At 62.5% G+C, this 103,289-nt stretch overlaps 2 protein-coding genes across 2 annotated transcripts; both read right to left on the reverse strand.

The window, feature by feature from the left end:
* Nucleotides 1-3,843: 3,843 nt before the first annotated feature.
* Nucleotides 3,844-64,154, reverse strand: PLEKHG4 (pleckstrin homology and RhoGEF domain containing G4). The gene is made up of 13 exons (XM_068168379.1): nt 63,358-64,154; nt 44,573-44,770; nt 36,968-39,071; nt 28,989-29,195; nt 26,025-26,148; nt 23,858-23,951; nt 18,730-18,816; nt 16,523-16,639; nt 14,756-14,854; nt 12,588-12,736; nt 11,002-11,140; nt 5,986-6,105; nt 3,844-4,391 (listed from the first exon to the last, which is right to left on the reverse strand). Exons 1-13 carry the CDS (start codon nt 63,358-63,360, stop codon nt 4,065-4,067), a joined length of 3,768 nt encoding a protein of 1,255 aa, XP_068024480.1. The 5' UTR covers nt 63,361-64,154; the 3' UTR covers nt 3,844-4,064.
* Nucleotides 64,155-83,588: 19,434 nt separating this feature from the next.
* Nucleotides 83,589-98,226, reverse strand: SLC9A5 (solute carrier family 9 member A5). The gene is made up of 15 exons (XM_068168380.1): nt 97,964-98,226; nt 95,567-95,730; nt 95,221-95,299; nt 94,779-94,957; nt 92,094-92,314; nt 91,724-91,926; nt 89,744-89,833; nt 89,551-89,621; nt 88,675-88,804; nt 88,233-88,321; nt 87,413-87,539; nt 87,137-87,307; nt 86,133-86,202; nt 85,848-85,979; nt 83,589-85,568 (listed from the first exon to the last, which is right to left on the reverse strand). The coding sequence occupies exons 4-15, from the start codon at nt 94,802-94,804 to the stop codon at nt 85,102-85,104; spliced, it is 1,797 nt and encodes a 598-aa protein (XP_068024481.1). The 5' UTR covers nt 94,805-94,957; nt 95,221-95,299; nt 95,567-95,730; nt 97,964-98,226; the 3' UTR covers nt 83,589-85,101.
* Between the last annotated feature and the right edge of the window lie 5,063 nt (nt 98,227-103,289).

Here is a 103,289-nt window from a genome sequence, read left to right on the forward strand (position 1 = left end):
AGGGAGCTGGGGCTGTGCAGCCTGGGGAGGAGAAGGCTCCAGGGGGACCTCAGAGCTGCTGCCAGGACCTGAAGGGATCCTGCAGGGAGGCTGCAGAGAGACTTTGGCTGAGGGGGTCTGGAGCCAGGCCAGGGGGGAAGGGTTTGGAGCTGAGGCAGAGCAGGGTCAGAGTGGAGCTGAGGAAGAAGTTCTCCAGCAGGAGGGAGCTGAGACTCTGGCCCAGGCTGCCCAGGGAGGCTGTGGCTGCCTCCTGCCTGGGGGGGTTGCAGGCCAGGCTGGGTGAGCAGCCAGGCCTGGTGCAGAGGCTGCCCTGGGCACGGCAGGGGCTTGGAGCTCTTGAGGCCTCTCCCAGGCTGAGCCACTCTGTGCTCTAGCAGTGAATCCCCGGAGAATTCCCAACCCAGCCTGCAGAGCAGCAGGTTGGGAAGAGAGGGGAGCAGGGCAGAGCTACCCCAGCTCAACTGCAGCTCTTTGTGTGCAGGGAGCCAGCTCAGGCTGTAAGGGAAAGCAGAAACTTCCTGATCCATGAACAGCCTTGGAGGGGAAACAAACACCAGAGCCTCATTCACCTGGAGAGAAGGCTGCTCCAGCCAAGGCCTGGCAGCAGGGAGAGGGAGAGATTGCAGGCATTAACCTTGCATGAACTCAGCCAGAAGATGGATCTGCTGCCCAGGGGGGCTCTGCTCCCCCTCCCCCCTGCAGCCCGGGGCTGAAAGAGGACACCTTTGAAACGGGAGAGCAAATCAGGCTGCACAGGGCACGACCTGAGCAGGGAAAGTGAGGAGGGAGAGAGGAGGCAGAGCTGAGCCAGCTGCTGTCAGCCCCTGCTGAAGCCACCCAGCCTGCCCAGGGAGCTGCTGCAGCCCCCAGCCCTGCAGAGCCTCTGGGGGGCTGCAGATGTGGGGCTGGGGGCTGCTCTTGAGGACTTGTGAGACTGCTGCTTGCACTCCATGAGCTTGAAGGTGCAACCTGGGCCACTCCTTGGCTCTGGAGAGCAAAGCTCCCAGCAGCAGGGAGGCCTAGCACCAGCCCTCTGCGGGCCCCTGGCATCGTACCAGGGAAGCACAGAGCTGGCAGGGCTGGGAGGGAGCTCAAGGCTCAGGCAGCTCCAAGCCCCTGCCATGGGCAGGGACACCTCACCCCACAGCAGGTTGCTCACAGTCACCTCCAGCCTGGCTGCAAACACCTCCAGGCATCAGCAGGAGGCTTCCACCACCTCCCTGGGCAGCCTGGGCCAGGCTCTCACCACCCTCCTGCCCAACAACTTCTTCCTCACAGCCAATCTCCAGCTCCCCACTTCTCCTTTTGCTCCAGCCCCCGCAGTCCTGTCCCTCCCTCACACCCTCAGAAGTCCCTCACCCCTCAGGATGACCTTCATCACCTTCATCACCAGGGCCTGGCTGCTGGAAGCTGCTAGTGGGGAGTGCTGTGCAGCCTGTGCCCAGAAGGGCCAAGCCAAGGCCTGGAGGAGGCAGAGCTGCCAAGCCTCTCCCAGCCCCTTCCCTGCAGTGCCAGCACTCAGCTGCTCAGGGCCCAAAGCCACTCTCTGAGCTGCAGGGCTGTGAGCAGGACAGCAGAGAGGTGACACAGAGCCCAGCCTCTGCTCCTGGCCACACTGCAGGGTGGCACAAACAGCTCCACCCTGCCTCTGGGGTAAGCACAGCCAGCCATGGGATGGGCTGGGGCGGAAGGGAGCTCAGAGCTCAGCCAGCCCCAGCCCCCTGCCATGGCCAGGGACCCCTTCCCCCAGCCCAGGCTGCTCCAGGCCTCATCCAGCCTGGTCCTGAGCACCTCCAGGCAGAGGGTAGCCACAGCCTCCCTGGGCAGCCTGTGCCAGGCTCTCTCCACAGCCTCCCTGGGCAGCCTATGCCAGGCTGTCCCCACAGCCTCCCTGGGCAGCCTATGCCAGGCTCTCCCCACAGCCTCCCTGGGCAGCCTGTGCCAGGCTCTCTCCCCAGCCTCCCTGGGCAGCCTGTGCCAGGCTCTCCCCAGCCTCCCTGGGCAGCCTGTGCCAGGCTCTCACCACCTTCAGCCTTCCCCCTCTCCACTCTCACTCTGCCCTCCTCAGGGTTCAATCCCTTCCCCCTCACCAGTTCTCCTTCTCTGGCACACCTCAGCCCAGCTCCAGCTCCCGGGGCTGGGCACACTGTGCCAGCCAGCAGGCTCTCACTCACTCAGGACAGGAGCCCAGCAGCTCTCTGAGCAGTGGAGGGCAGCAGCCTCCTTCCTGTGCTGCCCACAAGCTCTCAGAGAAGCCTGAGCAGACAGCAAAGTCCCAGCAGCCCCGCGGGGTACCCCTGGGAGCACACAGCAGCAGCTTTGGGCTGGAGCCCCCCCGAGAGCCCCAGGCAGGAAGCTCTGCAGAGAGGGCAGGAGGAGCAGGCAGGGCAGCAGGCACCCGCAGCTCCCCGGCCGGCGCCGGGCAGCCTCCTCCCGCCGGCTCCCACCCATCCCGACCCACCTGGCAGCTCAGCCGGGGCCGGCCGGGCGCTCCCGGGAGGCTCTGCCGCGCCGTCCGCCGCCGCCGCGCCCGGGGAGGGGCAGGGAGAGGAGCGGAGAAGGGGCCGGGGGCGGCGAGGGGAAGGGCCCCGAGCCCCGGGGCCGGCAGCGCTGGCTCAGGGGCCGCAGCGCAGCAGGGTTGGCCTGACCGCCGCGATGGGCAGGGCCGGACAGGCGCTGCCAGGAGCCAAGGAGGGCAGCAGCCCTCCCCCGACCCGGGCGGGCGCCTCCCTCACTCGCCCAGGGCTTTGTTTTGCAAGCCACAAAGAACAAAGTGGCTGAGGAGGAGGAGGCGGAGGCGCTGTGGGGGCAGAGGCAGAGCGGCTCCAGCACAGGTGGAGAGGAGCTGGGCAGAGCTCTGCCGGCCCCCAGCACAGCCCGGGGGCAGCAGCGACAGTCCCGGAGCGGCTTGGCTTGGAAGGGACCTCCCAAGCCCCTGCAGGGACATCCTCCAGCGCCGCCGGCTGCCCACAGCCCGGCCCGGCCCCACCTGCGACCCCCCTCCGGCGATGGGACCCCCGGCCGGCTCCGTGCAGAGGCTGGGGATGGCTGGAGCTCGGCAGAGGCACCGGCGCAGGCTGACAGCCTTGGAGGCCCCTGAGGGATAGGGCCCGAGGGTGGCAGGCAGAGAATGCCACTGAAGGGACCACGGAGGGAGCAGAGCCCAGAGAGAGCCCCCCCCGGGGCAGTGCTACCCTCCCTCAGCAGCCCCAGGCAGGGGCTCCCTCAGCAGCTCCCCTCAACAAGCAGACACCAGGCAAGAGCCCAGCTGCAGGGACTGCCAGGGGCTGCAGAGGCTGCCAGGGGCTGCCAGGGGCTGCAGAGGCTGCCAAAGCTGCCAGGCCAACACTTTCCCTGAGCACCAAGCGAGGCAGCATCTTGCACAACATCCTGAGGAGCAGCAAGAAGCTGCTGTGGCTGCCCCAGGCTCTGCTGTGGCCATGCAGCAGCTGAGCTGCCAGGCTGCAGGCAGCACAGCCCCCAGGGGCAGGCAGCAGCTGAGCTGCCAGGCTGCAGGGCCCCTGCCCCTCTGGTTGGGGCACTCCTCCCTCCCAGGCTGGCTTCCAGCCTGTGCAGGGCTGGCTCTCAGGGCTGTGCCACAGCTCAGCACAGGGCAGGAGCAGCCAGGTGGCTGTGGGCCTGACAGGGCACAAGCTCTCAGAGGGGCTTCAAGCCTGTGCAGCCCACAGGGCCTCACCCTGCCTGTCACATACAACCCAGCAGGGCTGGGGCTGGAAGGGACCTCTGGGCATCACCCAGTCCAACCCCCCTGCTCCAGCAGGGCACCCACAGCACAATGCCCAGGGGCTCAGTGCCCAGGGGGGGTTGGAAGCTCTGCAGGCAAGGAGGCTCCACAGCCTCTCTGGGCAGCCTGCTCCAGGCCTCCAGCACCCTCACACCAAACAACTTTCTCCTCCTGGGTGCCAGTCTGTGCCCTCTGCCCCTTGGCCTGGCCCTGGGCACCCCTGAGCAGAGCCTGGCCCCAGCCTCTTGCCCCCCACAGCTCCTTTAGCTCTTGCTGAGCATTGCTCAGCTGCCCTGAGCTCTCAGGGGAAGCCCAGGCCTTAGCTCCTTTGCTGGGGCACACAGCCCTGGGGCACAGAGCTCATTTCACACCTTCCACACACAAGCTCTGGCTGTGGAGCAGGCCCAGGCAGGGCTCTCAGAGCCTCCTGTGTGCAGCAGCTGCCTTCCCTCACCTTGTCAAAGAACTCATAGAGCCTGACAGTCTCACTGAGGCGGTGCCTGCTCTCATCCAGCTGAGTGCAGAACTCCTCCAGCTGCTCCCTGTGGCTCTGCAGCTGTCCCCTGTAAGATTCCACATCCACAGAGGAGAAGTCTTCCCAGGCAGCCATCCTCTTCAGGGCCTCCTGCCCCCTCCTGCAGTACTCCTGAAAGGAACAATGGGATTGGCTGTGAGGAGAGAGACCTGGCAGGGACAAGAGAGAGGACCAGAGCATGGTTTGGGCTGCAAGGGGGCTTGAGGAGCATCTAATCCAACCCCCCCCCAGGCAGTCTTCAAGGTCAGCCCCAGCCAGGGCAAGTTAGAGTGGTAGGGGTTGGGAGGGACCTTGGGAGAGCATCCAGCCCAAGCCCCCTGGCCAAGGCAGGGTCACCTGGAGGAGGTCACACAGGAAGATGCCCAGGAGGGTTTGGAATGTCCCCAGAGAAGGCTTCCTACCTCCCTGGGCAGCCTGCTCCAGGACTCCTTACATGAAAGGAAGCTCCTCCTGCTGCTCTGCAGGGCTGTGCTCCCTGCCAGGACCGCTGGGAGGATCCCTGGCAGGCACACAGCAGCTGGGGAGGACCTCCTCAGCCAGGCCAGGGGGTAGCTAAGGAGTCAGAGTTGGAACAGTGCTGAAGGGCAGGTTGGAAAAGGAGGCTCTGAGCCATCTGCCCCAGTGGGAGGTGTTGCTGCCCACTGCAGGGGGGGTGGAACTAGGGCATCCCTAAGGTCCCTTCCCAGCCCAGGCACAGATTCTGTGACAATCCCCTCAGTGCCACAGGCACAGCAGGGCAGTGGCTCCAAGGCTGTTGCAGGACAGCTGAGGTTTTACTCAGGGCTGGCAAACACCATCTGAGCTGAAGGCTTTGGCTGCAAGAGGAGAGCAGGGAAGCTAAGCAGTGTGAAGGAACAGCTTCACAGGGGCACCAGGCTGGCAGGGAGCCCCCAAGGGCCTCCTGCCCAACCCCCTGCAGGCAGCAGGGACAGCTCCAGCTGCAGCAGGCTGCCCAGGGACACAGCCAGGCTGAGCTGGAAGGGCTGCAGGGATGGAGCCTCCAGCACCTCCCTGGGCAGCCTGGGCCAGGCTCTCCCCAGCCTCCCTCTGCACAACTTCCTCCTCAGCTCCAACCTAACTCTGCCCTGCTCCAGCTCCAAACCATTGCCCCTGGGCCTAGCCCCACAGCCCCTTCTGAGCAGTCCCTCCCCAGCCTGCCTGCAGCTGCCCTGCAGCTCTGCAGCTGCAGCTCTGAGCTCTGCCTGCAGCCTTCTCTCCTGCAGGCTGCACAGCCCCACAGGCCCAGCAGAGCTCAGCCCCACAGACCCAACAGAGCTCAGCCCCACAGGCCCAGCAGAGCTCAGCCCCACAGACCCAACAGAGCTCAGCCCCACAGGCCCAGCAGAGCTCAACCCCACAGGCCCAGCAGAGCCCAGCCCCACAGGCCCAGCAGAGCCCAGCCCCACAGGCCTGGCTGAGCTCAGCCCCACAGGCCCAACAGAGCTCAGCCCCACAGGCCCAACAGAGCTCAGCCCCACAGGCCTGGCCCAGCAGAGTTCAGCCCCACAGGCCCGGCAGAGCCCAGCCCCACAGGCCTGGCTGAGCTCAGCCCCACAGGCCCAGCCCAGAAGAGCTCAGCCCCACAGGCCCGGCCCAGCAGAGCTCAGCCCCACAGGCCTGGCCCAGCAGAGCTCAGCCCCACAGGCCTGGCTGAGCCCAGCCCCACAGCCTCTGGAGGAACACTCTCCCCACCAGCAGCACTTACACTGGCAACAAGATCAAACTCCCTGAAGTGCTTCTGTGTCTGGAGCAGCATCTCCAGAGAGTCATCCAGGATGGTTTCCTTCAGCCTTTTCCTGCCAACACTCTCAATCCAGCTGCTGACCTGCAGACAAGGAGGAAGCCTGCAGGTTAGTCAGCCTGTGCTGCTCAGCAGGCTCAGCCCTCCTGTGCCAAGGGCAGGGCAGTGCTCCCCTGGCCTTGGTCAGCTCATTAGTGGCAGGAATGCTGTGAGCACTGCTCTGCCCCAGCTCCACTGCAGCCCCCTGAGTCACTGCAAGGCTCTGCTGCTGCTCACCAGCCTGGAGCATCAACAGGGCTAAGGAGCTGCCTGGGCTCTGCCTGGGCTGAGCCACACTCTGAGCAGAGCTCTGCCAGCCTGAAGCTCCCCTGAGTGTCACACCCCAAGGTGGGATAAATCTCCCTGCTGCCACATCTCCTGCCCCACTTCCCTCCCCTGGCTGGCAGGACAGCAGCTCCAGCAGGGGCAGTGCTCTGAGGGACCCTCCCCAGCTGCAGAGCCCCCAGGGAGGTGGTGAAGGCTCCAGCCCTGGCTCCAGCCCTGGGCAGGCTCTGGGCAGCCTGGGCCAGTGAAGCTGTCCTTGCTCATTGCAGGGCTGTTGGACAAATGACCTTTGGAGGTCCCTTGCAGCCCAGTTCCCTGGCTCTGGGGCTCCTGAAGGCAGCTGGTGACAAAGCCCTGGAGCAAGTGCAGGCCCCTGGCAGAGCCCAGCCACTGCTGCAGCTCTGGCTCTGTGCACAGACACTGGGAGAGCCCTGAGCACAAGAGTGCCCTAAAGGCAGAGCAGAGAGAAGAGGCCAGGCAGGACAGGGCAGCTTCTCCACCCCCTGCCTTGCAAAGCAGCCCAGGAAGCTCAGCTGCTGCAGGCACAGATGCAGCTGGGGGAGGGAACCAGCTGCATGTTTCCCAACATCCATGTGCCCTGCCTCCCTCTGCCACCTGCAGCCCTGGCCCAGCTCAGCCCCACAGCCAAGGGAAGAAACCTGGGCTTGAGTGAGAGGCCACAGAGGGAGGAGAGAGGCCACAGAGGGAGGAGAGAGGCCACAGAGGGAGGAGAGAGGCCACAGAGGGAGGAGAGAGGCCACAGAGGGAGGAGAGAGGCCACAGAGGGAGGAGAGAGGCCACAGAGGGAGGAGAGAGGCCACAGAGGGAGGAGAGAGGCCACAGAGGGAGGAGAGAGGCCACAGAGGGAGGAGAGAGGCCACAGAGGGAGGAGAGAGGCCACAGAGGGAGGAGAGAGGCCACAGAGGGAGGAGAGAGGCCACAGAGGGAGGAGAGAGGCCACAGAGGGAGGAGAGAGGCCACAGAGGGAGGAGAGAGGCCAGAGGAGGCCACAGAGATGCTGCCAGGGCTGGAGCAGCTCTGCTGGGAGCACAGCTGAGGGAGCTGGGGCTGTGCAGCCTGGGGAGGAGAAGGCTCCAGGGGGACCTCAGAGCTGCTGCCAGGACCTGAAGGGATCCTGCAGGGAGGCTGCAGAGAGACTTTGGCTGAGGGGGTCTGGAGCCAGGCCAGGGGGGAAGGGTTTGGAGCTGAGGCAGAGCAGGGTCAGAGTGGAGCTGAGGCAGAAGTTCTCCAGCAGGAGGGAGCTGAGGCTCTGGCCCAGGCTGCCCAGGGAGGCTGTGGCTGCCTCCTGCCTGGGGGGGTTGCAGGCCAGGCTGGGTGAGCAGCCAGGCCTGGTGCAGAGGCTTCCCTGGGCATGGCAGGGGCTCTGCCAGCAGAGCAGGCTGGGAGCAGCCAAGTTTGGCTCAGCTCCATCAGAGCAAGGCCAGCTGGAGGCAGGGGCAGGTGGCAGGGCCTGTGCTGGGGTCCTCTTCATGCCTGTGTGCTCAAGGAGTCTTCCCTAGGTTCCTGCATCACATTTCATGTCCTGCACACACAGCCCAGGGCAGCCCAGTGCCAGGGGCTGCACTTTGGCCACAGCAACACCAGGCAGTGCCACAGGCTGGGGGCAGAGTGGCTGAGAGCAGCCAGGCAGAGAGGGACCTGGGGGTGCTGATGGACAGCTGCCTGAACAGGAGCCAGCAGTGTGCCCAGGGGGCCAAGAGGGCCAAGGGCATCCTGGCCTGGGTCAGGAGCAGTGTGGCCAGCAGGAGCAGGGAGCTCATCCTGCCCTGTGCTCAGCACTGCTCAGGCCACCCCTTGAGTCCTGTGTCCAGCTCTGGGCTCCTCAGGTTAGGAAAGAGGTTGAGCTGCTGGAAGGTGTCCAGAGAAGGGCAACAAAGCTGGGGAGGGGTCTGGGGCACAGCCCTGTGAGGAGAGGCTGAGGGAGCTGGGGTTGCTTAGCCTGGAGAAGAGGAGGCTCAGGGGAGACCTTCTTGCTCTCTGCAACTCCCTGCAGGGAGGTTGTAGGCAGGTGGGGGTTGGGCTCTTCTCACAGGCACCCAGCAGCAGAACAAGAGGACACAGTCTCAAGCTGTGCCAGGGGAGGTTTGGGCTGGAGGTGAGGAAGAAATTCTCCCCAGCCAGAGAGACTGGCCCTTGGGATGTGCTGCCCAGGGAGGTGGTGGAGTCCCCATCCCTGGGGGTGTTTAGGAAAAGCCTGGATGAGGCTCTCAGTGCCATGGTTGAGCTGGTTGGGTGGTGCTGGGTGACCTTGAAGGTCTTTTCCAGCCTGGTTAATTCTCTTCTAATCCTATTCTATGCCTACAAATGGGAGGTCATTAAACCTCTTGGATCCACCTTGGCCTGGCCAAACAACCAGGTAAGCCCAGAGCCTCCCTTGCAAATCCAGCCCTGCCCAGAGGGGCAGAGCCCTGGGAGAACAGTGCTGAACCTTGGCCCTGCTCCTGAGCTGGAAGGGTGAAGGCTCCTGAGGTGAGCAGAGCCCTGCACAGAGCCAGCAGCACCCAAAGCTGCTCCTGGCTGATGACCAAAGCAGACTCTGGGACTCCTAAACCTGCAGCCTGAGGTCAGGCTCAGGAAGCACATCTGGGGTCTGCAAGGGCTGAGCAGAGCATGGCAGGGTCAGGGCTGGAAGGGAGCTCAGGGCTCAGGCAGCTCCAAGCCCCTGCCATGGGCAGGGACACCTCACCCCACAGCAGGTTGCTCACAGCCACCTCCAGCCTGGCTGCAAACACCTCCAGGCATCAGCAGGAGGCTTCCACCACCTCCCTGGGCAGCCTGGGCCAGGCTCTCACCACCCTCCTGCCCAACAACTTCTTCCTCACAGCCAATCTGCTCCATCCCCTGGATCCTGTGGGACCATCAGGCAGCCTGAGCTACCTTAGGGCTTTCTGAAGGTCTCTCCACTGTCCAGGCTCCAAAGGCCTTTCTGGAAGCAGGTTCCTGTCTGCCTCAGCTAGGCCACAGCTGCAGGGAGCTACAAGGAGCACCACATGAAGAGAAGTCTCAGCTCCACACAGGTGCAGGGGAGTGGGAATGGCTCTTGGGTAAGGACAAGGGGCTGGGGCCCAGCCCGGAGACTGCTTACAGGGCTGGACCCAGAGGGGAGGAGGAGTGAGCCTCAGGCTGCACCCAGAGGGGCAGAAGCACACCCAGGGGCAGAAGCACACCCAGGGGGGCAGAAGCACACCCAGGGCTGCACCCAGAGGGGAAGGAGAGAGCTTGGGGCTTATCAGACAGCAGAGAGCAAGAATCCAAACAACAGATGCAGCCCAGGGATGGGGTACAGGAGGTGGAGCTCATCCAGCAGCTGGATGCTGGCAAAGCCTGCAGGATCTGCTGGCCAGAGCAGGAAGCTCTCCTCAGCAGCCCTGCTGGCAGGGTGCTCCTGCTGAGCAAGAGGAAGATGCTCCACTCCCAAGTGTCCTCTCCCCCAAGGGCCAGCCCAGGGTCATCTGAGCATGGAAAAGCATCAGAGGGCTTCATGGGGCTGGGCTGAGCCACACCCAGAGAGCAGCCAGGAGAGCATTATGCAGCAGCAGGAGATGCCAGGCCAGAGTGGCTTGGCTCAGAGCTTGCCTGGCCAGGCTCTCATGTTGGAATCACAGACCCACAGAGCTGGCAGGGCTGGCAGGGACCCCAAGGCTCAGCCAGCTCCAAGCCCCTGCCATGGGCAGGGACACCTCACACCACAGCAGCTTGCTCACAGCCACCTCCAGCCTGGCTGCAAACACCTCCAAGCATCAGCAGGAGGCTTTCACCACCTCCCTGGACAGCCTGGGCCAGGCTCTCACCACCCTCCTGCCCAACAACTTCTTCCTCACAGCCAATCTCCAGCTCCCCACTTCTCCTTTTGCTCCATCCCCCCCAGGCCTGTCCCTCCCTCACCCCCTCCAAAGTCCCTCCCCAGCTTTCCTGCAGCCCCCTGCAGCTCCTGCAAGGCCACCAGAAGGTCTCCCTGGAGCCTTCTCCTCTGCAGCCTGCACAACCCCAACTCTCTCAGGCTGTGCTCAGAGCAGAGCGGCTCCAGCCCTCTGCTCAGCCTCCTGGCCCTGCTCTGGACACCTTCCAGCCCCTCCAGAGCCTTCCTGGCACAGAGGCTGCAGAGCTGGGCACAGAGCTGCAGCTGTGGGCTCAGCAGAGCAGGGCAGAGGGGGAGGATCTCTCTTGACCTGCTGGCCACCCCTCCCCTGATGCACACTTGGCTCTCTGGGCTGCAGTGCTCCCTGCTGGCTGCTGCTGAGCCTCTCCTCCCCCAGCTTCTGCTGCCTTCTTTCCCGGCTCTCCAGGCAGCACCCTGCAGCTTCACACAGGAGAGCAGCAGGCCCGGAAGGGGGCGGGGCGGCAGGAGCCGGGGGGGCGGGGCGGCAGGGGCCGGGGGCGGGGCGGCAGGGGCCGGGGGCGGGGCGGGGCGGCAGGGGCCGGGGGCGGGGCGGGGCGGCAGGGGCCGGGGGCGGGGCGGGGCGGCAGGGGCCGGGGGCGGGGCGGGGCGGCAGGGGCCGGGGGCGGGGCGGGGCGGCAGGGGCCGGGGGCGGGGCGGGGCGGCAGGGGCCGGGGGCGGGGCGGCAGGGGCCGGGGGCGGGGCGGCAGGGGCCGGGGGCGGGGCGGCAGGGGCCGGGGGCGGGGCATGGCTCTTACCTCCTTCAGACACTGCTCCACCTGCTGGAAGTCGCGCAGCAGCTGCAGGCGCTGCAGGCGCTGGTTGCAGCGCAGCACCAGGCGGTGCACGTCCTCGTCCAGGCGGTTGTACAGCAGGCTGGCAGCCTCCAGGCAGTCCCTGCAAGGGGCACAGGGGGGGCTCAGGCCTTGGCACCAGGCTCACACCACCAGCACCCCATGGAAATACAGTTCCTGCCCCCCCAGCATGGGGAGGGACCTCTGGAGCCTACCCAGTCCCAAGCCCTGCCCCAGCAGGGCACCCCCAGCACAATGCCCAGGAGCACAGTGCCCAGGGGGGGTTGGAAGCTCTCCACACCAGGAGATTCCACAACCTCTGTGGGCAGCCTGCTCCAGGCCTCCAGCACCCTCACACCAAACAACTTTCTCCTCCTGGCTGCCAGTCTTTGCCCTCTGCCCCTTGGCCTGGCCCTGGGCACCCCTGAGCAGAGCCTGGCCCCAGCCTCTTGCCCCCCACAGCTCCTTCAGCTCTTGCTGAGCATTGCTCAGCTCCCCTCTGGGGCTACTCAGCTCCAGGCTCTCAGCCCCAGGGCTCTCAGCCTCTGCTGCTCCCAGAGCTGCTCCAGGCCCCTCAGCAGCTCTGCAGCCTGCCTGGGCTCTGCCCAGCAGCTCTCTGGGCCTGGGGAGCCCAGAACCAGACCCAGTCCTCTAGGTGTGGCCTCACTGGGGCAAGGAGAGGCAGAGGAGAACCTTCCTTGTCCTGCTGCCCACATGAACTCTTACTGGCCCCCAGGAGCAGAGGTTCTCCAACCCCCTGAGCATGCCCATGGCCAGGAGCCTGCCAGAGCCATCAGAGAGCAGGAGCTGCGCCAGGAGGCTGCCCTCCCCTGGGCCCTGCTGCCTGTGCCAGCTCTGCCAGGCCTGCTTTGTGCCAGCTGCACCAGGGGCTGAGGAGGCCTGTGGCACACCCCAGGCAGGCAGCAATCCTCAGAGAGGATCCCTGCAGACCTCCTTCGTGCAAGCAGTGCCCAGGGCCAGTGCCCTGGAGCCAAGCACTGATCACAGCCCCACAGAGCTTGGCTGGCAGAGGGGCACCCAGCAGCCAGCAGGGGCAAGAGCCAGCAGCAGCCATCCCCTGCAGAGGGTTGCTGTGGCTGGCAGGAGTCCTCAGCAGCTCAGTGAGCACAGCCAGAGGAGTTTCTGTCTGAGGCAGCAGCAGTGAGGAGCACAACTCAGCCTTCCTCTCACCCTGGCTGCTCCCAGCACAGCTCACTGCAGGGAGCTGCTCTCTGGCCTGCACCAGCTGGAGGAGACCAGGGCTGAGGAGGGTAAGGTCCTGCTGAGGAGACTCCCCTTGGGCTCCAGCAGGAGAGGTTTCCCCCTGGGCACAGCCAGGCACTGGGATCAGCTCCCAGGGGCAGCAGGGGAGTGCCCTGCAGTGGGCACTGTCAATGCCCAGCTTGCCAGGCTGCAGGGCAGCTCACTGCAGCTCCCCCATCCCCTGCAGAGCTTGGCCCAGGGGGTCCCTGGGGTCCCTCCCAGCCTCTGTGACTGCCTCCCAGGGCTGCTCTGCTCCCACACCTCCCCTCCCCACCCCGGGGGCTCACCTGTAGTCCTGGGTGAGGGTGACACAAGACTCCTCCTTCCTGAGCCTGGCCAGCAGTGCTCCCCCCTCCAGCTGCAGCCTCACCAGCCTGGAGTCCTCCAGGACGTTCTTCATCAGCTGCCTGCAGCTGCCCAGCAGCACAGCTGCCTCCTGCAGGGAGCACAGCAGAGCTGGGGGGGGAAGAGCCAGCCCCCAGCACAGCCCCACACAGACACAGCCCAGCCCAGCCTGGCCCACCCTGGCAGAGGGGCAGGATGGCTCCCACAGCTGCTCCTCCCCAGCCCCAAGGGAGGAGCAGCTCCTGAGGTGCTGCCCAGCAGGCCCCAGCCCCAGCCCAGCTCCTCTCACCGCTGACATTCCCCTGGCAGGACCCAGAATGAACTCCTCCAGCCCTGCTGCTCACCCCCAGCTGGCTCCCTGCTGCTCCCACAGCCTGGCACCTGCACAGCTCCAAGCTGTGGGGCCCAGTGCCCATGCAGAGGGCAGAGGAGAGGCCCAGGGAGACCACTCTTAGACCTTCCACTCTTGGCAGCCTCAGTGCAGAGCTGGCAGCAGCCTCCTGCTGCCTTCCCCTGGCAGGGGCACAGCAGCTTCCCAGGATGGGGACCCCTTGCCCAGCACAGCAAGAGGAGGTCTGCACCCTCCTCCCCTTGCCCACCTCCAAACCCTCCATCTGCTCTGGGGGCCAAGGGCAGCCTGGGGGGGATCAGCAGGGCTGTGGGCAGCAGGTCAGAGAGGTTCTCCTCCCCCTCTGCTCTGCCCTGCTGAGGCCACAGCTGGAATCCTGTGTCCAGTTCTGGGCCCTCAGGTCAGGAAGGAGCTCAGGGAACTGCTGGAGGGAGTCCAGCAGAGAGCCACAGAGCTGCTGCAGGCAGGGGAAGATCTTCCTCATGAGGAGAGCCTGAGGGAGCTGAGGGCTCTGCAGCTTGGAGAGGAGCAGCCTGAGGGAGCTGAGGGTTCTGGAGCTTGGAGCAGCCTGAGGGAGCTGAGGGCTCTGCAGCTTGGAGCAGCCTGAGGGAGCTGAGGGCTCTGCAGCTTGGAGCAGACTGAGGGAGCTGAGGGCTCTGCAGCTTGGAGCAGCCTGAGGGTGAGCTCCTTGCTGTGCCAAAGCTGTGCAGGGTGATGCCCAGAGCCAGGCTCTGCTGGGTGCTGCCCAATGCCAGCCCCAGGGGCAGTGGTGGAAGCTGAGGCAGAGGAAGTTCCATGGGAACAGGAGGAAAATGTTTCCCCTGTGAGGTGCCAGAGGCCTGGCACAGGCTGCCCAGGGGGGCTGTGGCTGCCTCCTGCCTGGAGGTGCTCAGGACCAGGCTGGATGAGGCCTTGAGCAGGCTGGGCTGGGGGGAGGGGTCCCTGCCTGTGGCAGGGGGTTGGAGCTGGATGACCTTCAAGGTCCCTTCCAACCCAACCCCTTCCATGGATCTGTGAATCCAGCCCAGGCCCTGCCCCAGCAGGGCACCCCCAGCACAATGCCCAGGGGCACAGTGCCCAGGGGGGGTTGGAAGCTCTCCACACCAGGAGGCTCCACAACCCCCCTGGGCAGCCTGCTCCAGGCTCCAGCAGCCTCACCCCAAACAACTTTCTCCTCCTGCTCAGCTGCAGCCTCCTGGGCTCCAGTTTGTGCCTGGTTTGGGTTAGCTGCCCCTGGTCCTTCTGTGCTGCCAGCCCCACAGTGCTAGGGAGCACTCAGGACACCCTGCTGCCACAGCTGCACAGCCCCAGCCCTGCTGCTCTCTGCTGGCCCTGGCCCACCTCTGCTCAGAGGGGAGGGCATTCTGCTGGGGCTGGCTGAGAGAGTTGGGGATCTTCAACCTGGAGAGGGCTCCAGGGAGACCTTCTGGTGGCCTTGCAGTGCTGCAGGGGTCTTTGAGCAAGCTGGGGCCAGGGTCTGGAGCAGGGCCACTTGTGCCAGGCCAAGGGGGGATGGTTTGAACTGCAAGAGGAAGAGTGGAGAGTGGGGAGAAGATGAAATGTTGGAGCCTGAGGGTGGGGAGAGCCTGGCCCAGGCTGCCCTGGGAGCTGGGAGCTGCCCCATGGCTGGCAGCAGTGCAGCTGAGGTTGGTTGGGGTCCTGAGGGACCTGCTCTGGCTGCAGATGTCCCTGCTGAGTGCAGGGGCTTGGAGTGGCTGAGCTTGAGCTTCCCACCCAAAGCAGTCTGTCTCTGTCTCTTACCTCAGCTCTGGCTGGGAGATCTCCAGCCTCCACTCTCTGGATGGCTTCCTGGAGGAAGGCACAAGCACCCTGGCAGCCCTGCAGCAGATGTTCCAGCTTCTGCAGGGAGAAAGAGCAGAGCAGAGCTGACTGCCTGCAGCTGCAGGAGCAGTCTCTGTACAGCCTGCAGGAGCCCTGCAGGGCCAGAAACCAAGGGAGCCTCTGACACATGAAACCAGCAGCCCCAGGACAGCAGCTGGGGAGGCTGCAGCAGTCCCCAGCCCACCACAGGCTTCAGATGTTGAACCAAGGCCCCTGGGAAGGCCTCAGAAACTTCCATGCTGAGAGCTGCTTTGGGTCCTGCTCTATAGAACAGAGAGTGGGAACCCTTCTGCCCCAGGAGCTTCCCCTGGCTCCGTCTGCAGCTCTCCATTAAGGTTCAGCACTGCATGGAGCTGGGAGGGGAAAAATACAGAAGAGGTCTTTGAAATTCCTCTGCTTCCAATCACAGACCCCAGAGCTGGCAGGGCTGGGAGGGACCCCAAGGCTCAGGCAGCTCCAAGCCCCTGCCATGGGCAGGGACACCTCACACCACAGCAGGTTGCTCACAGCCACCTCCAGCCTGGCTGCAAACACCTCCAGGCATCAGCAGGAGGCTTCCACCACCTCCCTGGGCAGCCTGGGCCAGGCTCTCACCACCCTCCTGCCCAACAACTTCTTCCTCACAGCCAATCTCCAGCTCCCCACTGCTCCTTTTGCTCCAGCCCCCCCAGGCCTGTCCCTCCCTGACAGCCTCCACAGTGCAGCTCAGGCAGTTCCAACTGCAGCTCCTGCAGCCCTGCCAGTGCTGTGCATCCTGGTGATGGAGATTCACGGAGTCACCAATTGCATTGGGTTGGGAGGGAGCCTCCAAAGGCCTCCTGTCCACCCCCCTGCAGGCAGCAGGGACAGCTCCAGCTGCAGCAGGCTGCCCAGGGACACAGCCAGGCTGAGCTGGAAGGGCTGCAGGGATGGAGCCTCCACCACCTCCCTGGGCAGCCTGGGCCAGGCTCTCCCCAGCCTCCCTCTGCACAACTTCCTCCTCAGCTCCAACCTAACTCTGCCCTGCTCCAGCTCCAAACCATTGCCCCTGGGCCTAGCCCCACAGCCCCTTCTGAGCAGTCCCTCCCCAGCCTGCCTGCAGCTGCCCTGCAGCTCTGCAGCTGCAGCTCTGAGCTCTGCCTGCAGCCTTCTCTCCTCCAGGCTGCACAGCCCCAACCCTCCCAGCCTGGCCCCAGGGCAGAGGTTCTGCAGCCCCCTGAGCACCTTGGTGGCCTCCTCTGGCGCCTCTCCCTCAGCTCCAGGTCTCTCTTGTGCTGGGGTCCCAGGGCTGGCCCCAGCCCTGCAGGTGAGGTCTCCCCAGAGCAGAGCAGAGGGGCAGGATCCTCTCTCTCCAGCTCTGGCCACACTGCTCTGGCTGCAGCCCAGGCTGCCCTTGGCCTCCTGTGCTGCCAGTGCCCAGTGCTGGCTCCTGTCCTGTGCTCCCCCAACCCCAGCACCTCCAAGGCCTTCCCTGCAGGGCTGCCCTCAGTCTCCTCCCCCCCAGCCTGGGTTGCTATCCCTGGGCTGCCCTGCCCCTCTGTGGCCTCCCGTGGCCCTGCTGCAGAGGAGGTTGTTTTGCTAGCACAGATTTGCCTTCTGAGCTCTTACAGGAGCCTTCAGCAGTGCCAGGCTGAGCTCCTGGGAGGGTGCCCCGTGCCCATGCCCTGTGCCCCTGCCCTGCCCCCCTGCCCCCCCCGCCCCTCTCACCATGCGGAAGCTCAGCCAGTCCCGGTGGCAGTAGGGGAAGCTGCCCTCCAGCTCCAGGGGCAGCTGGGAGCTGTCTATGTGCTTGTGCAGAGCCTTCATGGAGGTGAGGACCTCAAACTGCAGAGGAGCAGAAGAAACAGAAGCACAGAGGAGTTAGGCTGGGAGCAGGGGAGGGGGAGGGGGGGTCGGTGCCAGCAGCATCCTTCAGCTCAGTGCTTCCCTGAGGGGCTGCAGCTGAGCAGCAGCAGGAAGCTGTCAGGGGTGAGGCTGCTGAGCCCTGCAGCAGGCTGCCCAGAGGGGCTGTGGAGCCTCCTGCTCTGGAGAGCTTCCAACCCCCCCTGGGCACTGTGCTGCTGGGCAAGCTGCTGGGGGTGCTCTGCTGGGGCAGGGCTTGGGCTGGGTTCAAAGATCCATGGAAGGGTTTGGGTTGGAAGGGAGCTCAGAGCTCAGCCAGCCCCAGCCCCCTGCTATGCCCAGGGACCCCTCCCCCCAGCCCAGGCTGCTCAAGGCCTCATCCAGCCTGGTCCTCAGCACCTCCAGCCAGGGGGCAGCCACAGCCTCCCTGGGCAGCCTGTGCCAGGCTCTCCCCAGCCTCCCTGCCAACCATTCCTTCCTCCTCTCCACTCTCACTCTGCCCTCTCCCAGCTCCAAGCCATTCTCCCTGCTCCTGGCACTCCCAGCCCTTGCCCAGAGTCCCTCCCCAGCTCTCCTGGAGCCCTTCAGCTCCTGCAAGGTTGCTCTGAGCTCTACCTGCAGCCTTCTCTCCTGCAGGCTGCACAGCTCCAACCCTCCCATCCTGGCCCCACAGGGGAGGCTCTGCAGCCCCCTGGTCCCTGTGCCACACGGATCTGCCCTGGCCCCACACTAGGAAGCAGACAGCCACCAACCCCCTCCCAGAGCAGCCTGCTGTGCAGCTGAGCAGCAGAGCCTGTGGGGATGCAGGCCCCAGCAGGCAGCTCAGGGAGCAGAGCAGCTGGGGTGGAAGCCTGGCAGCAGTGCCTGCAGCCTCCCTGCCCCACATCCTGCTGCAGCCTGCAGCTCTTTGCTGGCTCTGAGAGGCTGACTGCAGCCCCAGCTTCCCCACCTCACTGCCTGGAAACACAGCCCCAGAGAGGGGGCCCTGGCCCTGCCCCCAGCTCCCCACTCCCACAGCAGCCTCCTGCATCCTGACCCAGGCTTTGCCTTCTGCCAGAGCCAGGAGAGCAGAGCTCCTGCAGGAGCATGGAAGGCAGCCCAGGCAGCAGGAACCCAGGTGCAGGTCTTTAACCCCCACACACACTGTGGTCATGCTTCCAACTCCTCCTGTGGCCTTGGGAACCTCTGCTCTGCTTCCTCCCCCACACTCTGCCTCAGCCCAGTGTGGCCACGGCTTCTGCAGCCTGCTTCCCCCCTTCCCTGGGGGTCACTCCAGGCTGGGGAGGAGAGGCTGGAGAGCAGCCCTGGAGAGGACTTGGGGGTGCTGGGGGGTGAGAGGCTGGACAGGAGCCAGCACCAAGAACTGCCAGCACAGCCCCAGCAGGGCCCTGGGCTGAGCCCCAGCAGGGCCCTGGGCTGAGCCCCAGCAGGGCCCTGGGCTGAGCCCCAGCAGGGCTCCGGGCTGAGCCCCAGCAGGGCCCTGGGCTGAGCCCCAGCAGGGCCCCGGGCAATGGTTTGGAGCTGGAGCAGGGCAGAGTTAGGTTGGAGCTGAGGAGGAAGTTGTGCAGAGGGAGGCTGGGGAGAGCCTGGCCCAGGCTGCCCAGGGAGGTGGTGGAGGCTCCATCCCTGCAGGCCTTCCAGCTCAGCCTGGCTGTGTCCCTGGGCAGCCTGCTGCAGCTGGAGCTGTCCCTGCTGCCTGCAGGGCTTGGCCAGGAGGCCCTTGGGGGCTCCCTGCCAGCCTGGTGCCCTCTGTGCAGCTGTGAACCTCTACCACTGTGAGCTCTGCAGGGCTCCTCTCCCAGCCCTGTGTGCTCAGCAGCCCTCTGTGTCTGCAGGGCCCCAGCTGACTGAGACTCTTAGGCTGCAGATGTCACTGATGTCCTTCCCAGCATCAAGCAGAGCTTGAGAGAGCTCTACTCAGCTCCTCTCCACCTCACAGCCCCATGGACACCACCCCCTAGGAGGCCACAACTGCAAAGCACAGAAGAGCTGCAGAGCCTCCAGGTGTGGGCAGAGAGCTAAAGGAAGGGCAAAGAGCTGCCCAGAGAGGCCTGGAGGAGTGGAGCCAGTACCTGTGCTGCTGGGGGCTTCTCCAGCCTGAAGGTGACATCTCTCTCCACCAGCAGCAGCACTCCATGGATGCAGTGAGGGTCCAGGTCCTGCAAGAGAACAGCACAGATCCATCAGCCAGCCTGCCTGGCACCAGGCACCACACCACTGATCCTCCAGAGGTGCCCCAGGAAGCCTGGCAGGTGCCCACAGCAGGCACAGAGGCCACTCTGCAGGGCACCAAGGCTCTGGCTTCACATCAGGCTGGGCTGCAGCATCGAAGGAAGCAGTGAGAGAGGTCAGCTCTGGGCTGAGCCAACCTCCACCTTCCACAAAAGGAAATGTCTCAGGGGAGGAAAAGAGCAAAACAAACCCCTAGAGCCATGCTCAGTGTCCAAGTGTTTCCTTGCCTACTTCCCTGCTCACTTTTCCCAGCTGAAAGGAAGCAGGGTGCTTGCCCAGGGTCAAAGCTGAGGCTCCCTGCTGCCAGCTGACATCCTGGAGCTCCCCTTGAACCCAAGAGAGACTCCAAGCACCAGGGGACAGCTGGCAGCTCTGCTTCAAGCTGGGAGCCAGGAGCAGCTCTCCTGTTAGAGGAGGGAAGAGAAGAAGAGTGGCAGCAGGAAGGTAGCAGAAAGATCCAGAGCCTGGAGCCAGGGCACTGCATCCATGATGCCTGCAGCAGGATGGCAAAAGCAGCCCTTGGAGCATCCCACCTGGATGCTCCCAGACAGTGCCTGCCCCTGCACACACCTCCAGCTGCCAGCAACAAATCCCTTCTGCTGCTGCTGGAGCTGCCAAGAGCCTGCAGGCCATGGCAGCAGGGGAAAGCTGCTGAAGGCCAGGGCTCCATCAGAGGCTGGGGTTAAGGAGCACAGCTGCACAGAGGGCACCAGGCTGGCAGGGAGCCCCCAAGGGCCTCCTGCCCAACCCCCCTGCAGGCAGCAGGGACAGCTCCAGCTGCAGCAGGCTGCCCAGGGACACAGCCAGGCTGAGCTGGAAGGGCTGCAGGGATGGAGCCTCCACCACCTCCCTGGGCAGCCTGGGCCAGGCTCTCCCCAGCCACCCTCTGCACAACTTCCTCCTCAGCTCCAACCTAACTCTGCCCTGCTCCACCTCCAAACCATTGCCCCTGGGCCTAGCCCCACAGCCCCTTCTGAGCAGTCCCTCCCCAGCCTGCCTGCAGCTGCCCTGCAGCTCTGCAGCTGCAGCTCTGAGCTCTGCCTGCAGCCTTCTCTCCTCCAGGCTGCACAGCCCCAGCTCTCCCAGCCTGGCCCCAGGGCAGAGGTTCTGCAGCCTCTCAGCATCTCTGGGGCCTCCTCTGGAGCCTCTCCCTCAGCTCCAGGTCTCTCTTGTGCTGGGGTCCCAGGGCTGGCCCCAGCCCTGCAGGTGAGGTCTCCCCAGAGCAGAGCAGAGGGGCAGGATCCTCTCTCTCCAGCTCTGGCCACACTGCTCTGGCTGCAGCCCAGGCTGCCCTTGGCCTCCTGTGCTGCCAGTGCCCAGTGCTGGCTCCTGTCTTGTGCTCCCCCAACCCCAGCACCCCCAAGGCCTTCTCTGCAGGGCTGCCCTCAGTCTCCTCCTCCCCAGCCTGGGTTGATAATGAGGATTGCTCCAGGACCTTGCCCTTGGCCTTGTGGAACCTCACAAGATTCTCCTCAGGCACCTCTGCAGCCTGGCCAGCACACCAGGCCCCTCTGGATGGATGCTGTCCCTCAGCCTCACCAACCACACCACTCAGCTTGGTAGCAGCAGCAAACCTGTAGAGGGTGCCTCAGTTTCCCTCTCTGGAGCACTGATGAAGAGTTGACCAGCACAGGTCCCAGCAGAGACCCCTGAGAGACACCACTTGGCAGTCCTCTGCATCTGGACATGGAGCCACCACAGCACAGATCAAGGGGCCAGCAGAGCCTGAACCACCTCTCCTCTCCTCTCCTCCTCCTCCTCTCCTCCTCCTCCTCCTTTCCTCTCCTCCTCCTCCTCCTTTCCTCTCCTCCTCCTCCTCCTTTCCTCTCCTCCTCCTCCTCCTTTCCTCTCCTCCTCCTCCTCCTTTCCTCTCCTCTTCCTCCTCCTTTCCTCTCCTCCTCCTCCTCCTTTCCTCTCCTCCTCCTCCTCCTTTCCTCTCCTCCTCCTCCTCCTTTCCTCTCCTCCTCCTCCTCCTTTCCTCTCCTCCTCCTCCTCCTTTCCTCTCCTCCTCCTCCTCCTTTCCTCTCCTCCTCCTCCTCCTTTCCTCTCCTCCTCCTCCTCCTTTCCTCTCCTCCTCCTCCTCCTTTCCTCTCCTCCTCCTCCTCCTTTCCTCTCCTCCTCCTCCTCCTTTCCTCTCCTCCTCCTCCTCCTTTCCTCTCCTCCTCCTCCTCCTTTCCTCTCCTCCTCCTCCTCCTTTCCTCTCCTCCTCCTCCTCCTTTCCTCTCCTCCTCCTCCTCCTTTCCTCTCCTCCTCCTCCTCCTTTCCTCTCCTCTCCTCCACTCCAAACCCAGGATGCTTTGGAGCAGGCAGGTAAAGGAATCCCAGCTGCAGCAACTTCCAAGACTGTAAGCTTTGGCTGAGCCTTCTCCTCAGCAAGTCCTTCCCACTTGCCTGAAGTGCTCCCTGGTGTGTGAGCAGTGCTCCAAAGGCCTGGAAGGATCCACTGCCCAAGGAGGCTGAGGGAGGGCCATGCTGAACTGATCTGCAGAGCAGATGTGGAGGCCTCCCAGCTGGCCCAGCAGCTCTGAATGTGTCTGCTGGGAAGAACTGGCAGCTGGAGAGTTTCAAGAGACTGACTCCATCCCTTCTTTCACAACCCCTCTCCTCCTCCAGCAGTCATGAGATGTGTGCTCTGGGGGAGGGCTGGAGGGAGTGGATGGTGCAACAGGCTCCCAGCAGCAGCCAAAACCTTCAGTTCCCTTCTTTATGGCTTCTGAAAATAGAAACTGAAGAAAGACTCAGAAGGAAACCTGTCTGGGGAGAGCTTCAGAGGCTTCCAAGCCAAGCACTCATCCAGAGACTCCAAGAGGTTTTTCACCATGTGCTTTTCCCTTCCAGCAGCTGAACAGCAGCCTGATCCAGCACTGATGGAGCAATCCAAACTGGAAGCAGCAGGATGCTGCCTGGGGAAGCTCTCCTGCAGCTCCCTGCTCAGCAAAGCCATATCTGGAAGCAGTATGTGCTCTACCTGGAAGCAAAGAAGGAGCTGCAGGCTTGCTAGGTGCACTCCTCACCTCCTAAACCAGGCACAGCAGAGAAGAGAGTGGAGGGGTTGAAGAGGAGGGGCAGAGATGTGTGCTTCTGAGGGCCATGGGTCAGCACCAGGCTTGGCAGAGCTAGAGGATGGCTGGGCTTGAGGGTCTGAAAGGGCTTTCCCAGCCCAAGTGACTCCATGATTCCATCAACTCAGAAAGCAGCAGAGTCAACACTCATCCTCTTCAAAGAGAGAATCTGATACTTCCCTCCATCCTTCTCAGGCTGAGCTTCAAGCAGCCTCTGGCTTCCTGCCCCACAGGGAGGGTCATGGCCAGACAGGACACCATGGCACAGTGTGAGGCTGCCAGGAGCAGCTGTGCAGAGGTGACAGCTCCCAACTACCACCTGCAGCCTCCAAGGGACCACTTCCCCTGGAGCAGGAGGAGGCTCCTGGCCATCAGCATCACCCCCTCTGCTTCTGCAGGCATTCAGGAGCTCTGAACATGGCACTGCTGTGTGCCCTGCCCTAGGTGACCCTGCTTTGGCAGGCCTTGGACTGGATGACTGCCAGAGGTGCTCCCCAGCCCTAACCCTCTGTGATTCCACTGGCCATGAAATGCTGGCCAGCTCCAGGCAGCCTCCCCCCCTGCAGCCCCCACAGAAAGCAGGAGGCATCTGCTGGTCACTGCTGCAGGGAGGAGCCAGGGCTCCACAGCACTCCTGCACCACCAAGGAGCAGCCTGACAGAGCTGCCAGCTCCACCCAGCCCGGGAGGCAGGAGGAGAGAGCTGGGAGCCAGCCCCAGCCCTCAGGTGTGGCACTGAAGCACACCAGAGAGACACCAGTGTCAGGAAAGCATGGAGCCTTGCTGCATGGAGCCCTGTTGCACCCAGCAGAGCCAGAGCCCTGCTGCATGGAGCCCTGCTGCACCCAGCAGAGCCGGAGCCCTGCTGCATGGAGCCCTGCTGCATGGAGCCCTGCTGCACCCAGCAGAGCCAGAGCCCTGCTGCATGGAGCCCTGTTGCATGGAGCCCTGCTGCACCCAGCAGAGCCAGAGCCCTGCTGCATGGAGCCCTGCTGCATGGAGCCCTGCTGCACCCAGCAGAGCTGGAGCCCTGCTGCATGGAGCCCTGCTGCATGGAGCCCTGCTGCACCCAGCAGAGCCGGAGCCCTGCTGCATGGAGCCCTGCTGCACCCAGCAGAGCTGGAGCCCTGCTGCATGGAGCCCTGCTGCATGGAGCCCTGCTGCACCCAGCAGAGCTGGAGCCCTGCTGCATGGAGCCCTGCTGCACCCAGCAGAGCCAGAGCCCTGCTGCATGGAGCCCTGCTGCACCCAGCAGAGCTGGAGCCCTGCTGCATGGAGCCCTGCTCCACCCAGCAGAGCCGGAGCCCCGCGGCACGGCCGCAGCCCTGCAGGAGCTGAGCTCCGCGTCCCAAGGAGCACCTGCAGTGGCACAGTCACAGCCCCAGCCCAGCCCCTCCTGGGCTCTCCCACAGCCTCAGCAGCTTCTCTGCAGAGTGGGGACAACACATCCCGCCTGCTCTCCCCAGGGCTGCCCTGAGAGCCTCTGGCCTGGAGCAGGACAGAGTCCCAGCACCTCTGATTCCACCTCTCACCCACGGCCTCACCACCACCAGTGCTCTCCCAGTGGGCAGGAGCAGCAGGGCCCTCCCTCCCCTCACATTTCACACAGCAGCCCCCTGCAAGAGGCCATCTCCAGCCACGCTATGTCCTAACAGTGCCCAGAGCTGGGCACAGGCTGCTCTCAGCACAGAGATGGAAGCAAATCTGAAGGGTTGAGAGGAGGCTTCTCCCCCAGGCTCATCCCTGCCTCAGCGCTGTGCTTTGTGTGCAAGCCCAAGTCCCCCTCCTCAGCTAGGGCTGGCTGCATCCCTCCACCTCCCCAAGGCAGGGAGCAGATGCAGAGCAGAAGCAGGGGATGGAGAGAAGGAGCAGCCCAGTGTGGCTCTTTGGCCAATCTCAAGGCTCACCTGCAGTATGCTGAAGGCCTTGAAGAGAGCAGGGAGCGGCGAGCAGCGGCGAGCATCCACCAGGACCGTCAGGCCCAGAGACTGGCACTCTGCTCTGCAAGGACACAGAAGAGAGGGCACAGCTGTCACCACTCAACAGCAGCAAGGTGGGGGAAACAGAAAGCCATAGCTGGCACAGGGGGGAGAACCCAATCCAGCAGGCAAGGACAGGGGACTGGGTGGCCACCTTCCCCTGAGCAAAAGATCCACCCTGAGACCAGCGCTGGGCTGCCCGGGGGGAGCTCTGCCCCTTCCGCCTCAGCTTCCCCAGCCTCCCCTGCCTGGGACGTAGCTCACAGCTGGGAGCTGCTCTGGCTGAACCAGACAGGAAAGCCAGGCCTGGCCAGCTGTGGCCAGGGACAAGAGTGGTCCTACCACACTGCTTCACCACGCTGGGCCAGACCCAGCGTCTGTGGTGCTGCACGCCCGAGGTGAAGGGAGAAGCACAAGGCAGGAGCAGCAGCAGCTTGCTCGTGGCTCAAGCCTGCTCCCTCTGGCAGTGCTGGAGGAGCTTCAAACCAAACCAGAAGTAACTGGCAGAGAGTTCACTTGACCTCTGATTAGGGTAATCAGCCACAAGTGTGGCCAGCAGGGCCAGGGAGCTTCTCCTTCCCCTCTGCCCTGCCCTGGGGAGTCCACAGCTGGAAGACTGCCTCCAGCTCTGGGCTCCCCAGCTCCAGAGGGACAGGGATCTGCTGCAGAGAGGCCAAGGGAGGGCTCCAAGGCTGCTGAAGGGACTGCAGCACTGCCTGGGCAGGAGAGGCTGAGAGCCCTGGGGGGGTGCAGTGTGCAGAGGAGAAGGCTGAGAGGGAGCTGAGCAATGTCTCTCCAGAGCTGAGGGCTGGGGGGCAGGAAGGGAGGCACAGGGACAGCCTCTGCTCACTGTGCCCTGGGGGAGCACAAGAGGCAAGGGCTGGAAACTGCAGCCCAGGAGCTTCCAGCTCAGCAGGAGGAAGAACTTCTTGGCTGGGAGGCTGCCAGAGGCCTGGAGCAGGCTGCCCAGAGAGGTTGTGGAGTCTCCTGCTCTGGAGCCTTCCCAGCCCTGGCTGGATGTGTTCCTGTGCCCCCTGGGCTGGGCTCTGTGCTCCTGCTCTAGCAGGGGCTGGCACTGGGAGCTCTCCAGAGGTCCCTTCCAACCCCTCACACCCTGTGAAGTGAACCAAAGTCTCAGCAGAGACCCAGATGAGCTGAGGGAGAAGAATGTAAAGTGAAAGGAGGAGCAGCAAACTGCAGCCCACAGCCTCCAAACACAGCTGCCAGCCAGAGCAAGGCAAAGATTTTCTCCATCCTCCCAGACCCTGCCTTCTCCTTAGCCTGGAAAGAGTCCTGGCTCTAAGCTACCAGGTGACCACAGCCTGGGGTGGAACTGCTGCATGCCTGCCCCACCACAGCCCCCAGCACCATTCTCTGAGCTCAGGCAGGCAAGGATGGCCTGGGCTGCCTGCAGGGCATGGAGACCTTCAGCACAGAGATCCAGAGAGCCAAGGAATGGTTGGGTTGGAAGGGACCTCAAAGCTCAGCCAGAGCCAACACCAGCCCAGCCTCCCCCCAGCCCAGGCTGCTCAAGGCCTCATCCAGCCTGGCCTGGAACACCTCCAGGCACAGGGCAGCCACAGCCTCCCTGGGCAGCCTGTGCCAGGCTCTCCCCAGCCTCCCTGCCAACCATTTCTTCCTCCTCTCCACTCTCCCTCTGCCCTCTCCCAGCTCCAAGCCATTCTCCCTGCTCCTGGCACTCCCAGCCCTTGCCCAGAGACCCTCCCCAGCTCTCCTGGAGCCCTTCAGCTCCTGGGAGGCTCTCCTGAGGTCCCCCTGTAGCCTTCTCCAGGCTCAGCAGCCTCAACTCTCCCAGCCTGTCCCTCCAAAGGAGAGGTTCTCCAGCTCTTGGATCATCTTGGTGGCCTCCTCTGGAGCCTCTCCAGCAGTTTGTACCTAACTCCATCTCTCCCCATGCCCAAGGCACAGAGAGCACAGCCCAGAGCTTGCACCCTGGCAGGAGATCCCCAGCTGGACACTTTGGGGACTGTCTGCACCAGCTTCCTAGGGGAAGAAAGTCAACTTGTCCCAGTCCCTGCTCCAGCTTTCACCTGCTCAGAAGGCAAGGAGCAGACAACAGCAGGAGGTCACCAACCTTGGGATGCTGTGCAGGTACAGGAGCAGTCTCACCAGCTCAGTGGTGTTGCAGTGGGGGTTGAGCCAGGCTGTGCTCCTGGTTGTTATGATGACCACTGCCCGTCCTGACTTGTCTCTGGTGCCTGGGAAAGAGGAGGGCAAAGAGAAGAGTCTCACAGAGAGCCTGCTGCCAGCTGTGCCTGCCTCATGTTCCACCTCCCCAACACCTGCCTGCAAAACACAGAGCAGCTCAGAGGGGAAGGGACCTCAGAGATCATCTACCTCCCTCCCCTGCCATGGTCAGGGACACCTCTCACCTAGATCTTGTTGCTTAAGGCCTCATCCAGTCTGGCAGCCACAGCCTCCCTGGGCAGCCTGGGCCAGAGCCTCAGCTCCCTCCTGCTGGAGAACTTCTTCCTCAGCTCCACTCTGACCCTGCTCTGCCTCAGCTCCAAACCCTTCCCCCCTGGCCTGGCTCTGGAGACCCTCAGCAAAAGTCTCTCTGTAGCCTCCCTGCAGGCTCCTTTCAGCTGCTGGAATGATCCTGGAGCTCTTTTGCAGCCTCAGTGATTCTGGGATGCTCCAACAGAGCCATTTCTGGACTCACACTCAGCAGGAGAGGCTGAGAGCAGTGGACCCCCTCTGGAGAGCCAGTGCTGCCTCCAGCATGCCAAAGCTGGCAGGGCCTTGGAGTGAGCCTGCTCCAGCCCTCAGCACACCAGCAGGAAGGGGACCCAAAGCAGCAGGGGCTGCTCCTCTATTGTGTGAAAAGCAGCTCCCAGCAACAGGAGCCATTTCCTGCCACACAGACCCAGAGGGAGGGGAAATCCCAAGCACAGCACAAAGCCACAGCCTGGGAGGAAGCTCTCTCCCCCTGCCTCTGTCCCACTTACTGCCCTGGACCACCTCTGTCCCCACCCCAGGGCCAAGGCTGTGAGGTGCTAGGTAAAACAGAGCCAGCTGGACAGCCCCCAGCACAGAGAGTGCCCTGGGGTGCCCCCAGTCTGTTCCCAGGACGTGAGCTGGAGAAGGGCTCCAAGCACAGAGGGGCAGCACCCAGGAGCAGAGCTTCCTACACCCAGAGCTGTGCCACAGCCCTCCTTGAGCCAGCAGCAGGGACAAAGCCTTCCTCTGTCTGTGTGCTTGAGGGGGAGCTTTGCTACTCCTGACATGCTGGGTCATGGCAGAGTGGGAGAGAAATCAGGCAGGGCTCACTGATTGGACTGCTGGACTCAAGGACAGCATCTACACAGCTCTGAAACCCAGCCTGGCCCCACAGGGGAGGCTCTGCAGCCTCTCAGCATCTCTGGGGCCTCCTCTGGAGCCTCCGCAGCAGCTCCAGGTCCTCCTTGTGCTGGGGGCCCCAGAGCTGGAGGCAGTGCTGCAGGTGGGGGCTGAGCAGAGCAGAGCAGAGGGGCAGAATCCCCTCCCTGTGCTGCTGCTCTCCCTGCTCTGGCTGCAGCTCAGCACTCAGCTGCCTCTGGGCTGCCAGGGCCCAGTGCTGGCTCCTGGGCACTTTGCCACCCCCTGGCACCCCCAAGGCCTTCTCCTGCAGGCTGCTCTCAGCCACTCCTGCCCCAGCCTGGCTCTGGGCTTGGCACTGCCCTCAGCCAGCCGCAGGACCTTGCCCTTGGCTTTGTTGGCCTTGAGGAGCTTGGCTTGGGCTGAGCTCTGCAGCCTGCCCAGGTCCCTCTGGATGGATCCTTCCCTCCCCTGTCTCAGCAGCACCACACAGCTTGGTGCCAGCTGCAGCCCTGCTGGGGCTGCCTCAGTCCCAGTGTCCAGGACCCTGACAAACCTGACCTGAACTGCAGGTCTCCAGAGGTCTGTTCCAAGGAGGCATCCAGAGCTCATCAGCCAAGAACCAAACAGGTTCCACAGAGTGCTGTCCAGCAGCAGCCCCTCCTGCACCCCTGTCCTTTCATTAGCTCCCAAGTGACTCCAGTTCCCACTGCCTGGCCCAGCAGCCCATCATTAGCTGCATCCTCACTCTTCCCTCCCTGAACTCCAGCTATGAGGCCACAGGGTTGGCATTTCTGACTCACAGCTGCTTGGTTAAAGTTTGGAGGCTCCTGGGAGGTGAGCTGATGTGGCTTTCAGGAGAGGAAGTTCTGCTTCCTGTCCTTCCCAGCCAGAAGCTTCAGAGGATTCAAGAGGTGCTGCTCCTGAATGTCCTGGCTAGACCAGAATGAGTTCTGTCCCTCCCCAGCTCAGGCTCTGCTCACCCAGGCACTGTCTGCAGCTCAGGGCAGCTTTGCACAGCCAGAGGCTGCTCCTAGGGAGCAGGGAGAAGCTGCTGGGGACAGTCCCTGCCAAGGGCTGGGCTGCAGGAGGGCTCTGCCTTGCACTTGCTCCTCTGCACACCAAGGGCACTGCCACAGCTTGTGTCCCACCTGGGGGGCAGGAAGGAGCAGACAGCACAGGGGACCCTCAGCTGCCCACCAAGGGGCTGCAGCCCATGGATGGCATCTCCAGGAGCAAGCTGAGGGGGCAGCAGGCTCCAGCCTCTTCTCCACTGGCTGCTGTGCCAGCAGGACTCTGCCTGTTCTGCCTTCCATCCTGATCCCTTTGTGCCTGGATCCACTTCCACAATCCAGCTCCTGAATCTGCTTCCTGTGCAGGCTGGGACTGTCCCAGCGCCTGCCACAGCATCAGAGGTGCCAGCGGTGCCAACACTGCCCCCAGGGGCTGGGCTCCACACTGGGCTGTGTCTCTGTCTCTGTTTCATTGGGTTGTTCTCATCCCCATCCCAGCTGGCTCACCTTCTCTCCCACCCCAGCAGCCTCTCCCCCCTGCTCCCTTTAGGAGGCAGAGGGCTGGATGCAGAGCCTCTGGCACTCATCTAGCTGCTGCTCCAGCCCTGAGCCTCACCACTGCAGCAGCTTGGGGTGAAGGGGAGGGAGGTGGCAGCTGCCTGCAGCCCTGCACTCAGAGGCTGCTCTGCCCTGCCCTCCTCCAGGCAGGCGCCGGCTCAGGTACTCACCGGGCAGGCAGGCGACGCCGCTGCGCAGCAGCTGGGGGTGGACATCCCTGCCGATGGCAGGGGCACAGCGACCACCCCAGGCCAAGGCAGGCACGGGGGAGGCTGGGGGGGTGGCAGCCGCCGAGGCTCGCCCCGGGGCAGCGCCTGCACTCGCCGGCTCCGCGCCGCTCGCCGCTCCCAGCGGCGCTGCCCCTTCCGACACCATCCCTGCAAGAGAAAGCAGCAGCCGGCAGCTGCAGCACAGCTCCACCCCAGCCAGGGCCCGGGGAGGGGACATGTCCCCAGCCCTCTGCAGCTCCTCTGCTTCCCCTGCCAGCAGCAGGCCAGGTGCCCAAGCTGGCTGTAAGATCCACACTGCTGTCCCTGAGCAGACCACCCCCTGCCTGGCTGGGAACCACAGCCCCCAGCCCAGCCCCGGCCAGAGCAGGGCACCCAAAAAGGCATCCGGGGTGGGGGGGGGGGGGGGGGGTGGGTTGGAAGCTCTGCAGAGCAGGAGGCTCCACAACCTCTCTGGGCAGCCTGCTCCAGGCCTCCAGCAGCCTCACACCAAAGAAGTTTCTGCTCATGCTGAGGTGGAACCCCCTGGGTGCCAGCTCAGACCTGTTGGTCCTTGTCCTGTCCCTGGGCACCACCCCAAGGAGCCTGGCACCTCCAGCCTGCCCCCCAGCCCTCAGCTATTGACAGACATTGATCAGATCCCTCTCAGCCTTCTCCTCCCCAGACCAAACAACCCCAGGGCTCTCAGCCTTCCTCCCCAGCAGAGCTGTTCCAGGCCCCTCAGCATCCTCACAGCCTCTGTTGGGCTCCCTCCAGCAGTTCCCTGTCCCTCTGGAGCGGGGGAGCCCGGAGCTGGCCACAGCACTGCAGCTGTGGGCTCAGCAGGGCACAGCACAGCCCCTACCACCAAGCCCCCAGCTCCCCCCAGCTCCCCCCAGGCAGAGAGCAGAGCAGAGGCTCTGTTTGCTTGCTGCCAGCTCAGACCTTGTAATTGCAGCTTCAAACTGGCTGCCAGCATCCTGCCCTCCTGCTGCAGCAGCAAGGCTGCCTCCTGACTCAGTTTATTTACCAACAGCTTCCAATACTTCATTAAAGAGCAGGAGCAGGAACAAAGCCCTCCTTGAAGTGGCTTCCCAACACAAGCTTCAGCAGCAAGGGAGCTTGAGTGGTTGAGGCCAGGCCCAAAGTGCTGCCACAGACACAGAGCTGCTGGAGCAGGTCCAGAGGAGGCCAAGGTGAGGATCAGAGGGCTGGAGAAAACTCTCCTGTGGGGACAGGCTGAGGGAGCTCAGGCTGTGCAGCCTGGAGATGGCTCCAGGCAGAGCTCAGAGCAGCCTGCCAGGACCTGAAGGGGCTCCAGGAGAGCTGGGGAGGCACTCTGGGCAAGGGCTGGGAGTGCCAGGAGCAGGGAGAATGGCTTGGAGCTGGGAGAGGGCAGAGTGAGAGTGGAGAGGAGGAAGGAATTGTTGGCAGGGAGGCTGGGGAGAGCCTGGCACAGGCTGCCCAGGGAGGCTGTGGCTGCCCCCTGGCTGGAGGTGTACCAGGCCAGGCTGGATGAGGCCTTGAGCAGCCTGGGCTGGGGGCTGCAGATGGATGAGCTTTGAGGTCCTTTCCAACCCAACCCACTCTAGGATGCTAAGAATGCCAGAGCAGGGGCACCTGGAGAAGGTCACTCAGAACACATCCAGGGGGGTGGAAAGGCTCCAGAGCAGACTCCACAGCCTCTCTGGGCAGCCTGCTCCAGGCTCCAGCAGCCTCCCAGGGACAAAGTTTCTCCTCCAGTTCCTGTGGCTCCTCCTCTGCTCCAGCTTGCCCCCAGTGCCCCTGGTGCTGTGCTTGGCCATCCCTGAGCAGAGCCTGGCTCCAGCCCTGCACAGCTTTACCCCCAGCACTGGGGGCAGCCCTCAGGCTGCTCTGCTCCCAGCTCCCTCAGCTGTGCTCCCAGGGAGACGTTCCCCTGCCTGCAGCAGCTCTGTGCCTCTGGGCTGGACTCTTTCAAGCAGTTCCCTGAGGTCCTTCTTGGATGAGGAGCCCAGAACTGGACTCACTATTTCCTGTGCTGGGAACCTCGCTGGAGTCCCACAGCTCCCAGCCTACCTTGCCTAAACATTCCCTTCCCCAAGCTCCCGGGCCCAGCCGCAGCCCTGCCGGCCCCACCTCTCCCCGGGCAGGCCCAAGCACACTGCTGGGTGCTGGCAGTCCGGGGCCCAGGCCCTTCCCCCTGCGGAGGCGCAGATCAAAAGGCAGGCGGAGAGCTGGGCCAGCCGCATCTGCCGTGCTGGCAGGTCCCACCTGCCCCCCGGGCGGAGGAAGCGGCGGCGGAGGAGCTGCCTGAGCACGGCTCAGAGAGGCGGCAGCAGCACTGCCCCGTGCCGGCAGCGCCGAGCCGTGCTGACACCAGCCAGGCAGCGCCCTGAGCAGGGGCTGCCGAGCCCAGGGGCTGCTGAGCACAGGGAGCGCCCGACCCCCAGCGGGGCACAGCGCCCGACCCCAGCGGGGCCCAGTGCCCCACCCCCAGGGGAGCACAGCGCCCGACCCCCAGGGGAGCCTAGCGCCGACCCTCAGGGGAGCACAGCGCCCGACCCCCAGGGGAGCCTAGCGCCGACCCTCAGGGGAGCACAGCGCCCGACCCTCAGGGGAGCACAGCGCCCGACCCCCAGGGGAGCCTAGCGCCGACCCTCAGGGGAGCACAGCGCCCGACCCCCAGGGGAGCCTAGCGCCGACCCTCAGGGGAGCACAGCGCCCGACCCCCAGGGGAGCCCAGCGCCGACCCTCAGGGGAGCACAGCGCCCGACCCCCAGGGGAGCCCAGCGCCGACCCTCAGGGGAGCACAGCGCCTGACCCCCAGGGGAGCCCAGCGCCCGACCCCCAGGGGAGCCCAGCGCCCGACCCCCAGGGGAGCCCAGCGCCGACCCTCAGGGGAGCACAGCGCCCGACCCCCAGGGGAGCCCAGCGCCCGACCCCCAGCGAAACCCAGCGCCCGACCCCCAGCGAAACCCAGCGCCCGACCCCCAGCGGGGCACAGCACCTGACCCCCAGCGGGGCACAGCGCCTGACCCCTGAGGTGACCTTCCAGCCCCCAAAAGCCACAAACCCTCTCCACAGCTGCAAAGCTTCCAGCTGGACTCTCACCTAAACTGGAGCCCTTGGGGAAGAGCAGCAGTGCCCTGAGCTGGGAAGGGAAGCAGGCTGCCAAGAGGCTTCCCCCAGGCTCGGGGCCAGGAAGAGCTCTGGGTGCAGGAGGCAAGGACACCCTCGGGTGTTCAGGCAACACCCAGCTGGAGGGAAGGCCTGAGCTGCTGGGGGGTAGGAAGGACCCACAGAGGGATCTGGACAGGCTGCATCAATGGGATGAGGACAGAAGGATGAGGCTCAACAAGGCCCAGGGCTGGGTCCTGCACTGGGGGCACAACCACCCCAGGGATGGGCCAGGCTGGGGGCAAAGGAGCTGCAGAGTGCCCAGTGGCAAAGGCCCTGGGGGTGCTGGCTGACAGCAGCTGAGGATGAGCCAGCAGTGTGCCCAGGTGCCCAAGAAGGGCACCAGCAGCCTGGCCTGCAGCAGCACTGGGGTGGGCAGCAGGAGCAGCGAGGTGATGGTGCCCCTGGACCGGGCACTGGTGAGGGCACAGCTTGAATCCTGGGATCAGGTTTGGGCTCCTCACTCCCAGAAGGACTCTGAGGAGCTGGGGAAGGGTCTGGAGGAGAGGGCTGGGGAAGAGCAGCTGAGAGAATTGAGTTTGTTCAGCCTGGAGAAGAGGAGGTTGAGGGAGGCCTCACTGCTCTCTGCAGCTCCCTGAGGGGAGGCTGGAGCCAGGTTGGGCTTGGGCTCTTCTCCCTTGTAACAAGCGGTGGGATAAGAGGAAATGATCTCAAGTTGCCCCAGGGGAGGTTCAGGTTGGCCATGAGGAACAATTTCTTCCCCAGAAGGGTGACCCAGGCCTGGCCCAGGCTGCCCAGGGCAGTCCCCATCCCTGGAGGGGCTTCAAAGCCATGGAAAGGTGGTGCTGAGGGCCATGGCTCAGTGGTGTCCTGGCAGTGCTGAGTCCAGGCCTGGACTGGATCTTGGAGGTCTCTTCCAACTTTCCAACCCAGGATTCCAACTCTTCAGCCACCAGCTCAAACCAGCTCAGATCCCACTCAAAATCTTTCCAAGTTAGATCAGAGCTGTGCAGCAAATGAGCTCAGTGGGAGGGGGAGGAAGGGGCAAGGAAAAACCCAGAGACAGAGTCAGCCTGGCTGCCCCAGCCCTGAGGTCTGCTGTGGCTTCATGCAGGGCCTGCACACCAGGCAGGCTCCTGCAGCTCACCCCCTGCTGCTGAGGGGCTGAACCCACCCAGCTTAGCCTTTGCTCTTACTCAGGCACCAAACACCCACAGGAGCAGAACTACCCCAACCACAGCCAGGGACAGAGGATTCACTGCAGATGGGGACTGAGGCTGTGGCTGCCCCCTGCCTGGAGGTGGTCCAGGCCAGGCTGGATGAGGCCCTGAGCAGCCTGGGCTGGGGGGAGGGGTCCCTGCCCATGGCAGGGGACTGGAGCTGGATGAGCTTTGAGGTCATTTCCAACCTAAACTCCTCTGGCATTCTGTGCTGGGCTGGAGGAGAAGGATCCATTTGGAGGCCTGAGTGCAAGGTACCAGCTGCTGTCATTTCAGCTGGGGCTGAGCTTCCCTTGGTATCTGTGTGGCTTCAGGAGGCCAGAGCAGGGGATGGCTTGGTGTGGAGCTCAGGGCAATCAAGCCTGACTGAATGGCTGAAGCTCACTGCAGCCCCTGCTCCATTCCTGCCACTGTCCTGTGCCCTAAGAGGCTGGCTGGTTGCTTTGGGGCTTTTTCCTGATGACTCCAGGCTGTTTCTCCTGCTCTGCAAACTCTGAGATGATGGTTTGGGGTTTTTGACTGCAGTGCCTGAAGCTTCACTTCATCACAGCTGGGTGGTGAGCACAGAACCAGCACATGGGCTGGGCTGGAAGGGAGCTCCAAAGCTCCTCCACTCCAACCCCCTGCCCCCAGCAGGGACAGCCCCAGCTGGAGCAGGCTGCCCAGAGCCCTCTCCAGCCTCACCTGGAATGGATCCCAACCACCTCCCTGGGCAGCCTGTGCCAGTGTTCCACCACCCTCTGAGTAAAGAACTTGTTCCTCACATCCAATCCCAATCTGCTCTGAAGCCATTGCCCCTGGGCCTGGCCCTGCAGGCCTTGGGGAGCAGTCCCTCTGCAGACTTCTTGCAGCCCCCCTCAGGTCCTGGCAGGCTGCTCCAAGGCCTCCCTGGAGCCTTCTCCTCTCCAGGCTGCACAGCCCAGCTCCCTCAGCCTGCAGCACAGATCACAGCCAAATCCCCCAAACCATTTGAATTGCTCTTCCTCAGAGACTCCCCCCAGAGCCCGGGGGGGGTCCACCAGAGACCTGTGCTGCAGAGCAGTGAACAGCCCAGCCACCACCTCAGAGACTCAGAGAATGCTTGGGCTGAGAGGGGCCTCAAAGCTCAGCCAGCTCCATCACCCTGCCATGCCCAGGGACCCCTCCCCCCAGCCCAGGCTGCTCAAGGCCTCATCCAGCCTGGCCCTGAACAACTCCAGGCAGGGAGCAGCCACAGCCTCCCTGGGCAGCCTGTGCCAGGCTCTCCCCAGCCTCACTGCCAAGGACACTTGAGGCAGTGCTGCAGCCCCACAGGGCAGTGCTCAGCAGTGCCCCAAGCTCTTACCCAGACCACTGGGGACCTGTGCATGCACTGCACTGTCCCAAGGATCCCAGGCTCTGCTCGGCTCCTCCACAGGGTCAGACATGCCCCAGCAGGGTGGCTCTGCACCTCCCACTCTCTCAGGAGCCTTTGCTCTGCTGTTCCAAGCCAGGGAGTTTGCCTAGCCAGGGGTCTCAGGGAATGAGAGCTGCTAAACAGGAATGGCAAGTTCCAGCCACCCCCACCCCAGGGTGCCACCTGCACCTCCCCAGGCTGGGCCCCGCCAGCCCCGGCTCCCCAGGCTCGGCACAGCCTGGGCCCAGCCAGCCCCAGCTCCCCAGGCTGGGCCCAGCCAGCCCCAGCTCCCTGGGCTCAGCCCAGCCTGGGCCCAGCCAGCCCCAGCTCCCTGGGCTCAGCACAGCCTGGGCCCAGCCAGCCCCAGCTCCCTGGGCTCAGCACAGCCTGGGCCCAGCCAGCCCCAACAGCCTTGTGGCTGCACACTGCCTGCCTACAGGCTGCTGCAGGAGCCTGAGACACCTGGAATGCCTGCTGGGTTCCTTCTTCAGTGCCTCAACACAGCTGGGCTGAAGAGATGCAAGGAGTTGGTGCATGGCCAGGGCTGGTCTTTTCTCCCAAGTAAGAGCCCCAGAGCTGAAGGGCTGGAAGGGAGCTCAGGGCTCAGCCAGCTCCAAGCCCCTGCCATGGGCAGGGACACCTCACACCACAGCAGCTTGCTCACAGCCACCTCCAGCCTGGCTGCAAACACCTCCAGCCATCAGCAGGAGGCTTCCACCACCTCCCTGGGCAGCCTGGGCCAGGCTCTCACCACCCTCCTGCCCAACAACTTCTTCCTCACAGCCAATCTCCAGCTCCCCACTTCTCCTTTTGCTCCAGCCCCCCCAGGCCTGTCCCTCACCCCCTCCAAAGTCCCTCCCCAGCTTTCCTGCAGCCCCCTGCAGCTCCTGGAAGGCCACCAGAAGGTTTCCCTGGAGCCTTCTCCTCTGCAGCCTGCACAACCCCAACTCTCTCAGGCTGTGCTCAGAGCAGAGCAGATCCAGCCCTCTGCTCACCCTCCTGGCCCTGCTCTGGACACCATCAAGTCCAACATTCCTTAACTCTTTCCAGGCTGCTGCTAAGCCATGGCCCTCAGCACCACATCCCTGCCTCTTCTGAGCACCTCCAGGGATGGGGATTCCACCACCCCCCTGGGCAGCCTCTTCCAGCCTTTGAGAACCCTTTCAGTGAATGTCCAACCTCAACTTCCCCTGCTGCAGCCTGAGGCCATTTCCTCTTGTCCTACCACTCCTTACCTGGGGGAAGAGCCCAACCCCCATCTCACTGCCCCCTGCCTTCAGGGAGCTGCAGAGAGCAAGGAGGTCTCCCCTCAGCCTCTCTTCTTCCAGACTGAACACCCCTCAGCTGCTCCCCCCCAGCCCTTTTCTCCAGGCCCTTCCCCAGCCTCCCTGCCCTGCTCTGGACAGGCTCCAGCCCCTCAGTGGCCTTCCTGCAGGGAGAGCCCAGAGCTGAGCCCAGCACTCAGCTGTGGCCTCCCCAGAGCTGAGCACAGGGGGATGGTCACCTCCTGCCCCTGCTGCCCAGCCTGTGTCTGACCCAAGCCAGGAGGCCTTTGGCCTTCTTGGCCCCCTGGGCTCTGCTGCCTCCTGTTCAGTCACCTCTCAAGCAGTGCCCCCAGGAGCCTCTGCAGGCTGCAGCCTCCCAGCACACATCCCCAGGGCTGCAGCTCCCCAGGGGGTTGTTGTGAGCCAGGGGCAGGCCCCGGCCCCTGGGGCTGAGCTCTCCAGCTCCCAGTGCAAAGCTTCCCTGCCCTGCAGCAGGTGGGCACAGCACCCAGCTTGGGACCACCTGCAGAGGTAGTGGGGGGCTCACAATGCCCTCATCCAGATCATTGATAACGACATTAGAGCCCAGGCCCCAGTGCTGAGCCCTGGAGGACACCACTGGTGACTGGGCACCATTCCCCACCACCCTTTGGGCCCAGCCATCAGCCAGCTTCTCATCCAGTGCAGGGAGCACTTATCCAAGCCTTGACTGTCATGGGTGGAGGCCAGCAGCAGCCAGATGAAGTCTCTCACCCTTTGCTCTGTGCCCCCAGAGATCTGCAGAGAGCTATTAGCCAAAACATCCACAACCACCCCACCTGTGAGCAGAGACCTGCTTTCATGGCCCTGTGGCTTCTGCTGCCACCCCAGAGCCTCCCAGCAGAGGTTCCTGGGAGGTCCTTGAGGCCTTTGCTTTTGACCCAGGCTCTCAAACAGAACACCACCAACACCCCATTGCTGTACCTGCAGGAGCTGAAGCCCCAGAAGCTGCCTCCTGGTGGGAGTGTAGAGTGGTGGGCTCCTTGTGCCTCTCAGCAGGTCCTGAGGACAGTTGGCCAACCTCCAGCTCCTCCTCAATGGATTCCAGTGTTTTTAAGGCTACAGGCTTTGACTTTTCCCAGCAAGAAAAGCTTCCTGGGTTCTCCTCCCCTCCCTGCAGACCCTGGGCTGCATCAGGGCTCAGCAGAGAGTTCTCTTCACTTTCACAGCCCTGCTTTTCCAGTTGTCCCTGGGGTTCCTCACAGCTCTCTCCAGAGCTCTGGCCTGCAGATGGAGTGGAGCCTTCTGCTGGTGCATCAGGGCCCAGAGAGTCACTGCTGTTCAGCTGTTCTGCTGCCTGGTCACCCTCTCCTGATGCAGCAGGTGGGACCAGGAGGGCTTCTTCAGCTGGTTCATGCTGGCAGGCAGAGACCTCCTGCTCTTCCCCTGCTGACCCAAGTCTGGCACAGCAGTGACTGTGGCCAGCCTGCCTCTCATTCACACCCAGTGTTTGCTCAATCTCCTCTTCTTCCTCTGCACTGTCCCTTCTTCCCAGCACCACCTCATCCAATTCCCCTTGGCTCTGCTCTGGAGGAACTAAGGGAGGAGTAAGGTTTGCCTCCTGCTCACTGCAGCAAGGGCTGGCTGCAGCCACAGCCACAGCCACCGTGCTCCCTGAAGGAGACCTTTCCTCCACACCTCCACCTGAACTCTCAGGAGAGCCCAGAGGCACTGGTGTGACATCACTGACACTCTGGCAAGAAACACCAGAGCCTTCCTGCAGCGTGGAATGTGGTGCTGAAGGCCTAAGGGGGGACCCAGGAGAGACCTCCCTCTGTGCCTCCTGGATTTGCCCCCCCGGCAGCGGCTCCCCACACCCTTCCAGAGCCACCTCCTCTGCAGCAGCAGCATCTCCCAGCATTGCTTCTGAGCTCTGCCCTGCTGTTCCATCACCCAGACTTGCACTAGGACCATCACTTGCTCCTCCCAGCCTTCCAGGAGCTGCAGGCACTTGTGCTTTGCAGCTGGCTCCTGCAGCACCGCCGCAGCTGCGCCGAGCGTGCTGCCAGCCGCCGGAGCCTCCACCGCAGCTCTCCTGCTCTGCAGAGAGCCCTTCTGCCCTGCAGGCAGGAGATGCATCCCCGGCAGAGCTCCTGGGGGTGCCTGCAGGGGCGGCTGGCAGCAGCTGGCCTCCCGGGGCCGCCTCTCCCGGGGCCGCCTCTCCCCCTGCCATCACTTTGCTGCTTTCCAGTGGAACTGCATTTTGGAGAACCTCAGGGGAAGTAGTCCTGAAAGCATCCACTTGGCAGTGCTCCTCCTGCATCAGTGCTGACTGAGCCAGGCTCTTGGGGCTGTCCTGAGTGAGGAGGAAGCTGTGCTTGCCCAGGGACACATCCACTGGCGCTCGGGGCTGGGGCAGGGAAGCTCTGCAGGGCCCGAGCCTGGGCAGCGAAACCTCTGTCAGCTCAACGTATTCCCCCTCCAGGTCACCTCTCAAGTCCTCTGGAGGCACAGAGCCTGCAGGGACACCATTGACCAGAGCCTGGCTGCACTGCAGGGCCGTGCTGCTGAGGGCCAGGCCGTCCCCACTTGACTTTTCTTCCAGCAGCCCCCCGGAGCCCAGCCCCGGAGAGCCACCCTCAGCAGGGCCCGCGGGGAGGCAGGGAGGGGAGCCTGGCCCTGCTCCCCGTGCAGAGAGGCTGCTGGCTGCAGGGCCTTCGGCCTCCTCGATGAACTCGGGGCGGATGAGTCTGTCCCAGGGCACACGGAAGATCCTCTCAGCGGCGCTCAGCAGGCAGTTCTGCAGCGCCGCCCCCAGCCGCTGGCCGTTGAAAGCGCTCAGCCACTCCAGAGTGAAGATGGAGGTGTAGGAAACCTCCGGGATGGGCACCTCCTCCACGCTGCGCTCGTCCCTGGCCAAGCATTTCAAGACGATCCGTGGAGACTTCTTCAGGTAGGGCACAACCTGCAGGTAGAAGTCTCCCGGCCGCAGGAGGCGCTGGTCGAGGGCAGCCAGCTGCACTACCACCTTCTCATGCACGCAGAGCGGCCAGCCCTGGTGCCTGAAGAGCAGCCCGCAGTACTGCACCTGTGGAGACAAGAGACTGGCTGAGAGCAGCCCTGTAGGAAAGGCCTTGGGGGTGCTGGGGGAGAAGCTCAGCAGCAGCCAGCAGGGAGCACTTGCAGCCCAGAGAGCCAAGCAGAGCCTGGGCTGCAGCAGCAGAAGTGTGGCCAGCAGGGCCAGGGAGGGGATTCTGCCTCTCTGCTCCACTCTGCTGAGCCCACAGCTGCAGCTCTGTGCCCAGCTCTGCAGCCTCTGTGCCAGGAAGGCTCTGGAGGGGCTGGGAGGTGTCGAGAGCAGGGCCAGGAGGCTGAGCAGAGGGCTGGAGCTGCTCTGCTCTGAGCACAGCCTGAGAGAGTTGGGGCTGTGCAGGCTGCAGTGGAGAAGGCTCCAGGGAGACCTTCTGGTGGCCTTCCAGGAGCTGCAGGAAAGCTGGGGAGGGACTTTGGAGGGGGTGAGGGAGGGACAGGCCTGGGGGGGCTGGAGCAAAAGAAGAAGTGGGGAGCTGGAGATTGGCTGTGAGGAAGAAGTTGTTGGGCAGGAGGGTGGTGAGAGCCTGACCCAGGCTGCCCAGGGAGGTGGTGGAAGCCTCCTGCTGATGCCTGGAGGTGTTTGCAGCCAGGCTGGAGGTGGCTGTGAGCAACCTGCTGTGGAGTGAGGTGTCCCTGCCCACGGCAGGGGCTTGGAGCTGGCTGAGCCTTGGGGTCCATCCCAGCCCTGACAGTTCTGGGATTCTGATCCAGCACCAGGGACTGAGCTCAGCTTGAACAGGCTTCTGTTTGGGGAAGGTGTTCCAGGCCAGGCTGGATCAGCCCTTGAGCACCCTGGGCTAGCAGGAGGTGTCCCTGCCCGGGGCAGGGGACTCTGGAACCAGCTGACCTTCCAGGTCCCTTCCAAGCCAAGCCAAGCTGTGATGCTGTGACTCCTGCAGCCAGCTCAGGGCAGCTGGAAGCCCCTGCCAGCAGCTTGCCCCCCACCTTTGCTGCACTCACACAACCCTCCTGCCCTCTGATGCAGCCAATCCATTTTCCTACAGGACTCCATAACAAACCCTTTGTGGAGGAGCTTAGACAGAAACAACCCCAAAAGAGCTGCCAAAGCCTCCTGTGCCACTACCTGTGGTGGAGCAAAGCACATGGGGAAGGGTGATGCCCTTTCCACTGGCTCAGCCCATTCAGGCCCTGCTCAGGGCAGGCTGCTGTGAGCTCAGCTTGTTCTCTCTGCTTTGTTCCTAGCCCTGACTTAACAGATTCAATCCAAATCCCTTTTAGCAGGGCTCTGGCATTCCATGGCAACTTCTCCCACGTTCTGGGGTGGAGAGCAGCCAGGCTCTTTTCCTCACCAGACCTTATTCCATCCCCATTCTGGTCACAGCATCACAGCCTGGGAGGGGTTGGAAGAGAGACCTCTGGAGATCACCCAGTCCAAGCCCCCTGCCAGGGCAGGGCACCCAGGGCAGGTCACCCAGGAGCACATCCAGGGGGGTCTTGAAAGCCTCCAGAGCAGGAGACTCCACAACCTCCCTGGGCAGCCTGCTCCAGGGCCCCAGCACCCTCATAGAGACAACATTTTCCCTCCTCTTCCCATGGCAGCTCCTCTGCTCCAGCTTGCCCCCAATGCCTCCTGTCCTGGCCATCCCTGAGCAGAGCCTGGCTCCAGCCTCCCCACACTGCCCTGCACACCTTTATCCCCAGCAATGAGGGCAGCCCTCAGGCTCCTTTGCCCCAGGCTGCAGAGCCCCAGCTCCCTCTGCCTGGCCCAGGGGGGTGGTGGAGTCACCATCCCTGGAGGTGTTTAGAAGAGCCTGGATGAGGCCCTTGGTGCCAGGGTTGAGCTGATCAGATGGTGCTGGTGGAGAGGTTGGACTGGGTGATCCTGAAGGTCTTTTCCAACCTGGTTAATTCTGGTCTATTCTATTGACAGGGAGCTGTTCCCCTGCCTTCAGCATCTTTGTGGATCTGTGCTTGACTCTCTCAAGCAGCTCCCTGAGGCCCAGACCTGGACACAATATTCCAGATGTGGTCTCAGGGCAGACTAGAGGCCAAGGAGAGCCTCCCTCCACCTCTTCTGAGCCACCCCAGCAGTGCCCTCGGCCTGCTCATCCACAGGGGCACACTGCTGCCTCCTGGGCATCCTTCTGTCCACAGGGACCCCCAGGCCCTCTTCCCCTACATGGCTGTCCAGCAGCTCAGCCCCCAGCCTCTCCTGGTCCCTAGGGGTTGTTCTTCCCCAGGTTGAAGATTCCACACTTGGCCCTGTAAGAACTCATTCAACTTGTCCTCATCTCCCAGGCTGTGGATTGCCACACAGCAGGCTGAAGCCCCCCAGCTGCGCTAAGCCTCCAGGGAGCCACTGACATCTTTGTCACTGCAGAGGCTGAGAGGAAGATTTAGCTCTCTGAGGACTTCCCACAGCAGCCACTCAGACAGGGGTCACCTTTCTTGCCCCTCTCCAGAAAAGCTCCCCTGGAGCAGCTGAACTGAGGGAATGCTGCTGCTGCCATCCAGACTCTCAAAAGCAAATGAAGCTTTTCACCCACAAGCAGCAAGAGCCCCAGAGCTGAAGGGATGGAAGGGCTGGGAGGGAGCTCAGGGCTCAGCCAGCTCCAAGCCCCTGCCATGGGCAGGGACACCTCACACCACAGCAGGTTGCTCACAGCCACCTCCAGCCTGGCTGCAAACACCTCCAGGCATCAGCAGGAGGCTTCCACCACCTCCCTGGGCAGCCTGGGCCAGGCTCTCACCACCCTCCTGCCCAACAACTTCTTCCTCACAGCCAATCTCCAGCTCCCCACTTCTCCTTTGGCTCCAGCCCCCCCAGTCCTGTCCCTCCCTCACCCCCTCCAAAGTCCCTCCCCAGCTTTCCTGCAGCCCCCTGCAGCTCCTGGAAGGCCACCAGAAGGTCTCCCTGGAGCCTTCTCCTCTGCAGCCTGCACAACCCCAACTCTCTCAGGCTGTGCTCAGAGCAGAGCAGCTCCAGCCCTCTGCTCAGCCTCCTGGCCCTGCTCTGGACACCTTCCAGCACCTGGCACAGAGGCTCCAGAACTGGACACAGAGCTCCAGGTGTGGTTTCAGCAGAGCAGAGCAGAGAGGCAGAATCCCCTCCCTTGACCTGCTGGCTGTGATACTCTTGCTGCAGCCCAGGCTCTGCTTGGCTCTCTGGGCTGCAAGACACAGTCCTGCAAGGTGGAGAGCGAGGACGGGAGGAGGGACACACAGGGGAGCTTTGGAGGAGTCCACAACAAATGCAAGCCAAGAGATCTCCCAATGAAATGTGGAGCAGCCTGGGCCCAGCACTAAAGGCAGGACAAGGTCCTGGAGCTTGCCTTGATCTGCCTGTACTGCCACTCTGAAGTCACAAGGAGTCAAGGCCAGGAGGAGGACAAAAGGCTCCAAGCACCAAGCTGTGCTCTGAGAGGCCTGTGCCTGCACTCTGCCTCTTGCTGCCTCCCCTCCCAGACACACCACACCTCACCAAAAGCCTCTGCTACCTAGTGCTGAGCCCCAGCCAGCCCTCACGGGAGGTGTGTGCCCCACACCCCCCCACCCGCGGGCACTGGGCAGGCCAGGGAGTGCCAGGCACAGAGCTCTCCCCCATGCCGAGGCCCCTGGCAGGATGTGGCTCCAAGCACAGCTCCTGCCCCTCCTCCTCCCCCCACAGTGCTGCACACACAGGACAGCCCCACCACACTGCTACCCCCCCCACAAAGGGACTCCTGGGCCACCAGCGGCCCCCTGCCACCCAGGCTCATGCCAGCACCCTCAGCCCCTCCAGGGCACTCTGCCCCCACAGCCTCTCCTGCCTAATGGACCCCAGGACCTACCCCCCCCAACCTCTCCTGCCTCAGGGACCCCAGGACCTACCCTCTCCACACACAGCCTCTCCTGCCTCAGAGACCCCAGGACCTACCACCCCCACACCTCTCTCACTTCAGGGACCCCCAGGACCCACCACCCCACAAGCTTTCCCATCTCAGAGCCTGCCTGCCTGCCTCCCTCCCTGTCTCTCCCCCACCTCGGCCCCATCGCCTCAGCACCTCCCGCTCCCACCGCCCTCAGCACAGCCGAGGCCGCCATGCCCATCAAGGCAGACTCGCGCTCCTATTGGCTGCCGCAGGCTCAGCTGTGCCCCCATTGGCCGCCGGGCAGCACAGAGCCCTCCCCGCTGCCAGAGGCCTGTGCCACAGGGCTGCCCCACGGCGGGCGCTGGGCGCTGGCCCCTGCTCGGCCACCCGGGCGGGGACAGAGCCCTTGCGCTGCCCTCCCGCCACTACCCAGGGCCCAGCTCCCAGCGAGCCACGGCGGGCAGGGGGCTCGGCTCGCTTGCTGCGCCGCTTCCCTTCCCTCCCCGCCCTGCCCCGCCGCCCCTGCCCAGGTGCTGCTGCGCTGCCGTGGGCTGGGGGCGCAGGGAAGTTCCTCCCCGTCCTGCCCGGCTGAGGGAGGTGGCCTGGGGAGAGCTCCGACACTCCTGGCAGCAATCACCGGCTGACCCAAGCCTTTAGAAGCCTTTTGTGTCCTCACAGGGGCAAAGCCAGGCTGTGCACGGAGGTGCAGCGAGGTGAACACCGCCGGCACCCCACTGCTCCTGCCCTGCCCCCCAGAATCCTCCTCCCGCGCAGCCTTGGCTCTGCCAGGGCTCGCCAACACATAGCCTGGCACCAGGCTTGGGGCTGGCTACAGCCTGGTGGGGCAAAGGCTGCACCAAAGCAATGTCACCAGCCCCCAGGGCTCGTTCTGTGGATCCACGGGTGCCCCCCCAACCCAGCATTGCACCTCCTTGAAACACAGGAGGACCAGGCTTCTATGCAAGGCTTTTCCTTCTGGAGCCCCTTGTCCTCCCCCACGGGGCCATCTGTCCACAGCCTGGCTGCACACACCCTCTCGGTTCAGCGAGGGAGAGGCTAGAACCAGCCCTGCATCTGTGGTGTTTGGCTTGGCTGAGTTTTGGGGGGTGGTTGGTTGGGGTTTTTCTGTCTCCATCTTGCAAACTCTGAGGCAGGTTTGCGATGGAGGCATTTGAGTCACCGCTCCCAGTCCCAGGCAGGGAGGCAGACGTGGGTCTGGGGTGGTTCTGGCAGCAAGTGTAACGTGACTCCTGCAGGCTCTGCAGCCTTGCCCCCCTGCTCCAGCAGCCATCAGAGGGGAGCCGGAGCTCTAGGGAAACACCGACTGCCACCAGCAGGAGCTCCACATCGGCCACGGGGCTCAGGAGCCACCCGGGCAGCCATATCCAAACCCTCTGCCAGGACCTCTTCCCCCGAGTCCCTCAAGCCCTGGGTGCTCCTGCTGGCAGCGGGCGAGGGCAGCGCTCACTCCGCGGGCGAGCCCTGCTCCGTTAAGCTCCGGTAACAACCTCCCGGCTGCGCCCTCCTTGCCTGCCTGCCCTGTCCTGTCCTGCCCAGCCAGGCAGCCCTGCACTTGCAAGCACTGTGTCTCTCAGCCAGCCATTTTCACAGGGCAAGAGGGGAAAGCAGCGGCCGCGGGGAGCAGCGCCCGGCCGGGCCTCGGGGAGAGGCTGGGTGTACTCACGCAGGCATCCTGCTGAATGCACTGCAGGATGTGCTTGGCCGGGATCAGGAAGTCGATGAGGTAGCGCAGTCCATCCCCACGGTACGTCTTCTCCACCACATCAAAAACTTGGCACAGAACAGTGGCTGCCGTGGCCTCGAAGGGAGGGTAGAGAGCCGATAAGGTGCTCTGGATGCAGCCGTCCAGCGACTCCGAGTCCTGCCGGGCAGAGAAGGCACTCAGGCGCTGCCCACGCCGCTGCCCCCCGCCAGCCCTACGCCCGCCAGGACGGACAGCAGCTCGAAAGCAGCATGCTGCTGTCCTTTCCAAGTCCTTCCTGGGCTGGGTGGCTTCCAGGTGAAGCCCAAAAAACAGCTCCCCCCCCCCCAAATAAATATCACACCAAGCAGAAGCCCCAGCCCAGCCCTCTCGCCGAGCAGCGGCGGCAAGCAGGGCAGAGCTCGGCAGAGATTCTCCAGCTTTTCGCTTACGCAGCAAGTCCTGCTCCTGGCTGTGCTGGGTGGGGCTGCTATTAAACCCTTACCACAGCACGTGAGTGCGTGCAGGCCGGCCACGGTGCCATGGGGACTGGCATGGCTCGGGCTACCTGGCGCTGGAGATGCCAGCTGGCACTCGGCTCCGGCTAAGCCATCAGCGTTAAGCTCCTCGGTGGGCTCAAGGGAGTTGCAGGGGCAAGAGTTGTGCTGTAGCCCAGCTCCAGCTCGCTGAGGAGCTCCAGCTCAACTCTGGGCCCTGCACAGGGTTAGCTGCTGGAGCTGGTTGGCAGTGCAGGAAGCTGCTCCTCAATGCAAGTCCACACACTGAAGAGCCCCAGCTCAACTCTTGGCCCTGCACAGGGCTAGCTGCTGGAGCTGGTTGGCAGTGGAGCAAACTGCTCCTCACTGCAGGTCCACACACTGAGGAGCTCCAGCTCAACTCTTGACCCTGCACAGGGTTGGCTGCTGGAGCTGGTTGGCAGTGAGGGAAGCTGCTCCTCACCCCCTGCCCAGGGTTAGCTGCTGGAGCTGGTTGGCAGTGAGGGAAGCTGCTCCTTGATGCAAGTCCACACACTGAGGAGCCCCAGCTCAACTCTGGGCCCTGCACAGGGTTAGCTCCTGGAGCTGGTTGGCAGTGAGGGAAGCTGCTTCTTGATGCAAGTCCACACACTGAGGAGCTCCAGCTCAACTCTTGGCCCTGCACAGGGTTAGCTGCTGGAGCTGGTTGGCAGTGGAGCAAACTGCTCCTCACTGCAGGTCCACACACTGAGGAGCTCCAGCTTAACTCTTGACCCTGCAAAGAGTTAGCTGCTGGAGCTGGTTGGCAGTGAGGGAAGCTGCTCCTCACCCCCTGCCCAGGGTTAGCTGCTGGAGCTGGTTGGCAGTGAGGGAAGCTGCTCCTCACCCCCTGCCCAGGGTTAGCTGCTGGAGCTGACTGGCAGTGAGGGAAGCTGCTCCTCATCCCCTGCCCAGGCTTAGCTGCTGGAGCTGGTTGGCAGTGAGGGAAGCTGCTCCTCACCCCCTGCCCAGGGTTAGCTGCTGGAGCTGGTTGGCAGTGAGGGAAGCTGCTCCTCACCCCCTGCCCAGGGTTAGCTGCTGGAGCTGGTTGGCAGTGAGGGAAGCTGCTCCTCACCCCCTGCCCAGGGTTAGCTGCTGGAGCTGACTGGCAGTGAGGGAAGCTTCTCCTCACTGCAGTTCCTTGTTAGCCAAAGCTGTTTGCTTCTCACTTTGGGAGCCAGGGATTTTCTGCCTCACAACCAGCCTGTGTGGGCTTTGGTGCCTGAGCTTGGCCACTGATACAGAGGATGCCAAAACTTCCTGCCCTGGGATCAGAGGCTTCCCTCTTTCCACCTTCATTTGTCAGCCACAGCCTGCCCATGGGGGCCAGGAGCAATTCCAGCGCCAGAGGCCCAGCTCTGCTTTGTTTGCATAGATGCACATCAAAAGCCCTTGCCAACCAATCATCCTCCTCATCAAAACAACCCATCAAAAAGAGGATCAGCATCACTCTGCTTTAGAATGGACCCCTCTGGCCAGCCTGCAAGCTGTGGGAGGGAGCTTTGCTCCACACCCAAATGAAAGTTTACTCAGGTGTCTGGCCAGGTCCTCCTCTGATCCAAATCCACCTTCACTGAAGACAAGAAAAGCATTTCGTGGCTGGCCCAGCAGCCCTACAGCCTCCTGCAGAACAGGAAGGGCCAGCTGGACATGCCTGAAGACATAGCTCAGTGCCACAGCAAGGCTGGGAGAGAAAGCTAAACAAAGCAGTGCCACAGCAGCCTGTGCCATCCCCAGGGACCAGCAGGGTGAAGGGATCAGGAGGAAGGAAACTGCTTTGCTCCTTGCCCTCCAAGGCAGCGTTGCTCCAGGTACCTCCACTGCCTTGGGAAAACAAGGTTCAGAGGAAGCCTGAACTCTCCAGCAGCCAGAGCAGAGATGCTGCTCCTCACACAAGCCTGAAGGCTAGGAAGGCTCTGCACAGGGTCCTGGCCAGGCTGGCTGGGCTTAGGCTTAGGAGGTTCAACAAGGCCAAGGGCTGGGTCCTGCACTTGGGGCACAACCACCCCATGAAGGCTGCAGCGCAGGGGTGGCCTCAGCAGTGCCAAGTAGAGGGGGGCACCCCAGGCCTAAACAGGAGGAGAAGGCTGACTGGAACAAGCTTCTTCCCCCTCAGACACAGCTCCATGAATCGAAATGGAAAGCCTGGAAGTTCCTTCTCTGCAGGAGCAGCTCTTGAAAGAAACATCTTCTAGAGCCCACTGAGATCCAGAGACAGCTGCCAAGCTCTGACAGCCTGCAGCTCTCTGCACAGCTCTGCTCAAGACCATCCCCATGCTAGAATCACTAAGGTTGGACAGGACCTCTGAGATCATCAAGTCCAACCTTCTACCCAACACCTCCATGAGCACTAAACCATGTCCCAAAGTGCCACATCTGCTCATTTCTTGAGCACAACCAAGCAAAGCAAGGGCAATCTGTTCTCTAACAAAACCTTAGCAATATAAACTCTTCTTAGCCTCCTAACAGGGAGCTGTCTAGTCCAGAGCATCCTTCTCCAACCCACACCATGTCTCTTTTTGTATGCACCCCTAGCCCAGAAGAAAAAGAGCCAACATGCAGGGTGTCAGGGGAGAACACAGCAGAGCTCAGCAACCAGAAGAGGAGAAAGCAGACCCATGAGAAGTGTGGGATGAGTTGGGCCAGATGACAGTTCCATTAAGACATGTTCCCTTCACATCCTGGAGCTGCCACAGAAGGCATGGAGGGGCTGCAGGGCAGGCAAATGTGTCCCAAGACACCCACCTAATATCCACTGAGTCACAGAATAGTTTGGCTTGGAAGGGACCCTGAAGACCCTCCAGCTCCATCTCCCCTGCCACAGGCAGGGACACCTCCCTCCAGCCCAGGCTGCTCAAGCTCTCATCCAGCCTGGCCCTGAGCACCTCCAGGGAGCTGGCAACCACAGCCTCCCTGGGCAGCCTGTCCCACATATTGCTAAACATTGACAGAGAGTTCATCAGAGAACTGTTTTGGTTGGAAAAGACTCTGAAGACCGCTCTGAAGACCATCAAGTTCAACCATTAACCCAACAGTACCAAGGCTGGTGCCAAACCATGGCCCTCAGCACCACATCTCTGCACCTTTTAAGCACCTCCAAGGATTCAACCACCTCCCTGGGGCTCCTGTTGCAGGGTTTGAGAACCCTCTCAGTGAAGAGGTTTCTCCTAGTGTCCAAACTAAACCTGATTCAATTTGAGGCCATTTCCTCTTATCCTCTCACTTCTCCCTTGGGAGAAGATGCCAACCTCCACCTCACCCCAAGCTCCTTTCAGGTAGAGCCAGAAGGTCTCCCCTCAGCCTCCCTTTGCTCCAGGCTGGACAGGCCCAGGTCCCTCAGCACCCTGAGCATGTACATCACTCCTGAGCTCTTGTGAAGCCATTAGGCTGAAGCATTGTGAAGCAAGGCCAAGCACAGCTGCAGTGAGCTCTGGGGACACCATCCTGTCCCACCAAGTGTCTGTGGCCTTGCCAGACAAACCTTGACACAGGAGCTCTCCCCCCACCAGCAGCAGCCACTGCAGGGAGCCCAGCCAAGAGCTTGGATACTACCTCTGCTGGGACCACTTCACAACCACCTCCCTCTGACCCTTCACAGGTCCAAAAATCTCAGTCAAAAGCAGCTGGGAGAGCTCTGTGGTGTCTTCTACCCCTGTGCCTCTCCCCATGCTTGAGCAGAATTACTTCAGGTCTCCTCCCCCAGTGAAACTGCTGATGTCCAGGAGAGCAAACCAACCAACAGCAAAGTGTCTGCAGGAGCCAGGAGAGCCTCCTGCCTTGGAGGCTCTCCCACTGCTCCTGCTGCCTGAGCACAGCCTTCACAGGACAATTATTAACCTTGGCAGCCAGTCAGAAACCTTTCCATGGTTAACATAACCCAAGCCACCTTCCTCCAGGAAAGGCAGGAGAAGCACAGCAGAGGCCAGCAGTGAGGAACTGCATCCAGCTCTGGAACCCTCAGCACAGGAAGGACCTGGAGCCGATGGAGAGGGCCCAGAGGAGGCCATGAAAATGCTCAGGGGGTTGGAGCAGCTCTGTGGTTGAGGCCCCATCCCTGGAGACATTCAAGATCAGATCTGCTGTGCCCCCTGGGCAGCCTGCTCTAGTTGGGGGTGTCCCTGCTGCCCTTGGAGGGTCCCTTCCAACCCACAGCAATCTGTCAAGCTGTGAACCGTTCCGCTTCAGCCAGCCCAAAGCAGCCCCCAGGAGCTGGGCAGAGCCCAGCAGAGGATCCTCCTGGAGAAAGAAACCTCCTCCTCCAGGGACTGGAAGTCTCAGACTTCCCTGCTCCCAACAGCACTGCCGCATCCCTATCCCAGGAAAGCTGCTGCAGCCTTGCTCCTTTCCAGCTCCCAGCACAAGCAGGAGCCCCCTCCAGCCAAGCCAGAGAGCATCTCCTCAGGCAAACTATGGCCCCATGCTCAAATGCCTCTTTGTCACCTAGCACAACAGGACCTCTGAACTCCAGCTTGCTGCCACCACTCCACCACACTCTCACCACACCTCCCAGGGGAGAAACAGCCTTTTAAAATAGCTCCTCTGGAAGCCAAGGCACTAAATAAAGCCCAGGTTAAGGTCAGGGCCGGCCGCGGCGGCTCGCAGCGCTCCTCAGCTGGGAGCTGGCTGCCAGAGCAGGGCTTGGGCACCAGCAGGGGAAGAGGAAAGCAGCACAGGGAGGCTAAATTGGCTCCCTGGGCAGAGAGGTGGGATGGGAACAACCCAAACCGGTCCCACCCAGCAGGGCAGAGGAGCAGGGAGAGCCCAGCAGGGCTGCGCTGCTGGCAGGGAATGAAGAGGGGCAGCAAGGAGTAAGGGGGTGGGCTGCCCTCCTTCCCCTGCCTTCAACAGGAGCTACAGAGGCTGGGGAACAAAGAGGGCAACAAGGACTGTGGTGGTAAAGCTCTACTGCCCAGCCAGAAGAGGTCCTCTCCCCATCACAAGCTGCAGCAGCACCCAGGGGGCAGGCAGAAAGGAGCTGATGAGTCCCTGGGCAGAAGCCCCAGGCCAGGACCAGCAAGCAGGAGGCAGGAAGAGGAGCCCAGGAGCACCTTCAGCCCTGCTCAGAGGACACATCTACCTCTCCTGCTGCAAGCAGCTGCTGCAGGGTGGGAGAGGAGGCAGCCAAGGGGCATCCTGGAGCTTCTTGGGGTGCACTGAGGTCCTTGCCTGCCTTTGTGGGCAGAGAGGGAGTTATGCAGCAGCTCCAGCTGCTGGGAACTGCCAAGCTGCATTTCTTTCTGACTCAGGACTCAGGTTCTTCCTCCTTGGGACCTGCTGCTCACCAGTTAAGGTGTGAAGCCTGGAGAACCTCCCATGGGTTTGGAGAACAAGAACTCAGCCTGCCCAGGAAGCAGAGGCCTCCAAGGACACAGACCCTGGGCAGGGCCTGAACCCCAAGCACGAGGCACAGCAACCCAAGTGGCTTGGGACAACAGGAGGCAGTGCAAGGATGGGGCTGCAGTGCAAGGATGGGGCTACAGTGCTGCTGCTGGAGCCACCTGGGCCCACAAACCTGGGCAGCATTTCCCCTACAACTCCCCCAAGCACCTTGCTGAGAAGTCAGGGCCTTGCTCAAGGCTTTTCCTAGAACCCCAGAGCTGGCAGGGCTGGAAGGGACCCCAGGGCTCAGCCAGCTCCAAGCCCCTGCCATGGGCAGGGACACCTCACACCACAGCAGCTTGCTCACAGCCACCTCCAGCCTGGCTGCAAACACCTCCAGGCATCAGCAGGAGGCTTCCACCACCTCCCTGGGCAGCCTGGGCCAGGCTCTCACCACCCTCCTGCCCAACAACTTCTTCCTCACAGCCAATCTCCAGCTCCCCACTTCTCCTTTTGCTCCATCCCCCCCAGTCCTGTCCCTCCCTCATCCCCTCCAAAGTCCCTCCCCAGCTTTCCTGCAGCCCGCTGCAGCCCCTGGAAGGCCACCAGAAGGTCTCCCTGGAGCCTTCTCCTCTGCAGCCTGCACAACCCCAACTCCTTCAGGCTGACTCCATGGTCTACAAAAGACTGAATCCTGCTCAAGGAGAACATGAAGAGGCAGAGTCTCCCCTGCTGACAGCCCAGAGGCTGTCTGAAGACTCCTAAAGAGATGACATGGTGAGACCAGAGTGTTGGACTAACCCATGGCTTGTAGTGGACAACTCTCCTTTCTAGCTGGCTGCACTGGCCCAGCAAAGTGAGACCCTCAAGGGGGCCCGCAGGAAGGTTGGGGACTCTTCATCAGGGAAGGCAGTGATAAGACAAAAGATAATGGCTTCAAACTGAGACTTAGAGGAGGCAGAAGGAAGAAGTTCTTCACTGTGAGGGTGGTGAGACAGAGGCTGTCCAGACAGGATGCCCCATCCCCAAAAGCCAGGCTGGGCAGGGTTTGGAGCAACCTGGGCTAGTGCAGGGTGTCCCATGGCAAGAAGGTTGAACCAGATGACATTTGAAAGGTCCCTTCCAACCCAAACCATTCCATGATTCTGTGCTGTAACACACTGAGGATTCAGCTGGCAGCAGGAATTCAGCTGAAGTCCCTCAGCTGGAGCACCTCTCCTACACAGACAAGCTGGAAGGATTGGGGCTGGAGGGGAGAAGGCTGCAGGCAGAGCTCAGAGCTGCAGCTGCAGAGCAGCTGCAGGCAGGCTGGGGAGGGACTGCTCAGAAGGGGCTGTGGGGCTAGGCCCAGGGGCAATGGTTTGGAGCTGGAGCAGGGCAGAGTTAGGTTGGAGCTGAGGAGGAAGTTGTGCAGAGGGAGGCTGGGGAGAGCCTGGCCCAGGCTGCCCAGGGAGGTGGTGGAGGCTCCATCCCTGCAGCCCTTCCAGCTCAGCCTGGACCCTTGGAGGGTCCCTGGTAGCCTGCTGCAATCTGTGAATCTCAGCAGCCAGAGTGGAACTACACATCCCAGCGTGCCCCAGCCCAGCCCTGCCCTGGCTGTGGCCTGGCAGCAGGAGCAGCAGAGCAGAGGCAGAGAGGCTGCCAGCAGCAGCCAGCAGTGCCCAGGGCACACCCAGCTCTGAGTCACCACCCAGCACCTCGGCTCCTGCTCAGCAGGGAGGCTTTGCCAGCAGCTCCCAAACCCCTCTCCTCTTTCTTCTGGCTGCCCCCAGCCTGGCCACGTCCTCCAGGCAGCCACCTTCTCCTCTGCTTTGCCCACCTGCTGCCAGGCAGTGCCAGGGCAGGCCAGAAGCGAGCAGAATCCAGAGGCGAGGGGAAGAGACAGCCCAGCCCTCCCACAGCCCAGACTGGCAAGCAGAATTAGCCAGGAGGGGCTGGGGGAGCGGCAGGGCTCCAAGCATCACAGCCCAGGGCCCGGTGCTGGCCCCCAGCCAGCGCTGGGCCGGGGAGGGGAAGCAGCCGGGAGCCGAGCAGGGGTTCGCTGCTGCCTGCGCCAGCAGCAGGCTCTGTGTGCTCTGCTCTGCTGGGCTCTGCCGCCTGGCTGGGGCTGCTGGGCTCGCAGCTGAGGTGAAAAACCTCATTTCCAGTAAAAACAGCCCTCTGGGCTCGCCCCTTTGTGACACGGAGCTGCAAGCCAGGCTGGCTGCCTTCAGAGCCCAGCCGTTAAAGCAAACACCCAGAGCCGGAGCTCTCTGGCTGGGAAGCAGCCTGGGAGGTGTTGGGTTTGCCCTTCCCTGCCCCAGTGTGAGATTTCCCACTCTGTTTCTGCAGGGAGCAGAACCCTCCCAGCCCCATTTCCTGAGCAGCTCTAATCACAACAGCAATGAGTTCAAGGGAGAAAAATCTTCCCAGAGCAAGTGCCAGCTCCCCCCTGCCTGCTGCTGCCTGGGAGCTCAGGGGGAGGCTGGAGGAGGGAGCCTGCCCTCGGCACCCTGCCTGCCTCTGGAAGGTGTTGCTCAAACAACAAAAGCCTGAAGTGGAGCAGCTGCAGCGGGAGGCATTCCCCTTGCTGCAGGGAGGGCTCTACCTGCTCTCTGAGCTCTTGCTTTAGGCCTTTCAAGGTCAAAAAAGCACAGCACCCAGCTCCTCCTGGGAGGACATGTGGATGTTAGGATCAAGAGCACCCTGGGGACGTTTGCAGATGACACCAAAATGAGTGGGGAGGCTGCAAGGAGAGAGCCACCCTCCAGGAGGGCCTGGACAGGCTGAAGGAGTGGGCTGGCAAGAACCTTTCAGCCTGGGGAAGAGAAGGCTGCAGGCAGAGCTCAGAGCTGCAGCTGCAGAGCTGCAGCTGCAGAGCTGCAGGGCAGCTGCAGGCAGGCTGGGGAGGGACTGCTCAGAAGGGGCTGTGGGGCTAGGCCCAGGAGCAATGGTTTGGAGCTGGAGCAGGGCAGAGTTAGGTTGGAGCTGAGGAGGAAGTTGTGCAGAGGGAGGCTGGGGAGAGCCTGGCCCAGGCTGCCCAGGGAGGTGCTGGAGGCTCCATCCCTGCAGCCCTTCCAGCTCAGCCTGGCTGTGTCCCTGGGCAGCCTGCTGCAGCTGGAGCTGTCCCTGCTGCCTGCAGGGCTTGGCCAGGAGGCCCTTGGAGGCTGCCTTCCAAGCAATGCTAACTGTGAAAAGTTCAACAGGGACAAGTGCAGGGTCTTGGAGCTGGGAACACAGAGCCCAGGAGTGCAGCTCAGACTGGGATCTGCCTGGCTGGAGAGCAGCCCTGTGGCCAAGTTAGTGCTGGGGAGGTTCCCAGTGGACTCCAGAGGAAAAGGTTTCCCAATGAGCACAGCCAGGCACTGCAGTCATGGATTCATGGAATGGGTTGGAAGGTACCTTCAAGATCCAACCCCCTGCCATGGGCAGGGACCCCTCCCCCCAGCCCAGGCTGCTCAGGGCCTCATCCAGCCTGACCTGGAACACCTCCAGGCAGGGGGCAGCCACAGTCTCCCTGGGCAACCTGTGCCAGAGTCTCCCCAGGACATCATCTCCCAAGGGCAGCAGTGGATTCCCCTACATCAGACAGCTGAAAGGCTCAGCTTGCTAGGGCCCTGGGCCAGCTCATTTCAACTCCACCATCACCTAGAAAGCTTGGAGCAGATGGTCCTTGGGGTCCCTTCCCCCCTGGAACTCTGTGTCTCCATGACAGTGTTTGCAGCATCACTCAGGGACCCCAGAAGCAAGCTGCCTCCAGCCTGGGACCCAAGCAGCTGCTGCAGCCTTGCAGGGAGTGGCTGCTCCACAGAAGGAGCTCCCAGAATCATTTCCAGATGCCTCCCTCTCTTCTCCAGCCCTTCTCTGGCTGGATGAGGCTGCAGCAGCCAAGGCAGCTCCTGCTGGGCAGCAGCTGGGATTATCATTCCAGGCCCTGCAGGAAAACAAGAGCTTGGAAGTGATTAACTCATGATCTCTCCTTTAATTAAACAAAGGGGAAATCCAGGGCCTTGCTTGCCAGCTCTGAGGTCCTGCTTCTGCCCAGGCTGCAGGGCTGGGGGTGCTCAGCCAGTGACAGGCAGCCCCAAAGCTGGGGGAGCCCCAAAGCTGGGGGAGCCCCCCAGGGCTGCTCTCCTTTCACTCGAGGGGGACATCCCAGACTGCTCTGAAGGTGAAGTTTGACCTCCTGCAAGCCTCAGCTCTGGAACTAGAGTCCAGAGAGTCACAGAATCCCAGACTGCTTTGGGTGGGAAGGGACCTCTGAAGCTCAGCCAGCCCAACCCCCCTGCACTCAGCAGGGACATCTGCAACCAGAGCAGCCTCACCTGCACTGCTGCCAGCCATGGGGCAGCTCCCAGGGCAGCCTGGGCCAGGCTCTCCCCACCCTCAGGCTCCAACATTTCTCCTTCTCCCCACTCCCCATCTCCCTCTTGCAGTCCAAACCATCCCCCCTTGGCCTGGCACAAGTGGCCCTGCTCCCAACTCTGTCCCCAGCTCTCTGAGAGGCTCTCTGAGCACTGCAAGGCCACCAGGAGGTCTCCCTGGAGTCTTCTCCAGGCTGACCAAGGCCAACTCTCTCAGCCTGGCCTCACAGCAGAGCCCTCCCAGCCCTCAACACCTGGATGTAACCCAGGTCTGACACAGCAACACAAGAAGCAAACCTGCTCTCAGCACACCCCAGCACTCATCCCTGCCACAGGCACCCTACTCCTCTCTACCCTTTCCTTCAGGCTTTCACCCTCCAGGTCCTCTGAAGCAGAACACATCAGAAAAGCTGCTGCCAACTGCTGAGCAGATTAAAGAGGCCAAACTGGGGATGAAACACTGCCCCCCAACCCAAGGATGTCGTCTTAGAGGCAGAGAGGAGCAGAAGTGGGAGATGGAGATAAGCCTCTGCTTGCAGGCACATGTCCTGCTCATCACCAAGCTCTCAGTGACCTGAGCAGGAGGTGGATCTCACCCAGGGCTCCTGCCCCCAGGGGCCTGGTAGACTTTCTACCAGCAACTGATCTGCCAGATGAGAGAGGTGCTGAGAGGGCACCAGAGGGAGCAGCCCAAAGCCTGGCCTTGAACAGCTGCAAGGAGAGCCAGGGAAGGGAGGAGAAGACACCAAGCCTGCAGCTGGAGAGCAGCTTCCTCTGCTGTAACCAAGGGATTGAGCCTCTCAATCTGGAAGAAGAGCTGGTTCTCACTCAGGGCTGGGAAACCTCTGCCCATGCAATTAATTAACACCCAAAGCTCTGGGTGCTTTTCAGAGAGCCTGGCCATGGGAGAGCTTCAGCACGTGGGGGCTGGGATCCATCACCCACTGCTAGCTGTAGACACCTCCTCAAGATGCCCTGGGGCAGAGCTGTGCCCCCTGAGAGACCCCTCTAGAGCTGCAAACCTCTTACTCTTCCACTACACCTCCCCCCAGCCCAGGCTGCTCAGGGCCTCATCCAGCCTGGCCTGGAACACCTCCAGGCAGGGGGCAGCCACAGCCTCCCTGGGCAGCCTGTGCCAGGCTCTCCCCAGCCTCCCTGCCAACCATTCCTTCCTCCTCTCCACTCTCTATCTGCCCTCTCCCAGCTCCAAGCCATTACCCAGGCTGCAGAGGCTGCCCTGACCTAAGCACCCCCAGTCTGGTCATGGAACCACAAGCCAGAGCCCAGCCAAAGCTCTCCACCTCCCAGACACCATGTTCCTACAAAAGGCTTCAACAGGAGGGCTGGAAGTCGATGATCTTCCACATCCCTTCCAGCCCAAACCATTCGAGGAAGCACAGAGCCAGAAATCCCCCAGGACACTTCAACACAAGTCACAGACTCAGAGAAAGGTTTGGGTTGGAAGGGACCTCAGAAACCATCCAGCCCCAGCCCCCTGCCATGCCCTGGGACCCCTCCCCCCAGCCCAGGCTGCTCAAGGCCTCATCCAGCCTGGTCCTCAGCACCTCCAGCCAGGGGCAGCCACAGCCTCCCTGGGCAGCCTGTGCCAGGCTCTCCCCAGCCTCCCTGCCAACCATTCCTTCCTCCTCTCCACTCTCCCTCTGCCCTCTCCCAGCTCCAAGCCATTCTCCCTGCTCCTGCCACTCCCAGCCCTTGCCCACAGTCCCTCCCCAGCTCTCCTGGAGCCCTTCAGCTCCTGCAAGGTTGCTCTGAGCTCTGCCCATCCTGGGCCATGACAGCAGACTCCCTGTCTTGCCCTCAAATCCTTTCTCTCTGCTACCCTAGAAGCCTGTTTGACCTCTTTATTAGCTACAGTATTTGCTCCACTCTCAACTTCAGGCCTTGGCACCCACCTGACAAACCAACCAGAGCAGCAGGACCTTCTCCCCTTGCCCATCTGGCCCAACACCTCTCCAGTACCAGGGTGCCCCAGGCAGATAACAATACCTTTATGCCAGCTAGGAAGCAGCCTGGGTGAGCTCAGGGCCAACTGCTCAGCTCATTCTGGCACACTTTGGTCAGAGACAAGAGGCCACAGCCAACACTTGGTGTTCAGACACCCATCTGGGGGCACCTGCCAACAGATGGGCAGCCTCCTGCACGCCTCAAGATGATGATAATCCTGCAAAAGGCCAGCTGGCAGGGGCCAGAAGTGAGCTGCACAGGGCAGGCACTCAGACTGTTATTGACAGCCCAGCTCCAGGGCTCAGGTTGTGCCTGGACCACCTTCAGGTCCAACTCCTGCCTCTGCAAGACGCAGGACCTGCTGGACAGACTCCCACGGGGACCAGGGAGTTCCCTACCAAGGCAACCTCCATAGGTGAGGGCAGACAGCCCTGAGAAAAGATCCTGCCCCAGTTGGAGAGCTGCTGGACTCAGCTGGGAGCTGCTGGCACCCTGTGGTCCCAGGCCCCCACAACAGCCCAGCCACAGCTCCTCTAACCACAGAATCACTCTGGTAGGAAAAGCCCTTTGAGATCATCCAGTCCAAGCCTCACCCCAGCACTGCCAGCTCACCACCAGCCCATGGCCCTCAGCACCACATCTCCAGGGCTCTGAAACCCCTCCAGGGATGGGGAATCCACCACTGCCCTGAGCAGCCTGCTCAGGGAGAGACAGATTTGCTCCAAGACAAGAAGCTGCCTGAGGAACAGACCCAAAGCTGTGCTCCAGCTCCTGAGGGACAGACCCAGAGCAACAGAGCCAGAGCTCAGCTCTGGCTCCCCAGGGGCAGAGACCTGGAGCTGAGCTGTGGCTCTCCTGGCCCTGAGCAGCTAAGCCTGGAACTTTGAGTTGGATTGGAAGGGACCTCAGAGACCATCCAGCTCCATCCCCCTGCCATGGGCAGGGACCCCTCCCCCGGGCAGGGACCCCTCCCCCCAGCCCAGGCTGCTCAAGGCCTCATTCAGCCTGGTCCTCAGCACCTCCAGCCAGGGGGCAGCCACAGCCTCCCTGGGCAGCCTGTGCCAGGCTCTCCCCAGCCTCCCTGCCAACAATTTCTTCCTCCTCTCCACTCTCCCTCTGCCCTCTCCCAGCTCCAAGCCATTCTCCCTGCTCCTGCCACTCCCAGCCCTTGCCCAGAGTCCCTCCCCAGCTCTCCTGGAGCCCTTCAGCTCCTGCAAGGTTGCTCTGAGCTCTGCCTGCAGCCTTCTCTCCTGCAGGCTGCACAGCCCCAACCCTCCCAGCCTGGCCCCACAGGGGAGGCTCTGCAGCCCTCTGAACATCTCTGTGGCCTCCTCTGGAGCCTCTCCAGCAGATCCAGGTCCTCCCTGTGCTGGGGGCAACAGAACTGGACACAGTGCTGCAGGTGGGGTCCCTCCAGAGCAGAGCAGAGGGAATCACCTCCCCCCTGCAGGTCACACTGCTGCTGCTGCCCTGCCCTCAGCAGCACCTCTAGCACCTGGTTCCTGGAGAGCTGGGCACCTGGGGCATGAAGCCAGGGCATGGCTTCATGGGCAGGAGCAATCCTGGGCTTCCCAAGCTGCTGCCTTGGGAGCTCTTTTCCCTCTTCCCCCAGCAGCAGCCTCACGTGTCCCATTATTGCCACACATATCAAAGGAGGGTGGGGACTCCAGCAGCCCTTGCTAAAAGACATCTTTGTGCAGGGGAGGGATGGATGCCAGCCCGGGGGTGGTGGTAAGCCCAGGCACAAAGGAGAATGCAGCCAGAGGCATTTCCCCCCTTGATCCATTAATGGGGCTGCATACCAGCCCCCCCATGCCCACGAGGAGGACCTTGTTCCAAAGGTAAATGGATTCAGGGAGATGACAACAGGCAGCAAACCATCACAGCCTTGAACCACTGGTGGAGGCTCCCCAGCCCTGGGACTGCATTGGGAAGCAAGGAGCAGCCTCAGGGAAGGAATCCTCCCGATGGACCCTGCTCAGGAAGCCTGGCAGCTCCATCCCCTGGCAGTGCCACCACACCCAGGGCAGGCTGCAGAGCTGGAGGTGGCCACCCAGCTCACCCCACCTGAGCTCCTGCAGCTCTGCACACCACCAGCCAGCCACAGCAAGGTGTCCTCCCCTGGGGGCACCCACTGCGAGAGCTGGGGCTGTGCAGCCTGGAGAAGGCTGCAGGCAGAGCTCAGAGCAACCTTGCAGGAGCTGAAGGGCTCCAGGAGAGCTGGGGAGGGACTCTGGGCAAGGGCTGGGAGTGCCAGGAGCAGGGAGAATGGCTTGGAGCTGGGAGAGGGCAGAGGGAGAGTGGAGAGGAGGAAGGAATGGTTGGCAGGCAGGCTGGGGAGAGCCTGGCACAGGCTGCCCAGGGAGGCTGTGGCTGCCCCCTGGCTGGAGGTGCTGAGGACCAGGCTGGATGAGGCCTTGAGCAGCCTGGGCTGGGGGGAGGGGTCCCTGGGCATGGCAGGGGGCTCTGATATTGAGTGCACTCAGGTGGGTTAAGCTTAAAGCTCCTGCAGAAGGCACCTTGGCTGTTTTAACAGAGACTCTTCAGCATTTTGGTACTGAAGTGGGTTACAGCTTGGGGTTGTTCAGCCTGGGGAAGAGAAGGCTCCAGGGAGACCTTCTGGTGGCCTTGTAGTGCTCAGAGAGCCTCCCAGCAAGCTGGGGACAGACTCTGGGGCAGGGCCACTTGTGCCAGGCCAAGGGGGGATGGTTTGAATTGCAAGAGAGAGATGGAGAGTGGAGAGAAGGAGAAATGTTGGAGCCTGAGGGTGGGGAGAGCCTGGCCCAGGCTGCCCTGGGAGCTGGGAGCTGCCCCAGGGCTGTTTGTGGCTGTGAGCAGCCTGCTCTAGCTGTGCCTGCTGAGTGCAGGGGGGTTGGGCTGGATGAGCTTCAAAAGCCTCTTCCAGCCCAAAGCAATCCATTCCACGACCCTGCAGGGGCTGTAGCCCCTGTGTCTGTGAGTGCCAGGCACAGCCAGCAGTGATGCTGAGGTTCAGGCTGTGCTCACAGCTCTGGGATGGTTGCATTCAGCAGAGGGTAAGGTGTGAGGTGAAGCCAGGGAGCCCCGGGACTGGGCAGCCCTGCCTGTGCTCAGCACTCAGCAGCAGGCTGCAGGCTGCTCTGCTGAAGTGAGCAGCAGCAAGAGCCACAGGATCCTGGAATGGGTTGGGTTGGAAGGGACCTCAAAGACCATCCAGCTCCAACCCCCTGCCATGGGCAGGGACCCCTCCCCCCAGCCCAGGCTGCCCAAGGCCTCATCCAGCCTGGTCCTGAGCACCTCCAGGGAGGAGGCAGCCACAGCCTCCCTGGGCAGCCTCTGCCAGAGTCTCCCCAGCCTCACTGAGAGATGAGCAGCTCCAGGCAGCACAGAGCCCTCCTTGGACAGCTGCAGTCCCTGACCATGGACATCCACACAACATTAGAGGTTGGGTGATCTCCAGAGATCCCTCCCAGCCCAAGCCCCTGCCAGAGCAGGGTCACCTGGAGAAGGTCACTCAGAACACATCCGGGGGGGTTGGAAAGGCTCCAGAGCAGACTCCACAGCCTCTCTGGGCAGCCTGCTCCAGGCTCCAGCAGCCTCCCAGGGACAAAGTTTCTCCTCCAGTTCCTGTGGCTCCTCCTCTGCTCCAGCTTGCCCCCAGTGCCCCTGGTGCTGTGCTTGGCCATCCCTGAGCAGAGCCTGGCTCCAGCCCTGCACAGCTTTACCCCCAGCACTGGGGGCAGCCCTCAGGCTGCTCTGCTCCCAGCTCCCTCAGCTGTGCTCCCAGGGAGATGTTCCCCTGCCTGCAGCAGCTCTGTGCCTCTGGGCTGGACCCTTTCAAGCAGTTCCCTGAGGTCCTTCTTGGATGAGGGGCCCAGAACTGGACTCAGTGCTCCAGATGTCCTGCAGTCCCACCTGCTCCTGGGAGACATTGCTGGATGGAGGTGCCTGGCTTCAGTTGGCCTCTGCCTTGCCTTTAGCCCCCATGGGCAGCATGCTCCACCTGGCCAGTGCTGCTGGGCAGCATGCACCAGCTCTCATCCTTGCTCCCCCAGAGAAGATGCTCTCAGACCACTTCCATCTGCTCAGGATTACATCTCTGGGTGCTGTCACTGTTCCAACATCTTGCTCATGGCTTTGGCAGAGAAATAAAGGCAGAAGATCCCCAATGCTTAGAGCTCTTTGTGATTCCCAGCCTCATTTCCTTCCCACCCCGGGAGAAGACCCAAGCAGAAGACAAAGGAGAGGCTGCATCCCCCCTCCCCCTGCTGAGCCTCCCCCTGCCAGCACGGTGCTGCCACCTGAGCTCTGCAGGAAGTCAGCAGCACTGGCACAGCTTGTGCCAGACCCAGGCACCAGGAGAGGAGAGGTCTGGCAAGTCCATGGGATGCACTCACTGCATTCACCTGCTGGCTCCACAGTGCCCCAGCTAGCGCTGGAGGTCAGGAGCAATCACCCCACAGAGGGTGGCAAAGCAGCCCTGGCAGCCCTGGCCAGCTACTGCAGCCTGAGTCCTGTCCCTCAGGATGTGGCAACAGACTCCTGCACCATGCAGTGGGGCTGCTCCTTGCTTTGCTCCCACCCAGCCCACCCAAGAGCTGGGCTGGAAGCTGCTCCTCAGGTTGGACACAGTGTGGCCTGGCCTGAGCCCCATCCAGCAGCAGGCACCAGGCAAGGTGAAGCCCACTGCCAGGCTGGAGAAATCCCTGCCAGGTGCCCAGCCAGAAGGGCTGTGGCATGATAAGCTGGGTGGACTCAGCCCAGCCAAGCTCCTGCCTTGCTCCCACCACAGGGTTTGCAGAGCTGCAGAAGTCAGCTCTGATGGAAAGGGAAAACTTTGGCCTAAGGTTTCCAACAGCCTTGGTGATGCAGCCATCTCCCAGCTGCACCCACACCACATCATCCCCACCACAGCCTGAAGGGGAACCACCTGCCCCATGCAGAACAGGGCAGGCAGCCCTTGCCCCATGCCAGACCTCCAGCAGAAGCCAAGCCCCCAAGAGTCCTGCAGGCTTCCAGAGGCCACAGGGAAGCCTCACACTGACCTGCAACCACTTAGGTCCAAAGCTCTTGCCTGCAGGAACACCCAAACCCAAGCAGCCTCCTGGAGCTACAGCCACAAGTGGGCTGCTCACAGATCACACCTCCCAGAGTGCTCCCCACAGGGCTGGGAACACCTGCCACAGGCTGCAGGTGCCCACGAGGTGGCCAGAACCCACCGCTGGCTCTGTGGCAGCCTGGCTCTGCTTCCAGTCCTCACCTCAGCACCCAAGGGGCACACCTGCCCTCAGCAGCCTGGTCCCTGAATGCCCACAAGCCTCCCTGGCACCTGGCCATGGCACTGCTCCACACAAAGGCCCCTGCTTGAGACAGCTTCTGCATCACACATTGGCACAAGGTGAAGGAGGACCTCAGCTGGAGGTGAAGCATTTGGGAGCCAGCAGTTCACCTCCAGCTTGCAGGAGCAAAGGAGCAGCAGCAGCAGCAAGTCTCTGCCTCAGATCCCCTGCAGCAGAGCTTCCCAGGGGGCAAAAGGCAGCCCAAGGGCCTGCAAGGGATGGCCCCCACCCTGCACAGCCCCCACCTCAGCTTCATCCCAGAACCAGCATGGACCAAAACCTGCCAGGAACACACCAGGCACAGAGTGAGGGGAAGAGCTCTCCTGCCTGGGGTGGAGAAGTGGAAGCAGTGAGATGCCTGCAGGCCTCCACAGCAGGATGGGAGAGCAGAGCACAGCAGGGCTCTGGCACAGCCATGTGAGGGTACAGAGAGCCAGGGGCTCCATGGCAGAGGAGGTGGAAGGTGGCAGGGAGGAGAGACACAGCTCCAGCAGCTTAGCACAGCTTGCAGAAGCCAGAAGTTGAGCAACTCATCCCCTACCAAAAGCCAAAGTTCTCCAAGCCCAGAAGCTGAACTTTTAAGCACTACCAAGTCCCTGCCAGGCACAGCAGCCATGCAAGCTGCTTGTCCCCCCCTGGACTTTGTTCCTTCTGCTCTGGAGGAGCAGCCCAGGACACAGCAGGACACATCCAGGAGATTAGGGCTGCTGGGCACACGGATCGCAGCCTGAGCCCAGGCACAAACCACCACTGGTGCCCACTGGGCTCTCACCACAGGGCTAGTGATGCCCTCCAGCCTCGGCCACCTCTGTTTGTAGGGCAGTGCCAGTGTGGCTCCCAGTCAGATGGGGTCCCTGCTCCAGCCTCTCCCTTCCCCAGACATGGGCTCCCAGGTGGAGAGCTCAACACACAGAGGGAAGGATCCCTGCAGAGCTCCAGGGCTTTCTCCAAACCCCTGGGTGCCCACCCTGGAAGAAAGGAAAGGCAGAAGCCGAGGCTGTCGCCTTCCCCAGGCTGCTGTGAGGGGACAGTGCCCACAGCCCCAGCGCCAGGCTGGCAAAGAGCGAGGGGCAGGAGAAGAGCTCAGGACCCAGGCAGCCCCCAGGAGAGGGCCCTGCCCGACCCGCCCCGGCTCAGCTCCTCAGCGCAGGGCCGAGCGGAGCCCCGCAGCCGCCGCTCGGGGCTGGCACCCAGGGGCGCAGCGGTGCCACCCGAGCCAGCGGCAGGCTCTCTGCCCCGGGAGCGACTCCACCCGCACAGCCCAGCCCTTGCCCGAGGGCCAGAAGCCCTGGCAGAGGTCTCCTTACCATGTTCCCGGGCTCCTTTCTCCGGCCTCACTTGCAGGGGCAGCGCTTTTTCTCCTCCTCCTCCTCCATGCGTGCAGCCAGGCCGGGCGGGCGGCTCCTGCGCTCTGCTCCGCTCCGCTCTGCCCCGCTCCGCGCAGCCCTCCGGAGCCCCGGCCCTGTAATCCAAGCCTCACCGCCCCCAGCACAGCTTCCAACTAATCTAACTCATGACACTACTCGGGGCCGCGCAGGGGACCTCCAAGGTTTCTCTGACAGCCAACTTCCACGGGGGGCACAGCGGGGCGCTGCCTGCCCCCGGCCGGCCGCCCCGCCGGCACCTGACGGCCGCAGCGCCCAGCCCGCAGCGCCCAGCCCGCAGCGCCCAGCCCGCAGCGCCCAGCCCGCAGCGCTCGGCCACGGCCCCGCCGCAGCCCCTCAGCGCCCACGCTGCGGGGCGGGCAGCCGCCTCGGCCCGGGGAGAGCTGAAGAGCTGCTAAAGGAGAACCGCCCCACGGCAGGCATCCCGAGAAGGCTTCCAGCTTCCCAACAAAATCCTTCCCCCTCTCCTCTCCTCTCCCCTCCCTCCGTCCGTCCCCCTTCCCCGCTTTGCCTCCTCTTAGCTGAGCTTGTAAGTCCAGAGAAGTTTCTCCACGCCCTGAGACGCCGAGGGGGCGCAAAAAGCTGCGAAGCACGCACAAAAATAAAGGAAAAGAGTGCGCTCGAGGGTTGTTTTTCCCAAGTTCTGGGAGGAAAAAGGAGGGAGAGGGAGGGAGGGAGAGAGGGAGGCAGTGACCGCTTCAGGCGGCGGCCACAAACTGCACGGCGGTCAGGCGGGACGAGACCTCACCCCTTCCCCAAGGAGGAAGCAATTTGCCATGGGCCGAGCTTCCCCACCCCACCATTAATTGTTTGCAATGGCCAGGGGCCAAAGTGCTGCCCGAGCGCTGGGGGAGGTCACCGAGCAGGCAGCAGCCCCCGGCGGCGCTCAGCGGGAAAGGGCTGAGCCGCGGCGCAGGCAGGCAGGTGCCGGGGGGCAGCCAGCCCGGGCGCTGCCGACACACAAAGGGTTTCTGCGACGGGAAGTGACACACGGGGGGAAGCCTCCCAGCCCTCAGCAGGAGGTGCGCGGCCTGGGAGCAGGAGCTGCCTCCTCAGCCTCAGCGAGGACCCGCATGGAATCAGAGAGCGGTTTGGGGAGGGAAAGCTCTCCCAAGATCTGATCTGCTCCAACCATCAGCCACTCAGAATCACACACACATTCAGGTTGGAAAAGGCCCTCAGGATCACCAAGTCCAACCCAGAACCCTGCTCTGCAAGGTGCACCCCTAAACCACAGCCCCAAGCACCACATCCAAATGATCTTTAAACACTGCCAGGGTTGGGGACTCAGCCACCTCCCCTGGCAGCAAATGCCACCCTCACCATGGCCATCAAACCCTGGCCCCAGGCCCCATGGCCACACCTTTCAGTCAGGGTTGGAAGGGACCACAAAGATCATCCAGTTCCAACCCCCCTGCCATGGGCAGGGACACCCCACACTACATCAGGCTGCCCAGAGCCTCATCCAGCCTGGCCTTAAACACCTCCAGGGACAGGGCCCCAACCACCTCCCTGGACAACCCATTCCAGGGCTTCACCACTCTCATGGGGAAGAACTTCCTCCTCACCTCCAGCCTGGATCTCCCCACCTCCAGCTTCATTCCATTCCCCCTAGTCCTATCACTGCCTGAGATCCTGAGCAGTCCCTCCCCAGCCTTCTTGGAGCCCCCTTCAGATCCTGGAAGGCCACAATGAGGTCACCTGGGAGCCTTCTCTTCTCCAGACTGAACAGCCCCAACTCCTTCAGTCTGTCCTCATAGGAGAGGTGCTCCAGCCCTCTGCTCATCCTCCTGGCCCTGCTCTGGACACCTTCCAGCCCCTCCAGATCCCTCTTGGAATAGGGGCCCCAGAACTGGAGGCAGGATTCCAGCTGGGGTCTCACCACCTCCAGCCACAGTGACCCCACCACCTGCCTGGGCAGCCTGTTCCCATCCCTGACCACTCTCTTCAGCAAATAAACTCTTCCTCATCTCCAGCCTAAGCCTCCCCTGGCACAGTTTCAGGTCATTTCCTCTCCTTCCATCACCTGAGACTGGGGAGAAGAAACCAACCCCAGCTCACTGCAGCCTCCTTTCAGGGAGCTGCAGAGAGCAAGGAGGTCTCCCCTCAGATTCCTCCACACTGAACACCCCCAGCTCCCTCAGCTGCTCTTCCCCAGCCCTCTCCTCCAGACCCTTCCCCAGCTTGGTTGCCCTTCTCTGGCCCTGCTCCAGCTCCTCAGTGTCCTTCTGGGAGTGAGGAGCCCAAAACCAACCCCAGGACTCAAAGTGTTGCCTCAGCAGTGCCCATTCCAGGGGCCCCATCCCTGCCCTGCTCCTGCTGCCCACACTATTCATGATCCAGAGAGGGCAAAGAGGACCAACCACCCAGCACTGCATCCCCACCACCCAGAGATGTCCCTTGCTGGGGAAAGCAGAGCCACCAGAGGGGCTGAGCTGTGCCAGTCCAGCAGCTCTTGGCTGTGACAGGGGTGGGCACCCCCTGCACTTCCTTGCTGGTGGGAGCCAGGCTGGGCTCATGCACCACCAGCTGGAGCTACCCTTGCTGACCATAGAACTGTCAGGGATGGAAGGGAGCTCAAGGCTCAGCCAGCTCCAAGCCCCTGCCATGGGCAGGGACACCTCACCCCACAGCAGGTTGCTCACAGCCACCTCCAGCCTGGCTGCAAACACCTCCAGGCATCAGCAGGAGGCTTCCACCACCTCCCTGGGCAGCCTGGGCCAGGCTCTCACCACCCTCCTGGCCAACAACTTCCCCACCTTGGTTGCCCTTCTGTGGGTAAGCTCCCTCAGCTCATTGTCAGATGGTGAACTCTTGGGGGCTAAGCCTGCTGGGTTCCTTCTCCTGCTGCTGTTAAATATGGGGGGAAGCAAGGCTCAAGATCCCCAGTCTCTTCGGCTGTCACGGGATGACAACAGCCAGGTAGAATCACAGAATCAGCCAGGTTGGAAGAGACCTCCCAGACCACCCAGTCCAACCAATCACCCAACCCTAAATGATCAACCAGACCATGGCACTGAGTGCCTCATCCAGGCTCTTCCTAAACACCACCAGGGACATCGACTCCACCACCTCCCTGGGCAGCCCATCCCCATTCTCTGTCTGTCAAGAACTTCTTTCTAACATCCAGCCCAAACCTCCCCTGGCACAGCTTGAGACTGTGTCCTCTTGTTCTGGTGCTGGTTGCCAACCCCCACCTGGCTACAGCCTCCCTTCAGGGAGCTGCAGACAGCAGTAAGGTCTCCCCTGAGCCTCCTCTTCTCCAGGTGCCTGTGTGGGGCTGCTAATAGGCTGTGCCTTGGGAGGGAGGCTTGGGGTTATCCACTGCCCTCACCTGACATGGCCTGGAGGTCCTCACAGCTGTGGTGCTGCACTGGGGAGAAAGTGCTAAGCTGTCAAGAGCTCATGGGGAGGGCTTGGCAAGCAGTGACTGAAAGGCAAGCACTGAGGCAGCTGCTGAGCTCTGGTGCCCTGCTGGTGTCACATCCCCTCTTGGGAGGCCATCTCTGCAGGAGGGCAAAGTGCCAGCCTGCAGGGGCTGCCAGCCTGCAGGGGCTGCCCCCAGCAATGGCTGCCCCCAGCAATGGCAGCAGTGCACCACAGATGGGAGTGCAGAGGGCTTGGCTTTGGGACTGCTCAGGGCCCTGCCTGCTGGGGGGAGTTCAAAACATGCCACAGACCCCTTTGGCTTGCAAGGCACCTTTCCAGGTCGTGCAGCACAACCCCTGCAAGTCAGCTGGGAGGTCTGCAGCTAGGGCAGGTTGCTCAAAGCCCCAACCAACCTCTCCTGCCATGGTACCAGGGATGGGGCAGCTCCACCTCTCTGGGCAGCCTGGCACTGAAAGACTACAGCAATGAAGCTGGAAGGGCTCTGCTGCGAGGCCAGGCTGAGAGAGTTGGCCTTGGGCAGCCTGGAGAAGAGAAGGCTTTAGGGAGACCTTCTGGTGGCCTTGCAGTGCTGGAAGGGATTCTCAGAGAGCTGGGGACATAGTTGGGAGCAAGGCCACCTGTGCCAGGCCAGGAGTGCTGGTTTGAGCTGCAAGAGGGAGATGGAGAGTGGGGGGAAGGAGAAATGTTTGGCACTGAGGCTGGGGAGAGCCTGGCCCAGGCTGCCCAGAGAGCTGGGAGCTGCCCCATGGCTGGAACCATGGCAGGAGAGGTTGGTTGTAGCTGTGAACAACCTGCTGTAGCTGCAGCTGTCCTTGCTGAGTGCTGCAGGGTTGGACTGGATGAGCTTGAAAGGTCCCTTCCCACCCGAGCTGTCTGTGGTTCTATACGCTTGTGGTCACAGAGAGGGAAGGAGCTGCCTGACCCAAGAGCAGCCCCAGGCCCAGCCTCACACCTTCTCCCCTTTTCCACAGAGCTCAGGAGCACCTTCCTCCACCAAGGAATTGCAGGCTGCAGAGCAGAAGCTCAGCTGTCTCCCATGCCAGCTGGAGGCAGTGATGCAGTTTCCCTTGCCATGGAACTGAGGAACATCACACTGAGTGCTGGGGAGCATCACACTGAGTGCTGGGCTGCAGCAGCAGGAGTGTGGCCAGCAGGGCCAGGGAGGGGATTCTGCCTCTCTGCTCCACTCTGCTGAGCCCACAGCTGCAGCTCTGTGCCCAGCTCTGCAGCCTCTGTGCCAGGAAGGCTCTGGAGGGGCTGGAAGGTGTCCAGAGCAGGGCCAGGAGGCTGAGCAGAGGGCTGGAGCTGCTCTGCTCTGAGCACAGCCTGAGAGAGTTGGGGTTGTGCAGGCTGCAGTGGAGAAGGCTCCAGGGAGAGCTTCTGGTGGCCTTCCAGGAGCTGCAGGAAAGCTGGGGAGGGACTTTGGAGGGGGTGAGGGAGGGACAGGACTGGGGGGGCTGGAGCAAAAGGAGAAGTGGGGAGCTGGAGATTGGCTGTGAGGAAGAAGTTGTTGGGCAGGAGGGTGGTGAGAGCCTGGCCCAGGCTGCCCAGGGAGGTGGTGGAAGCCTCCTGCTGATGCCTGGAGGTGTTTGCAGCCAGGCTGGAGGTGGCTGTGAGCTTGCTGCTGTGGTGTGAGGTGTCCCTGCCCATGGCAGGGGCTTGGAGCTGGCTGAGCTTCGGGGTCCTTTCCAGCCCTGCCAGCTCTGGGGTTCTAACCTCTCACTGCTCACTCCTGGCTGTATCCCAGCAGAGCTTTCTGGGGTTGGCTCCTTGCAAAGTGGCCCTTTCCTGCTCCATTTCCTGCCCCAGCACAGGGGAGACAGCTGTAGGCAGCACTTCAGTGGGTGTCAGAAAGCCTCTCTTGCCTGGGGCTGGCAACAATGCCCTCCTTGTTCCCACACACAGGCCCTCACTGTCTCCTGGCAGGAGCAGCTCCTCGCTCTTCCCACCAGGCCTGCACTGTCCTCTGGGTTGGTTTCATTGCTGAAGCCACAGCAGAAGGCTGCTCTCAGCCAGCTCTGCCACCAGGCCTCTGGGTGCTCCAGCTTCCCATCCACCAGAGCCAGCTGCTTTGAAGAGCCCCAAGGGCAGTGCTGCCCCTGGGCACGCACTTCAGTACCTGGCGGTGGTAGCAGCTGGGGGCTGCTGAGCACAGCCGGGGAAGGAGTTAGGGCTGTTCAGGCTGGAGGAGAGCAGGCTGCAGGGAGACCTTAGAACAGCCTGGGGAAGAGCAGGCTGCAGGGAGACCTTAGAACAGCCTGGAGAAGAGAAGGCTGCAGGGAGACCTTAGAACAGCCTGGGGAAGAGCAGGCTGCAGGGAGACCTTAGAACAGCCTTCCAGTACCTGAAGGGATAAGCCAAGGGACAATGGTTTGGGACAGCAGCAGGGAAGATTTAGCTTGGATAGTAGGAGAAAGTTCTTCCCCATGAGGTTGGGGAGAGCCTGGCCCAGGCTGTCCAGGGAGGTGGTGGAGGCTCCATCCCTGCAGCCCTTCCAGCTCAGCCTGGCTGTGTCCCTGGGCAGCCTGCTGCAGCTGGAGCTGTCCCTGCTGCCTGCAGGGGGGTTGGACAAGATGACCTTGGAGGGTCCCTTCCAACCTGGTGCAATCTGTACTTCTGTGCTGCATGGCAAAAGGCATCAGGAAGGAAGAGACCAGCATCTTGAGAACCCACTCAGCAGCATGGGATCCCTCTCAGCAGCATGGGATCCCTCTCAGCAGCATGGGATCCCTCTCAGCAGCTTGAGAACCCTCTCAGCAGCTTGGGATCCCTCTCAGCATCTTGAGAACTCTCTCAGCAGCATGGGACCCCTCTCAGCAGCATGGGATCCCTCTCAGCAGTATGGGATCCCTCTCAGCATCTTGAGAACTCTCTCAGCAGCATGGGACCCCTCTCAGCAGCATGGGATCCCTCTCAGCAGCTTGAGAACCCTCTCAGCAGCTTGGGATCCCTCTCAGCATCTTGAGAACTCTCTCAGCAGCATGGGATCCCTCTCAGCAGCATGGGATCCCTCTCAGCAGCATGGGATCCCTCTCAGCAGCATGGGATCCCTCTCAGCAGCTTGGGATCCCTCTCAGCATCTTGAGAACCCTCTCAGCAGCATGGGATCCCTCTCAGCAGCTTGAGAACCCTCTCAGCATCTTGAGAACCCTCTCAGCAGCATGGGATCCCTCTCAGCAGCTTGAGAACCCTCTCAGCATCTTGAGAACCCTCTCAGCAGCATGGGATCCCTCTCAGCAGCTTGGGATCCCTCTCAGCAGCTTGGGATCCCTCTCAGCATCTTGAGAACCCTCTCAGCAGCATGGGACCTCTCTCAGCAGCATGGGACCTCTCTCAGCACAAGCAGGGGCCTCGAGGCCAGCAGTAGATGTTTGCCTGAAACAGACTGGGCAAAGGCAAGCCCCAAGGAGAGCTTCAAGCAGCCCTTTGCTCCAACTGGAAGCAGCAGCAGGCAGCAGCAGCTCTCTCCCCATGGGGCAGAGAGGAGCAGGTTGTGGGCAGGGTGAGAACACTGAAAGCTTCCCTGCAGATGAGAAGGAGAGGAGGCCCTGGCTGCCCAGAAGCACATCTTGCTTTAGCTAATTAATTTGCTAATCCCCTGTGTGCCATCCTCGGGAGACAGTTCAGCCTCTAAAGCAAGTAATTAGCACTAAGTGGCAACCTCTTTTGTGAGGCCCTCTCTGATCGGGGGGGGTGGAGGGCCGGGGGGGGGCAGGGAATGTCTTCAGCCAGGAATATAATCGTGGTGTGAGCTGCCAGAAGGAAGGAGGAGAGGCTGCATCACAGCAGCTGCTGCCCAGTGCTCTCACCTGCAATCCCAGAGCTGGCAGGGACCCCAGGGCTCAGCCAGCTCCAAGCCCCTGCCATGGGCAGGGACACCTCACACCACAGCAGCTTGCTCACAGCCACCTCCAGCCTGGCTGCAAACACCTCCAGGCATCAGCAGGAGGCTTCCACCACCTCCCTGGGCAGCCTGGGCCAGGCTCTCACCACCCTCCTGCCCAACAACTTCTTCCTCACAGCCAATCTCCAGCTCCCCACTGCTCCTTTTGCTCCAGCCCCCCCAGTCCTGTCCCTCCCTGACCCCCTCCAAAGTCCCTCCCCAGCTTTCCTGCAGCCCCCTGCAGCCCCTGGAAGGCCACCAGAAGGTCTCCCTGGAGCCTTCTCCTCTGCAGCCTGCACAACCCCAACTCTCTCAGGCTGTGCTCAGAGCAGAGCAGCTCCAGCCCTCTGCTCAGCCTCCTGGCCCTGCTCTGGACATGCTCCAGCACCTCCACCTCTTGCAAGGAGCAGCAGCACCTCAGTTGCTGGGGCTCCAGCCACACCTGAAGCTGCTGTTCAGTGCCACATGCAGGCAGGAGCCTTCACAGGAGATGGTCTGTAAGTCAGGGAGGTTCCACTTTGGCCTTTCAGACACCCATGTGTGTGCCAGAGGGTGGCAGGGAGTACAAAGCAGGATGTGTGGAAGCTCAGTGTGTGCAGTCCCACAAGGAAACTGTGCCCAGCTCTGGGCTCTGCAGTTCAAGGGAGGCAGGGAAGTACTGGAGAGAGTCCAGCAGAGGCTCTGAAGATGAGGGGACTGGAGCATCCCTCTGACTTAGGCTGGGCTGAGTGCCCTGGGGCCTGGAGAAGAGCAGCCTGGGGAGGATCTTCTCAGTGCTGCTGCAGAGAGTCCACTGGAAGCTATAGAGGGACCTGGAGCAGCTCTGGGAGCAGCAGAGGCTGAGAGCCTGGAGCAGAGCAGCCCCAGAGGGCAGCTGAGCAATGCTCAGCAAGAGCTAAAGGAGCTGTGGGGGGCAAGAGGCTGGGGCCAGGCTCTGCTCAGGGGTGCCCAGGGCCAGGCCAAGGGGCAGAGGGCACAGACTGGCAGCCAGGAGGCTGCAGCTGAGCAGGAGGAGAAAGTTGTTTGGGGTGAGGCTGCTGGAGGCCTGGAGCAGGCTGCCCAGAGAGGTTGTGGAGTCTCCTGGTGTGGAGAGCTTCCAACCCCCCCTGGGCACTGTGCTGTGGGTGCCCTGCTGGGGCAGGGGGTCTTGGGCTGGGTGAGCTCCAGAGGTCCCTTCCAGCCCCAGCCCTGCTGGGGTTCTGTGAAGCAGCCCAAGGGGGCAATGCCAGCCCTGCAGCCTCTCTGGGCAGCTGGGGAGGCACACCTTGAATGGCACACAGTGCCAGCCCAGCCTGCTGGACTCAACACATGCAGAGCACTTGCTGATGTAAGGCCTGCCCCAGGCACCCCCTGGTGCCCAGGGTCTTGCTCAGCAGCAGCCCAGCACCACCAGGGCCCACAGCACCTTTGTGCATCTGCCCAAGACCTCTGCCTGGGGCTGAGCAGTTTGGGACTACTTTAACCTGAGCAGTTCTTGGGGGGGGGCTCCAGGCCTTGACACCTGAACCAACACTTCCACAGCAGTTTCCTGCAGAGGGGCATCAGGAATGCTGTGTGGGGCAGGAGCTGGCCTTGGATTGACCCCAGGCCTCCTGCCCTGGGCAGGCTCCTTCCCCACACACACTTGCTCTGCAGCAGGCACCTCCTGGGCTGTCTCCCCACTGGGGTGGACTCCCCTGGGTAGGGGCTGGGTCTCTGAGCATCAGGCAGCTGCAGTGGTTGGCAGGATGTGACCACCCTGGAGGGAAGACCCCCGAATTCCCCAGGAAGCTCTTGGCAGACACTGAGGCAGGCAGGGGCAGGCTTCTGGGGATGCAGAGCCAGCTCACAGCAGCTCAGGCACAGAGAACAAAATGCTCTTGGCTTAGGCATCCTCCTGTGGTTTCAGGGCTGCTGCTTCAGACCTCAGCACCACCTCTGAGCAGAGGAATGAACAGACTTAGGCTTTCTCTGAAGAGCAGCCCAAACCTGGAGCTGGAGCAGCTCTGCTGGGAGCACAGGCTGAGGGAGCTGGGTCTGGGCAGAGGAGAAGGCTCCAGGGGGACCTCAGAGCTGCTGCCAGGACCTGAAGGGATCCTGCAGGGAGGCTGCAGAGAGACTTTGGCTGAGGGGGTCTGGAGCCAGGCCAGGGGGGAAGGGTTTGGAGCTGAGGCAGAGCAGGGTCAGAGTGGAGCTGAGGCAGAAGCTCTCCAGCAGGAGGGAGCTGAGGCTCTGGAGCAGGCTGCCTCCCACCTCTGCAGGAGAGTCATCTGTTTACCTTCCCCCTGGCAGTGACATCCAGGCTGTGGAGTGTTTGCTGTGCTCCCAGCTGCATGCTCACCTCCCAGCCAGACATGCCAGTGGGCATCTCCACCCTTCCTGCCCAGCCTCTCTCCCACAGCCACAGGAGATGTGCAGCTCAGGCTCTCACAGCCCCTGCAGACCCCCTGCCAGCTGCCAGGGCCTGCTCCTCTTCCCAGGTCTGCCTGACAGACCAAGGCTTGTGAGGACAGACAGACAGACACTTCCCTCCATGTCACTGCACCATCAGCAGCCCCTCACTTGTGTCCCTGCTCTGTGCCCAGCTCACACCACAGCAACCAGCACCTAGCCTGCCCCCCAGCCCACGCCAGGAGAAGCAGAGACAGCCCTCAGAGCACCTCTCATAGGCACTAAGCACCAACCTCCCCCAGACAAGGGCTGGAGACCCTTCCCTTCACAACCTAAATCCAACTGTGTGCTGCTAGGAGGGCTTCCAGCTCTGGCCACCCACTCCAGGGCAGCAGGGACCCCTCCTCTGCCCACTGGCTGCAGCTCTGCCCCAGTCTGCAGAGTGAGGGCCAGCACCCAGGGTGTCAGCCAGGGACCACAGCACCTCCTCCACTCTGCCCCAGGAGCCCTGCTCTCCAGGACTGCTGTCCCCTGGGGTGCAAGCTCTGCCAGCCCCCCGTCCAGCACCCACCCCCAGCCCCTTGCAGCCCCCAGACTCACAGCCAGCACTCGCAGAGCCTGCTCCCAGCAGATCCCAGCAGATCCTGCCGACCACTCTGCCATGGCAGAGCCCCTCCAGAGAGGACAGCTCTCACCTGCCTGCAGTGTGCTCCTCCAGAGCCAGCAGGGAGGGAAGCAGCTGGCTTAGCTCAGCACTGGCTGGGGCTGAGCAAGAGCCCCCAGGTGCAGCCCAGGCTGGGGGCATGCAGGCAGGGCTTCCCAGAGTGCCAAGGGCCAGCCCTGGGACCAGCACTCCCATGGCCTGCAGCAGCTGGGCCCTTGCCCACTGAACTCAGCCAGGCCCACGGTGGGTCCTCTGGCTGCTTCCCAAAGCACTGCCAACCCTGCTGGTATTTCCAGCAAGGGAATGGCAGCCTGCTCAGAGCTAAGTGATGGGCTGCCCTGGTACAGGAGAGACCTGCTTTGTTCCCCTCCAGCCTTGCCCAGCTGGTACCAAAGGGGAAAGATCTGTCTCCTCCATCTCAATCTCAACAGAGCTGCTCTGCAAGGCTCCAGGCTGAGCTCTGAGTCACTCTGCAGAGGGCAAATAGCATTTGGGGGGCAGGGTCTTCTCCCCAGGGCAGGCTGGAGCCAGCTCTGCTGACTGCAGTTCCAGAGGTGATGGGAAGGCTCCTGGATGGCACTGGGAAGGGCTGGTTTGATGGGGAGAGGAGCACTGTGCCAGGAGACAGCCACAGCTGGCAATTAGAGCAGTGAGCCTTGGGGAGTGCCTGCAGCAGGGGTGCCAGGCAGGAGGGTACAGCAGCTGGGACAAGGAGCACAGCAGGCTCCTGGAGGAGGGGGGGTGGTGGGCATCAGGGGTCCTCCACCAAGGGACTCTTCCTTCCCAGGGTGGGTTGGAGGGAGAGGACTCTGGGGTGGGCAGGAGGAATGCAGCTGGGGTGGGCACCTCCTGTCCCTGCAGCAGGGCTGGAGAGCAGCAGCAGGAAGCAGGCTGAGCTCACCCAGCAGCAGCAGGAACAAAGTGTCCCCTGAAGAAGATGAGCAGCTTCCTCTTCAGACAGGCAAAAGGAAAGGGCTGGTGCCTCCTGGCAGCTGCTCCCTCTTGCTTTCCTCTCACCCTTCTCTCCCTCTGCTCTCAGACCCAGGCAGGGTAAGGAGCAGCCATGGGAAGGGACCAGGAGGCTTAGACCTCTCCAGTGCCCATGTAGGACCTGCTGCCAGACTGGGGCCACATCTCCCCAGAGGAGCTCAGCAGTAAGTGGGTGGCACAGGTCAAGAGGTGTGGGGGTGAGGTGCTGGCTGTCCCTCGAACAGCCCCAGTGTGAAGAACATGAGACCCCCCCTGCAGTGCTGGGGCAGCTCTGGAGCCTTCTGTTTGCTGACTGCTTCCTGCTGTTGTGGTGGTTGGAGTTGGTTTGGTTGGGGTTGGTTTGGTTGGGATTGGTTGGGGTTGGTTTGGTTGGGGTTGGTTGGGGTTGGTTGGGGTTGGCTTGGTTGGAGTTGGTTTGGTTGGGATTGGTTTGGTTGGAGTTGGTTTGGTTGGAGTTGGTTTGGTTGGAGTTGGTTGGAGTTGGTTTGGTTGGGGTTGGTTTGGTTGGAGTTGGTTTGGTTGGGATTGGTTTGGTTGGAGTTGATTTGGTTGGAGTTGGTTTGGTTGGGGTTGGTTGGGGTTGGTTTGGTTGGGATTGGTTTGGTTGGAGTTGGTTTGGTTGGGATTGGTTTGGTTGGGGTTGATTTGGTTGGGGTTGGTTTGGTTGGAGTTGGTTGGGGTTGGTTTGGTTGGGGTTGGTTTGGTTGGGGTTGGTTGGGGTTGGTTTGGTTGGAGTTGGTTTGGTTGGGGTTGGTTGGGGTTGGTTTGGGTTGATTTGTTTGGAGTTGGGTTGGTTTGGTTGGAGTTGGTTTGGTTGGGGTTGGTTGGGGTTGGTTTGGGTTGATTTGTTTGGAGTTGGATTGGTTTGGTTGGGGTTGGTTTGGTTGGGGTTGGTTGGGGTTGGTTTGGTTGGGGTTGTTTGGGGTTGGTTTGGTTGGGATTGGTTTGGTTGGAGTTGGTTGGGGTTGGTTTGGTTGGGATTGGTTGGGGTTGGTTTGGTTGGGGTTGGTTTGGTTTGGTTTGGGTTGGTTTGGTTGGGATTGGTTGGGGTTGGTTTGGTTGGGGTTGGTTTGGTTGGGATTGGTTTGGTTGGAGTTGGTTTGGTTGGGGCTGCAGGTTTTGAGCTTGGGCTGCATACCCTGGCACAGAATACATTAGGTTGGAAGAGACCTTTAAGATCACTCAGTCCAACCTTTAACCCAGCACTGCCAGCTCACCACTGACCCATGGCCCTCAGCACCACATAGCCAGGGCTTTGGAACCCAGCCAGGGATGGAGAATCCACCACAGCCCTGGGCAGCCTGGTCAGAGACAGACTTGCTCCAAGACAAGGAGCTGCCTGAGGAACACACACACAGCTGAGCTCCAGCTCCAGAGGAACAGACCCAGAGCTGAGCTCCAGCTCCTGAGGGACAGACACAGAGCTGGCACAATGATGGCACAAAGCCTTCAGCTCCTGTGGGGCTGTGGCATCCCTGCCCCTAAGCTGTGGTGGCATCACTGAGCTCTCTGAAGGGCTTAGCATCATAGAAGCAGAGAACTGGCAGGGCTGGAAGGGACCCCAAAGCTCAGCCAGCTCCAAGCCCCTGCCATGGGCAGGGACACCTCACACCACAGCAGGTTGCTCACAGCCACCTCCAGCCTGGCTGCAAACACCTCCAGGCATCAGCAGGAGGCTTCCACCACCTCCCTGGGCAGCCTGGGCCAGGCTCTCACCACCCTCCTGCCCAACAACTTCTTCCTCACAGCCAATCTCCAGCTCCCCACTTCTCCTTTTGTTCCATCCCCCCCAGTCCTGTCCCTCCCTCACTCCCTCCAAAGTCCCTCCCCAGCTTTCCTGCAGCCCCCTGCAGCTCCTGGGAGGCCACCAGAAGGTCTCCCTGGAGCCTTCTCCTCTGCAGCCTGCACAAGCCCAACTCTCTCAGGCTGTGCTCAGAGCAGAGCAGCTCCAGCCCTCTGTTCAGCCTCCTGGCCCTGCTCTGGACACCTCCCAGCCCCTCCAGAGCCTTCCTGGCACAGAGGCTCCGGAGCTGGGCACGGGGCTCCGTGGGGTCCCGGCGTGGCTCTGCCGTAGTCCATCTCGGCTGAGACCTCCCCCTGGCGCAGGGCGACACCTTGCGGCCGCTCTGGGCAGCGGCCTCCCCTCCGCCGGCTGCCACCGGGGCTGGGGCTGGGGCTGGGGCCGGTTCCTGCCCTCCCAGGGGTACCCAGGGCGCGCCGCGGGGTTTCCGCTGACACCACCCCGCAGGGCCTGGCCGTCCCCGGCACATCTCTTCCCCCCATAAGAAAGGCCGTTCCGTTCACACCCCTGCGTGCTCAGGCAGCAGGGTTCTGGCTCCCCAGGGCCGAGCGGGGCAGAGGGCTGCTCCCCTCGAGCAGCTGGGTTCCGGTTTGGTCGCCTGTGGTCAACCTTCGATTGCCTTTGGTTTGCTTTGTGCACCTCAGGCGGCGCTGGATCTGATGGCCAATGCAAGCACCCCGAGGCAGCCGCTAGGCTCTCCCTGCAGAGCACAATCACAGCGTCCTTGGGGTCGGAAGAGACCTTTAAGATCATCGAGTCCCAGGCGCTGCCTAACTCCGCCGAGGCTGATGCCAGACCACGGCTCTCAGCACCACATCTCTGAGGCTTTTAAACACCCCCAGGGATGGGGATTCAACCTCCCCCCCGGGCAGCCTCTCCCAGTGCTTGCGAACCCTCCCAGCAAAGAAGTTTCTTCTGGTCTCCAACCCAAACCTCCCCTGGGGCCATTTAGTTTCACCCTTTTGCCTGCTCCTTGAGCAAAGGGGCTGACCCCCACCTGGCTCCAGCCTCCTCTCAGGGAGCTGTTGAGAGCAAGGAGGTCTCCCTCAGCCTCCTTTTCCTCCACACCAACCCCCCCCAGCTCCCTCAGCTGCTCCTCCCCAGCCCTGCTCCCCAGCCTCTTCCCCAGCCCTGCTCCCCAGCCTCTTCCCCAGCCCTGCTCCCCAGCCTCTTCCCCAGCTTCGTTGCCCTTCTCCGGACCTGCTTTTTATTGCCCTCTCTGGGCTCTGTCATTTCCTGTTTGCTTCCAAAGCTATTTTTATGCTAAGGGGAAAAAAAACCCAAAACCCAACCCAAACCAAACCAAACCAGAACAAACATTTAGAACAATTCTGTCTGGTCCCCAGCAGGAGCCAACAAAGATCAGGAGGATCCTAGCAGAGGTCACCCCATGATCTCTCCATCAGCCAGCCTGGCCAGCCTGCTGCTGTGCTGCAGCCTGACAGACAGCAGCTCATGCTGCTCCCCCAGCAGCCAGCCCCACACCGTGGCAAGGCATCACAACAACTCTCAGCCTGCAGAGCTGTTTGCCTTCCCTCCCCTCCCCTCCATTGGTCTTTCTAGGTTGCTTTTCCAGAGCTTTTGCCAACTTTCTCCACAGGCTCCCCAAGAGAGGTTGTGGAGTCTCCTTCTCTGGAGGTGGATCACAGGAGCAGAGGATGTGAGGAGTTGGAAGAGACCTTCGAAGGTCATCCAGTCCAACCCGCCCCCTGCCAGAGCAGGAGCACAGAACCCAGCCCAGGGGCACAGGAACACATCCAGCCAGGGCTGGGAAGGCTCCAGAGCAGGAGACTCCACAACCTCTCTGGGCAGCCTGCTCCAGGCCTCTGGCAGCCTCCCAGCCAAGAAGTTCTTCCTCCTGCTGAGCTGGAAGCTCCTGGGCTGCAGTTTCCAGCCCTTGCCTCTTGTGCTCCCCCAGGGCACAGTGAGCAGAGCCTGGCCCTGTGCCTCCCTTCCTGCCCCCCAGCCCTCAGCTCTGGAGAGACATTGCTCAGATCCCTCTCAGCCTTCTCCTCTGCACACTGCACCCCCCCAGGGCTCTCAGCCTCTCCTGCCCAGGCAGTGCTCCAAAACCCATCTGGATGTGTTCCTGTGTGACCTGCCCTAGGTGGTCCTGCTCTGGCAGTGGGGGTCAGACTGATGATCTCTAGAGGTCCCTTCCAACCCCTAACGTTCTGTGGGACCACAGCTGGAAGACTGCCTCCAGCTCTGGGCTCCCCAGCTCCAGAGGGACAGGGATCTGCTGCAGAGAGGCCAAGGGAGGGCTCCAAGGCTGCTGAAGGGGCTGCAGCACTGCCCTCCAGGCTGATACATTCACAGAATGGGTTGGGTTGGAAGGGAGCCCAAAGATGATCCAGTTCCAACCCCCCTGCCATGGGCAGGGACACCTCCCCCCAGCCCAGGCTGCTCAAGGCCTCATCCAGCCTGGACTGAACACCTCCAGGGAGTGCACAGCCACAGCCTCCCTGGGCAGCCTCTGCCAGGCTCTCCCCACACTCACTGCCAACAATTTCTTCCTGCTCTGCAGTCTCAACCTGCCTTCCATTTCCCCCAGAGGTGATGCTGGAGTGGGATTGGCTCAGTCCCTGCCCCAGCAGGCAGAGAAGGCTTCCAGTGAGAAGAGGGAGCAAGGATGGCTGCTTCACCTGCCAGGAGCAGGAAGGCCAGCAGGAGAGGTGCTCAGTCTGGTCCTATCCAGATGAGATGGATGCCTGGACAGAAGGACAGGAGCAGGAAGGAGTGAAGAGCAGACTGCTGTGTCTCCAAGCTGTGTGTAGCAGAGGCAGCCAGCCTGAACTCCTGCTCCCTGCTGCCTTCTCCTCCCTGCTGTCCTCCACGAAAGCAGGAGGTTGCCAAAGCCTCTGCCGTGCCCTGGGCTTGCTTGGGGCTAAGTGGGGGGTGGGAGGCTGGGCTCCTCGTCACTGCCTTCCCGCTGCTTGTGCCTGCAGAGGGCCATTGTGAAAGCAGCACACAAGGGTGTCAGGAGTGCTCCAGAAATAGAGCAGGATGAGACATCTCCCAGGGTTGCCTGGGAGCCAGCAGCAGCCTCCCTGCAATGGAGAAGGTGAAGCCAGTGGCTGTAAGGAGATGATTGTTCCTCCTGGCTTGGGCACAGCTGGCTGCCAGCTCCAGCCTGGGGCTCCCCAGGAGACCCAGACTGAGGAGGACAAGGAAAAGAGGGGAGCTGCTTACTGGGGGGGTGGGGAAGGGAAGCAAGAGCCCAACTCTCCTCAAAGACTCACCTGGAGGGGCAGGAGCCCCCAGGGACAAGCTGCAGCAGGGGAAATCCTTGCTGGGCATGAGGATAGAATCCTTCTGCTGTGGTGTAGCGCTGAGGACAGGATGAGCTCTCCACCACAGGATCAGGGGATGGTTTGGATTCAAAGAGACCTTAGAGATCATCTGGTTCCAACTCCCCTGCCATGGGCAGGGACAGCTGCAGCTAGATCTGGTAGCCCAAAGCCACATCCAGCCTGGCATCCACAGCTCCTCTGGGCAACCTGGGCCAGTGCCTCCCCACCCTCACAGTTAAGCATTTTCCTCCTGATATCTAATCTCAGGCTGTCCTCTTCCCCTGTGAGACTGTGACCCCTCACCCTGTCACCACACTCCTTTGTCAAGAGTCCCTCCCCAGCTTTCCTGGAGCCCCCTTTAAGCACTGAAAAGCCACCAGGAGCTCTCCCTGGAGCCTTCTCTTCTCCAGGCTGCCCAAGCCCAGCTCTCTCAGCCTGGCCTCACAGCAGAGCCCTTCCAGCCCTGCCAGCACTGCTGTGGCCTCCTCTGCCCTGCTCCAGCAAGTCCCTGTCTGTGCTGAGGGCTCCAGAGCTGCCCCAGCACTGCAGGGAGGTCTCAGCAGAGCACAGCAGAGGGGCAGAATCCCCTCCCTGCCCCTGCTGGCCACATCCTCAGGGGTTTTCCAAGCCCATCTAGACAGTGTAGCTTTGCCACCAGCCCTGCATGGAGCTAGGGTTGGCTCACAGACCGCCCAAACCCCTTCCAGCCTAAAACCTACCTGACACAGGTTGTGCAGAGGGGAGGTGGTGGCTCTGAGTCGACTGCCCAGTGCTGCTCCTGGGCTGAGCTGGGCTGTGGCCAGCACCAACCCAGCAGCCACAGCTCGGGTTTTCCATCCAGCTGCTCGCTGCCTTTGTTCCCAGAGCTGCCCTTGTGTCTCCTGCTGCCTTCACCACTTCTGGCAGCACTGGAACCTGGAGGAGCTGAGCGTGGGGAGGCAGTGGGAAACTCCTGCAGGTTTTAAAGGCAGGCTCTGAGCAGCAGCCTGCTGCAGAATGGGAGAGGTCTGCAGGGCTGGGGCTGCTCATGGGAGCAGTCTGGGGGTTGGGGGTTGTGGGCTACAGCCTGAGAAGCAGCTTAGCCCTGCAGAAGCAGAGGTTTGGGCACATCTCTTGGTGGCTTGGCCTGGCTCTTGTGCTTTTTCCACTGAAGCTCTCCAGGCTGGCTCTGTGCTGTGTGGGAAGGGTTGGAGCCATCCTGTTCCAGCAGGATACTGCCTGCCCTCCCTCCCTCCCTGTACAGTGAAAGACAGAAGCTGTGGGGAAGGGTAGAATGGGGAGCTGCCATCCATGGTCACCCCACAGCTGGGGTTGAGGGTGAGAAGCTCCAAGCCCACCAGCTGCTGGCCAGCGGCGTGGAGACCCTGCACACACGGACTGCTAGGCTCAGCTAACCCTCTGAGACAGCAGCCACCAGCCTCAGGGTTCCCTGAAGCCAGGAGCTCTGCTTTTCCTCCTCTGAGGACCTGAAGGCTTCAGCCCCACTGCTTAACTCAGGGCTGGAAGGGAGCTCCGGGCTCAGGCAGCTCCAAGCCCCTGCCATGGGCAGGGACACCTCACACCACAGCAGGTTGCTCACAGCCACCTCCAGCCTGGCTGCAAACACCTCCAGGCATCAGCAGGAGGCTTCCACCACCTCCCTGGGCAGCCTGGGCCAGGCTCTCACCACCCTCCTGCCCAACAACTTCTTCCTCACAGCCAATCTCCAGCTCCCCACTTCTCCTTTTGCTCCATCTCCCCCAGGCCTGTCCCTCCCTCACCCCCTCCAAAGTCCCTCCCCAGCTTTCCTGCAGCCCCCTGCAGCTCCTGCAAGGCCACCAGAAGGTCTCCCTGGAGCCTTCTATTCTGCAGTCTGCACAACCCCAACTCTCTCAGGCTGTGCTCAGAGCAGAGCAGCTCCAGCCCTCTGCTCAGCCTCCTGGCCCTGCTCTGGACACCTTCCAGCCCCTCCAGAGCCTTCCTGGCACAGAGGCTGCAGAGCTGGGCACAGAGCTGCAGCACAGAAGGCAAATCCCAGCCTGGGCTGCAGCCAAAGCAGCATTGCCAGCAGAGCCAGAGAGGGGATTCTGCCTCTGCTCTGCTCAGACCTCCCCTGCAGGGCTGGGGGCAGCTCTGGAGCCCTCAGCACAGGGAGGACCTGGAGCCTCTGGAGAGGCTCCAGAGGAGGCCAGGAGAATGCTCAGGGGCTTGGAGCAGCTCTGCTGTGAGGCCAGGCTGAGGGAGCTGGGGCTGTGCAGCCTGGAGAGGAGAAGGCTGCAGGGGGACCTTAGAGCAGCCTGCCAGGACCTGGAGGGGGCTACAGGAGGGATGGAGAGAGACTGCTCCCCAAGGCCTGCAGGGCCAGGCCCAGGGGCAATGGCTTCAGAGCAGATTGGGATTGGATGTGAGGAACAAGTTCTTTGCTCTGAGGGTGGTGGAACACTGGCACAGGCTGCCCAGGGAGGTGGTTGGGATCCATTGCAGGTGAGGCTGGAGAGGGCTCTGGGCAGCCAGTCCCAGCTGGGGCTGTCCCTGCTGGGGGCAGGGGATTGGACTGGCTGAGCTCTGGAGCTCCCTTCTGGCCTGGAGCATTCTGGGACTCTGTGCATCAAGCAGACCACCTTTACCCTCTGCTAGGAGCCAGCAGATCAAGGGCAGAGCAAAGCCCCCACAGGCAATGCAGGGGAGGCTCCCATGAGCCAGAACAGTCTGAAACCAACCCATGTGAGCAATCTTTTTGGCAGAGAGATGGAGGGAGCACGGCCAGGGGAAGCTGTGGGCTCCCAGCAGCTCTGCTGCCGTGCAGGCAGCCGCAGCCCTGGGCAGCAGGGGCCTCTGGCTGGCTGCTCCCTGCAGCACAGCCTCCTAATGGCTGCAGGAATGCTCCTCCTTGGAAAAAATGTCACATTTCCCACCAAAAAAAGGGAGGAAACCCTCTCAGAGGGGGGCCCTGGGTGGAGGGATGCTGTGCCTGTGAGGGAGAGCCCAAGCAGGAGCTGCTGGACTTCGATGAGTCAAAGTGCCAGGTCCTGCAGCTGGGTCAGGTTAGTCCCAGGTGCAAAGCAGGGTGAGAGCAGCCCTGGAGAATAAGCCTGGGGGGTGCTGGGTGCTGAGCAGCTCCCCAGGAGCCAGCAGAGCCTCCTGCAGCCCTCAGGCAGCTGTGTGCTGGCTGCAGCCAGAGCAGGGTGGGCAGAGGGCAGCAGGGGGGATCCTGCCCCTGGGCTCTGCTCTGCCCCCACCCCCAGCCCTGCCTCCAGCTCTGCTGTCCCCAGCAGGAGGAGGCCACAGAGCTGTGGAGGGAGGCCAGGGGAGGCCACAGAGATGCTGCCAGGGCTGGAGCAGCTCTGCTGGGAGCACAGCTGAGGGAGCTGGGGCTGTGCAGCCTGGGGAGGAGAAGGCTCCAGGGGGACCTCAGAGCTGCTGCCAGGGCCTGAAGGGATCCTGCAGGGAGGCTGCAGAGAGACTTTGGCTGAGGGGGTCTGGAGCCAGGCCAGGGGGGAAGGGTTTGGAGCTGAGGCAGAGCAGGGTCAGAGAGGAGCTGAGGAAGAAGTTCTCCAGCAGGAGGGAGCTGAGGCTCTGGCCCAGGCTGCCCAGGGAGGCTGTGGCTGCCTCCTGCCTGGGGGTGTTTAAGACCAGGTTGGATGAGCTCTTAATCAACCAAGTCCAGCTGAGAGCTGTCCCTGTCCATGGCAGGGGGGTTGGAGATGGTCTCTGAGGTCCCTTCCAGCCTGAGCCATTCTGGGATGGTTCTGTGCTGAGGAGAGCAGAGAGCAGCTGGCTCCAGTTCCTGTTTATTGAAGGCTACAAAATCCTCTCCTCCAGTGTCACATTAAACCCACACTCTTGCAAAGAAAAGGTAGCCAGCTGGAGTCACTGGTGGTGCCCACTGGCTACAGACCCCCCCTGCCCCAGCTGGAGCTTTCGAGCACAGCCCCAGGATCAGAACCCAAAGCCAGAGTAAGGCATAGCTGAAATGCAAAAGGATATAAAAACCTGTTAAAAACCACCCCCTGCCTGCTGGCACAGCCCCAGAGCCCTGCAGCCTCTGCCTGAGCCTTCCTGAGCCTCCCACCAGCCCCCACCCCGGGCTCACCCACCCACCCGTCCCCTTGGCACCTGCTGCCCCTCTGTGCCCACGCAGCGTTGGTGACCTGGCTGCCAGAGCTGAGCTTCTGGGTGCTGAGCAGCAGCTCCTGTCCTTAGGGGCTCACACCAGGACTCATTCACTGTCTGGGCAGTTGCCCCCAGAGCCCAGCACCCTCTCAGGAGGGGCCAGGGGTGGCTGAGAGGCAGGTGGGGGGAGGGACAGAGCTTGGAAGCTGCTCCCAGCTCTCCCCTGCCAGCCCTCTTCCTGCTGTACATTCATACCTGCTGCTCGCCCCCGCTGGCCTTGCCCCAGCCCCAGCCCCAGCCCTCCCAGGCAACTGCAGGCACTGGGATGTGGGCAGGGGGGATGCCGAGGGCGCTGTGCAGGGCAGCTGCCCCCGGGCAAAGCCAGGAAGCTGAACACCACAGCTGCTGGGAACACATCCGGGCGAGAGGCTGGCACAGCAGGCTGGCTGCTGGAGGAGTCCCTGTGCGTTACAAGTTCATGAGTCCGGCTCCTGGGGGAGCCAAACCCCAGGAGAACTGCTCCCAGTCCTGAGAAGGTCGTGGCCTTGCCTCTGTGACCCGCGGGCCACCGAGCTGCCCGTGGCAAGGAGCCCAGCCGTGGCCTCTGTGCGGAGCTCCATCCATGCTGCGGGGGCAGCGGCTGTGGCCGCCCTGAAGCCGGCAGCTTGGCCGCTGCCTGCCGGGGGCGGTCGTGCTCCCAGCCTGCTGTCCAGGGGTCTGCTCACAGCCAGGGGCTGGAGATCAGCTCATGCCCCCACGCCCCAGAGCGGCCTTGGCCCCTGAGCCAGCACCTCTGCACCTCAAGGTGGCACAGCCGTGATGGGAAGGAGTCCAGCTGCGGTCTCAGCCCCCGGGCTGAGCATCTCCAGCTCCCCAGCACCGTGAAGATGTGGCAGGAGCAGAGGAAAAGGAAGAGGTTTGGGGTCAGTGCCGCCCTGGGTGGACCTGCTGGTGCCTGCTGGTGCAGCATGATGCCCAATTCTTGACAAGTGTTGCATCAGGAGGTGCCTGGGCAGAGCCCAGCTTGGAGGGCAGCTCCAGGAGCACCACCGGGCTCTCCTGCTGCTCCTGGAGCTCATGGAGACACACACAAGGCTTTACAACTCATGGCAGCAGAGCGGTCAGGGGGTCAGGGGTCTGCAGCCCCGCCCCAGCCCCTTCCCCCTTCCTTCCCTGGGCTGCCTCAGAGGTGGCTTGCTCTGTTGAACATCAGCCACCTGGACTCCGCGGCAGGCAGCCCCTTGCCCTGCTCCTCCGTGGCCATCAGAGGCTGCAGCTCCTGCCGCTCGGCGCCCTCCGGGCTGCTGCCGCTGCGCGCCCTGCCGCTCCTGCCGGCGTGGCTGGGGAACTGGAAGCAGGAGCTCTGCTCCGCCGCCCCCTGGCCGGCAGCCAGGGGCTGCTCCTCCAGCACGGGGCAGGCCAGCCTCCTGTGCTGAGCGCCGCCCTCGATGCCCGGCGGGGAGGCGATGCTCTCCAGGGAGGAGATGCTTTGGTTCCAGGCCTTCTGCATGTCCACCGGCACGATTTTGGTGGTCTCCGAGGAGATGTAAACAGCCAGGTCAGCCTGGTCCCCCTTCCAGGGCAGCTCCTTCTCCGCCAGCGTGGGCGAAGGGGGGATGATGCAGGGGCTGGGGCAGACGTCCAGGCTGCCTGGGGATGCAGAAGGAGGGAGGCTGGGAGGGACCTTTGCACAGCTCTTTCTCTCTCTCTCGCCCTGGGCCCTACAAGCATTTGCAGAACCCTGCAGCTGGCCCAGGGCTGCAGGAGCCTCCAGCACTGCTCTGCTGTGCCGCCAGAGCCCAGCGCTGCCCCTGTCCCATCCTCTGCCAGCTGGGGTTTCACCCAGGCCAAGGCCACTTTGCTCCTCACATGGAGGAAGCAGAGAGTGCCCAGGGGCAGCTGCCCAGGCACAGGAGGGTGGCTGCCTACCAGCAGTGGTCTTTCCCTGCAGGACCTCGTCCGTGGCTCGAGCGACGAAGACAATCCCTTCGTCATCCTCCCTCTCCGTCTCCGAGCTGTCGCTCTCCTCCTCCTCTGAGCTGACCATCACCAGCACAGGGGCTGCAGCCAGATGGAGGGAGGGAGTTGCTTTGGAGGATGGGGCGAGGACTGCACTCGTGGGAGAAGGGCTTGGTGCTGGGAACAGCCCCAGGCGCAGCGGGGGAGGCACAGCAAGCTGCTCCCAGCCCGGCAGGTGCCCGCAGCTGGCCCTACCTGCCTCCTGCCAGGGCACACTCCTGTGGCTCTTCCCGTTGGATGCCTCGCTGCCCAGAGGGATGTTCTTCTGCCAGGGAAGAAGGACCAGCTGGAACCTGCCCCCTGCAAAGCCCTAACCCCCACCCAGGTGGCCCTGCGAGCCCAGGAGACACCAGGGGCACTGACTCCCCAGCCCTGGCTGGATGGCAGCTGGCACGCAGTGTTTGGGGCCCTTGGGTGCTGGATTTTCATGGCCTTGCTAGAAATACCTCAGCAAGGACCTTGGGAGGTCCCTTCCAACCCATTCTGTGATTCCATGGCTTCAAAAGCCTCCCAGGGAGAGGAAGAGACCCAAGGCTCAGCCTAAGGCTGAGTGCCACACTCAGAGCCTGGAGCTGCACCAAGGCTCAAGCTACTCTTGGAAAACCAAATGTGAGGCTCCCCCGGGGGAGGGAGAGGGGAGGGGAGGGAGAGGAGGGGAGAGGGAGAGGAGAGGGAGAGGAGAGGGAGAGGAGAGGGAGAGGAGAGGGAGAGTAGAGGGAGAGGAGAGGGAGAGGAGAGGGAGAGGAGAGGGAGAGGAGAGGGAGAGGAGAGGGAGAGGAGAGGGAGAGGAGAGGGAGAGGAGAGGGAGAGGAGAGGGAGAGGAGAGGGAGAGGAGAGGGAGAGGAGAGGAGAGGAGAGGAGAGGAGAGGAGAGGAGAGGAGAGGAGAGGAGAGGAGAGGAGAGGAGAGGAGAGGAGAGGAAAGCTCACTGCCTGCAGTCTGGAAGAGGTCGAATCTCAGAGCTGAGAGGTTAGACTGGGGATGAGGAAGGAACCGTTGGCAGTGAGGGTGGGGAGAGCCTGGCACGGGCTGCCCAGGGAGGCTGTGGAGGTGTGGAAGGATGAAGAACCTGGCTGGTGGGAGCCGTCCCTGCCCTCGGCGGGTGGGGGAGGGGTTGGGCCTGGCTGAGCTCAAATTCCCTTCTGACCCAACCCATTCTGCGAAGCTCTGCAGGGAGGGGAAGGAGCGGCGGCCGCTTGCCTTTTTCCTGCCCTTCTCCTTCAGCCTGGCCTTGCTCTTGGAGGAGCAGACGTTGTGCTTGGTGGACTTGAAGGTCTCCAGCCTCCTCTTCATGTTCTGCCGGAAGATCTCTTTGTCCTGGCGCTCTTGTTTATCTGGAGAGATGAAGTGACGGCTGTAGCTGGCCTTGTACTGGCCGAGGGAGAGGCAAAGAGACACAGGGTGAGCAGCTGCCCCCGCGGAGCCTCCTTCCTTCCAGCCCCGCTGCTCCGGGGCTGGGGGCCGAGGGGAGCTCACCCGCCGCCGGGGCTTGTAGAGGCTCCCTCGCAGCACATGGTGCATGGCGGCGTCCTCCTTGTCCCGCCGGCTCCGCACCGTATCGATCACCTGCAGGTCCAGGCACGCCCCGCTCCCGCTCTCCCTCCTGCCGAGCCGGCGCCGGGCAGGCGCGGGGGGAGAGGAGGGAGAGGGGGAGCAAGAGCGAGAGGGAGGGAGATGGAGGAAGATGATTGAGATGGAGGTGGAGGTGGAGATGGTGATGAGATGGAGAGGGGATGGAGATGGAAATGTGATGGAGACGAAATGGAGGTGGAGGTAGAGATGAGAAAGGGGGAGAGGCAGAGGAAAGAAGGTGGAGGAAGATGATGGAGATGAGATGAGATGAGATGAGATGAGATGAGATGAGATGAGATGAGATGAGATGAGATGAGATGAGATGAGATGAGATGAGATGGAGAGAGAAATGGAGGTGGAGGTGGAGATGGAGGTGGAGATGTAAAAGAGGGAGAGAGAGGGAGGGGGGATGAAAGAACATGGAGGAAAATGATGGAGATGGAGATGGAGATGAGAAAGAGGGAGAGAGATGACGATGGAGGAAGATGATGGAGATGGATATGGAGGTGGAGATGGAGATGAGAAAGAGGGAGAGGGAGAGAGATGAAGATGGAGGAAGATGGAAATGCAGATGGAGATTCAGGTGGAGATGGCAGGGCTGGGCTCCATGCCCACACCCTGCCAGCCCCCTGCCAGCCCTGGCACCGCCCATGCCCAGGGAAGAAGGCAGCTGCAGGCAGCCAGCAAGGTCTGCCCAGGGGCTCAGGGGGGGTCTTGTACTCACAGGAGGTTTGTGACCGACGACTCCGACATGGACGTGCGGCTGGGCATGGAGGGCAGCGCCAGCTTGGCAGCTGAAAGCACATGGCCACCCTGGCAGGTGGCAGGGCAAGGCTGGCATCAGGGCAGCAAGACCCTGCTGGGCTGGCAGCGATGGGGGCCCACTGCTTGGCCATACATGGGGGAAACACTGGCCCAGGCTGCCCAGGGAGGTGGTGGAAGCCTCCTGCTGATGCCTGGAGGTGTTTGCAGCCAGGCTGGAGGTGGCTGTGAGCAACCTGCTGTGGTGTGAGGTGTCCCTGCCCGTGGCAGGGGCTTGGAGCTGGCTGAGCCCTGAGCTCCCTTCCAGCCCTGCCAGCTCTGGGGTTCTATGAAACCACCACCTCAGGCCTGCCAGCTCCTGCTGGGGCCATGGCACTGCCTGGTGCCCGGCAGATGCCCCCTACCTGGTCAACGAAGCTGATGGCATCACGGATGTTCAGCTTGTAGTAGACGTCCCAGATCTCATCCCGCAGCCTGTAGGCAGACTTCCTCATCAGGAGCTGGCTCAGGTACTTCTTGTCAAACTGCTCCCACCTGCCACGAGAAGAGACACAGACAGCTTAGCTCCCGTGGGGTACCCCAGCCAGGGACCTCCTGAGAGGTGGCATGGTCTGCCCAGGGCAGGGCTGGAGTCACCAGCCCTGGGCAGGGGTGCTCCAGCAGCCCTAGGGTCATGGTCTGGTGTGGAGCCTTCGGTGCTGGGTCGAGGGTTGGGCTGGATGATCTTGAAGGTCCCTTCCAAGCAGAGATATTCTGTGGCCAAAGCAGGCTGGGCAGGCAGGACCTGGCTGCGCCCAGGGGCACGCTGCCAGGGAGAGTAGGAGGGGAGGGGATGCCCTCAGCCTTTGTCCCAGAGCCCAGCAGAGCTGCGGCAGGGGATGGGATGGGGACTGGGGGGGAGGGGGTGGGGTGGCCACCCTGCTGGAGAATTTCCCCTGCAGGAAGCAGCCTTCCCCATCCTTTCCTGTCACTGTGCTGCAGATAAACACTGCCCAGGCGCCCGCAGGGCTGTGCCCTCCCCAGCTCCATCCAGGAGGGGGGAACTGAGCCACGGCCACCCCCCAGCCCCCCAGCAGCACAGGCAAACCATGCCAGCTCTGCCAGCAGCTCCTCTCTGGGGTGCTTTTGGGACCTCAGTCATCTGCACAACAGCTGCCAGATGGTCTTCCTGGTCCTGCTGCCCCAAGGGGTCCTCCAGCAGGGACTCTGCTGCGTGCCCGTGGCTGGCAGCCGTCCCCTGCCCGGCTGATGCGGCCCAGAGGATCCTGGCTCAGACTCACTTGTCCCGCCAGTAGTGGTAGCCATGGTGCCCCACGATGTCCTCCACTGCTGCCAGGATGTGGTCAAAAGCCTTGAGCCAGGGGAGAGGAGGGTGAGAGCAGTGGCAAGGCTGGGGGTGCCTGGGAGTGCCAGGCCGTGCACCCCCCGTGCCCAGCCCCGGCGGCGCGGGACGCCGCTGGCACCAGCACCTACGTGCTCGTGGAGCTCCTGGTTCAGGGTGGGTTTGTGGTGGTCACTGCGCTTCACCTTCAGCCACTTCACCAGGGGCTTGATGGTGAGGCCCTGGAATGGCAGGAGAAGGCAAGGGGAAAGACTGGGAGGGCGAGAGGGGGCACAGCTGGGGCATGGGGGAGCAGAAGCAGCGCCAAGTGACCAGGGACTGCACTGTGCCAGGCACACAGCTTGCTCCTACCAACCCAACCCAATGCCCTGCTCCCAGCACTGGGCCGTGGTGCTGTGTCCTGGCAGGCAGAGACCATGGCATCCCCTCCCTGTGCCACCTCTCCTGTGAGCACAGCCTGAGAGAGTTGGGGTGGTGCAGGCTGGAGAGGAGAAGGCTCCAGGGAGAGCTTCTGGTGGCCTCCCAGGAGCTGCAGGGGGCTGCAGGAAAGCTGGGGAGGGACTTTGGAGGCTGTCAGGCAGGGACAGGACTGGGGGGGATGGAGCCAAAGGAGCAGTGGGGAGCTGGAGATTGGCTGTGAGGAAGAAGTTGTTGGGCAGGAGGGTGGTGAGAGCCTGGCCCAGGCTGCCCAGGGAGGTGGTGGAAGCCTCCTGCTGATGCCTGGAGGTGTTTGCAGCCAGGCTGGAGGTGGCTGTGAGCAACCTGCTGTGGTGTGAGGTGTCCCTGCCCATGGCAGGGGCTTGGAGCTGGCTGAGCCCTGAGCTCCCTTCCAGCCCTGACAAGTCTCTGATTCTGTGATAGTTTTAGGCTATGCCTTTAACATCTGCCCCAGATGTTGAGCAGAAAAGGAGCAGAATGTAAGCAACTCCCTGCTGGAGCACAGAGGGAAAGGAAGCTCCTTGCAACCAATCCACTGGAGAGAGCTCTGCCAGAAGCTTTAGTTCTCAAATCAATTTCTCTCTTCCCTGTCCTTCCCTCTGGGAGAGGCTAACTTGCCCCTGCTGGACCTTGGCTGCATTGCTCTGGCTGAGTCTAACCTCCCTGCTCCTTTCTCTTCTCCCTTTTGTCCAGGGGGGTCAGGGGGAAGCTCTCAGCTCTCAGCTGCCCCTGGCCCTTGTGCTGTTGATCAATCCTAAATCCCTGCCAGCACTGTAACTCCTGGAGAGTTTGGCCATGGCCATTGCATTCCCCTGCAGCCTGCAGCCCTGCCTGGAAATCCAGCTCCCATTTGCTTCCAGCTGGGCTGGGCTGGCAAAATCCCATGGGGGGGGCAGGAGGGGGGGAGAAGGGGGAATTTCAGCTCCCCACACCAGCACCTGCCTCGCTCAGGAGAGACCTTATTGCTCCCCTGAGGGCTGGGGAGGGGTCTGGGGCACAGCCCTGGGAGGAGAGGCTGAGGGAGCTGGGGTTGCTTAGCCTGGAGAAGAGGAGGCTCAGGGGAGACCTTCTTGCTCTCTGCAACTCCCTGCAGGGAGGTTGCAGCCAGGTGGGGGTTGGGCTCTTCTCCCAGGCACCCAGCACCAGAACAAGAGGACACAGTCTCAAGCTGTGCCAGGGGAGGTTTGGGCTGGAGGTGAGGAGGAAATTCTCCCCAGCCAGAGAGATTGGCCCTGGGGATGTGCTGCCCAGGGGGGTGGTGGAGTCCCCACCCCTGAAGGTGTTCAGGAAAGGCCTGGATGTGGCACTTGGAGCCATGGCTGAGTTGTCAGGAGGTGTTGGGTGCTGGGTGCTAGGTTGGCTTTGGTGGTCTCTGAGGTCTTTCCAGCCTGGCTGATTCTCTGAGCTGTTGCTCTTGCAGCCAGTCCCAGAACAGGAGGTGGGCAGAGCTCCATCATGGACCCTTGGCCTCACCACCACGACAGCTGCCAGGGCAGCCTGTGTCACATCACCCTGCTGGTGCCAAGAGGCCCAGAGATGGCTTGAAGAGAGAGAAGAGAGGGCCAGGACAATTCTGTGCTGTGTGTTCTGCTTGCCCTGAGCTGATGTCCCCAGGCAGCCCCAGCTTGGCCCCAGGCGGCGAGCTCCGGGGGGGGCCTGGGGCCCAGCCTCACCTGCACGATGACAGTGAAGAACACCACCACGATGGTGGTGGCCACAAAGTAGTCCTTGGCTTTCACCTTGGCCCTGTCCAGCAGGATGACCAGGGCAAAGGCCACGGCCCCACGGAGGCCACCGTAGGACATCACCACCTGGTCAATCCTGTCGAGGGGGATCAGGCGGAAGCGGTTGAGCACGCAGGTCTGGAGGACAACACCTAAGGGTAGAAGGGAGAAGGGAGAGCCTGGGGGGGGGGGTGGCAGCAGAGCTCTGCCTGCTCCTGGAGACTGGGCAAAACCCCAGCCAGGAGCTGTGGCCGGTGGTCGCCTCTCAGCCTTTCTAAGGGCTGGGTGGTACCGGCCCGGAGCACGGCAGGATGCTGACCCACGGCTCTGAAGAGCAGGATGAAGAACAAGGTGCCCAGCACCAGTGCTGTGTCCCATGCCCACTTGGAGGTGTCCACAGCTGAGATGCCCAGAAACATGAAGATGATGGTCTCTGAGCTGCTGGCCAGGGTCTTCATGGTGTACTTGACAGTGGTGCGAGACTTCTGGGAGATGTTGGCTTCCACATACTTCTTGCAGCAGATCCCACAGAAGGTGACCCTGCAGAGGGGCAGAAGGGGCTGCTGTGACCCTGCAGCAGCAGCAGCAGCAGGAGGAGGGGCTCTGCACACCACCCCTCCTCTCTCAGAATCTGAGAGGCTGGAAGGGACCTCCAGAGACCATCCAGTCCAACCCCCTGCCAGAGCAGGGTCACCCAGGGCAGTCTGCCCAGGAAAGCATCCAGGGAGTCACAGAGTCAGAGAGCTGTCAGGGCTGGGAGGGCCCTCAAGGATCATCCAGCTCCAACCCCCTGCCAGAGCAGGGTCACCCAGGGCAGTCTGCCCAGGAAAGCATCCAGGGAGTCACAGAGTCAGAGAGCTGTCAGGGCTGGGAGGGCCCTCAAGGATCATCCAGCTCCAACCCCCCTGCCATGGGCAGGGTGACCTCCAGGGGAGGATTTGGAAGTAAGGAGACTCTACCACCTCTCTGGGCAGCCTGCTCCAGGCCTCCAGCACCCTCACACCAAAGAAGTCTCTCCTCATACTGAGGTGGAACCTTCTCTGTTCGAGTTTGTCTCCACTGCTCCTTGCCTCACTGCTGCGCACCACCCAAAAGAGCTTGGCCCCCTCCCCTTGCCCCCCAGCCCTCAGCTATTGACTGACACTGATCAGATCCCTCTCAGCCTTCTCCTCTCCAGACTGAACAGCCCCAGGGCTCTCAGCCTCTCTCCACAGGGGAGCTGCTCAAGTCCTCTGATCATCCTCACAGCCTCCCTTGGGCTCTCTCCAGCAGGTCTCTGTCCCTCCTGAACCAGGGAGCCCAGAGCTGGGCACAGCACTGCAGCTGTGGCCTCAGCAGGGCAGAGCAGAGGGGGAGCAGAGCCTCCCCAGCCCTGCTGGCCACTCTTTCCTTTGCTGCACCCCAGGATCCCATTGGCCTCCTTGGCCCCAAGGCCACCCATTGCTGGCCCCTGGAGAGCTTGCTGCCCAGCAGGACTCTGTGGAGCTGCTCTCCTGGATCTTCCCCCAGTGGGGGACACTCTGTAAGAGACTAAATCTTGGTCTCTCTTGATGTGAATCAAGAGATCAAAACACCTTTGCTCCTCACCCAGACAGTAGCTGCCAGGGGAGGGGACAGTGAGCAGAGGCCACTGGGTAAGGACTCTCTGGGAGGTGCACAGCCAGGACCCCCGGGGAGGGAGGATGGTGAAAAGGCTTCACCACCTGCACACATCCCTAAGGAAAGCCTGGGCCTAAAAAGCTGTCTAAAAAGGCCTGAGTGATGCCTGCTCAGGAGAGGAAAGACACAGAAGCAAATACCAGGAGAGAGAGAGGGACAGACACAGGAGGGAAGACATCACCATGGACCCTGGAGGCAGCAGACCAGGAGGAAACCTCTCTCTCTGTGTCCTAAGTTCTGCCTGCTGCAACTCATGGAGCTGAAGAGCCTGCTCAGAGGAGGACCTGGACTTTGGGATCTCTGCCTCCCCTCCTCCAGGGAGGGCAGCACAGACAACCAGGATGACCTCTCCTCCAAGCCAAAGCTGCAGCAGCCTTCCTCCCCAGACCCAAACTGACCTGGGGAGGGGTGGGGGGTGGGTAATATAATTCCTTTCCTCTTCTCTCTCCCTCTTCTCCCTCTCTTTCTCTGTTTTTCCCCTCTCTCCCTCCCTTCTTCTCTTCCATCCACTTTATTCTGTTAATAGATAGCCTCAAGGGCTGTTGATATCTTGGCCTTGTTTGTGCCTCTGATTTCATAACACAGAAATATATCTGAGAGCAGCCCTGGAGCAAAGGCCTTGGGGGTGCTGGGGGAGGAGAGGCTCAGCAGCAGCCAGCAGGGAGCACTTGCAGCCCAGAGAGCCAAGCAGAGCCTGGGCTGCAGCAGCAGAAGTGTGGCCAGCAGGGCCAGGGAGGGGATTCTGCCTCTCTGCTCCACTCTGCTGAGCCCACAGCTGCAGCTCTGTGCCCAGCTCTGCAGCCTCTGTGCCAGGAAGGCTCTGGAGGGGCTGGGAGGTGTCCAGAGCAGGGCCAGGAGGCTGAGCAGAGGGCTGGAGCTGCTCTGCTCTGAGCACAGCCTGAGAGAGTTGGGGTTGTGCAGGCTGCAGAGGAGAAGGCTCCAGGGAGAGCTTCTGGTGGCCTTGCAGGAGCTGCAGGGGGCTGCAGGAAAGCTGGGGAGGGACTTTGGAGGGGGTGAGGGAGGGACAGGACTGGGGGGGATGGAGCAAAAGGAGAAGTGGGGAGCTGGAGATTGGCTGTGAGGAAGAAGTTGTTGGGCAGGAGGGTGGTGAGAGCCTGGCCCAGGCTGCCCAGGGAGGTGGTGGAAGCCTCCTGCTGATGCCTGGAGGTGTTTGCAGCCAGGCTGGAGGTGGCTGTGAGCAAGCTGCTGTGGGGTGAGGTGTCCCTGCCCATGGCAGGGGCTTGGAGCTGGCTGAGCCTTGGGGTCCCTGCCAGCCCTGGCAGTTCTATGATTCAAAATAACTGAGTCTCTTTCCCTCTCTGTGCTGAGACCCCCCAGCACTCACGCCAGGATGGAGGAGAGGGAGACCATCTCAGCAGCCAGGTAGGCGACGTAGGCCAGGAGGAAGACGAAGAGCGGCTCGATGATGCGCACCCCGCTTGGTGAAGCGCGTGATCAGCGCCAGCAGGAAGGCGAAGAGCAGCCCCACCGCCGTCCCACCCAGGCTCACCAGGAAGAAGGAGGCTGGGGGGAGGGTTTGGGCAGGAGGAGAGGACTCATTAGCACCGGCAGGTGGCCCGGCTAAGCCCCCAGGCTCCCACCCGACCGCGCTGCGTGGGGACGGGCAGCGGAAGGAAGGGGACAGAGCTGCTGGGGCTCAGCCCCGCGCTGTGCCTGCCACCCCTGCCTGCCCCTGGCACCATCACAGAGACATTCAGGTTGGGAAAGACCCTCAGGATCACCAGGAGGACCGTGCTGGAGGAGGAGGTGGTGGGGCACATACTCACCTACCCCCTTCAGGTAGTCTGTGGCACGGATGTGCGCTGGGCCCAGCTCCACGAAGGAGTTGAAGACCTTGTACAGCACCTGCAGGCAAGGCAGATCCCTTGGGACCCCTGCCCTGCTTTGAGGGGGCAGCACTTGCAGGCAGGATTCCTTCCCCCCCCCAAATCTGCCAGGTGGCAGAGGTCACCTCAGCAGGCAGAGTCCCCCCCGGCGCCAGGAGCAAGGCCACCAGGGTACGGCAGGGCTCTGCCTCCAGCTTGGGGCTGGGACTGCTGCCCATCCTGGGGGACACCGGCCCCCTGCCCCACGTCTGGCTCCACATTAAAGCCCCCCCAAGGCCCAGCTCACCACGGTGACAGCATCATTGAGGAGAGACTCCCCAAAGACGATGATGAAGAGGGTCTCGTTGACATGGACCTCCTCGAAGACAGCCAGCACTGCCACCGGGTCCACCGCTGAGATGAGGCTGCCAAAGAGCAGGAAGTCCATCAGCCCAGCTTCCACACCTGCATCTGCTGGGACAGAAGGACCTAGCTCAGGGACAGAGAACCACAGAATCGTCTCAGAGTCACAGAACCACAATCACAGAACCTCAGGCTCAGAGAAGCTCAGAATCAGCCAGGTTGGAAGAGACCTCCCAGATCAGCCAGTCCAACCAATCACCCAACCCCATCTGATCAACCAGACCATGGCACTGAGTGCCCCATCCAGGCACTTCCTAATCACCTCCAGGGATGGTGCCTCCATCATCTCCCTGGGCAGCCCATCCCCAGGGCCATTCTCTCTGTCTGTGAAGAACTTCTTCCTAACATCCAGCCCTAAACCTCCCCTGGCACAGCTTGAGACTATGTCCTCTTGTTCTGGTGCTGCTTGCCTGGGAGAAGAGAGCAACCCCCACCTGGCTACAACCTCCCTTCAGGTAGTTGCAGACAGCAGTAAGGTCTCTCCTGAGCTTCCTCTCTCCAGGCTAAGCAACCCCAGCTCCCTCAGCCACGGGAGCCCTCTTTCAGCAGGCAGAGAGGAGCCTGCCCCTCGTTTGCTCTCAGTGACTTGGCTGCAGCATCCCATCCTGGAGAGCAGTGGGATGTGCCCAGCAGAGCTTCCAGAGCTCCAGGGTCCCCCTGGCAAAGCTGGGCTCATGCTGCAGCAGGAGGTGAGCAGGGCTTCGATGTGCCCCCTTGGCATCCAGGTGCATTGCTGCTCTTCCAGCAAGGGTGCAGCAGGGGAAACTCAGCAGCCCCACCTCAGGAGCAGGCACCAAGTGGTTCCTCAGGGCTCACAACACAGAATCACAGAACCACAGAAGCATTGCAGTTGGAAGAGACCCTCAGGAGCACCAAGGCCAACCCAGAGCCCTACCCTGCAAGGCTCACCCCTAAACCAGAGCCCCAAGCACCACAGCCAAACCACCCTGAAACACAGCCAGGGCTGGGGACTCCACCACCTCCCTGGGCAGCACTTTCCAGTCCCTGACCACTCCTGCTGGGAAGAAACCTTTCCTACTGTCCAGCCTGAGCCTCCCCAGGGGCAGCTTGAGGCCATTGCCTCTTCTTCTGTCACTGATTCCCTCTGAGCAGAGCCCAGCAGCAGCCTCTCCACAGCCTCCTCTCAGGGGGCTGCAGACAGCAGTGAGGTCTCCCCTCAGCCTCCTCTGTCTCTCCCTGCCCAGCCCCAGCTCCTTCAGGCTCTCTCCAGCAGATTTCTTCCCCAGGCCCTTCCCAGCTTCCTTGCCCTGCTCTGCCCTGGCTCCAGCACCTCCACAGCTCTCTGGCACTGAGGTGCCCAGAGCTGAGCCCCAGGGGACAATCCCCTCCCTGCTCCCCTGGACACAGCATTGCTGAGCCCAGCCAGGAAGCCTTTGGCTCTCTTGGCCCCCTGGGCACACTGCTGGCTCCTGTTCAGCTGCTTGGCCATCAGCAGCCCCAGGTCCCATCCTGCCAGCAGCTTTCCAGCCACACTGCCCCAAGCCTGCAGTGTTGCTTGGGGTTGTTGTGCCCCAAGTGCAGGACCTGACCCTTGGCTTTGTTGAAGCTCATCCTGGGAACAATGGCCATTGATCCATTGATCCATTGATCCATTGACATGGATTTGGCCAGCCAGGGCCAGTGGCTGCAGCCAAGGACAGGGGACAAGGCAGGCAGCCAGCAAAGCTGGCCAAGGTCTGGACAGAAATAGCAAGGCCATGAGTCAGCCCAGCGCTGGGAAGTGCCCACTCGCCCTGCACACTCCATGGTCCTGCCAGAACATCATTCCCAGGATGCCAGCCCCCTGCTCCTGATACATTTCATAGACTCAGAGTCTTGGAAGGGCTGGAAGGGACCCCAAGGCTCAGCCAGCTCCAAGCCCCTGCCATGGGCAGGGACACCTCACCCCACAGCAGCTTGCTCACAGCCACCTCCAGCCTGGCTGCAAACACCTCCAGGCATCAGCAGGAGGCTTCCACCACCTCCCTGGGCAGCCTGGGCCAGGCTCTCACCACCCTCCTGCCTAACAACTTCTTCCTCACAGCCAATCTCCAGCTCCCCACTTCTCCTTTTGCTCCATCCCCCCCAGTCCTGTCCCTCCCTCACCCCCTCCAAAGTCCCTCCCCAGCTTTCCTGCAGCCCCCTGCAGCTCCTGCAAGGCCACCAGAAGCTCTCCCTGGAGCCTTCTCCTGGGAATCCACCTCAGCCTGAGCAGTGGGCTGGGAGCCTCGGGGGTGCTCTGCACCTCTAAGCCACCTTCTGGGCAGCTCTGTGCACCCACCCATGAGGCCAGCCCGGTGCAGCCCCCAGAGCGCGGTGCCGGTGGTGAAGGAGTTCCAGAGGGTGCCCACGACGGCGTAGGTGAGGATGGCACCGATGTTGTCAAAGAACAGCCTGCTGGGCATGAAGTAGCCTGAGTCCAGGACGATGGGGGGCAGGAGGAAGAGGAAGAACATGTTGGGCTCCAGCTGGTACTCGGCTTTCTTCGCCACGGCCAGGACGATGCCGCCCAGGCCCAGCCCCAGCAGGATGAGCAGGCAGCTCTCCGGGACGACGGAGGTCACCTTCCTGGAGAGGTGGAAAACTGAAAGGGAAGGGAAAGGGGGGGGGAGGGGAGGGGGAAATATCCCAGAATCAGGATCATTTGGGCTGGAAAAGATCTATAAGGTCATCCAGTCCAGCCTCCAAGCCAGCACTGCCAAACCCTGGCCCTCAGCAGCACATCTCCAGGGCTTTCCAACCCCTCTAGGGATGGAGACTCCACCACTGCCCTGGGCGGCCTGGGCCAGGCCTGGACAGCCCCTCTGGAGAAGAAATTGTTCCCCATGGCCAGCCTGAAGCTGGTGCAGCTTAAGGCCATTTCCTCATGTCTCAGCAGCTGTCCCTTGGGAGCAGATCCCCACCCCCACTTTGCTCCAACCTCCTCTCAGGGAGCTGCAGAGAGCAAGGAGGCTCTTCTTCTGCACACTGGACATCCCTGCTCCCTCAGCTGCTCCCCCCCAGCCCTGTTCCTCAGCTTGCTTGCCCCTCTCTGGACCCACTCCCACCCCCTCAGGGTCCTTCTTGGCCTGAAAAGCCCGAAGTTGAGCCCAGCACTCAAGGTGCAGCCTCATGGGTACAGGGGGGGCACAATCCCTGCCCTGGCCCTGCTGGCACAGTGAGGATGAGGACATCAAGCAGCCAGGCACATGGACAGAGCCTCCCAGCCCCACAGGAAGCTTGGCTGGTGCCTGAGGGACTCCAAGAAGCACAAGGGAGCACCTAAGGTGGTTCCATGGCCACCAGTGTGCTCAGAAGACCTTCCAGACTGCAGGCTGGCAGTGCCATAGCAGGGCTGGTGGCAGCAGGCTGGCAGTGCCACAGCAGTGCTGGTGACAGAGCCTGCAGGTCATCAGTGCCACAGCAGGGCTGGTGACAGAGGCTACAGGCTGGCAGTGCCACAGCAGGGCTGGTGACAGAGGCTACAGGTTGGCAGTGCCACAGCAGGGCTGGTGACAGAGCCTGCAGGTTGGCAGTGCCACAACAGTGCTGGTGCCTCCAGGTTGGCAGTGCCAGAAAAGTGCTGGTGACAGAGCCTCCAGGCTGGCAGTGCCCCATCAGCACCAGTGTCAGCAGGCTGGCAGTGCCCCAGCAGTGCCCCAGCAGTGCCCCATCAGCACCAGTGTCAGCAGGCTGGCAGTTCCCCAGCAGCGCCACAGCAGCAGGCTGGCAGTGCCCCAGCAGCACCGGTGGCAGCAGGCTGGCAGTGCCCCAGCAGCACCGGTGGCAGCAGGCTGGCAGTGCCCCAGCAGCGCCGGTGGCAGCAGGCTGGCAGTGCCACAGCAGTGCCACAGCAGAAGGCTGGCAGTGCCCCAGCAGCACCGATGGCAGCAGGCTGGCAGTGCCCCAGCAGCGCCGATGGCAGCAGGCTGGCAGTGCCCCAGCAGCGCCACAGCAGCAGGCTGGCAGTGCCCCAGCAGCGCCACAGCAGCAGGCTGGCAGTGCCCCAGCAGCGCTGGTGGCAGCAGGCTGGCAGTGCCCCAGCAGCGCCGGTGGCAGCAGGCTGGCAGTTCCCCAGCAGTGCCGGTGGCAGCAGGCTGGCAGTGCCCCAGCAGTGCCGGTGGCAGCAGGCTGGCATTGCCACAGCAGCGCCGGTGGCAGCAGGCTGGCAGTGCCCCAGCAGTGCCGGTGGCAGCAGGCTGGCAGTGCCCCAGCAGTGCCGGTGGCAGCAGGCTGGCAGTGCCCCAGCAGCGCCGGTGGCAGCAGACTGGCAGTGCCCCAGCAGTGCCGGTGGCAGCAGGCTGGCAGTGCCACAGCAGTGCCGGTGGCAGCAGGCTGGCAGTGCCCCGGCAGCGCCACAGCAGCAGGCTGGCAGTGCCCCAGCAGCGCCACAGCAGCAGGCTGGCAGTGCCCCAGCAGCACCGGTGGCAGCAGGCTGGCAGTGCCCCAGCAGTGCCGGTGGCAGCAGGCTGGCAGTGCCCCGGCAGCGCTGGTGGCAGCAGGCTGGCAGTGCCCCAGCAGTGCCGGTGGCAGCAGGCTGGCAGTGCCCCGGCAGCGCTGGTGGCAGCAGGCTGGCAGTGCCCCAGCAGTGCCAGTGGCAGCAGGCTGGCAGTGCCCCAGCAGCTCTGGTGGCAGCAGGCTGGCAGTGCCCCAGCAGCGCTGGTGGCAGCAGGCTGGCAGTGCCCCAGCAGCGCTGGTGGCAGCAGGCTGGCAGTGCCCCGGCAGCGCTGGTGGCAGCAGGCTGGCAGTGCCCCAGCAGCTCTGGTGGCAGCAGGCTGGCAGTGCCACAGCAGCGCTGGTGGCAGCAGGCTGGCAGTGCCCCAGCAGTGCCACAGCAGCAGGCTGGCAGTGCCCCAGCAGCGCCGGTGGCAGCAGGCTGGCAGTGCCCCAGCAGCGCCGGTGGCAGCAGGCTGGCAGTGCCACAGCAGCGCTGGTGGCAGCAGGCTGGCAGTGCCCCAGCAGTGCCACAGCAGCAGGCTGGCAGTGCCCCAGCAGCGCCGGTGGCAGCAGGCTGGCAGTGCCCCAGCAGCGCCGGTGGCAGCAGGCTGGCAGTGCCACAGCAGCGCTGGTGGCAGCAGGCTGGCAGTGCCCCAGCAGTGCCACAGCAGCAGGCTGGCAGTGCCCCAGCAGCGCCGATGGCAGCAGGCTGGCAGTGCCCCGGCAGCACCGATGGCAGCAGGCTGGCAGTGCCCCGGCAGCGCCGGTGGCAGCGCTGTGGTTCCGCGGCGCTCGTCGCCTGGCTGTGCGCGGAGGGAGGCTGAGCCCCGGCGCGGAGGTGACCTTGTTTGCAGGCTCTGAGCGAGCAGAGGAGCAGCACTGCAGCAGCAGGCAGCCTGCAGCCTCTCCCTGCTCAGCACCACCTCCCTCGGGCCCCGCAGGAGCTGCCTGCACGCCGGCGCCGGGCAGGGGCAGCTGCAGAGGTGGGCACGCTGGGAACAAAAGCACTTTTTGTTCCCCTGCCGGCGCTGGAGAAACTCTTCCCCAGCCCTGCTGGGGCTGGATGCACTTCTTCAGCAAGCAGCCGAGACCCTGGGGGTGCTCCAGCGGCTCCGGGGCAGGGAGCCTGCAGCCCAGGCACGGCCCCGAGGGGCCTCACACCAAGAGGTCGCAGGGGTCTTGCTCTTCCAGGCAGTGGAATCCCACAGCATTCCAGCGTCCCGGTGGGCCAGCCCCCTGCCCCCCTCCCCCCACTGCCCTCCTCCCGAGCACAGGGTGCTGGTATTTTGCTCCTTCCAAAGGGCTTGGGGAAAGGCTGTCATGGAATCATAGACTCAGAGAACTGGCAGGGCTGGAAGGGAGCTCAGGGCTCAGCCAGCTCCAAGCCCCTGCCATGGGCAGGGACACCTCACACCACAGCACCTTGCTCACAGCCACCTCCAGCCTGGCTGCAAACACCTCCAGGCTTCAGGAGGAGGCTTCCACCACCTCCCTGGGCAGCCTGGCCAGGCTCTCACCACCCTCCTGCCCAACAACTTCTTCCTCACAGCCAATCTCCAGCTCCCCACTTCTCCTTTTGCTCCAGCCCCCCCAGGCCTGTCCCTGCCTGGCACCCTCCAAAGTCCCTCCCCAGCTTTCCTGCAGCCCCCTGCAGAGCCTGGGAGGCCACCAGAAGGTCTCCCTGGAGCCGTCTCCTGTGCAGCCTGCACAACCCCAACTCTCTCAGGCTGTGCTTAGAGCAGAGCAGCTCCAGCCCTCTGCTCAGCCTCCTGGCCCTGCTCTGGACACCTTCCAGCCCCTCCAGAGCCTTCCTGGCACAGAGGCTCCAGAACTGGTCACAGCAGTTTTGCCTCCACCACAGAGTTCTGCCCTGGCTTGTGACATCCAGCCCAGCTCTGCACCATGACTTGGCCATCAGATGAGGAAACCTTCTCCTGGGCAATGGGTTCCACCAGGCACTTCCAAGAGCCAACCTTCTGCTCTGCCCTTGATCACCCAGCAGGGAAAAGGGACAGCTCAGCAGCCTCTGAGCCATCCACCTGGCTGCCAGCCCAGTCCTGCTGCCAACCCAAACTCCAGGCCCTGAAGTCCTTTAAGCTGAATGAAAGGTGCCCATTGCTTGTGCCAAGTCACCCCCCCTGCAGAGAGCTCTGCTGTCACCTGGCTTCTTCCCTCATTAGGAACCCCCCCATGGACAGACCATAATGTCTGCCCAGCCCAGGGCCTTGTCTCCAGGGCCATAGACCTGGAGGAGAGCCAAGGAACAAGCAGTGCTTCAGCAGCAGTCTCCATGCCTCTGTGCCCTTCTCTTTCTCCTCTGAAGCAGTCCTAGTCCTGCTCTGTCCATCCTGGGATGGGTCCCAACGTCCCTGGGCTGCAGACAGCTTTGGAGCTGAGGTCATGGCCTCCTCACCTTCTTCCTTTCTCCTTCCCAACACCTCTTAGTCAAGTTCCTTTGCCACAGCTGAGCACTGGGCTAGAGGAGGTCTGGTTCCTAACCAGAGGCAACCCCTCTGAGCCCACCACCTACCTGCAGGCTAAGGGCAGCTTCCCCTCTTGCTGAGAGCTTCACAGCAGCCTGTGCTGCCCCATGGCGTAGTCAGCCCTGTCTGTGCCATCCTGGTCAGCCCTAGCACTGTTCTCCTGCCCACCAGGACCACTACCACAGCTGGCAAGGGCAAAATGGCCAGAAGCAGGGGGGGCTGATCTGTGGCTCCACCACCAACCACCTCAAAGGGCAAGAGCCAGAGATGACCCAAGGCCAAGGCTCTGCAGCCAGAAGCCCCAGCTAGAGAGCCCAGAGCATCCACCTCCACCCCTGCTCGCTGCTGGGGGCTTAGGGTGGCCATGGTGGTCTTAGGTTGATGGTGGGACTTGGGGAACCATAGAATGGGGTGGAAGGGACCTTAAATATCCTCTAGTCCCAGCCCCCTGCCATGGGCAGGGACCCCTCCCCCCAGCACAGGCTGCTCAAGGCTTCATCCAGCCTGGCCTGGAACACCTCCAGGGCAGCCTGTGCCAGAGTCTCACCACCCTCACTGCCAACAATTTCTTCCTTATCTCCAGTCTCCATCTCCTCTCCTTGAGCTTCAATCCATTGCCAATGACCTCAGAGGTCTTTTCCAACCAAAACAGTTCTAGGATTCTGGGACCAAGCCACAGAGGCAGCAGCGATCAGGAGGCTACAGGAT

The sequence above is a fragment of the Melanerpes formicivorus genome, unplaced genomic scaffold (assembly GCF_026170545.1).
Source record: "Melanerpes formicivorus ecotype bairdi unplaced genomic scaffold, bMelFor1.0.p_v2 SCAF_137, whole genome shotgun sequence".
In the NCBI taxonomy this organism is placed as follows: Eukaryota; Metazoa; Chordata; class Aves; order Piciformes; family Picidae; genus Melanerpes; species Melanerpes formicivorus.

What these genes read in the sequence shown, in the direction of transcription:
- PLEKHG4 (XM_068168379.1), bottom strand. An exon ending in AGAAGCCCCCAGCAGCACAG is followed by an intron (nt 16,640 to 18,729) that starts GTACTGGCTCCA and finishes GCTCCTCTGCAG; the next exon opens with TTTGAGGTCCTCACCTCCAT. An exon ending in ACTGGCTGAGCTTCCGCATG is followed by an intron (nt 14,855 to 16,522) that starts GTGAGAGGGGCG and finishes TTCTCCCTGCAG; the next exon opens with AAGCTGGAACATCTGCTGCA.
- SLC9A5 (XM_068168380.1), bottom strand. Translation starts at nt 94,804, where the DNA reads ATGGTCTCCCTCTCCTCCATCCTGGC. An exon ending in TCTTCACTGTCATCGTGCAG is followed by an intron (nt 89,834 to 91,723) that starts GTGAGGCTGGGC and finishes CTGCCATTCCAG; the next exon opens with GGCCTCACCATCAAGCCCCT. An exon ending in AGGAGAAGGGCAGGAAAAAG is followed by an intron (nt 86,203 to 87,136) that starts GCAAGCGGCCGC and finishes CTTCCCTGGCAG; the next exon opens with AAGAACATCCCTCTGGGCAG.